This window comes from Chiloscyllium plagiosum, unplaced genomic scaffold (genome assembly GCF_037043375.1).
Source record: "Chiloscyllium plagiosum isolate Xiang-an unplaced genomic scaffold, Cpla_swu_hap1 HiC_scaffold_41, whole genome shotgun sequence".
NCBI lineage: Eukaryota > Metazoa > Chordata > Chondrichthyes > Orectolobiformes > Hemiscylliidae > Chiloscyllium > Chiloscyllium plagiosum.
Window position 1 is genome coordinate 40,989,960 of NW_028270179.1, and position 144,179 is coordinate 41,134,138.

General features: G+C 46.3%; 1 long non-coding RNA gene and 1 pseudogene across 1 annotated transcript; one reads left to right on the forward strand and one right to left on the reverse strand.

Moving 5' to 3' along the window:
- Window positions 1–11,679: 11,679 nt before the first annotated feature.
- LOC148138257 (uncharacterized) lies at window positions 11,680–72,481 on the reverse strand. The gene is made up of 3 exons (XR_015754060.1): window positions 72,329–72,481; window positions 17,121–17,221; window positions 11,680–11,862 (listed from the first exon to the last, which is right to left on the reverse strand). It is a non-coding gene; the product is annotated as an uncharacterized LOC148138257 (long non-coding RNA).
- LOC122544468 (perforin-1 pseudogene) lies at window positions 66,405–68,335 on the forward strand (annotated as a pseudogene).
- Window positions 72,482–144,179: the final 71,698 nt, after the last annotated feature.

The following is a 144,179-nucleotide window of genomic DNA, read 5'->3' on the forward strand; positions in this document are numbered from 1 at the left end:
TGACTGCCTGTGTGGAGTGTGCACATTGTCCCCGTGTCTGTGTCGGTTTCCTCCGGTTTCCTCCCACAGTACAAAGATGTGCAGTTCAGGTGAATTGGTTATGTTAAGTTGTCCATAGTGTTAGGTGCATTAGTCAGAGGGAAATGGGTTTGTGCAGATTAGTCTTCGAAGGGTCGGTGTGGACTTGTAGGGCCAATGGGCTGTTTCCACACTGTAGGGAATCTAATCGAAATCCACAAATAAGGAGCACCACTTAACTCAATTAAGAGAATGGCAGAATTAACTCAAAGTCAGGGTCACACTGAGATCAACATACAGAAAGTGAAAGTCAAGGCTGTGTACATTTTGGTACAGAGGTGTGCTTGCCTTGAGAAAGCTAAAGCAGTAAACAGAAGATACTTAATTTCATCATCATTCATACAATTCTGATTAATTTCCAGTGTTAATAGTGGAGGCAGATATACTCACCTGGAACTCCAATCACAGCCAGGACAGGATAGTAGCCAGCTTGAGCAATCTGCAGTATGTAATATATCCGATCGGATAAGGACAATGGGAGGAAGCCATTATAATGTTCAAGCATATAATATGCCCAGGATATATCCCGTCCTATTGCTGTGAGATTCCCATCTATTGATCTCAGGTTTGACTCCATTATGGGAACACTTCAGTCTGTTTTTCTCAGACCGCGCTCTTGCCTCTCCCTCTCTAAAAGATGATCCCTGGTAATGTCTGATGTGATCTTCCTGCTAGCGATATGTGCTCACACAATGAAAGATGTTGCAAATATAAACAGGGCGGTGAACTCTCCAAAGACACAGTTAGGATTCCTGGGGATTTGTATTAATTGCAGTCACTGAAACAAACATGTTTGGTTAACCCTGATTAATGCTGGGCTTTTAAAAAAAATTCTAACACACTTCAGATGAAAGTTAACTCTGTCGGGCAGGGTGGGTGGTAGTGTGAATGTCACTGAGGGAAGGGAATGTCGTGGATCTCTGAAGATCCCTGGTCAACCCTCTTCCGACCTGGCACAGAGGACACAAGAACATGCTCTGTGCACAGTCGATTCTCAGTTGCAGCAGTGCGTACTATCCACAGGATTCAACAAGGCCATAACAAACACAAGGCTACTTCAGTCGAGAAGGACAAGGGCAGCAAACACAAGGTAACACCAACTCCTGCAAGCTCCCCTGCGATCAACACCACTCCATCACACCTTGGCGCAATATCAGCTGTTCATTCAGTGTCACTGGAGTCAAACCCTTGGAGCTCCCTCCCTCACGGCACTTTGCTGGGTGTCCCTGTACCACACACGGGGACGGCAGCAGCTTAGGTATTGAACATAGACAAGTCAAGATAACGTAAGATAAAATAAGTTGAGGTGAGATAAGACAAGACAAGACAAAACATGAAAGCAGAAATTAGCCCATTCGGCTCATTAAATCTGCTCTGCCTTCAGTCATGACTCTTCAGTACTTTTGACATTCTTCCCTTTTTTTCCAATATCTTTGATGTTACCACCCTGGGAAAAAAACTGCGATTATCCATGCCTATAATCATTTTATGTGCACGATGTCATCGCCCCTCCGCCTCCAATGCTCTCCCACCAATAACACACGTCTGCCCAATCCTTCCTCCTAACTAATATACTTCAATACAGGCACCAGCCTGGTAAACTTGTTTTTGCACTCTCTCCACAGCCTCCCAATAGTTTGGCGACGTGAACTGCACATGGTATCTCAGAATCGTGTTGTGTGGATACAGGCCATTCTCGTGGCTAATCTTCTGAGGCAATACATCGCTGAACTCAATGGGACAATTTAGCGTGGCCAATCCATCCTAAACTGCACATTACTGGACTGCAGGGGCGATCTGGCATGGCCAAATCATACTAACTAACACATCCCTGGATATTCTGCAATAATTTAGCACAGCCAATGCCACCAATCCTGTGTATCGCTGAACACATCTGGAGAATATAGCGTAGCCAACCGAGCCTCACCTCCGCATCCCTGGACAGCTTGGGATAATTTAGTATGGCCAAGCCACCCCAAACTGCACATCCCTGGGCACTATGCATAATTCAGCCTGGCCAATCCATCCTATCCTGCACATCCATGGACATGTGGGACAATTTAGCACGGCCACTCCATCCTAACCTGCACATCTCTGGGCACTATCAGCAATTTAGCACAGCCAATCCACCCCAACCTACACATCTTTCGACTATGGAAGGAAACAAGAGCATCTGGAGGAATCCCACGCAGACACAGGGATGATGTGCAAACTCCACACAGACAGGCGCCCGAGGCTGGAATCGAACCCGGGTCCCTGGCACCGGGAGGCAGTAGTGCTAACCAAGTATTCACTGCAATCATTGGACGTAAGAATAATAATTTGGGTTGGGAGGCTCCCATTGCGTATTTTTTTCTCAAATCCAAGGCTTTTTCGGTCATGTGTTTACCCATTTGTCCCCCATGCCAATGGGATGAGAGTTCCTGTCCATTAACTACAGCCCTTTGTTTTAAGCACTTGGAGCAAATCTCTCACCTTGGGCAGAGTTTGCATTTCTTAATTTCTTTACACTCAATTCCCCAAAGCGTGTGTGACATTGTAAGATCATACTTTCCTTTTAATTATTGATAAACTACAAACTTTGGAATGTCTGTTCCCAAACATCTTTTGTGGTGGGCAGCACGGTGGCACAGTGGTTAGCACTGCTGCCTCACAGTGCCGGAGATCCGGGTTCAATTCCCGCCACAGGCGACTGACTGTGTGGAGTTTGCACGTTCTCCCTGTGTCTGCGTGGGTTTCCTCCAGGTGCTCCGGTTTCCTCCCACAGTCCAAAGATTTGCAGGTAAGGTGAATTGGCCATTTTAAACTGCCCATAGGGTTAGGTGCATTAATCAGAGAGAAATGGGTCATAATGGCTCTTCGGAGGGTCTATGTGGACTTGTTGGGCCGAAGGGCCTGTTTCCACGCTGTAGGGAATCTAATCTAGTAAGGAAAATTAGAGTGGCTCTTTTTATCTTCAGATTAATTCTCAGCAGCTGCCTCGGTCAAATGTGAACCCATTTCCTCAGTCTGGAATCTTTGTATTTCGAGTCCAGCAACATTACCTCTTTGTGATATCCTTCCCACATCACGTGTCCCCTTTCAAAAATCTACAGGCAAAATCCATAATCAAAATCCAGTCGATACCTCCCCTGAGTGCAATCTGGCAGTGGAGCTGTTCATGTGTACTATCCAGGGATAGAGCAGTGGTCAGCTCAACATGTGCTAGTCACCCCTGCATTTCAGGTGAAGTTGTCTCTTGCTCAGAATGCTGGAAGCCAGCAAGTCAGTGAAAAGGGAAAAGGGCAGAAGGAATTCATTCAGGAATCGACAGTTCAACTATTAATGTTCTGCTAGTCAATCTTACTGAATAAAGAACACTCCATCGATCTTTGATTCAGTTTTAACTGTTTTTACACTCACATCGACGGGTTGTTCAAAAAAGCATAACAACGTCCTTACTTCCTCAGGAGATTTAGGAAATTTGGCACGTCCACAAAGACTCTTAATAATTTTTATATGAATAGCGAAATGTGGAACTTGTAGCTTTGATGTTTATTTCTCTATTTTTGTACTTAATCTATTTTAGCATCTAATTTTTATGTATGTACTTTGCACCAAAGACAGCACCATGTGCCGTGACATGCTACTCCTTTCACTGTCCTCCTGTCCGTTCTACCTGGGGACACGTGACAATATAACAAATTCTAATTCAAATGCGAGAAAGCATCCTATCTGGATGCATCACACCGCGGCATAGCAACTGCGCTTTCCAAGGTTGTATGAACGTGCGGAGAGTTGTGAGCGCATCTAGTCCATCACGCAAACAAACCTTCCATCCGTTGATTCCAACGAGATTTTCCGCTGCCTCGGGAAACCAACAACAGGAGCACAGACCCCCTCAATCATTGGGTTACTGTTTTACATCCTCTGCGGTGGGGCAGAAGATTCCAAAGGTTAAATAAATGGATGAACGGCTTCAAGGACAGTTCCTTCCTCGCTGTCAGAGACTTTTGACCTGATCTGTCAAATGCTCATTCCAATCTCTCTCCCTCTGCACCTTCCCCGCGTCTGTGACACTGTACTCTGCACTCTGGTCTGTTAGTCTCAAGCACTTTGTAAGGTACGATCAGCTGTATAGCATGCAAACAACACTTTTCACTGTATCTTGGCACGTGGAAACAACAATAAATCGATCTCAAACTCACTTCTTATTCTTCATGATTTTGCATTGTCATCGTTCTTTTCCCATTTAAGTGATGGACCGAGATACAGTGAAAAGTGTTGGTTTGCGTGCTGTGCAGTTAGATCAGTCTCAACTCTCCTGCCTTTCTTCTGTAGTCCATTATTCCCTCTCCGGTAGAAACATCTCTTTCTTTCTCAACCTCGCATCGACCGAATGACCCAGCATCGATACACCTCTGGGGTAAAGAATTCACTCGCCTCTGAGAGAAGATGTTCCTCCTCATCTCCGACTAAAACGTCCAACCCCTTATTCTGAGTTGATACCTTCAGTTGATCAAGTCTCTGATCTGTTGGTTCAAGCTGCACATTATAGTAATGGGTGTGTGTCTATAGTGAGGTATGGAGGGGGGGCGGGTGTGGTGGGGAATGGAGAAAATGACCTGCCATTACTCAGGTTTTCGTTATTTAATTACTGCAGAGAAGAAATACAGTCTCTCCCCTTTCAGAAGCCCAAACGATTCCGGCTACATTGTGCACAATCACATGCTGTCTCAGAGTCAATCATAGTGGGAAGTCAGAACCTTTGTGAATCGACACTTGGCCATCAGATTGCTCACTTGGCCAAACAACAAGGGATGCCGGGTACATTGGCCAAGTTAAAACCTGTTGCCGCAAAATGCACCCATGTGCGAAACAGTGCAAACGCGGCATTCCGGTGCTAATGACATGAGCATCATGTAAAATGCAGCAGTTATCCTGGATAGCCAGCCCTCCAACAACTTACCCACGAAATCCGGAAAGACATGAGGCCCTGTTACGCGTAGAAATTGACAGTAACATTTCTATCTGAATGAGTAACTCTTTTTTCCAATTATGAAGTTTATGCCCTCGATTGGTTCTAAAAGCATGGTTAACTTGCAGAAAATCTGAGCAGGACTTACACACTTAATGGCGAGAACATTGCTGAACAAAAAGTCTTTCGGGCACTTGTTTATAGTTTCTTAAAAGTGGAGTCGCAGGGGGTAGACAGGATAGTGAAGAAGGTGTTAGGTACACTTTCCCATAACACATGCCCCCTTTCAAAAATCTGCAGTCAAAATCCACGATCAAATTTGTCTTTAATTAATTCCAAAGTACCTTTTACTTTATGTCCGAATATTAACTCAAAGGGAGTAAACTGAGTAGATTCATTTGGGGCATCGCTAATGGCAAACAATACGAATGGGATACCTTTATCCCAATCATTTGGGTAATCCTGACAGTCTGCTCTAACATGGTCTGCAGGGTCTGTGCCACCATTCCAGAGGTCCCTGGGATTCCGGATTATACGCACTTTATTTAAAGTGTTACATTTCAAAGCTATCCAAGACTTCCTGAAAGAGCATAGCAGTAGAATTCGGCCCTTAATCTGACTGAATCCTCTCTGCATAGCCCATACCGCATGAAGAAAGGGAATAACTGCTCTACCTGATACTCCACAATGGAATTGCTTTCGGAAATCTGGGTAAACACATTCATTATGGTTAGCAAGTACTGGTTGCTTCTTTTAGTTCTCGGGAGGGGGCCGACACGGTCAATCATAACCCGCGTGAAAGCTTCTTAGAATGTGGAAATTGACAACAAAGGTGCTGGTTTTATGACTGCATGTGGCTTACCTACTATTTAGCATGTCTGACAGGTTAACCACATCCCTGTGCTTTCCAGGCTAATGAAAATGCTTTTGTACCTCAGCCTGAGTCTTTCGTCCCCCGCAGTGACCTCTCACAGGCAGTCCATGTGCTACCTGTAACACTTCCTGTCTGTATGCTACCAGGAACACCATCTGGTGTACTTCGGCCCATTTCTCCTCCTCACTGACCTGCCGTGGTCTCCATTTTCATTGTAGGATTTATCTTTGAGATCATACCCCTGAGGAATACATTCTGATTAGAAAGAGTGCAAATACTGTCATCTCTTACTATTCGAGACTGATTACACCCCGTATCTCTCAAACATAACTTCTTTCCCTTCTCCATCTTCTTTCTGAATAAACGTTACTCACAGAGGCAAAGTCTTTATGGAGCTCAGGCACTGACTCCATACTCAGCCCCTGCCGAGGCTGTGCGCTCTCCTGCAGCTCCTCGCCTGTTCTTGGCTTTCCTCTACTACCTTCACTAATGCAATTGGCTTAGCTTCTTTTACCACATCTTTACCCACAGTGCCTTTCCTGAACGACCAGCACTTTGACTTTACGTGTCCCACTTCCTCGCACTGAAATTACCTTTTCCATCGGCACTGTAATTTTCTGTGTCCCACTCCATTACAGAGGAAACAGCCGAGGCCTTTCACCTCTTTTCCACCCTCTTGGGCTTCTTCTTTAACCTGTTGAAAACAATTACAAGCGTGCTCTAATCCTTGCTTTGCAGTGGAGGAACTCCCCTTCTCCCAATTTCTGTCCCTCACAGGATGAAATTCTTGCCGGAAGCTAAGCTTTGCCCTATGCACCAATGCATCTGCCATATCTGCTGTCCATCTCACTTTCTGAACTTTCTGTTTGTCCACATGAATTTTATCATCTCGAGAAGTGAGGTTTTAAACTGCTCCAGCAGATAAAATCTCTCTTAGAGCCTCATGGGTCTGATCTATTTTTACGGCCCACACCAATCTATCAAAATTACTATCTTTCATTCTTTTTAGATTAGATTACTTACAGTGTGGAAACAGGCCCTTCAGCCCAACAAGTCCACACCGCCCCGCCGAAGCGCAACCCACCCATACCCCTACATCTACCCCTTACCTAACACTACAGGCAATTTAGTATGGCCAATTCACCTGACCTGCACATCTTTGGACTGTGGGAGGAAACCGGAGCACCCGGAGGAAACCCACGCAGACACGGGGAGAATGTGCAAACTCCACACAGTCAGTCGCCTGAGGTGGGAATTGAACCCGGGTCTCTGGCGCTGTGAAGCAGCAGTGCTAACCACTGTGCCACCATGCCGCCCTAACTCAACATTATGTTGAGTTTTGAACTCAACATAAGTCTGACCTTGTTCCTTCTTTATGTTTCTGAAATGCTGTCTAAATGCTTCTGGTACCAATTCCTAAGCACTCAAAATCGTCTGTTTGACCTCTTCATAATCTCTTGACCCCTCATCTGACAGTGGTCACTTCTTCCGAATACTTTATAAAGAATGACCCACGGACCTTTAATTCAGTTAAACTGTTATTACGCTCATTTCATCCATCTGACCTGATTTGCGATCTCTCTCATTTCCATTTCATACCTAATAATAGCGCATTTTTGTCAACTCTAATCATTTATGAGCCAACATTTCCATTTCCATTTCAAAAGGAGCAGAAGGTTACCCTCGAGCCCATCGAGTCTGCTTCGCCATCCAGTCAGAACATGACTGACCTGATTATCCACAATACCGTTCTCCTGCCTTTATTTCCCATGCCCTCTTTCTCTCTCTCTCTCTCTCTCTCTTTCATCTCTCATTCTCTTTCTCTCTCTGTCTCTCTAACCCTGCTCTCTCAGACCTCTGCGGGAAAGAATTCCAGAGATTGGTTTCTATAGAGATAAGAAATCTCTCCTCGTCTCTTTATCAAATTTCCTTATTCTGAGGTGACACCCTCAATTTATCGAGTCTCCTCCCTGTTAATTAAACGCCGCAGCTTACAACAACTCCAAGGAGAAATAAATAAGGCTTTCATTCTATTTCCTGCAGAGTAGTAAGATGGGGCCTCTTGTTGTGAAACTGGATCGAGTAAACGTCGATTTGGAGGCAGGAAGTTAGAATTTGGAGCCGTAATACTGTAAAATGCTCAGGAGGAAAGCATTTTAAAAGATGGTGTTTTCCCATGCTCAGAAATTAAAATGCATCAACAGAAAAACACCAAACTGAAACATTTTATCCAAAGGCCTTACAGTTTTTCCATGCCGAGAACTTAAATGCAACGACATACAAACGCTGAACTGGACCAATTCCTCCAAAGGCCGGACAGTTAGCACTCCAAGGAGCAGTTTTAACTAAGACAACAGACGTTTGAATTCAACCAAACAGTTTGAACCAATAACCGAGTAAATTTTAATCTGACGTTTTTGAGAACTTAGGACAAATCTCATTGGAGGAAATATTAGAAATGTCATCATGTGTATAAAAGAAGTGGACAGTTGAAGAAAGATTTCAGAGCTACCTGCCATTTGCCTGAGCTAAGAAACCTGAGCTCTCAGGAGTGAGTCGTTGGCTCTGACAGCTTCCTCTATGTCTTGGAGAAAGCACCATTAAAAAAACACAACGGGACCAGTGATGGAGAAGGGACAGAACATTCTGGAAGACACTTAACGTACATAGAACATTGAACATGACAGCGCAGTACAGGCCCTTCGGCCCTCGATGTTGCGCCGCCCTGTCATACTAACCTGAAGCTCATCCCACCTGCACTATTCCATGTACGTCCATATGCCTGTCCAATGACGACTTAAATGCACTTGAACTTGGCGAATCTACTACCGTTGCAGGCAAAGCATTCCATACCCTTACTACTCTCTGAGTAAAGAAACTACCTATCTCCCCTTACTTTAAAGTTGTGTCCCCTCGTTCCTGCCTTCACCATACTTGAAAAAGGCTCTCGCTCTCCACCCTATCTCACCCTCTGATTATCTTGGATGTCTCTATTAAGTCACCTCTCAACCTTCTTCTCTCTAACGAGAACAGCCTCAAGGCCCTCAGCCTTTCCTCGTAAGACATTCCTTCCATACCAGGCAACATCCTAGTAAATCTCCTCTGCACCCTTTCCTAAGATTCCACATCCTTCTTATAATGCGGTGTCCAGAACTGTACACAATACTCCAAGTGTGGCCGTACCAGAGCTTTGTACAGCCGCAGCATTACCTCCTGGTTCCGGAACTCAGTCCCTCTATTAATAAAGGCCAAAACACTGTATGCCTTCTTAACAACCCTGTCAACCTGGGTGGCAACTTTCAGGGATCTGTGTACATGGACACCAAGATCTCTCTGCTCATCTGCACTCCCAAGAATCTTACCATTAGCCCAGAGCTTTGCATTCCAATTACTCCGGCCAAAGCATATCACCTCACACTTGTCCACATTAAACTCCATTTGCCACCTCTCAGCCCAGCCCTGCATCCTATCTATGTCTCTCTGCAGCCAACCACATCCTTCGTCACTATCCACAACTCCACCAACCTCAGTGTCGACTGCAAATTTACTAACCCACCCTTCTAAGCCCTCATCCAGGTCATTTACGAAAATGACGAACAGCAGTGGACCCAACACCGACCCTTACGGTACGCCGCTAGTAACTGGACACCAAGATGGACATGTTCCATCAACTTTAACCCTCTGTTTTCTTTCAGCGAGCCAATTACTGACCCAAACTGCTACGTCTCCCACAATCCCATTCCTCCGCATTTAGAGCGAGTCAAAGCACTGTTAGTTACCTAAAATCCTCTGGGGAGATGCACGGTCACCTGAAGAGTTGTATTCCAAATACAACAGTCTCCCCAAATACAACAATCATCATTCTTTTATACCTTTGACCAGAAAAAGCATGAAGGTTCGATTCCTCTTGATGATTCTCAGGCTGTTCCAGTCCTTGGTCAGTCGTAAAATATTCCCATTGGCAACAAGCTGAAGTGTGATGTTTCACTGTTATCATACTACTATTCTCAATAACAGGGACAGTATCTTACCATTATAGGTACAGTTGCTGCAGCTACCTGCGGAATCTTGATTCTCTTTCCTCTTAGCACACCACTTATCAGCAAGCAGGTTTTGGCCGAGTATCCCAATATACACTCGCAGTATTAACATTGTTCCCATGTTCAGTAACTAATGTCATCACTGAAAAAGTTGTACCTTGGTACTTTTGTAACTATAGTGGTGCTGCATGTGATGACTCATAAACTTCTCACCAGGACTCATTTGAGTACATGTGACAACAAAGCTAATTCATTAATTCATGGCCATCTCCTGGGGAGTTGATGTTTCTCATTGATAGAAGTATTGGCATAAAACCCTGAACAGATCCACATAGAACTGAATATATTTACGTTCATGTGTACAATACGTAGAAAGAAGCTGTCTACATTGGTAGTCTAAAGTTGAAAACACAAATGAGTTAAACCTACTGAGGTCATGGTACACAGATTCTACGACAAGTGTTGTTTGATAGTTGTTTTGGGTATAGTCCTGGTGGTTGTTTTGTGTCCTGTGCTAAAGTTACAACGCGATTTTATCCAAATCTGTGCCTAAATATCTTCAAACTCATATCTTAACAGGATGGATTTGTTTCAACTCTTTAACTTCATTTAATTTGACCATAAACTTTGCTAATTTTTCTAAAAAGTCTGCATTTTTCTGGCTGTTTCATTCAGAGTCGTCTCATTGAAAACCAAAGCAATTCACAACGTGCCCCATCAGGCCAGGTGTCAGTCTGGGTGCTCAGTGGCTCCCCTGGTTACGGTCATCACAAACAAATATAGAATTGGCGTTTCTCTGGAATCAGAGTAACATTAAGTTAAAAATCACACAAAACCAGGTTATAGTCCAACAGGTTTAATTGAAAGCCCCTGTTGGACTATAACCTGGTGTTGTGTGATTTTTAACTTTGTTCACCACAGTCCAACACCAGCATCTCCAAATCAGAGTAATATTGGGGGTCTTCTCCAACCAGGAAAATTGTTCCGCTGATGCAAATGTAGTTGTCCTCCTCACCGTTTCTTGACATTCACAAGCAGGGTGAAGGGATATTTCACCACATTCTTCAACTCCATTCTGAACATAGTTTGGGTCACTGCATAAATTACCGTGTTGGTGCAACAGCTCAGCAACTGCAACATGAATCCCAATTCTTGCACAAAGTCAGGTACATATATAGCCACCTGTGCCACAAATGTCATGCGGGTATATATAGAAATCAGCATTAACATTGACCATAACAGGATGAAGTTAGCAGAGATAACAAACAGTAAAATGATGGATTTCTTTCGATTCTCCATCTCTTGGTCTCTGGGACCCTCCCCATTGCTGTGATTCCGGAGTCGCTTACGGGCTCTGCTACTCACTAAAATGTATCTGACAGTGAAAATGTTGAGGGTCACAATGAGGACAAATGGGACACATGGCGTTAGAATGTGATGGAGAAATTCAATTGCAACCCAAACAATTGAATACCTGACCTCAGCCTCAACATGGCAGAACCAAGGCATGTTCTGAAGTTGATACCGTTCTGTTAACATGAAATACCAGAAAATGTTCTTCAAACAGCTCAGCAAAGTCACTATTGCCAGAACAACAGTGGCTGTTTTCTCAGTGCAACATCTAGTTTTCAGCTTCTGGCAGCAAATAGCCACAAATCTGTCAAAGGTGAAAGTGACAGTGAACCAGACAGAACAGTCAGTTATTGCATAAAGCAGGACAGCGTGCATATTACAAACAGGGATGTGAAACAGGAAGGAAAAGCCCTCCCAAAATACAACAGGGATATGTCTCAATATCAGATCCAGTATGATGACCAGAAGATCCGCCACTGCCATGGCCACCAGATAGCGAGTGATACACGTGGAGAGACCACACTTGCCCCTTAGCATGATGACAATCGTCAGTAGGTTCACTGTGAGGAACGAAAAAAAACAGTGTTGATATACATTCAGACTTAGTGCAAGCTTACCAGTTTGATGGAGCAACACTTGGCATTTTGAAGCACATTACTCCATCCAGCCCTGACGTGATTGTGTCTGTCCTTTGGCTGCAGATGACAGTCAATGCATTGGCATGAAATTAACTATAGATCAAAATTGATATTTTTGGAAACTGGGTTCGCTTCCAGCCTCGGGTGACTGCCTGTGTGGAGTGTGCACATTGTCCCCGTGTCTGTGTCGGTTTCCTCCGGTTTCCTCCCACAGTACAAAGATGTGCAGTTCAGGTGAATTGGTTATGTTAAGTTGTCCATAGTGTTAGGTGCATTAGTCAGAGGGAAATGGGTTTGGGCGGATTAGTCTTCGAAGGGTCGGTGTGGACTTGTAGGGCCAATGGGCTGTTTCCACACTGTAGGGAATCTAATCGAAATCCACAAATAAGGAGCACCACTTAACTCAATTAAGAGAATGGCAGAATTAACTCAAAGTCAGGGTCACACTGAGATCAACATACAGAAAGTGAAAGTCAAGGCTGTGTACATTTTGGTACAGAGGTGTGCTTGCCTTGAGAAAGCTAAAGCAGTAAACAGAAGATACTTAATTTCAGCATCATTCATACAATTCTGATTAATTTCCAGTGTTAATAGTGGAGGCAGATATACTCACCTGGAACTCCAATCACAGCCAGGACAGGATAGTAGCCAGCTTGAGCAATCTGCAGTATGTAATATATCCGATCGGATAAGGACAATGGGAGGAAGCCATTATAATGTTCAAGCATATAATATGCCCAGGATATATCCCGTCCTATTGCTGTGAGATTCCCATCTATTGATCTCAGGTTTGACTCCATTATGGGAACACTTCAGTCTGTTTTTCTCAGACCGCGCTCTTGCCTCTCCCTCTCTAAAAGATGATCCCTGGTAATGTCTGACGTGATCTTCCTGCTAGCGGTATGTGCTCACACAATGAAAGGTGTTGCAAATATAAACAGGGCGGTGAACTCTCCAAAGGTACAGTTAGGATTCCTGGGGATTCGTATTACTTGCAGTCACTGAAACAAACATGTTTGGTTAACCCTGATTAATGCTGCGCTTTTTAAAAATTTCTAACACACTTGAGATGAAAGTTAACTCTGTCGGGCAGGGTGGGTGGTGGTGTGAAGGTCACTGAGGGAAGGGAATGTCGTGGATCTCTGAAGATCCCTGGTCAACCCTCTTCCGACCTGGCACAGAGGACACAAGAACATGCTCTGTGCACAGTCGATTCTCAGTTGCAGCAGTGCATACTATCCACAGGATTCAACAAGGCCATAACAAACACAAGGCTACTTCAGTCGAGAAGGACAAGGGCAGCAAACACAAGGTAACACCAACTCCTGCAAGCTCCCCTGCGATCAACACCAGACATCACACCTTGGCGCAATATCAGCTGTTCATTCAGTGTCACTGGAGTCAAACCCTTGGAGCTCCCTCCCTCACGGCACTTTGCTGGGTGTCCCTGTACCACACACGGGGACTGCAGCAGCTTAATATTGAAGATAGATAAGTCAAGATAACGTAAGATAAAATAAGTTGAGGTGAGATAAGACAAGACAAGACAAAACATGAAAGCAGAAATTAGCCCATTCGGCTCATTAAATCTGCTCTGCCTTCAGTCATGGCTCTCCAGTACTTTTGACATTCTTCCCTTTTTTTCCAATATCTTTGATGTTACCACCCTGGGGAAAAAAACTGCGATTATCCATGCCTATAATCATTTGATGTGCACGATGTCATCGCCCCTCCGCCTCCAATGCTCTCCCACAAATAACACACGTCTGCCCAATCCTTCCTCCTAACTAATATACTTCAATACAGGCACCAGCCTGGCAAACTTGTTTTTGCACTCTCTCCACAGCCTCCCAATAGTTTGGCGACGTGAACTGCACATGGTATCTCAGAATCGTGTTGTGTGGATACAGGCCATTCAAACAACTGAGTCCATGGAAGCGCTCTGAAGAACATTCCAGCCAAACCCTGCATTTCTCGTGGCTAATCTTCTGAGGCTATCCATCGCTGAACTCAATGGGACAATTTAGCGTGGCCAATCCATCCTAAACTGCACATTACTGGACTGCAGGGGCGATCTGGCATGGCCAAATCATACTAACTAACACATCCCTGGATATTCTGCAATAATTTAGTACAGCCAATGCCACCAATCCTGTGTATCGCTGAACACATCTGGAGAATATAGCGTAGCCAACCGAGCCCCACCCCCGCATCCCTGGACAGCTTGGGATAATTTAGTATGGCCAAGCCACCCCAAACTGCACATCCCTGGGCACTATGCATAATTCAGCCTGGCCAATCCATCCTATCCTGCACATCCATGGACATGTGGGACAATTTAGCACGGCCACTCCATCCTAACCTGCACATCTCTGGGCACTATCAGCAATTTAGCACAGCCAATCCACCCCAACCTACACATCTTTCGACTATGGAAGGAAACAAGAACATCTGGAGGAATCCCACGCAGACACAGGGATGATGTGCAAACTCCACACAGACAGGCGCCCGAGGCTGGAATCGAACCCGGGTCCCTGGCACCGTGAGTCAGTCGTGCTAACCAAGTATTCACTGCAATCATTGGACGTAAGAATAATAATTTGGGTTGGGAGGCTCCCATTGTTTATTTTTTTCTCAAATCCAAGGCTTTTTAGGTCATGTGTTTACCCATTTGTCCCCCATGCCAATGGGATGAGTGTTCCTGTCCATTAACTACAGCTCTTTGTTTTAAAGCACTTGGAGCAAATCTCTCACCTTGGGCAGAGTTTGCATTTCTTAATTTCTTAACACTCAATTCCCCAAAGCGTGTGTGCCATTGTAAGATCATACTTTCCTTTTAATTATTGATAAACTACAAACTTTAGAATGTCTGTTCCCAAACATCTTTTGTGGTGGGCAGCACGGTGGCACAGTGGTTAGCACTGCTGCCTCACAGTGCCGGAGACCCGGATTCAATTCCCGCCTCAGGCGACTGACTGTGTGGAGTTTGCACGTTCTCCCCGTGTCTGCGTGGGTTTCCTCCAGGTGCTCCGGTTTCCTCCCACAGTCCAAAGATTTGCAGGTAAGGTGAAATGGCCATTTTAAACTGCCCATAGGGTTAGGTGCATTAATCAGAGAGAAATGGGTCATAATGGCTCTTCGGAGGGTCTATGTGGACTTGTTGGGCTGAAGGGCCTGTTTCCACGCTGTAGGGAATCTAATCTAGTAAGGAAAATTAGAGTGGCTCTTTCTATCTTCAGATTAATTCTCAGCAGCTGCCTCGGTCGAATGTGAACCCATTTCCTCAATCTGGAATGTTTGTATTCGAGTCCAGCAACATCACCTCTTTGTGATATCCTTCCCACATCACGTGTCCCCTTTCAACAATCTACAGGCAAAATCCATAATCAAAATCCAGTCGATACCTCCCCTGAGTGCACTGTGGCAGTGGAGCTGTTCATGTGTACTATCCAGGGATAGAGCAGTGGTCAACTCAACATGTGCTAGTCACCCCTGCATTTCAGGTGAAGTTTTCTCTTGCTCGGAATGCTGGAAGCCAGCAAGTCAGTGAAAAGGGAAAAGGGCAGAAGGAAGTCATTCAGGAATCGACAGTTCAACTGTTAATGTTCTGCTAGTCAATCTTACTGAATAAAGAACACTCCATCGATCTTTAATTCAGTTTTAACTGTTTTTACACTCACATCGACGTGTTGTTCAAAAAAGCATAACAACGTCCTTACTTCCTCAGGAGATTTAGGAAATTTGGCACGTCCACAAAGACTCTTAATAATTTTTATATGAATAGCGAAATGTGGAACTTGTAGCTTTGCTGTTTATTTCTCTATTTTTGTACTTAATCTATTTTAGCATCTAATTTTTATGTATGTACTTTGCACCAAAGACAGCACCATGTGTCGTGACATGCGACTTGTTTACAGTTTCTTTAAAGTGGAGTTGCAGGGGGTAGACAGGATAGTGAAGAAGGTGTTAGGTACACTTTCCCATTACACATGCCCCCTTTCAAAAATCTGCAGTCAAAATCCACGATCAAATTTGTCTTTAATTAATTCCAAAGTACCTTTTACTTCATGTCCGAATATTAACTCAAAGGGAGTAAACTGAGTAGATTCATTTGGGGCATCGCTAATGGCAAACAATACGAATGGGATACCTTTATCCCAATCATTTGGGTAATCCTGACAGTCTGCTCTAACATGGTCTGCAGGGTCTGTGCCACCATTCCAGAGGTCCCTGGGATTCCGGATTATACGCACTTTATTTAAAGTGTTACATTTCAAAGCTATCCAAGACTTCCTGAAAGAGCCTAGCAGTAGAATTCGGCCCTTCATCTGACTGAATCCTCTCTGCATAGCCCATACCGCATGAAGAAAGGGAATAACTGCTCTACCTGATACTCCACAATGGAATTGCTTTCGGAAATCTGGGTAAACACATTCATTATGGTTAGCAAGTACTGGTTGCTTCTTTTAGTTCTCGGGAGGGGGCCGACACGGTCAATCATAACCCATGTGAAAGCTTCTTAGAATGTGGACATTGACAACAAAGGTGCTGGTTTTATGACTGCCTGTGGCTTACCTACTATTTAGCATTTCTGACAAGTTAACCACATCCCTGTGCTTTCCCGGCTAATGAAAATGCTTTTGTACCTCAGCCTGAGTCTTTCGTCCCCCTCAGTGACCTCTCACAGGCAGTCCATGTGCTACCTGTAACACTTCCTGTCTGTATGCTACCAGGAACACCATCTGGTGTACTTCGGCCCATTTCTCCTCCTCACTGACCTGCCGTGGTCTCCATTTTCATTGTAGGATTTATCTTTGAGATCATACCCCTGAGGAATACATTCTGATTAGAAAGAGTGCAAATACTGTCATCTCTTACTATTCGAGACTGATTACACCCCGTATCTCTCAAACATAACTTCTTTCCCTTCTCCATCTTCTTTCTGAATAAACGTTACTCACAGAGGCAAAGTCTTTATGGAGCTCAGGCACTGACTCCATACTCAGCCCCTGCCGAGGCTGTGCGCTCTCCTGCAGCTCCTCGCCTGTTCTTGGCTTTCCTCTACTACCTTCACTAATGCAATTGGCTTAGCTTCTTTTACCACATCTTTACCCACAGTGCCTTTCCTGAACGACCAGCACTGTGACTTTACGTGTCCCACTTCCTCGCACTGAAATTACCTTTTCCATCGGCACTGTAATTTTCTGTGTCCCACTCCATTACAGAGGAAACAGCCGAGGCCTTTCACCTCTTTTCCACCCTCTTGGGCTTCTTCTTTAACCTGTTGAAAACAATTACAAGCGTGCTCTAATCCTTGCTTTGCAGTGGAGGATCTCCCCTTCTCCCAATTTCTGTCCCTCACAGGATGAAATTCTTGCCGGAAGCTAAGCTTTGCCCTATGCACCAATGCATCTGCTATATCTACTGTCCATCTCATTTTCTGAACTTTCTGTTTATCCACATAAATTTTATCATCTCGAGAAGTGAGGTTTTAAACTGCTCCAGCAGAAAAAATCTCTCTTAGAGCCTCATGGGTCTGATCTATTTTTACGGCCCACACCAATCTATCAAAATTACTATCTTTCATTCTTTTGAACTCAACATAAGTCTGACCTTGTTCCTTCTGTATGTTTCTGAAATGCTGTCTAAATGCTTCTGGTACCAATTCCTAAGCACTCAAAATCGTCTGTTTGACCTCTTCATAATCTCTTGACCCCTCTTCTGACACTGCAGTAAATACCTGACGAGATTTGCCTCCCAGGTCAGTCTAAACTAGCATTACCCATAAGCTATCTGACCATTCCATCTGCCTAAGCAATTTTTCAAATGACGTATAGAAGTCTTCAACATCTTTCACATCAAAATGTGGCAGTGTTTTAACATTTTTGTGTACATCCCTATCTCTCCATTTTTATCCAGTGAACACGACTTTCCTGAGTAATTCGCAACTTCAGAAGTTCAAATTCTCTCCCCCTTTCTCTTTCCTCTCTCTCTAACTTTTTTCTCTCTCCTTCTCTCCCTTTTCACTCAACAAAGAACTTTTCTACTTTTCTTTTTTCTCTCTATCTTTCTCTTTCTCTCACCTTTCCTTCTCTCTCTCTCTTCTCTCTCTTTCTCTCTCTCTCTCGCTATCATTCTCTCTATCACTATCATTCTCTCTCTCTTCTCTCATGGCTATTCTTTCCCTTTCTTTATCTCCATTTTCCTCATGTGTACTTTAAGTTTTTTTTTCTCTCACTCGACTGCACTTGTCTGTTACTTTAGCACACCTAAGTACTTTTCTAACTTTTCAGCTTTACTATTGTCCCTGGTTAAATCCAATTCAAACCTATTTGCTCATTCTGAAAGTATGGCCTTTCTCTATCTTTCGAAACTTACTTGACAAATTTGGGAATGTGGGAATCATCTTCAAACCCCACAACCTCTTTCACAATTTTAAGAGCCATCTCTTTCACTTTTAAGTTAACTAACGACGAATAACCAAAATTAATCAAATGACGTTTTATTTGAAGATCTAGGACACGAATCAGCAAATGTTTAAATCTGCTGAGATCTTTCGTACCCCAAATCGATTCAAATCTGTCCAAATCTCAGATTGAATCTGTCTAACCGTGTCCAAATCACGGACGTGAGCTCTGAAACTGTTCCAAAGCAGTGTGAACTCTCTGTTAATTAAGCCAAGCAGCAGAAAAAGCTCACCTCACCTCGTAATCTGTATAATACGAGTGACAGAGAACTCCCAAATCCCACTCTTGAAAGAAAATGTCATCAATCTATTTTTAACTCTCAAAGTGAACATTAAATAAGAACTATTCACAACTCTAAGACCCCTTTCGCTTATCAGCTTATTATCTGCTGACAACTCTGCAAACATATACTCTTCCAATAACAAAAACAATTATTTAAATCACATCAACTTAATTTCAAAATCAGACAGCAGCTGTCGTCTCTGGCGTCATTCTGGGAAGGGTTGCAGGGCTGGCAGGGGCTACAGTGAATCGGAGCGGATGTAGCGGCCAGAGGACATTAGAGAGATAGAGAAGGCTGGAGGGATCAGACGAGGGTACACAGATCAGGAGGGGTGTGGGTGCTGGAGGAAGTGCCAGAGTTAGGCAAGGGGTGTTTGAGCTGGCGGGGGATACAGAGATACGGAGGGGTCGTAGGAGCTGCTGGGCGTTATGGGATACGGAATGTATGTAGCGTCTGGCAGAGTTGACAGAGATAGGATGGGCTGGAGGAGGCTGCAGACTCAGGGAGGATGTGTAGGGCTGGAGGAATCTACAGAGGTTGGAAGGGGGCGTTGTGTCTGGACGGGGTTAAAGTGACAGGGAGAGGATCTGGATGTGGAAGAGGTTACAGAAATAGGGAGTGATAGTAGGGTCCAGGCGGTTTTAAAGAGTTAGGGATGGGGTGTAAGGGCTGGAAGAGGCGTCAAGGATGGGGAGGAAATGTCTGGGCTGGAGAGGATTATGAGATCGGGAGGGGGTGTAATGGAGGGGGTGTAAGGGGCTGGATGGAATAACAGAGATAGGGAGGGGGCGTAGCGGCTGGAAGAGGTGTCAAAGATAGGGCAGGAGTGTAGGGTCTGGATAGGGTTTACGGAGATAGGGAGGGCGTGTTGGTGCTGGAGGCGTTTATGAGAAGGCAGAGGGAACAGGGGCTGCAGTGAGTTATGAGATAGGGAATGTATGTAGCTTCTGGCGGAGTTGATAGTGATAGGGTGGGACTTTTGGGGCTGGAGGAGGCTGCAGAGTTAGGGAGGATGTGTAGGGCTGAAGGAATCTACAGAGATGGGGAGGGTGTGTGGGGTCTAGACGGGGTTACCGTGACAGGGAAAGGCCATAGGTGTGGAGGAGGTTACAGTGATAGGGAGAGGGGGTAAGGCTGGAGGAGGTTACAGAGATGGGTAGGGGGCGTGGGGGGCTGGAGGAGGTTACAGAGATAGGGAGGGAGTGTAGGAGCTGGTGGAGGTTATAGATGTAAGGAGGGGATATTGGGGCTGGAGGGAGTTGCAGAGATACGGAGGGTTTGCAGTGGCTGTTGGATGGCACAGATAGGGAGAGAATGTAGTTGCTGGAGGACGTTACAGAGATAGAGAACGGTTATTGCATCTGATGGAAGTGACAGTGATAGGGAGGGACTGTCGGGGCTGGTGGAGGTTGCTTTTGCACAGGAGGTAAGGCCTTTAGGAGTGTAGTGGAGCCGAGGGATCTTGGAGTTTAAGTTCACAACCCTGAGAACGTGGAGTCAGAGGTAGACAGGGCAGTGAAGACGTCTTTTAGCACACTGGCCTTCATCAGTCAAGGCACTGAGTACAGAAGCTGGGAAGCAGGGTTACAGTTATACAGACATTGATGAAGCCACACTTGGAGTAATGTGTTCAGTATTGGTCACCTTGCTCGAAGAAAGATGTTATTAAACTGGAAAGAGTGCAAAGTAAATGTACAAGTATGTTACCAGTACTCAGCGGTCTGAGTTATAGGGAGAGACATTTCTTTTCGGAGCATACAAGCTAAGACATTTCTTTTCGGAGCATAGAAGACATTATAGAACTGTATAAGATAATGAGAGGCATGAACAGGGTGAATCCACTCAGTCTTTTTCCAAGGATTGACGAATCGAGGAGTAGAGGGCCTCAGTTTAAGATTAGAAAAGAAACAATAAAAGGGAATCTGTGGGGCAACTTTTATACACAGAGGGTGGTAGACGTGTGAAATGAGCTACAGGCAGAAGTGGTTGAGGCGGGCACATTAACAACATTTAAAGGGTATGTGGACAAAGAAAACATGGATAGGAAATGATTAGCTGTGTATGGGCCAAGTGCAAGGCAATGGAATTAGCGTAGATGGATAATTTTGGTCAGCATAGAGCAGATTGTGCCAAAGCATCTGCCTCCGTGCTGTAGGACTCTATGAGTTTCTGACTGGAAAAGCTGAAGCCTCCTTTGCTCTCTGAAACAAAGGTACTTGCCAGTAACTTCAAAGTATCTCCAACTTTGTGATGCACGTGGCCTGCCCCATTTTATCCTCACAATCCTCCAGTCTTGGAATTGGGAACGAATTAGATTGAGTCACAGCATTGAAATTCCGATAATCTGTACAGAATCGTTGAGTAACATCAGGTTTAGAAACCAATACAATCGGTGCACTCCATTTGCTTTGACCACACTTGGAATATTGAATTCATTTCTGGTCGCCTCGTTATTGTGACGATGGGGAAGCTTCAGAGAGGGTGCAGATGAGATTTACCAGGATGCAGCCGGGATTGGACGGCATGCCCAATGAAGAAACGTTGAGGGAGCAAGGACTTTTCTTATTGTAGTGAAGGATGAGAGGTGACTTGATAGAAGTATACAAGATGTTGAGAGGAATAGCTAGAGTGGGCCGCCAGAGATGTTTCCCAATGGTGGAAATGTATATCACAAGTGAGAAAAATTGGAGGAAGTTTTAGAGGAGACGTCAGAGGTAGGTTCTTTACTCAGAGAGTGGTGGGTGTGTGGAATTTACTGCTAGCAGTGGTAGTAGAGTCAAATACAATAGGGACATTTAACCGACTCTGAGATAGGCACATGAAAGACAGTACAGTGAAGGTTATATAAGTTACTTTGATGTGAGAGGAGGATAAAATGCTGGCACAACGTCAAGGGCTGAAGGGCCTGAATGTTGCTGAATTGCTCAATGTTCCACTTCTCGCTTTAGTTTTACTTAAAGGCCTAAGACATTAGACCTGAAAATGTATTGCTGGAAAAGCGCAGCAGGTCAGGCAGCATCCAGGGAACAGGAGAATCGACATTTTGGGCATAAGCCCTTCTTCAGGCCTTATGCCTGAAGAAGGCCTTATGCCCAAAACGTCGATTCTCCTGTTCCCTGGATGCTGCCTGACCTGCTGCGCTTTTCCAGCAACACATTTTCAGCTCTGATCTCCAGCATCTGCAGACCTCACTTTCTCCTCTAAGACATTAGACACCAAGTCTGTTTTCATCTGCTGGGACATTTTGTGCCCTACATTTTTTTCAAATCCGTCCGAACCCCAGTCCAAAATCCTGAACCCGATCCCCGATCTGCTATAAAGTGGTGATTGACTCCCCTCCCCCACTACTTCTGAGAATGAATGCTGAAACACCCAAGGAGGAACACCACGCACTATAATCTGTAAAAGTAGTGCATGGAGTCACGTAACCTACTTTCAGTGACATCTGGTGGTCAAATAAAATAAACCATTGACACTATTTTATGATCAACAAGTACCAATTTATTAATCTCACTTAACTATTACCAAACCAAATAAATCCCTTCTAATTATTAACATATTCACAAATAAAACAAGATTCGCATGTTACGATGTTGCAATAAATGCAAGTCCTACTCAGATAAAACAATGTATTCATTCTCTCGAAATAACAGTCAGGTTGCGCGTCTTCTGCAATATTCTGCGCTTTCTCCATCGATTTGCCTGTCAGGAGTCTTCACCAGATATGCCATTGGTACCAATGTTATTGAAACGGTGCTTTCTCTTCAACAGAGAGGAGGCTGTGAAAGCCAGCGATTCTCTCTGCAGAGCTGAGGGCCGTTATCCTGAGTGGACAGCAACTAGCTCTTAAGTCTTTGCCCAACTGACACCTTCCATTTACATTCTTGATGATATATCCATATTTCTGACAATATGATTGGTTCTATGTTGTCAAAAAGCATCAGATTTTTAATTTGGCAGGTCTTTGATATCTACGGACCTGTTTCAAACTGATTGGCTCAATCCAAAAGCCTGTTGTCTTGGTAGAAACGGCTGCTTGTAACTGCTCGGCCTTTTGATGCAAGCATTTCAATTTGGGTGGTTTCTGTTTCCTTGCAAACTTTCAAGCTGCAGCTTGCAGAAGTCCATTATAAATTTCTAATCACAGAAAAAATCATTATCTTTTCAAAGGACCATGCACAACTTTCCCAATTTTATGAAAACAAAATTCGGACTTCTTGCCTACCAATCGAGCCAGCTCCGCAACATTATCCCAAAGGTAACATTATCCCAAATGTTAGCGTAGAACTCTTATAGACTGGATGCAAACCCATTCAGCCCATTGTTTCCACACCGTTCCTCCCAGACACACGCTACATTTACCATGGCTAATCCATCGACCCTGCCTCTGGACACGATGGGACAAATTAGCATGGCCAATACACTCAAACCTGCACACCCTTGGAAACTGTGGGACAATTTCCCATGGCCAATCCACCTTAACCTTCACACCCCTGGACACCATGGGGCAATTTACCAAAGCCAACACACCTTAACCTGCACATCGCTGGACACCATGGGACAATTTAGCATGGCTAATCCACCCTGACGCTAATCCACCCTGGACAGTTCAGGACAAATTAGCATAGCCAATCCACCCTAATTTGTATATCCCTGGACACTGTGGGAGAATGTAGCATGGTCAATATACCCTAACCTGCACATCACTGGACACTATGGAACAATTTAGTATGTCGAATCCACTCTGACCTGCACATCCCTGGACAGTACAGGACAATTTAGCATGGCCAATCCATCCTAACCTGTACATCTCTGTACGCTACGTGACAATTTAACACGGCCAATCCACCCTAACCTGCAAATCATTCGACATTACAGGATTAGTTTAGCACGTCCAATCCATCCTAACCTGCACATCCCTGTACACTACAGGTCAAATTAACAAGGCCAATCCACCCTAATCTGCTCATCCCTGAACACAACAGGGCAACTAATCATGGCCAATCCACCATAACCTCCTCATCCCTGGACAATACAGGACGATTGATCATGGCTAATCCATGGGAGTCAGCCAGAGCACCTGAAGGAAACCAATGCAGACATGAGGGTGGGTCAGTGGTTAGCACTACTGCCTCACAACGCCATTACAGGCTCGGTGCCACAATCTGTGGAAGTCTGCACATCCTCCCCGCATCTGTGTGAGTTTCCTCCAGGTACTCTGGTTTCCTCCCACGGTCCACAGATTTACATACTCTGCGAATTGGCCATGCTAAATTGTCCATAATGTTCAGGGATGTCTGGGTTAGGTGCATTAGTCAGGGGAAATATAGGGTAATAGGGATTGAGCCGAAGCAGGATACGCTTCGGAGGGTCAGTGTAGATGTTTTGGCCAAATGGCCTGTCTCCACACTGTGGGGATTCTATAATGAATGTGCAAAATCCAAACAGCCAGTCGGCCAAGGGTCAAATCGAATCCGGTCCCTGGTGCTTTGAGGCAGCAATGTTGAGCACGGTGCCGCCCACTGGACCCAATCCACTTCTCATTAATTCCCACCGTACACAGTCCCAGTGGAAACGTAGCCACCACCCCATTCACTCCAACATTGTCCAATCCTAACAGACCCAATCCACATCCAGTTTACTCCTGTTGTACCCGATCCAAATTGACTCAAACCACTTCCTGTTCACTCCCACGCTCCAATATTGCCATGGACACAAAAGCATTCACGTTCAATCTCATTGGACCCAGGCCCTTTGCCACTCGCTCGTTCTGTGCAAAAGTCCAATGGATACAAAGCCTCCGTATTCACTCCTGCTCTATATAATCTGAATGCAACCAAAGTCCTTCCAATTCACTTGCTCTCCGTACAAACTCAATGTTCTCAAACTGCTTTCTATTCCAACCAACTCTACATCTTCTCAGAAGTGCTTTTTGCCTGAAACATTGATTCTCCTGATTCTCGGATCCTCCCTGAACTGTTGTGGATTCCCAGCACCACCCTGTCGACTCTAATCTCCAGCATCTGCAGTCCTCACTCTTGTCAAAAATGTTCCCGTACAATTCACACTTGACACTGTTGCAATGGACTCAAACACCTTCCCGTTCACTCCTACTCTATACAACTCAATGGACATAGACTCCTTCCCATTCACTCCCACCCTCCACAATCCCAACGGACCCAAACTCCATTACATTTACTCTCACTCTACACAATTCCAATGAACTCAACCTCAATCCCATTTACTCCCACTCCATGCAATCCAAATAGACCCAAGCCCTTTGCCTTTCAACCCCACACCACACAATCCAAATGGACTCAACTGCTTCCCATTAACTCCCACTCTACATTGTCCAAATGGATCCAATCCCCTTGTGATTCCCTTTGGGTCTCAACAATCCCAGTGGACCCAAACCTCTTCCTGCTCATTCTCATCCACACAATCCCAATGGATTTATCTGCTTTCCATTCATCCCTACTGTACAAAATCCTAATCGGCCCAAACCCCTTCCCATTCTCTCCCACACCACACAATTGCAATGGACTCAAACCCCTTCCTATTTGTTGCCACACCACACAATCACAATGGATCCAACCCCCTTCCCAATCAATCTCACAACACACAATTCCAATGGTTTCAAACCCCTTCCCATTCACTACCACTCTACACAGTCCCAATGGGCCCAAAATCCCATGCTCTTCATTTCCACTCGTTACAATCACATTGTACCTAAACCCCTCCCCATCCAAATCCACTCTACAGAATCCTCATGAATGCAAAGACCTTCCTGATCAATCCCACTCCACACAATCCTAATGGACCCAAACCCCTACACAGTCACTCCTACTCTACCAATTCCCAATGGCTCCAATCCGCATCATGTTCATTCCCACTTTGCAGGATCCCACTGGGCACCAAATCCCCTCCTGTTCTCTGTCATTCTCAAGATTTAAAACGATCCCAAACTCCTTCCCGTTAACTTTCACTTGGCAGCACCCCAATCCACACCAAACCCCATTCACTCCCACTCTACACAATCCCAATGGTCCCAATCCTCTTCCCATTCGCTCCAACGCTACACAGTCCCAAGGGACACAAACCCCTTCCTAATCACTCGCATTCTACAGAATGCCAATGGACACCAATGCTTTCCCGTTCACTCCCAAACTGCACTATCTCAAAGGACACAAAACCCTTTCCCATTCACTCCCACTCTATATAATTCGAATGGAACCAAATCTCTTCCAGTTCACTCCCACTCTATATAATCCAAATGGATTAAATTACCGCTCCATTCACACCCATTCTGCACAATCCGAATGAACCGAAACCCCTTCCTGTTAGCTCCCACTCTGCACAAACGGATCCCACCAGACATTTATTTCCCTCCCTGCCCCTATCTGCATTCGGTAAAAAAATTCCCTCTGCGACTCTCTTGTCAGGTCCACGGGCCTCACCAACCCACCCTCCCCTCCTGGCAACTTTCCCTGCCACTGCAAGAATTGCAAAACCTGCACGCACACCTCCCACCCCTCCCCTCCATCCAAGGCACCAAAGAAGCCTTGCACATCCATGAATGATTTACCTGCACTTCCACACACGTCATCTACTGTATCCGTCGCTCCTGATGAGGTCTCCACTACACTGGGGAGACAGGTGCCTATTTGCAGAACGCTTCAAAAAGCATCTCTGGGACATGCGCTTCCACCAACCCCACCACCCCGAGGCCGAACACTTTAACTCCCCCTCCCACTCCACTAAGGACATGCAAGTTCTGAGCCTCATCCATCGCCAAACACTAACCACCCAATACCTGGAGGAAGAAAGCCTCATCTTCCGCCTTGGGACCCTCCAACCACACGATTAATGTGGATTTCAACAGTTTCCTCTTTTCGCCTCCACACAATTTATCCCAGATCCAATCTTCCTACGTGTCACCGCCCTCGTATTCTGTCCTACCTGTCCATCTTCCTTCCCACCTATCCACCCCCAATCCTCTCCGACCTATCATCATCATTTTCCCCCACCTTCATCTACCTATCACATTGTCAGCTGCATTCAACACAGCCTCGCCCCCCCTCCCATTTTTCTCCCAGCCCCTGGGCAACCAGCCTCATTCCTGATGAAGGGCTTTTGCCTGAAACGTCAAATTTTCAGCTCCTCGGATGCTGCCTGACCAGCTGTTCTTTTCCGGCAATGCACTCTCGACACAAACCCAATGGACCCGAACCCCCTTTATTTCGAAGGGGAAAAGGTCTTGTACCTCTTATAATTCAACTGACACACCAGCCCCAAACCGTTAAGATGCAGGTAAAGGTAGTTAAACCGGAAACGCACAGAAAAGCTCACCTGACATCTTGTAATCTGTTAAAGGTGTGGTTATATGGAAGGCATCTCTGATTTGTAACAGGTAAAAATGTATTTATTCAACTCCAACAAGGAACAAATTAACAGAACCAGTAATAACCGAGTAATATCTCTCTAACTGCCCATTCCCGAATAAAACAAGATTCCATTCGAAAAAATAAAACTCCCACTTATTAACCAACACGATATTTCAAAACTTAATCTCTCAGTGGTGACATTGGATGTGTCTTCTGAAATATTATTCTGACTTCTCCAGCCTTTTCCCTCTGTCTCTCTTGTGGTCAGGGATGTTTCTCTGGAATTTCTCCTGTTCTGAACGCCTCTCTCTGCCAAATTCTAATACAGAAATGTTAGCTGAACGTGCTGTGGATGGGTGGGTGGATGGTGCTTTCATCTCAGAGATCGCAGAAAATTCTTGTGAGAGCAAGGTGATTATTTCCTCTTCAGATGGCAATTGGCTCTTTCCTGATTTGGTTTTTCTCCCCTGTCAAACATCAATGTTTTCACAATCCAGATGGGTCTGAGTTGTCAAAACAGCCAAACTTAAATGTATTTGTTTTTTAGTCTCCAAGTGCCGTTTTAAACTAACTAACTGAATTTAAACTGTCAGAGAATCTTTAATTGGAATTTGGCCCAGCAAGTCCACTCCAACCCACCAAAAAGTAACCCACCCAGACCCATTCCCACACCATTTTAAGCTACATTTACCCCTGACAAATGCACCTAACCTGCACATTCCTGGGTGCGATGGGACAATTTCCCACGGCCAATCTACCCTAACCTGCACATTCCTGGACATTACTGGACAATTTCCCCTGACCAATCTACCTTAACCTGCACACCCCTGGACACGACAGGACAATTTCCTGTGGCCAACCCTCAACAACCTGTACATCCCTGAACACTACGGGACAATTTTGCATGGCCAATCCATCCTAATCTGCACATCCCTGGACACTATGGGACAATTTTGCACAATCCACCCGATCCTGGACATCCCTGGACACAACGGGGCAATTTATAATGGCCAATCCACCCTCGCCTGCACATCCCAGAACACTACGGGCAATTTAGCACGACCAGTTCCCCTATCTTGCATGATTTTGGATTGTGAGAGGAAACCGGAGTACTCAGAGGAAACGCATTCAGACACGGGGATAATGTGCAAACTCCACCCAGACAATCGTCCTGAGACTGGAATCGAACCTGGGTCCCTGGCACCGTGTGTTGCCAGGCTGCCTTGTGAACTTGGTAAAATTGCTGCTTGGCTGTTTGATGCAAAATGTTTTAAATTGGGCAACTGAAACCTGCCGCCCACACAGCTTTTTTTTAAACAAAAATCTCTCATATTAGAAAAGCACTTTAATTCTTAAAGTGGGCACGCATTGCTTTTCAATTCATAAGGATCGTACACAACTTCACAACACCTTCACATTCTCTCCCATCTACGCCATCCCAATGGACCGAAACCCCCCTTTCCAATATACTCTTACTCTGCACAACCGCAATGGCTAAATGCCCTGACCATTCCTTGTAAGTCAGCTAAATACCAGACCAGCTATGCTTTTCCAGCGCCACACTCTTCGACTCTGAGCTCCAGCAGACCTCACCCTGTCCCAGAATTCTGAGGGGCTCACTGGGATGCTGCTTGCTGTTAGCACTCAGAAGGTCGTTGGGTCAAGCCACCATTGCAGAAGGTTTTGGAAAGTGCTGACGTTTGTGTCTTTCTCAAAGTTCTGATGTGGATCAGATTTGAATGGCTGGAGGGGCTGAGCGGCCTCTTTCTCTCTCTCTGTGTGGTCTGAGGGTATTCGGATCTTGTTGGCGGGTGATGCTGGCAGGAACCAGCAGCCATGACCTCTTTACCCAGCATCCTCCACTCCTTCAGAAGTACAAGGGAGGGACATCAGCTCCGAACCGGGGATTGTGGGATCGATGTCAGGATGCAGAACCCCACCCCCCCCACCCAATCTCGTAGAGAGACCTTCAGTGACAATGACATTAAACCTGTCCACACCTCTGACTCTTTGATGGCGGGACAGTGTAGAGGGGATAGACTCTGTAACTAACCCTATGCTGTTCCTGTCCCAGGAGTGTTTGATTGGGGTGGCAGTGTAGAGAGAAATTTACTCTGTATTTATCTCCGTGCTGTCCCTGTTCTGGGAGTGTTTGATGGGGGGAGAGTTTAGAGGCACCTAGATTCTGTACTTAACTCCATGCTCTCCCTGTCTTCGGATGGGGACAGTGTAGAGTGAGCTAGATACTGCATCTAACCATATGCTGTCCCTGTCCTGGAAGTGTTTGATGGGGTACAGTGATGTCTCTGTCATGGAATGGGAGCACAGTGCAGAGTGAGATTTATTCTGTATTTAACCCCGTGTGCTTCCTCTCCTGAAAGTGGCTGATGGAGGGGACAGTGTAGAGGGAGGTTGATTCCCACGTTCAAAGCCTCTCAACCCCACCCCTATCACTATTCCTCCTCCAGACCCTACACTCCTTCCCTATCTCTGTAATCACCTCCAGGCCCAACAAACCCTCTATCTCTGTAACCGCCTCCAGCTCCTGCAAACCCTCCATACCTCTGTAACCTCATTCAGCACCTACACCCCCTTCTTGTCTCGGTAACCCACTACACCCCGATATCCCTCACTACCATTGTAACCCCCTTCAGCAGCTACACCCAGTTCCTATCCCACTCAGCCCATCCAGTCCCTACACCCCCTCCGTATCTTTATAACACACTCCACCACTACAAACCCTCCCTAACTCGGTAAGCCCCTCCAGCACGTACACCCAGTTCCTATCCCTCTAACACCATCCAGCCCCTATAATGCCCATCTTTATAACCCTCTCCAGCTCCTACACCGCCTCACTATCTCTGTAACCACCACCAGCCCCGACATCCTTCCATATCTCTGCAACCCCCTCTGTCCCCAAAACCCCCTCCCTATCTCTGTAAACCCTTCCATCCCCATAACCACCTCCATATCTCTGTGACCCCCTTCAGCCCCTACACCCCCTCCCTATCTCTGTAAGCCCTTCGGCCCCTGCACCCCTCTCTATCTCTGTAACACACTCCGGCCCCTACACCCCCTATCTATTTCTGTAAGCTCCATGGTGAGGGGGTGAGGGAATGAGGTTTCTCACTGTGACCGAGACAGCAGCCAGAATAGAAACAAGCCAGTGACAGCTCTGAGTGTGTGTGTGAGAGAGATGTGAACTGACAGTTGAAACTGACACCTCTCGTTGGAAACTTTTCAACGCAATGCTAACAGCAACAGCATCAACTGGAGTGTGAAAGAGCATTTCAGAGAAAGAAACAGGGTCTCAGTCCCCTCTCTCTCTCAGGGAGATATCTGTACACTGACTGGTGTCTCTCAGTCCCCACTCTATCTCTCTATCAGGGAGACATTTGAGCACTGGCTGGTGTCAGTCAGTCAGTCAGTCAGTCAGTCAGTCTCTCTCTCTCTCTCTCTCTCTCTCGGTGAGATCTATACACTGACTGGTGTCTCTCAGTCTCCTCTCTCTCTCTCTCTCTCTCTCTCTCTCAAGGAGAGATCTATACACTGACTGGTGTCTCTCAGTCTCCTCTCTCTATCTCTCTCTCTCAGGGAGATATCTGTGCACTGACTTGTGTCTCTCATTCCCCACTTTCCCTCCCTCAGGGAGATATCTGTACACTGACTGGTGTCTCTCAGTCTACTCTCTCTATCTCTCTCTCAGGGAGATATCTGTGCACTGACTTGTGTCTCTCATTCCCCACTTTCCCTCCCTCAGGGAGATATCTGTACACTGACAGATCGCTCTCTGCCCCCTTCCTCTCTCTGTCCGTGATACAGATATCTGTAAAGTGGCTGCTGTCTCTCAGTCCTCCATCTCTCAAAGAGTAATCTGAACACTAATTAGTGTCTGTCTGTCCCCTCTCTGTCTGTCTAGGGAGATATCTAACATATCTATACACTGATGGGTGTTTCCCATTGCCTTCTTTCTCCCTAAGTGAGATAACTGAAGACTGAGTGGTGTCTCTCAGTGCCCTCTCTCTCACAGGGAGACATTGCTACACTGACTAGTGTGACTGAGTCGCTCCTCTATATCTCAGGAATATATCTTATACTGACTGCTGACTCTCATTCCCTCTCTCGCTGTCAGGGGAAAGACCTGAACACTGACTGGTGTCTCTAAGTCCCCTCGGTCTCTTCGAGAGATTTCTGTGCACTTGCTGGTGCCTATCAGACACCTCCACTTCTTCCGCACCACCACCCCCCCCCCCGCTCTCTCTCTGGGAGATATCTGCATATTGAGTGGTGTCTCTCAGACCCATTCGCTCTCTCTCTATCTGTCTCTGAGGCAGATATCTGTACACTAACTGTTTTCTCTCAGACCTCTCTCTCTCTCTCTGTCTCTCTCTCTGGGAGGTATCTCAGCCCTGACTTGCGTCTCTCAGTTCCCTCGATCACAGTCAGTTAGATATATGCACACGTACTGGTATCTATCAGTCGTCTCTGTACCTCTCAGCGAGATATTTGCACTTGGATCTTTCATTCCACTCTCTCCATCTCAGCGAGATCTGTACACTGACTGATGACTCTCAGTCCCTTCTCTTACACTTTACCAGGGAGATATCTGCACACTTACTATTGTCTCTTAGTCCACCCTCTCTCATACACTCACTGTGAAATATCTGGACAGTGACTGGTGTCACTATTCCCCTCTTTGTCGGGGAGATATCTGTTCACTGACTGCTGCCGCTCAGTCCGCTGTCTCTCTCTCTCTCTCTCTCTCATTGAGATATATGTACACTGACTGGTGTCACTCAGTCCTCTCTCACTCTCTCAAGAAGATGTCTGGAGACCGACTCGTATCACTCAGTCCACTCTCTCTCTATCTCAGGGAGATATCTGCACACTGACTGGTGTCTGTCATTCCCCATTCTCTCTCTCTCTCTCTTTCTCTCTCTCTATCTCTCTCTTTAGTCGATATCTGTCCACTGACTGGTATCTTTCAGTCCGCTCTCTCACTGTCTCACGGACATATCGGGACACTGACTGGTGTCTCTGAGTCCTATCTCTCTCTCTCTCTCTGTCAGGCAGACATCTGTACAATGACTGATGTCACTCAGTCTCCTTTCTCTCTTTCTCAGTCAGGTAACACTGACTGGTGTCTCTCAGTGCCCCCTCTCCCTCTCTCAGGGAATAAGCAGAACACTGACAGATGTCTCTCATACACTGCAAACAGCCCCCCCCCCCCCCCCACCCGCTCCCCCATCAGGCTGATGTCTCTCAGTCCCCTCTCTTTGTCTCTCACAAGAAGATTCCTGTGCACTGACTGGTATTTCTCTGTTCGTTTCGCTCTCTCTCTCTCTCTCTCCCTCTTTCTCTCTCTCTTTCAATCTAATTTATCTATCTATCTTTCTCTCTCCCTCTCTCTCAGGGAGATAACTGAACCCTGAATAGTGTCTCTCAATTCTCTCTCTCTCAGGGATACATCTCTACACTGAATGGTGTGACGCAGACCCTCCTCTCTCTCTCTCTCAGTGATATATCTGTACAACGCCTGCTGTCTCTGACAGGGAGATATCAGAGCACTTGACTGGTGGCTCACAGTCAGTTAGGTATATGTGCACTGACCGGTGTCTCTGCATCTCAGACGAAGATATTTGCACACTCTTGCTCTATCAGTGAGATGTCTACACACTGACTGATGTCTCTCAGCCAACACCCCTTCCTCACACACATACACACTTACATATCTGGACAGTGACTGGTGTCACTCAGTCCCCGATCTCTCTCTCAGGGAGAAATCTGATCACTGACTAGTGTCTCTCTCTCTTTCTCTCTCTCACTCAGATATATGTGCAGTGACTAGTGTTTCTCAGTCCCTCTCCCTCTCTCTCTCTCTCAATGAGATATATGGAGACTGACTGGTGTCGCTCAGTCCTCTCTCACTTTCTCAGGAAGATATCTGGACACTGCCTGGTGCCTTTCAGTCCCGTCTCTCTATCCCTCTGGGAAATATTTGTGCGCAGATTGGTGTCTCTCATTCCCCTTTATCGCTATCTCTCAAACAGAGGTCTGTGCATTGACTGGTGTCACTCAGTCACCTCTGTCTCGATCTCGGGGAGATACCTGTACACGGACTGGTGTCTCTCAGTCCCCTCTCTCTCAGGGAGATATCTGTACACTGACTGGTGTCTCTCAGTCCCCCCTCTCTCTCAGGGAGATATCTGTACACTGACTGGTGTCTCTCAGTCCCCTCTCTCTCAGGGAGATATCTGCACGCTGACTGGTGTCTGTCATTCCCCATTCTCTCTCTCTCTTTCTCTCTCTCTCTCTCTCTCTCTCTCTCTCTCTCTCTCTCTCTCTCTCTCTCTCTCTCTCTCTCTCTTTCTCTCTCTCTCTCAGGGAGATATCTGTACACTGACTGGTTTCTCTCAGTCCCCTCTCTCTCAGGGAGATATCTGTACACTGACTGGTGTCTCTCAGTCCCCTCTCTCTCTCAGGGAGATATCTGTACACTGACTGGTGTCTCTCAGTCCCCTCTCTCTCTCAGGGAGATATCTGTACACTGACTGGTGTCTCTCAGTCCCCTCTCTCTCTCAGGGAGATATCTGTACACTTACTGGTGTCTCTCAGTCCCCTCTCTCTCTCAGGGAGATATCTGTACACTGACTGGTGTCTCTCAGTCCCCTCTCTCTCTCAGGGAGATATCTGTACACTGACTGGTGTCTCTCAGTCTCCTCTCTCTCAGGGAGATATCTGTACACTGACTGGTGTCTCTCAGTCCCCTCTCTCTCTCATGGAGATATCTGTACACTGACTGGTGTCTCTCAGTCCCCTCTCTCTCTCAGGGAGATATCTGTACACTGACTGGTGTCTCTCAGTCCCCTCTCTCTCTCAGGGAGATATCTGTACACTTACTGGTGTCTCTCAGTCCCCTCTCTCTCTCAGGGAGATATCTGTACACTGACTGGTGTCTCTCAGTCCCCTCTCTCTCTCAGGGAGATATCTGTACACTGACTGGTGTCTCTCAGTCCACTCTCTCTCAGGGAGATATCTGTACACTGACTGGTGTCTCTCAGTCCCCTCTCTCTCTCATGGAGATATCTGTACACTGACTGGTGTCTCTCAGTCCCCTCTCTCTCTCTCAGGGTGATATCTGTATACTGACTGGTGTCTCTCAGTCCCCTCTCTCTCTCTCAGGGAGATATCTGTACACTGACTGGTGTCTCTCAGTCCCCTCTCTCTCAGGGAGATATCTGTACACTGACTGGTGTCTCTCATTCCCCCCTCTCTCTCTCTCAGGAGATAGCTGTACCCTGACTAGTGTCACTCAGGCCATCTCTCTCTCTCGCTTTCTCTCTCTCTCTCTCAATGAGATATATGGAGACGGACTGGTGTCGCTCAGTCCTCTCTCACTCTCTCAGGAAGATATCTGGACACTGTCTGGTGCCTTTCAGTCCCGTCTCTCTACCCCTCAGGGAAATATTTGTGCGCAGATTGGTGTCTCTCATTCCCCTTTATCGCTATCTCTCAAACAGAGGTCTGTGCATTGACTGGTGTCACTCAGTCACCTCTGTCTCGATCTCGGGGAGATACCTGTACACGGACTGGTGTCTCTCAGTCCCCCCTCTCTCTCAGGGAGATATCTGTACACTGACTGGTGTCTCTCAGTCCCCTCTCTCTCTCTCAAGGAGATATCTGCACACTGACTGGTGTCTGTCATTCCCCATTCTCTCTCTCTTTCTCTCTCTCTCTCTCTCAGGGAGATATCTGTCCACTGACTGGTATCTTTCAGTCCGCTCTCTCACTGTCTCAGGGACATATCTGGACACTGACTGGTGTCTCTGAGTCCTCTCTCTCTCTCGGTCTCTCTGTCATAGAAGGCAGACATCTGTACAATGAATGATGTCACTCAGTCGCCTTTCTCTCTTTCTCAGTCAGGTAACACTGACTGGTGTCTCTCAGTCCCCTCTCTCTCTCAGGGAGATATCTGTACACTGAATGGTGTCTCTCAGTCCCCACTCTCTCTCTCAGGGAGATATCTCTGCACTGACTGGTGTCTCTCAGTCCCCCCTCTCTCTCAGGAAGATATCTGTACACTGACTGGTGTCTCTCAGTCCCCCCTCTCTCTCGGGGAGATATCTGTACACTGACTGGTGTCTCTCAGTCCCCTCTCTCTCTCAGGGAGCTATCTGTACACTGACTGGTGTCTCTCAGTCCCCTCACTCTCTCTCAGGGAGATATCTGTACACTGACTGGTGTCACTCAGTCTCCTCTGTCTCTGTGTTCAGGGAGATTTCTGCACTCTGACTGTGTCTCTCAGTCCCCTCCCTCTCTCTCAGGGAGATATCTGTACACTGACTGGTGTCTCTCAGTTAACTTTCACTCCCTCTCTGGGAGATATCTGTACACTGACTTGTGTTTCTCAGTACCCACCTCTCTCTCAGGCACATATCTGTACACTAACTGGTGTCTCTCAGTTCGCTCAATCACTCACTCAGGAAGAATGGTTACACTGCCTGGTGTTTTTCAGTCCTCTTTCCCTCTCTCAGGGAGTACTTTTCTGCACTGACTGGTGTAAACCATTCCCCCACCCTCTCTCTCCCTCTCTCTCTCAGGAAGATATGTGTAATCTGATTGGTATCTCTCAGATCCCCTCTCTCTCTTTCAGGGAAATATGTGTACGTTGACTGGTGTCTCTGAGTTTCCTGTCTCTCTCGCAGGGAAATATCTGTACAATGACTGGTGTCTCTCAGTTCCCCTCCTCCCACACCCGCTCTCTCTGGGAGGTATTTCAGCCCTGACTTGTGTCTCTCAGTCCCCTCAATCACAGTGAGTTAGATATATGTCCACTGACTGGTGTCACTCAGTCCTCTCTCACTCTCTCAAGAATATATCTGGTCGCTGACTGGTAACATTTAGTCCACTCTCTCTATCTCAGGGAGATACCTGTACACTGACTGGTGTCTCTCAGTCACCTCTCTCTCTCTCAGGGAGATATGTGTACACTGACTGGTGTCTCTCAGTCCCCTCTCTCTCTCTGGGAGATATCTGTACACTGACTGGTGTCTCTCAGGGAGATATCTGTACACTGACTGGTGTCTCTCAGTCCCCTCACTCTCTCTCAGGGAGATATCTGTACACTGACTGGTGTCTCTCAGTCCCCCCTCTCTCACTCAGGGAGATATCTGTACACTGACTGGTGTCTCTCAGTCCCCTCACTCTCTCTCAGGGAGATATCTGTACACTGACTGGTGTATCTCAGTCCCCTCTCTCTCTCACTCAGGGAGATATCTGTACACTGACTGGTGTCTCTCTGTCCCCTCACTCTCTCTCAGGGAGATATCTGTACACTGACTGGTGTCTCTCAGTCCCCTCACTCTCTCTCAGGGAGATATCTGTACACTGACTGGTGTCTCTCAGTCCCCCCTCTCTCACTCAGGGAGTTATCTGTACACTGACTGGTGTCTCTCAGTCCTCTCTCTCTCTCTCAGGGAGATATCTGTACACTGACTGGTGTCTCTCAGTCCCCTCTCTCTCTCAGGGAAATATCTGTACACTGACTGGTGTCTCTCAGTCCCCTCCCTCTCTCTCTCAGGGAGATATCTGTACACTGACTGGTGTCTCTCAGTCCCCTCACTCTCTGGGAGATATCTGTATACTGACTGGTGTCTCTCAGTCCCCTCTCTCTCTCAGGGAGATATCTGTACACTGACTGGTGTCTCTCAGTCCCCTCTCTCACTCTCATGGAGATATCGTACACTGACTGGTGTCTCTCTGTCCCCTCTCTCACTCTCATGGAGATAACTGTACACTGACTGGTGTTTCTCAGTCCCCTCCCTCTCTCTCAGGGAGATATCTGTACACTGACTGGTGTCTCTCAGTTAACTTTCACTCCCTCTCTGGGAGATATCTGTACACTGACTTGTGTTTCTCAGTACCCACCTCTCTCTCAGGCACATATCTGGACACTAACTGGTGTCTCTCAGTTCGCTCAATCACTCACTCAGGAAGAATGGTTACACTGCCTGGTGTTTTTCAGTCCTCTTTCCCTCTCTCAGGGAGTACTTTTCTGCACTGACTGGTGTCGCCCATTCCCCCACCCTCTCTCTCCCTCTCTCTCTCAGGAAGATATGTGTAATCTGATTGGTATCTCTCAGATCCCCTCTCTCTCCTTCAGGGAAATATGTGTACGTTGACTGGTGTCTCTGAGTTTCCTGTCTCTCTCGCAGGGAAATATCTGTACAATGACTGCTGTCACTCAGTCTCCTCTCTCTCTTTCTCAGTCAGATTACTCGACACTGATTGCTGTCTGTCATTCACCTCTCTCTGGGAGATATTTTAAACTGACTGGTGTCTGTCAGTTCCCTCTCTCTGTCTCTCAGGGAGATATCTGTACACTGACTGTTTTCTCTCAGTTCCCCCCCCCCACCCTCTCTCTCTGGGAGGTATTTCAGCCCTGACTTTGTCTCTCATTCACTCGATCACAGTCAGTTAGATATATGTACACTGACTGGTGTCACTCAGTCCTCTCTCACTCTCTCAAGAATATATCTGGTCGCTGACTGGTATCATTTAGTCCACTCTCTCTCCATCTCAGGGAAATATCTGTACACTGACTGGTGTCTCTCAGTCACCTCTCTCTCAGGGAGATATCTGTGCACTGACTGGTGTCTCTCAGTCACCTCTCTCTCTCTCAGAGAGATAGCTGGACAGTGACTGGTGTCACTCAGTTCACCATATCCCTCTGGCAGGGATGTACCTGTTCACTGACTGGCGTCTCTCAGTGCCCTCTCTCTCAGGTAGATATCTGAACATTGGTAGGTATCTCTCTGTCCCCTCTCTCTCTCTGTCAGAGAAATACCTCTGCACTGACTTGTCTCTCAATCCCCTCGATCACTGTCAGGGAGATATCTGTACATTGCCTGGTGTCTATCAGTCCTGTCTCCATCTCTCAGGGAGATATCTTCACACTGACTGGCATCTGTCAGTCCATTCTCTCTCTCAGAGAGTTATCTGTACACTGACGTTTGTCTGTCAGTCCCCTCTCTCTCCCTCAGAGAGTTATCTGTACACTGACTTGTGTCTTTCAGTTCCCTCGATCACTGTCAGGGAGATATTTGTACACTGACTGGTGTATATCAGTTCTGACTCCATCTCTCAGGAAGATACCTGCTTACTGACTGGTGTCTCTCAGTTCCCCCTCTCTCTCTCAGAGAGTTATCTGTACACTGACTGGTGACTCTCAGTCCCTTCTCTCTCTCTATCAGGGAGACATCTGCATAGTGACTGGTGTCTATCAGTTCCCCCCTTCTCTCTCAGGAAGTTACCTGAGCGCTGACTGATGTCTCTCTGTTCTCTCTCTCAGGAAGATACCAGTACACGTATTGATGTCTATCAGAACCATCTCTCTCTCTCTTTCTCAGGATGATATATTTGCACAGACCTTTGTCTCCCAGTCACCTACTCTCTCTCTCTCTCTCTCTCTTTCTCTCTGTGTATCAGCGAGGTATCTATACACTGACTGGGGCCTCTCAGTACCCCCCTCTCCTCTCTCTGGGAGAGTTAACAGCAAAATTAAAAGCCACACAACACTGGGTTGTAATCCAATAGATTCATTTGAGTAGGTCACCACAGAGGGACAGAACCTGGACGGGAACTGCTCATTCTGTTCGTCAAACCTACTGCCCCATTCAAGATAGTCAGGACTTTAAACTTCGTCTCTGTTCCCACTTCCCTTGTACATGGAGTTCAATGTAGCTAAGTGTGAGGTTAAGTGTGAGGTGATTCACTTTGGTAAGAGTAATAAAAAGATGGGGTACTGGGCCAATGGTCGGATACTTGGTAGTGTGGATGAGCAGAGGGATCTTGATGTCCATGTACACAGATATCTGAAAGTTGCCACCCAGGTAAATAGTGCGGTGAAGAAGGCATATGGTATACTGGCTTTTATTGGTAGATGAATTGAGTTCCGGAGCCCTGAGGTCATGTTGCAGTTGTATAAGACTCTGGTGCGGCCACATCTGGAGTATTGTGTGCAGTTTTGGTCGCCATACTATAGGAAGGATGTGGAGGCACTGGAACGGGTGCAGAGCAGGTTTACCAGGATGTTGCCTGGTATGGTAGAAAGATCATATGAGGAAAGGCTGAGGCACTTGGGCTTGTTTTCATTGGAGAAAAGAAGGTTTAGGGGTGACTTGATAGAGGTGTACAAGATGATTAGGGGTTTAGATAGGGTCGACAGTGAGAATCTTTTTCCACGTATGTAGTCAGCTATTACAAGGGGGCATAGCTTTAAATTAAGGGGGGGTAGGTATAGGACAGATGTTAGGGGTAGGTTCTTTACTCAGCGAGTCGTGAGTTCATGGAATGCCCTGCCAGTAGCAGTGGTGGACTCTCCCTCATTATGGGCATTTAAGCGGGCATTGGATAGGCATATGGAGGATAGTGGGCTAGTGTAGGTGAGGTGGGCTTGGATCGGCGCAACATCGAGGGCCGAAGGGCCTGTACTGCGCTGTATTCTTCTATGTTCTATGTTCTATGTTCTATCCCTTGATCCCTGTTCAATCGATCGATCTGTATGGAATATTCCCAGCGTCCATCTTGCCCCAACCATCTGTGGGAGTGAATTCTCAGAGTGACCACCCTCTGAATGAAGAAATGTCTCCTTATTTCAGTCCAACCTCATGTCCGGAGAGTACGTCCACCCCAGGGTCATGCGTCGCCCTATAACAGGGAAAACTAGCCCATCTGTTACAATCATGTCCATTTGAATCAGGATCCCCTGTCACCCTGCTGAACTGCAGTGAACACAGCCCCAGGTGAACCCAACCCCTCCCCATGGGACCAACGTGTCCTGGTACCAGCCTGGTGAATCCCCGCTGGACGCTGTCTGTGGGAATGCAATCCTGTCTCAGGTAGGGATATCAAAACCTCACACACGACTCCAGGAATAGTCTCACCAAGGCCCTGTGTTGCGACAATTAGATATCCCTGCTTCGGAACTCCAGTTCACTTCCGATGAGGAAACACCAGTCACGGTATTGATATTTCCCAGAGAGAGAGAGAGACAGAGACAGAGAGAGAGAGAGAGAGAGAGAGAGAGGGGATTGAGACACATCAGTCACTGTACAAATATCTCCTCGAGAGAGAGAGAGGGTCGAGGGGAATCTGCCTGAGAGCACTCAAGATTCTTAGAGTGTGGGAACAGAACATTTGACACAAGCAATCCATGCTGACACCAGATTCCCGACGTAACCCTGTCCCACCAGCCCCTACTTGGCACATATCTCCCCAACCTTGCATATTCAAGCACTTTTATTCAAGCACATTTACTCGCTCTAAATATAACCACATCAGCCATTTCCTCTAGACGTTGAGCTCACACACGAACCTACCGCTGTACAAACAAAACTCCTGAACTTATTTTTAAATCTTTATCCTCTCAATTCTAAACTATACCCCAAAGGGCTAATCTCCCCCACGCAGGGGGAAAGAAACAAGTCAATGTATAGGTATCTCCCTGACAAAGGGGGGTGGGGTGTTGGATTGCGAGACACCAGTCAGTGCACAGATATCTGTCTGAGAGAGAGGGTTGACAGGAAAGTGCCCCAAAGCAGACAGGTTTCATAGTGTCTGGGAACAGAATATTTGGCCGAAACAATCCGTGATGACGCCAGATTCCAAACTTAAACCAGTCCCATCAGTTCCTGCTTAGCACATATCCCTCCGACCATGTGTATTGATGCACTTTTATTCAAACACATTTACTCGCTGTAACAGTAACCACATCCACCACTTCCTCTGGACGTTGAACTCACACACGAACCAACCACTGTGTAAGCAACAATGCTGAAGTTATTTTTAAATCCTTCACCTCTCAACTCCAAATTATACCCCAAAGTACGAAAATCTCCACCCAAGGAAAAAGAAACAAGTCAGTCTAAAGACATATGACCCTGAGAGAGTGGGGGGGGGGGAACTGACAGACACCAGTCAGTGTCCAGATATCTCCCTTAGAGTGAGCTTACTGCGAGACAGCAGTACGTGTACAGATATCTCCCTCAGATACAGAGAGGGGGGCACTTAGAGATAATGGAGAGAGGGGGGCACTTAGAGACAATGGTCAGTATATAGATATCCCCCTGAGAGAGAAAGACAGACACAGAGAGGGAGAGAGTGGAGTGGGACATCTCTCTGATTGAGCTGGTAGACTGAGAGACACCAGTCATTGTACAGAAATCTCCCTGAGAGGGAGGATGGTGCCTGAGAGACGCCAGTCAGTATACAAATGTCCCCCTGACAGAGACAGGGGGATTGAGAGATTAGAGTGTGTTCACAGATATCTCACTGAGAGAGAGAGATGACAGACAGACACGAGTCAGTGTACAGATATCTGCCTTAAGGAGACAGGGGGTCTGAGAGACACGAGTCAGTGTACAGATATCACCCTGAGAGAGAGGACTGAAAGACACCAGTCAGTGTACGGATATCTCCCTGGGAGTGAGAGAAGGGGGACTGAGAGACACCAGTCAGTGTACAGATATCTCCCTGAGAGAGAGAGAGAGGGGACTGAGAGACACCAGTCAGTGTACAGATATCTCCCTGAGAGAGAAGGGACTGAGAGACACTAGTCAGTGTACAGATATCTCCCTGAGAGAGAGAGGGGACTGAGAGACACCAGTCAGTGTACAGATATCTCCTTGAGAGAGAGAGAGAGGGGACTGAGAGACACCAGTCAGTGTACAGATAACTCCCTGAGAGAGGGGGGACTGAGAGACACTAGTCAGTGTACAGATATCTCCCTGAGAGAGAGGGGACTGTGAGACACCATTTAGTGCAAAGATATCACCTAGAGAGAGGGCCCAGACGGAGAGGCACCAGTATGTGTTCCGAAATCTCCCTGAGAGAGAGTGGGGTTGTCTGAGAGACGCTAGTCAGTGTACAAATGTCCCCCTGACAGAGACAGGGGGGATGAGAGATTAGAGTGTGTTCACAGATATCTCACTGAGAGAGAGAGAGATGACTGACAGACACCAGTCAGTGGACAGATATCTCCCTGAGACCGATGGGACTGAGAGACACCAGTCAGTGTACAGATATCTCCCTGAGAAAGAGAGGGAATTGAAAGGCACCAGTCAGTGTACAGATATCTCCCTGAGTGAGAGGGAGGGGGGACTGTGAGACACCAGTCAGTGTACAGATATCTCCCTGAAAGAGAGAGAAAGGGGACTGAGAGACACCAGTCAGTGTACAGATATGTCCCTGTGAGAGGCAGAGACATGGGGGACTGAGAGACACCAGTCAGTGCAAAGATATCTCCCTGAGAGGGCGATGGGGGACTGAGAGACACCAGTCAGTGTACAGATATCTCCCTGAGAGAGCGAGGGGACTGAGAGACACCAGTCAGTGTACAGATATCTCCCTGAGAGAGAGAGAGGGGACTGAGAGACACCAGTCAGTGTACAGATATCTCCCTGAGAGAGCGAGGGGACTGAGGGACAGCAGTCAGTGTACAGATATCTCCCTGAGAGAGAGAGAGGGGACTGAGAGACACCAGTCAGTGTACTGATATCTCCCTGAGAGGGAGACAGGGGACTGAGAGACACCAGTCAGTGTACAGATATCTGCCTGAGAGAGAGAGCCCGGACTGAGAGACACCAGTCAGTGTACAGATATCTCCCGGAGAGAGAGAGAGAGGGGACTGAGAGACACCAGTCAGTGTACAGATATAACCCTGAGAGAGAGAGGGGACTGAGAGACACCAGTCAGTGTACAGACATCTCCCTGAGAGAGAGAGGGGACTGAGAGACACCAGTCAGTGTACAGATATCTCCCCCAGAGAGAGGTGGGGGGGACTGAGAGACACCAGTCAGTGTTCAGATATTTCCCTGAGAGGGAGTGGAAACTGAAGGACATTTGTCAGTGTACAGATATCCCAATGAGAGAAAGCGGTGAGTGTGGATACACCGCCCAGTGTACAGATATCTGCCTCAGACAGAGAAGAGACAGAGACACCAGTCAGTGTACAGATGCCTCCCTGAGAGAGGGGGTACTGAGTGACAGTAGTCAGTGTACAAATCTCTCCCTGAGAGCGAGCGAGTGTGGAGACTGAGAGACACTAGTCATTGTATAAATATCTCCCTAAGACAGAAAAAAAGAATGACCGAGAGAGAGAGAGACAGAGAGTATGGGGTGGACTGTGGAGACCTCTGTCAGTGTACAGCTATCTCCATGAGATCGAGAGGCAACGGAAGGGCATTAGTCAATTTGCAGGAATCTTTCTGAGAGAGAGATTGAGGGAACTGAGGGACATGGTTCAATGTGCAGATATCTTCCTGAGAGAAAGACAGAGAGGCGACTGAGAGATTCACATCTGTGTATATATATGTCCCTGTGTGAGAGAGAGAGAGAGGAATGAGAGACACCAGCCAGTGTACAGGTATGTCCCTGAGAGAGAGCGCGGAGGGAGGGGTCTGAGAGACACCAGTCAGTGTACAGATATCTCCCTGAGAGAGAGTAAGGGCTCAAAGAAACACCAGGCAGTGTACAGTTATCTACCTGAGAGAGAGTGAGGGAACTGGGAGACACGGGTCAGTTTGCAGATATCTCCCTGAAAGAGAGAAGTGACTGAGAGACACAAGTCAGTGTATATATATCTTCCTGAGAGAGAGAGACAGAGAGAGAGACAGAGGGAATGAGAGACACTGGTCTGAGTATAGATATCTCCCTGAGAGTGAGAGAGTGAGACAGAGAGACAGAGAGAGAGATCGAGAGGGAAGGTACTGACAGACACGAGTCAGTGTGCAAATATCTCCCTGAGAGAGAGAAAGAGTGAGAGACAGACAGACAGAGAGAGATAGACAGAGAGACAGAGAGAGATTAGGAATGAATGCGACCAGTCAATGCACAGATATCTACCTAAGAGAGGGGGAGCGTCTGAAACACACCTGTCTATGCACAGATAGCTCTCTGAGTGAGATGGAGTGAGCGGACTGAGATACATCAGTCAGTCTGGAGATATCTCCCAGAGAGAGGCAGGGGCCTCAGAGACGCTAGTGAGTGTACAGATAGCTATCTGATAGAGAGAGGTGGAAGCAACTGAGAGATAGCGGTCAGTGCGCAGATATCTCCTTGAGAGAGAGAGGTGACTGAGAGACACTAGTCCCTGGCAGAGAGAACAGGTGTACTGGGAGTCACCAGTCAGTGTATAGATAACTCTCACCTGAGGGGGAGAGAGAGGGGGGGAGAGAGAGAGAGGGAGAGAGAGAAATAAAGGCCCAGAGAGAGAGAGAGAGGACTGAGAGAGAGAGAGAGAGAGAGAGAGAGAGAGAAATAAAGACACAGAGAGAGAGTGTGCGCCAGTCATTGTACAGATATCTCCATGAGAGATAGAGTGTGGGGACTGTGTGACACCAGTCAGTGTACACTAGCTCCCTTAGAGAGAGAGAGAGGGGACTGAGAGACACCAGTCAGTGTACACTAGCTCCCTGAGAGACTGAGGGGACTGAGAGACACCAGTCAGTGTACACTAGCTCCCTGAGAGACTGAGAGAGGATACTGACAGACAGCAGCCAGTGTACAGATATCTCCCTGAGAGAGAGTGGCAACTGAAGAACATTTGTCAGATATCCCAATGAGAGAGAGCAGTGAGTGTGCAAATATCTCCCTCAGACAGAGAAGAGGCTGAGAGTCACCAGTAAGTGTACAAATAACTCACTGAGAGACAACAAGTCAGGAGACTGAGAGACACTCGTCAGTGTACAAATGTCTCCCTGAGAGAGAAAAATAGAAAGACTGAGAGAGAGAGAGAGAGAGAGAGAGAGAGAGAAGGAGAGTATGGCGTGGCCTGTGGAGACAGTGGACAAGTATCTCCCTGACAGCGAGAGGCAACTGAAGGGCATTAGTGAGTTCACAGGAGTCTCTCCGAGTGAGAGATGAAGTAAACTGAGGAACATGGTCCGTTTACAGTTATCTCCCTGAAAGAAGGAACTGCCTGTGTGCACGAGTCAGTGCTCAGATATCTCCCGGAAAAAAGAGAGAGAGAGAGAGATGGGATTGAGTGACACGCATCTGTGTAGAGATATCTCCCTGACTGAAAGTGATGGGACTGACAGACACTAGCCAGTGCACAGAGATCTCCCTGAGCGAGAGACAGTGGACTGAGAGTCACCAGTGTACAGATAACACCCAGAGAACGAGAGAGACGGTGGGGTGGGTGGGAGGGATGGACTGTGGAGACACCAGTCAGTGTAGAGATATCTACCTGAGCGAGAGAGAGGAGACTGACAGATACCAGTCTGTTTCTGGATCAGTGGTGCTGGAAGAGCACAGCAATTCAGGCAGCATTCGAGGACAGGCAAAATCGACGTTTCGGGCAAAAGCCCTTCATCAGGAATAAAGGAGTCTGTGTCCAGATAATTCTTTGAAAGGGAGAGGCAACTGATGGAAATTAGTCAGTGTGCAGATATCCCAATAAGAGACGGGTGACCTAGATATACCAGTCATTGTACAGATATCTCCCTGAGAGAGATAGAGGGGACTGAGAGACACCAGTCAGTGTACAGATATCTCCCTGAGAGAGGGGACTGAGAGACACCAGTCAGTGTACAGATATCTCCCTGAGAGGGGGGACTGAGAGACACCAGTCAGTGTACAGATATCTCCCTGAGAAAGAGAGAGGGGGCTGAGAGACACCAGTCAGTGTACAGATATCTCCCTGAGAGAGAGAGGGGACTGAGAGACACCAGTCAGTGTACAGATATCTCCCTGAGAGAGAGAGAGGGGGGGGGGGGGGGGGGGACTGAGAGACACAAGTCAGTGTACAGATATCTCCCTGAGAGAGAGGGGGGACTGAGAGACACCAGTCAGTGTACAGATATCACCCTGAGAGAGAGAGGGGTCTGAGAGACACCAGTCAGTGTTCAGATATCTCCCTGAGAGAGAGAGAGGGGACTGAGAGACACCAGTCAGTGTACAGATATCTCCCTGAGAGAGAGAGGGGACTGAGAGACACCAGCCAGTGTACAGATATCTTCCTGAGAGAGAGAGAGAGGGGACTGAGAAACACCAGTCAGTGTACAGATATCTCCCTGAGGGAGAGAGAGGGGACTGAGAGACACCAGTCAGTGTACAGATATCTTCCTGAGAGAGAGAGAGAGGGGACTGAGAAACACCAGTCAGTGTACAGATATCTCCCTGAGGGAGAGAGAGGGGACTGAGAGACACCAGTCAGTGTACAGATATCACCCTGAGAGAGAGAGGGGACTGAGAGACACCAGTCAGTGTAAAGGCATCTCCCTGAGAGAGAGAGAGAGGACTGAGAGTCACCAGTCAGTGGTCAGATGTCTCCCTGAAGGAGAGAGAGGGGACTGAGAGACACCAGTCAGTGTACAGATATAACCTTGAGAGAGAGAGAGATATCTTCCTGAGAGAGAGAGAGAGGGGACTGAGAAACACCAGTCAGTGTACAGATATCTCCCTGAGGGAGAGAGAGGGGACTGAGAGACACCAGTCTTTGTACATATATCTCCCAGAGAGCGAGAGGGGACTGAGAGACACCAGTCAGTGTACAGATATCTCCCTGAGAGAGAGAGGACTGAGAGTCACCAGTCAGTGGTCAGATGTCTCCCTGAAGGAGAGAGAGGGGACTGAGAGACACCAGTCAGTGTACAGATATAACCCTGAGAGAGAGAGAGAGGGGACTGAGAGACACCAGTCAGTGTACAGATATCTCCCTGAGAGAGGGGGGGGGGTGGGTACTGAGAGACACGAGTCAGTGTACAGATATCAACCTGAGAGAGACAGGGGACCGAGAGACACCAGTCAGTGTACAGATATCTCCCTGAGGGAGAGAGAGGGAACTGAGAGACATCAGCCAGTTTACACACATCTCTCAGAGAGAGGGGGTATTTTAAGAATCCACTTCAGTGTTCCGTGGGCATTTTTATTTTTAATTTGTGATGTGCAACAGCTTCTCTTGTGGTTGGTGTTTTGTTTCAGTAAATTCGACACCTCTGAGCCATGCTTCGGTGCAGCTCGGATGTTTCTTTGTATTTCAGATTATCACTCCTTTATGAATTGGAAGTGCAACGCTCCCACAGTCAGAGCCTGTGGTGTATACCTTCCCACTGTCGAGAGCTAATGGCAATTTTCAAATTGTGTGGCATCACATCCCATTCCTACCCACCACACCGATGCTCAGCAGCAGCAGTGTGTCCCATCTACAAGACCCACTGCTAAAACTCAATAGAGATCCATAGACAGCACCTTCCAAACCTCACGGCTACTTCCATCTGGAAGGACAAGGGACAGCAGATACAGGGGAACACCAGCTCCCCTGCAAGTTCCACCTCCCAGCCCCTCAGCGTCCCCCACTCAGAAATATATCGGCCCTTCCCTCAGTATTGCTGGGTCAGAATCCTGGGATTCCGCTCCCTCAGGGGCATTACGGGTCTACCCCACAACACGAAGACTGTAGCGGTTCAAGATGGTGGCTCACCCCCACCTTCTCAAGTGGGGCAACTAGGGATGGCGAAATAAATGTTGGGCCCAGACAGCGACGCCCACACATAACCACAATCAAACTCCACTTGTATATCTTGATTGGTAGTGGGGGTTTGAGTCCATTGGGTCAGTATGGAGTCGGAGTGATTGGGAAGGAATTTGAATCCATTGGTATGGTGCAGAGTGGGAGTGAATGGGAGGGGGCTGGGGTCCATGAGGATGGTATAGAGTGGAGGTGAATCGGATGGTGTTTGGCGTCCATTGGGATAGAGTAGAGCAGGAGTGAATGGACAGGAGTTTCGATCTATTGGGATATGTAAAACGGGAGTTAATGGGAAGGGGCTCGGGTCCATTGGGATGGTGTAGTGCGCGCGTGAATGGGAAGGGGTTTGGTGACAACTGGGACAGTGTAGAACGGGAAACAACGGGAAGGAGTTTTGGTCCGTTGCAATCGCACAGAGTGGGAGTGGGAAAGGAGGGGTTTGGGTGCATTAGGATGGTGTAAAGTGGGAGTGATTGGGAGCTGGTCCATTTTGGAATCTGTCATGTGGTAGTGAATGGGAAGGAGTTTGGATTCATTCGGACAGTGTAGGGCGGAAGTAAATGAGAAGGCGTTTGGGAAACATTGGGATGACGTAGAGTGGGAGTGAACTGAAAGGGTTTTGTATCCATTGGAATGGTGTAGAGTGGGAATGAACGGGAAGGAGGTGGAGTCCATTGGGACAGTGTCGAGCGTGAGTCAACGGGAAGGAGTTTGGGTCCATTGCAATTGCAGAGAGTGGGAGTGGGAAAGGAGGGGTTTGGGTGTATTGGGATGGTGTAAAGTGGGAGTGAATGGGAAGGCTTTTTGGATCCATTGGGACTGTGGCGAGTGGGAGTGAATGGGAAGTGTTTTGGATCCATTGGGATATATGTTTTCCAACTAAGACAACAATCCTTCCCATCCTCACAGTTCCAGTGAGCTCTTCCTTGTCTCCCCACACACCTCTGCCCCCTATTGTTAGCGGACAGCAGTACAATCCAATGGGCACAGTTTGGGAGATGAAAGGCACCAGGCAGCAAGATTAAATATCGCAGGAGGGTTGCACAAGCTTTGTGCTGGACAGTGTGCTGAGAGTCAGTGACACTCTGTCATCTGGCAGAACTCATTTCTGTTGAGAAATGACACTTACTGTCACACCAGACCAAAGTGAAAGCACTCAGGCATGTGGTTTAGGCTGGGGCCCAGTGAGCTGAGTCAGACAACATAAAACACAGGCCTCCCTGTCCTTTGCACTCTCTCAGACACGGCTGGTGTGAGGTCGGAGGGGATCAGCTGTTAACACTGCACTGAGGTACGTGCAAACAGAGCACTGAACAAAGGGATACAAAACTGAGGGCAAAGTTATCAGCAGCTCAGGACAGGTTTCACATTACAGAGAGAGAAAGCTGAGTATTTGGGATGGTGCTAAACAAGATAACAGATACCCAGGACTGAGTTACAGACTGGAATCAATTCTAGGAGTTCGCAATAGTTTATGCATATAAAACAACAAAAACCTAGGAGTGGGTTACAGATTGGTATCTAATCAAAACGTTCAGGATGATTTATATGCAAAATAACAGAAACCTGGGAGCGATGTACAGACTGGACTCTAATTGAGGGGTTTGGGGTGGTTTGTGTAGAGAATAACAGATTCCTGGGAGTGAGTTAAAGAGTGGAATCTAATCGAGGGGTTTATTTAAAGAATATGAGATACCTGGGAGTGAGGTGCACACCCAGAATATAATCAAGGGTTTTGTGGTGGTTTATGAGTATAATAGGTTAGATACAGAATATCCAGGTGCAACTTACAGACTGGAATCCATTTGATGTGTTCAGGGTCGTTTATGTGCAAATGAACAGGTAGGTAAGAGTGAGTTACAGATTGGAATCTAATCAAGGGGTTCAGGGTGGGTTATAAAGAAAATAACAGATACCTGAAAGTGAGTTACAGATGGAATTTGGTTGAGGCGTTCAGAGTAGTTTAAACATGGAATAATAGATACCCAGGAATGATGTACAGATTCGAATCTAATCCAATGATTTGTGATGTTATATGTATATAGAATAACAGACACCCAGGAGTGAGTTAAAGACAGAAATCTAATCGAGGAGTTCAGGGTAGATGATATGCAGAAAATGAGATTGGCAGGAGTGAGTTATGGACCGGAATATAGTCGAGGAGCTAGGGGTGGTTTATCTATAGAATAACAGATACCCGGGAGTGAGTTAAGGACTGGAATATAATCGAGCAGTTTGGTATGGTTTCGATACAGAATAACAGATATACAGGGGTTAATTACAGACTTGACTTCAATCGATGTGTTCAGTGAGGTTTAATAATAGAGTAAGAGATATCCAGGAGTAGGTTACATCCTGCAATCGACTTGAATTGCTCAGGGTGGTTTTTATATGGAACAACAGATACAAAGGAATGCGTTGCAGACTTCAATTCAATTCAAGTTTTCAGGATAGTTTTTGGATGGAAGAACAGGTATTCAGGAGTGAGTTCGAGACTGGGATTTAATTGAGGGATTCAGGGGGGTTTCTGTACAGAATAACATACCCGGGAGGGAGTTACAGACTGGAATCTAATCCAGGAATTTATGGTGTTTTATATATGGAATAACATATGCTCGACAGTGAGTTACAGATTGGAATCTGATTGAGGAGTTTGGTTTGGTTTGCATACAGGAAAACATAACCAGTAGTGATATAGAATCTGGAAACTAATCGTGGGTTCCAGGGTAGTTTTAACATGGAATAACAGGTATCTGGGAATGCTCCACAGACTGCAAATCAAACCTGAGATTTGTGCTCTATGATATCTGGTATAACAGATACCCGGGAGTGAGTGACAGATTGGAATCTAAATGAAGGGTTCAGGGTGGCTTATATATACAGTAACAGTTACCCAGGAGTAAGGTGCAGACTTTAATCCATTTCAAGTTTTAAGGATGGTGTTTGAATGGAAGGAGAGTGATCCAGGAGCGAGTTACAGACTGGAATTCAATCGAGGTGTTCAGAGTAGATGATAGATAGAAAAACAGATTGGTGGGAGTGATTTATGGACTGGAATGCAATGAGAGGTTTGGGGTGGTTTAAATATAATATAACAGACACCCGGGAATGAGTTAAGGACTGGAATCTAATCGAGCGGTTCGGTGCGGTTTTGATATGGAATAATACATATACTGGGGTTAGTTACAGCCATGACTTCAATCGAGTGAGGTTTAATAATGGAATAAGAGATATCCAGGAGTGGGTTACAGCTTGCAATTGATTTAAATTGCTCAGGGTGATATTTATACAGAACAGCAGATACAAAGGAATGAGTTACAGACTTCAATTCAATTCAAGTTTTCAGGACGTTTTTTGGATGGAAGAACAGGTATCCAGGAGGGGCTTACAGACTGGAATCGAATCGAGGGGTTCGGGTGGGGGGGGGGGGGGTTATATACAGAATAACAGATACCCGGGAGTGAGTTACAGACTGGAATCTAATCGAGGGGTTCAGGGTGGTTTATATACAGAATAACAGATACCCGGGAGGGAGTTACAGACTGGAATCTAATCGAGGGGTTCAGGGTGGTTTATATACAGAATAACAGATACCCGGGAGGGAGTTACAGACTGGAATCTAATCGAGGGGTTCAGGGTGGTTTATAAACACAATAACAGATATCCAGGAGGAAATTACAGACTGGAATCTAATCTCGGGGTTCGGGGGGTTTCTGTACAGAATAATGTACCCGGGAGTGAGTTACAGACTGGAATCTAATCGAGGGGTTCAGGGTGGTTTATATATAGAATAACAGATACCCGGGAGTGAGTTACAGACAGGAATCTAATCGAGGGGTTCAGGGTGGTTTATATACAGAATAACAGATACCCAGGAGTGAGTTACAGACTGGAATCTAATCGAGGGGTTCAGGGTAGTTTATATACAGAATAACAGATACCCCAGGAGGGAATTACAGACTGGAATCTAATCTCGGGGTTCGGGGGGGTTTCTGTACAGAATAATGTACCCGGGAGTGAGTAACAGACAGGAATCTAATCGAGGGGTTCAGGGTGGTTTATATACAGAATAACAGATACCCAGGAGTGAGTCACAGACTGGAATCTAATCGAGGGGTTCAGGGTGGTTTATATACAGAATAACAGATACCCCGGGAAGGAGTTACAGACTGGAATCTAATCGAGGGGTTCAGGATGGTTTATATACAGAATAACAGATACCCGGGAGTGAGTTACAGACTGGAATCTAATCGAGGGGTTCAGGGTGGTTTATATACAGAATAACAGATACCCGGGAGGGAGTTACAGACTGGAATCTAATCGAGGGGTTCAGGGTGGTTTATATACACAATAACAGATATCCAGGAGGGAATTACAGACTGGAATCTAATCTCGGGGTTCGGGGGGGTTTCTGTACAGAATAATGTACCCGGGAGTGAGTTACAGACTGGAATCTAATCGAGGGGTTCAGGGTGGTTTATATACAGAATAACAGATACCCGGGAGTGAGTTACAGACAGGAATCTAATCGAGGGGTTCAGGGTGGTTTATATACAGAATAACAGATACCCCAGGAGGGAGTTACAGATTGGAATCTAACCGAGGGGTTCAGGATGGTTTATATACAGAATAACAGATACCCGGGAGGGAGTTACAGACTGGAATCTAATCGAGGGGTTCAGGGTGGTTTATATACACAATAACAGATATCCAGGAGGGAGTTACAGACTGGAATCTAATCTCGGGGTTCGGGGGGGTTTCTGTACAGAATAATGTACCCGGGAGTGAGTTACAGACTGGAATCTAATCGAGGGGTTCAGGGTGGTTTATATACAGAATAACAGATACCCGGGAGTGAGTTACAGACTGGAATCTAATCGAGGGGTTCAGGGTGGTTTATATACAGAATAACAGATACCCAGGAGTGAGTTACAGACTGGAATCTAATCGAGTGGTTCAGGGTGGTTTATATACAGAATAACAGATATCCAGGAGGGAGTTACAGACTGGAATCTAATCTCGGGGTTCGGGGGGGTTTCTGTACAGAATAATGTACCCGGGAGTGAGTTACAGACTGGAATCTAATCGAGGGGTTCAGGGTAGTTTATATACAGAATAACAGATACCCAGGAGGGAGTTACAGACTGGAATCTAATGGAGGGATTTGGTGTGGCTTATATATGGAATAACAGGAACCCAGGAGGGAGTTACAGACTGGAATCTAATCGAGAGGTTCAGGATGGTTTATGTTTAGAACAACAGCTCCCCGGGAGGCGGTTACAGACTGGAATCTAATCGACGGCTGCAAGGGTTTTGTTTTAAATGCAGATTAACACATACGAAGGTTGGGTTACAGACTATAATTTAATCGAAGTGTTTAGTGCGGTTCATGGAAAGAATAACAGACAGCTGGGAATTAGTTACAGCCTGGAATCGAATCGAAGGATTCAGGGTGGTTTTTCTGTAGAACAAGATATCCCCGGGTGTGAGTTGCAAACTGGAATGTAATTGAGCGGTCCAAGATTCGGGATAGAATAAGGGATACCCAGTAGTGACTTACAGACTGAAATCCATTCGAGATGTTCAGGGTGGATTACGTACAGAATAACACATATCTGGGAATGAATTACTGACTGGAATCAAGTCCCGGGTTTCCAGGGGGATTTATAGAATAATACAGAACCGGTACTGAGCTACAGACCAGAACATAATTGAAGTTTTGGGGTTGTAGATTCCTGGGAGTGAGGTACAGACTGGAAGCTAATAGAGGGTATAATATGGTTTGTATAAAGTATATGAGATACCTGGGAGTGAGGTACAGACCCAGAATATAATCGAAGGTTTTGTGGTGGTTTCTATGTATAATAAGAGATACCCAGGAGTGAGTTACAGATGGAATTTAATTGAGGCTTTCAGGGTAGATTAAACGTGGAATAACAGATACCCAGAAGTGATTTACAGACTGGAATCTAATCCAGGGATTTGTGGTGTTTTATATATGGAATAACAGATACCCGAGTATGAGTTACAGACTGGAATCTAATCGAGGAGTTTGGTTTGGTATATATACAGAAAAATAGATAACCAGTAGTAATTCAGAAACTGCAATCTAATCGAGGATTCCAGGGTCGTTTTAACATGGAATAACGGGCATATGTGAATACTCTACAGACTGCAAATCAAACAAAGGATTTGTGGTCTGTTATATCTTGAATAACAGATACCCTGGAGTGAGTGGCAGATTGGAATCTAGATGAAGGGTTCATGGTGGCTTATATGCAAAAAAGTAGATACCCAGGAGGGAGTAACAGACTGGAATCTAATCGAGGGCTTCAGAGTGGTTTATATATACAATAACAGTTGCCCAGGAGTGAGTTACAGACTTCAATCCGTTTCAAGTTTTCAGGATGGTTTTTGGAAAGAAGGAGAGGGATCCAGGAGTGAGTTACAGACTGGAATTTAATCGAGGGGCTCAGGTTAGTTTATGTACAGAATAACACATATATGGGAGTGAGTTAACCACTGGAATCGAGCCAAGAGTTTCTGGGCGCTTAAAATATCGTAATAATAGGGGTCTGTGAGTGAGTTACAGACTTGAAACCAGTCGAGGGATTCAGGGTGGTTTATATGGAGAATTACAGGTACCCGGGAGTGAGTTACAGACTGGAATCTAATCGAAGGGCTTAATGTGGTTTATAGAATGAATAGCAGACAGCCAGGATTTAGCTACAGTCTGGAATCGAATCGAAGGACGCAGAGTGTTTTATGTATAGGACAACATATTCCCGGGCGTGAGTTACAGACTGAAATATAATCGAGGGATCCAAGGTCGTTCCGAAATCGCATAAGAGATATCCAAAACTGAGGTACAGGCTGAAATCCTTTCGAGGTGTTCATGGCGGTTTATGTGCAGAATAACACATATCTGGGAATGAATTACTGACTAGAATCAAGTCACAGGCTGCCGGGGGCTTTATACATAAAAATTAAGAGAGTAACGGGAGCGAACTGCTGACCAAAATCTAATTAAGGGTTCGGGGTGGTAGGTTTCTGGAATCGAATCGAAGGATTCAGGGTGATTTATCTATTGAATAATGTATACCCAGATGTGAGTTTCAGACTGAAATGTAATCGCGGGGTCAAAGGTAGCTTTGATATCGAATAAGATATGTCCAGAATTGAGTTACAGACTGAAATCCATTCGAGGTTTTCAGGGTATGTTAGGTAAAGAATAACACATATCTGGGTACGACTGTACTGAATGGAATCGAGTTCGGTGCTTCCGGGGCAGTTTATATATAGAGAATAATAGGGAACTGGGAGTGAGCTACAGACCGGAATGTAATTGAGGGGTCGAGGTGGTATTTTCTGAGTGCGTGGTACAGGCTGGAGTCTAATCGAGAGTTTCAGATGATTTATCTAAAGAATATGACATACCTGGGAGTGATGTGCAGACCCGGAATACAATCGATGGTGTTATGGTGGTTTATATGCAGAATGAGAGATACCCATGAGTGATTTACAGACTGGAATCGAGCCGAGGTGTTCAGGGTCGTTTCCTCACAGAATAACACGTAGCTGAGAGTTAGTTACAGCCTGGATTCTAATTAAGGGGTTCAGGGTGGTTGAGAGAGAAAATAACAGATACCCAGTATTGATTTGCAGAGTGGCATTTAATCCAGGCATTTGAGGTGTTTTGTTTATAAAATTACAGCTACCGGGGAGTGAGTTATAGACTAGTACCGAATTGAGGGGTTTGGGTTGGTTCATCTACAGAATAACTGATAACCAGTAGTGATTTACAAACTGCAATCTAATCGAGGGGTTCAAGGTATATATACATAGATATAAAATTACACACAACCAGGAATGCCTTTTATACTGGAATCTAATAGAGGGGTTCAGGGCAGTTTTGACATGAAATAACAGACATCAAGGAATGCTTCACAGACTGGAAATCAGCCCAGGAATTTGTGCTGTATTATACCTCGAAAAACAGACACCTAGGATTGAGTTACAGACTGGAATCTAATCGAGGGACTTGGGATTGTTTGTATATAGAATAACAGTTACCCAGGAGTGAGTTACAGACGTCAATCCAATTCAAGTTTTCAGGATTTTGTTTTTGGATGGAAGAACAAGTATCGAGGAATGAGATACAGACTGGAATTTAATCGAGGGGTTCAGGTTGGTGTTTGTACAGAATAACATAAATGTGGGAGTGTGTTACCCAGTGGAATCGATCAAGAGTTTCAGGGTGGTTTATGTGTCGAATAATAGGGTCCTGGGAGTGGGTTACAGACTGGAATCAAATCGAGGGTTTCAGTGTGGTTGGAACATAAAATCACACGTATCTGGGAGTGATTTACAGACTAATCTAATCGAGGAATTCATGGCAGTTAAAAAAAATTAATAACAGATATCTGGGAATGATTTACAGAACAGAATCTAATCCAGGGGTTTGTGGTGTTAATATACAGAATAACAGACACCTTGGAGTGAGTTACAGACTGAAATCTAATTGAAGGTATTAGTGTGATTTATGTACAGAATAGCAGATAGCCAGGATTTAGTTCCAGCCTGGAATTGAATCGAGGGGTTCGGGGGGTTTATGTATAGAATGACAGGTACCCGGGACTGAGTTTACAATTGGAATTTAATCGAAGGGTTCAGTTGTATTTATGTATCGGATAACAGATACCCGGGAGTGAGTTACAGACTGGAATCTAATCGAGGGGTTCGGGGTGGTTCATGTCCAGAATAACAGATACCCAGGGAGTGAGTTACAGACTGGAATCTAATCGAGGGGTTCTGGGTGGTTCATGTCCAGAATAGCAGATACCTGGGAGTGAGTTACAACCTGGAATCGAACCGAAGAATTCAGGGTGTTTTATGTATGGAATAAAAGATGCCTGGGAGATAGTTGCAGAGTTAACGCTAATCGAGGTGTACAGCCTAGTTTATATGTAGAACAACAATTGAAAGGCCGTGCGTTAAAGACGGGAATTTAATCTAGACTTTCATGGTAGTTTAAAAATAAAGAAAACACATACCTGGGAGTAAATTACAGACTGGAATCTAATTCAGGGATTCAAAATGATTTATACGAAGAATAACAGGTACCCAGTAATGAGTTACAGAATGGAATTTAATTGAAACATTCAGGATGGTATAAAAATGGAATAACAGATACCTCGGAGTGAGTTACAGACTGGAATACAATGAAGGTTATGGGGTAAATTATATTTCGGATAAAAGAGAAATGCTATTGAGTTACAGTTTGGAATCTAATGGAGGATTTCAGGGTAATTTTATACAGACAGTAATGGATATCCAGGAGTAAATTACAGACTGGAATTTAATTTAGCGTTTCAGGATGGTTTGTATATAGAATAACAGATACCCAGGAGTGATGTAGAGACTGCATTTCAGTCAAGTGGTTCAGGGTGGTTTATATACAGAATAACAGATACCCGGGAGGGAGTTACAGACTGGAATCTAATCAAGGAGAATGCGATGGTTTCCATCCAGAAGAACAGATTCCCGGAAGAGAGTTACAGACTGGAAATTTGATTGAGACATTTGTTGTAGTTTAGACATAGAATAACAGACACCTAGAAATAAGTTACAGACTGGAATCTAATCCAGCCGTTTGGGGTGCTTTTTGTGTGGAATAAAAGATACCCAGGAACGAGGTACAGACAGTAATCAAATCGAGGCGTTTGGGGCGGTTAAGACATTAAATAACACATACGTGGGAGTGAGTTACTGACTGGAATCTATTGTAGGTGTTTATGGTGCTTTATGCTTTATGAATATCAGATATCCAGGAGTGAGTTACAGACACAAATCAAACGGGGTTCGGGGTGGTTTATATACAGAATAACAGATACCCGGGAGGGAGTTACAGACTGGAATATAATCGAGGGGTTCAGGGTGGTTTATATACAGAATAACAGACACCCGGGAGGGACTTACAGACTAGAATCTAATCAAGGGGTTCAGGGTGGTTTATATACAGAATAACAGATACCCGGGAGGGAGTTACAGACTGGAATCTAATCGAGGGGCTCGGGGTGGTTTATATACAGAATAACAGATACCCGGGAGGGAGTTACAGACTGGAATCTAATCGAGGGGTTCGGGGTGGTTTATATACAGAATAACAGATACCCGGGAGGGAGTTACAGACTGGAATCTAATCGAGGGGTTCGGGGTGGTTTATATACAGAATAACAGATACCCGGGAGGGAGTTACAGACTGGAATCTAATCGAGGGGTTCGGGGTGGTTTATATACAGAATAACAGATACCCGGGAGGGAGTTACAGGCTGGAATCTAATCGAGAGGTTAGGAGTGGTTAACATAGAGAACAACAGATACCCGGGAGGGAGTTACAGACTGGAGTATAATTGAGGGTTTTGGGGTGGTTTATATACAGAACAATAAGTATCTGGGAGTGAGGTATTGACTGGAATTGAATTGAGGTTTTACGTTCGTTTTTGTGTAGAATAACACGTATCTGTGTGTGAGTTCCAGACTGGAATCTACTCAACGGGATCAGGGTGGTTTAAATATAAAATCTCACATACCTGGGAGTGAGTTTCTGCCTGGAATATAATTGAAGGGTTCAGGGTAGTTTAACATGGAATAATAGTTACCTGGGAATGAGTTACAGATCGACTCTAATCCAGGAGATTGTGGTATTTTATGTATGCAATAACAGATACCTGGGAGTGAGGTAGAGATTGGAATCTAATCGAGGGGTTCGGGGTGCTTTATGTATAGAATAACATACAGGCAGGAGTGAGTTCCAGTCTGGAATCTGTCCGAGGCGTTCAGGATGGTTTATAGACAGAATAGCACATACCTGAGACTGAGAATAGACTGGAATCTAATCTGCTTTAAAAATACAATAATAATTACCTGAGAGCCAGTGACAAACTTGAATCTAATCGAGGGGTGCAAGGTGATTTATATACAAAATAACATATACCCGGGAGCGAGTTACAAACTGGAAACAAATCGACGGGTTTGGGGTGGTTTATATAAAGAATAACAGATGCTCGGAGTGCATTAAGGACTGGAATCTAATCAAGGGGTTCCAGGTGATTTATATACAGAATAACAGATACCCAGGAGGGAGATATAAACTGGAATTTAATCGAAGGATTTTTATCCAGGCAAACAGATATCCAGGAGTGAGGTATAGAATGGAATTTAATCGAGGGGATTGGGGTGGTTTACATACAGAATAACAGACACCCGGGAATAAATTATAGATTGGAATCTCATCGAAGGTTTTATATGCAGACTGACAGATTCCTGGGAAGGAGTTGCAGACTGGAATGCAATCGAGGTGCTCAAGATGGTTTGTATTTAGAATAACAGGTACCTTGAGTGTGTTACAGACTGGAATCTAATCGAGGGGTTCAGGGTCGTGTCTATACTGAATAACAGATACCCGGGTGTGAGTTACAGATGGGGTCGAATTGAGGGGTTCGGGATGGTCCATTTACAGAATAACAGACACCTGGATGTGAGACTGGAATGTAATCGAGTGGTTCAGGGTGGTTTATATACAACATCGCACATAACCGGCAGTGAGATACAGAGTGGAATCTAATCGAGAGGTTCAGGGTGGTTCAGATACTGAATAACAGATACCCGGGAGTGCCTTACAGACTGGAATATAAAGGAGTGTAACGGGTTGGTTTATATATAGAATAACAGATACCTAGATGTGCGTTATAGACTGGAATCTAATCGAGGGGTTCAGGTGGTTTACATACAAAATCACATTTCCTTGGGATGGAGTCACAGACGGGAATCGATTTGAGCAGGTCAAGATCCTTTATACATAGAATATCAACTACGCAGGATTAACTTTCAGACTGGAATTTAATTGAGGTCCTCCAGATGATTTAAAAATTGACTAACACATGCCTGGGAGATTGTTTTCAGAATGAAATCTAATGATGGGATTTATGTTGACTTCTATATCGAATAACAGATACTCGGGATCGTCTAGGCGTTGGGTGTGTTGAATAACAGTTACCCAGGAGTGAGTTAAAGGTGGTTATCTCATTGAGCGGTTGAGGATGATATTTACATTGAATAACAGATGCGCGGGAGTGAGTTACAGCCTAGAATCTAATCGAGGGGCTCAGGGTTTTTTATAATGGAGAATAACAGATACCCGCGAATGGTAACATATTGTGCCTCCAATTGAATGGTTAGATTAGATTAGATTACTTACAGTGCGGAAACAGGCCCTTCGGCCCAACAAGTCCACACCGCCCCGCCGAAGCGCAACCCACCCATAACCCGACATTTACCCCTCACCTAACACTACGGGCAATTTAGCATGGCCAATTCACCTGACCTGCACATCTTTGTGACTGTGGGAGGAAACCGGAGCACCCGCAGGAAACCCATGCAGAAACGGGGAGAATGTGCAAACTCCACACAGTCAGTCGCCTGAGGCGGGAATTGAACCCGGGGCTCTGGCGCTGTGAAGCAACAGTTCTAACCACTGTGCCACCGTGCCACCCACATATTCTATCATATATAGAATAACTGATACCTGGGTGGGAGTTAAAGACTGAAGTCCAATCGAGGGGTTCGGAGTATTTCATATATAAAATAACACATACCTGGGAGTGAGTTACGAACTGGAATCTAACTGAGGCTTTCAAGATGATTTCTTACAGAATAACAGATACCCAGGAATGTGTTACAGACTGGATACTAATTGATGCATTCACAATGGTTTAAAATGGGATAAGAGATACCTGGGAGATTTTATTTTAATGATTGGAATCTAATGCTGGGATTTATGATGATTTAATTATCGAATAATAGATACCTGGGAGTGAGCTACAGACTGGAATTTCATTTGGGGATTTGGTATGGTTTATATCTAGAGTAACAGGTGCCAAGGAATGAGTTACAGACTGGAATCTGACCCAGGGGGTTGTGGTATTTTAGCTATAGAATGACAGATGTCCGGGACTAAGTCACAGATTGAAAGCTAATCGAGGGTTTCAGTGTGGTTTATGTACTGAATAGCAGATACCTAGTTTTTAGTTATCGCTTGGAATCTTATCGAGTGAGTCAGGGTGGTTTCCACATGGAATAACAGTTAGGCGGGACTGAGTTAAATAACTGGAATATGTTCGTGTTGTTCAGGGTGGTTTATATACAGAATAACAGATGTCTGAGAGAGAGAGTCGGAGACTGGAATCTAATCGAGGGATACACGATGTTTGATATATAAAATAACAGACTGATTTACAGACTGGAATCTAATTTTGAGGGGTTTGGAGCAGTCTGTAAACACAATAGCTGAAACCCGGCTTGGGTGGGGTGGGGGTGGGGTGGGGTGAGTTACAGACTGTTATCTACTCAAGGTGTTCAAGGTGGTTTATGTACAGAAAAACAGATTCTTGGGAATGAGGTACAGACTGGAACCTAATTGAGGTGATCTGGGTAGGTTACATGTGGAATAACAGATAACCCAGGAGTGAGTTACTGGCTTGGATCTCATCGAGGGGCTTAGGGTGTTATATCTTCGAGGAGAAAGTGAGGACTGCAGATGCTGGAGATCAGAGCTGAAAATGTGTTGCTGGAAAAGCGCAGCAGGTCAGGCAGCATCCCTGAAGAAGGGCTTATGCCCGAAACGTCGATTCTCCTGTTCCTTGGATGCTGCCTGACCTGCTGCGCTTTTCCAGCAACACATTTTCAGCTTAGGGTGTTATATGTACAGAATAACAGATACCGAGATCGATCTACAGATTGGAATCTAGTCGAGGATTTCAGGGTGCTTTATGTACAGAATAACACATATCTGGGAGTGAGGCACCCACTGGAATCAAGTCAAGGGGTTCAGGATGGTTTATACACAGAATAACACGGATGGGGGAGTGAAGTACAGTCTAGAATCTACTCGAAGGCTCTGACAGTTTTTAGACAGAATAACAGAAACGTGGCAGTGAGTAACAGACTGGAAGTTCAGCGTTGTTTATATGTAGAATAACACATAATCAGATGTGAGTTACAGACTGGAATCCAGTCGAGATGTACAGGATGGCATACATAGAGAATAATAGGTATTAGTTACTGACTGGAATCTAATCGAGGGGTGTAGGATGGTTTATACACAGAATAACAGACTGGAATAGACTGGAATTAATGAAGGGTTTCAGGATCATTTATAAACAGAAGACCAGACACAGGGAAATGAGTTACAAAACGTAATCTAATTGAGGGATATGGGGTGGTTTATATGTAGAATAACAGTTACCCTGGAGTAAGTTGCAGACCGGAATCTAACCGAGGTGTTCCGGGTGGTTTATATATAGAATAATAAATACCTGGGAGTAAACTACAGACTGGATTGTAATCTAGGTGTTCCAGGTAATTTACACACAGACTAACAGATAGCTGGGATTGCGTTGCAGGCTGGACTCTATTCAAATAACAGATGCGTAGGAGGGTGTTATAGACTGGCATCTAATTGATGCGTTCAGGACGGTTCACGTGCAGATATTTGAGAGTGAGCTGCCAACTGGAATCCAGTGGCGTGGTTCAGGTTTGTTTCTGTATAGAATAACAGATACCCAGGAGTGAGGTACAGGCTAGAATTTACATTTGCAGAGTGAAATGTAATCAAGAGTATCAGCATTGTTTCGAGAGAGAATTACAGATGGCTGGGAATTAAGTTACAGACTGGAATCCAATCGAGGGGTTTAAGGTGGTTAGGAGAGAGAATAACGGATAGTTGGGAGTGAATTACAAACTGAAATCAGATTGAGGTGTTCAGGGTGGTCGACATAAGGAATAACAGATCCCCAGGACTGAGGTACAGACTGGAATCAAATGAAGGGTTGCAGGATCGTTTATAAAGAGAATACCAGATACCTTGAAGTGAGTTACATAACAGAGTTATTGGAGGTGTTCAGGGTGTTTTCTATGCAGAGTAAGTTACAGACTCGAATCCAATTGAGGTGTTTAAGATGGTTTGTATGTCGAATAACAGATACTCAGGAGTAAGTTACTTTCTTGAAACTATTCGAGGTGTTCAGCGTGGTTTATATGTAAAATACCAGGTACACAGGAGTGAGTTACAAATTGGAAATTCATCCTGTGAAGTGTGATAATTTAGATATCTAACAACAGATACTTGGGACTGAGTTACAGACTGGAATATAAATAATAGGTTTGTAGTGGTTTATATAGAGAATACTAGATATCTGGGAGTGGGTTGCAGAATCAAATCAAATCGAGGTGTTCGAGGTGGTTTACACATAGAATAACAAGGACCTGGGAGTGAGTTAGGGACTGGAATCCCGACGAGGGGCTCAATTTGTTTTTATGAATAGAATAATAGATACCTGGAATGAGTTACAAAGTGGAATTTAATTTACGCTGTCAGGGTAGATTAAACTTGGAATAACAAATTCATGGGAATACGCTACAGGTTGGAATCTAATCCAGGAGTCTGTAATGTTCTATATATGGGTACCCAGGAGTGAGTTACAGACCGGAATCGAATCGAGGGACTCTGTGTGCCTTATACTGAGGAGAACAGATACCGGGGAGTGAGTTACAGCCTGGAATGAATTGCAGGCTGTCGTGTTTTTTTATGTACATAACAACAGATGACCAGCAGTGAGTTCCAGGCTAGAGATGTACAGGCTGGTGTTGAAATCGAGAATAACAGGTATACAGAACTGAATTACAGACTGGAATCTGATTTGTGGTTTATGTACAGAATAACAGATGTCTGGGAGTGAGTTTCCCAATGGAATTTTGTCAAGAGGTTCTGGGTGGTTTGTACACAGAATAACAGGTACCCAGGACTGTGTTGCAGACTCGAAACTAATCAAGTGGTTTGCGATGGTTTGTGTATGGAATAACAGATACCTCGAATTGGTTTACAGGCTGGAATTTAATTAACGCTCAGGCGTTTTTAAACATGGAATAACAGATACCTGGGAATGATGTACAGATTAGAAACTGGTCCAAGGGTTTGTGGTGTTTTATATGTACAGAATAACAGATATCTCCCAATTTGTTATAGACTAGAATCTAATCGAAGAGATCAGGGTGGTTTATATATAACATATAAGGATACCTTTTAGTGAGTTACAGACTGTAATTATTTCGGCAGTTCAGTGTGGTTTACAAACAGAATAACATATTCTAAGGATTTAGTTATGGCCCTGAATCTGATTGAGAGGGGCAAGGTTGCTTGTATATCGAAAAACAGGTGAGTGAGTTGCAGACTGGAATCTAATCGAGGGCTTTCGGATGGTTTAAAATTTTTAACAACAAATTCCTGAGATTTACTTACAGACTGGAAACTAATCATGGGATTTATGATGATTCCAAGATAGAATAACAGGTGGCTGGGAGTGAGTTACAGATGGGAATGTAATTGAGCGGTTCAACGTGGTGTCAGAGCAACAGATAGTCCTGAAAGAGTTATAGACTGGAACCCATTTGAGGTGTTGAGGGTGATTAATATATCGAATAAGAGATACACAACAGTGAGTTACGGAGACGAACGTAATCGAGGGATTCAAATCAAATTAAATGAATTGTCCATCAACACTAAATTAAAGTTAACATTCTGCCCATAGTAGTCTGTAAACCTATGAGATTTAGCAAACAGGTCTTCAAGTGACACTTAAAATTTCAGAAAGCTTTGAACAGCTCATAAATCTGTCAAATTAAACAATCTGGCTTTCAACACCCAGTGTGGCTCATGGAGCCATAGACATCCACAGCGCAGAAACACACCCTTCAGTCCAACTTTCCCGCGCTGACCAGATATCCTAAATTAATCTAGCCTGCATTCCCAATGTCCTTCCAAACTCTTGCTATTCGAATAGCCATCCAGATGCATTTTACATGTTGTAATTATACCAGCCCCCACCACTTCCTCATTCCAGGCAGGCAGGCATCCACTGCGTGAAAAAGTTATGCCTCAGGTACCTTTTAAGTCTCCCTTTCTCACCTTAAACATATGCTCCTCCAGTTCTGGACTCCCACACCTCAGGGAAAAGAACTTGTCTACTTGTCCTATTCATGCCCCTCATGACTTTATCAACCTTTCAGGTCACCTCTCAGCCATCTGATGCCCCAGGAGAAGCAACGCCGGCCTATTCAGCCTCTCCCTCTCGTTTAAGGACTGCACTCCCCATCAAAGCTCATAAATCTGTTATGGTTCACACAAGCATCATTAACACTCACTCAGGTTCGGACAATGCTCTTTACAGATTCGGATGAATCATTCCTGAGGAAGGCCTTATGCCGGGAAGGTCGATTCACCTACTCCTCAGATGCTGCCTGACCTGCTGTGTTTTTCCAGCACACACACCCTCGGCTCCGATCTCCAGCATCTGCAGTCCTCACTTTCTCCTAATGCTCTTAACAGCCGATTAATTGGTCATATTAAGCAAACGTATCTGCTCCGCCCATTTAAAATGCCACACTGACATTGAACGTCCACTCTCGAGATGGTCAATAATCTCTGGCCAGCCAGTGCTGCTGACATCCCATGAGTGAATTGAATAATTTTAGATGGCACTTTCTGGTGACCCCTCAGAAAACTTTCAGATCTAGTGCGCAGGTCTTCACCAACAATTTAACAGAAAATTCTGCTGTGAAGTCTTACAAATCCGTCAAATTAAGCAAATTAAAAACCCATTTAGGAAGCTCACTATCATTCGTCATGGCTAGCATTTCGGGTTGGAGAATGCACTTTTACAGCTCATACAATGTCACAATAAGCAATAATAATAAGCAAATGTCATAATTACTAGTTACCTAAAATAGCAAAGAAGTCTTTCACGAACACAGAACTTGGCATAATACCTCTCTTGGCTCATAAATATGTGAAATTAAGTGAACAAATGGTGAATCTATCAAATTAAGAAGACAGATGCCCATCACCCACTTACGAGAGCAAACCTCTTGAACAGTTCATAAACCTGTCAAGTTGAGCAAACGGAAAGTCAAAACTCACTTGAGATTGGAGACTGATTTCAACATCTTGTAAATCTGTTGAATTTCACAAGCAGAAATTTACTGCCCACTAAAAGTAGCACGCAGATCTTGAAATCTCAACATTTGCCAAATTAAGCAACCAGAATTTCAACACCCCCCTCCCCCCCTCCCTTTTAACAGCTCTGGCATATGTGAAATGAAGTGGCCAGTCTATCAATACGCTTATAAGATGGCATTCCCGTCGTATCAATTTACCCACGTTTCAGATTTAGCAAAAAAAAAATGACTGACACACTTAAAATGCTATATTTTTTGACAGCTCATACGTCTGTCACATTAAGTAAATATGAACATCAAATTCCATTTAAGAAGCATAGAATTACTCACAGCTCACACGTCCATCATGTTTAGCGCGCATCTATGCTCAAACTCCATTGAAGACAGGATAATGCACTTAACAGGTCATCAATCTGGTAGATATATCATTCAGGAGTTCATCACACGCTTAATAAAATAAAAATATCTTAACAGCTCATAAATATGCCAAATTAAGCAAGCAGAACTTCGACACCTATACAAAATATCACACCTGTCTCAATAGCCTCTTAAATATGTCAAATAAAGAAAACAGATTTTCAAAATGTACATACTACAGCATATGACAACACTTAATTTTGGCTCACAAATGTGTCACGTTAAGAAACAGGTCTTCACCAACCACTGAAGGAATGATGCTGCTCATAAATCTGTCAAATTAAAATGTTCACTGTTACTCTTGCAGATTCGCTGTTGGACTCACCAGCGGAGCAAAATGCCAGAATGGAATTCACAACTGGGCACTCTTCTCTTTCTCTGCCTGCTCCTCCGGGGTGCCCTGAGTGCCTGCACCATGAGCATCACCGAGGAGTGCCGCAATGCCGGTTTTGTGCCGGGGGCGCGGCTGGCAGGGCAGGGCTATGACGTGGTGACCCTGCAGCCCAAGGGAGCCTTCGTCATTGACGTGAACACCTGGCACACGGCCAACGGGAGCTGCACTCTCTGCGATAATGAGCTGCTCAATGACGTGCGCCAACGGCTGCCCATCTCGCTGGTGGACTGGCGCACCCTGAGCTCCTGCCGGCGCTCAGTCTCCAGCCGGCTTTACCGATCGGCCGCAAAGTTGGCAGAGTCCACCAGCTCCTCCATCACCAACAACTGGCATGCGGACCTCTCTGTGCAAACGCCCGAAGTCGGTGTCAATGTGGTGCTGGCTGGATCCCATTCCAAGATGGTGGAGTTTGGCACCAGCCGCTCCCAAAGTGATCACTACAGTTTCGCCAGTCACCAGTTCCAATGCCGATACTACCAGTATCGGGTGAAGGAAAAGCCCCTTCTGTCTCCCGATTTCCAATACTCTCTCTCCAAACTCCCAGCCAGCTCTGTTGGTCATGACAAGTACCCTTATCAGAAGCTGGTGGCTACCTACGGTACCCACTACCTCAAGTCAGTGGAGCTGGGCGGGCGCTACAAGGACGTGACGGCTATTCGGACATGCGAGGCAGCATCCGAGGGCTATACCACCGAGGAGGTGAAGGACTGCCTGTCGGTTGAGGCCAGTGTCACGGTGGGCCTGACCACCACAATTTCACCGGGCTACAAGCGATGCCAGGAGAAGGCGCGCTCCATGAAGCACCATGACAACTTCCACCAGGCCTTCAGCGACCGGGAGACGGAGGTGATGGGAGGCCGGGCCCGGCAAGGGGCCGACCTCTTGTTCTCCGGGGATGGCATGGCCTTCGCCCGCTGGATGGACAGCTTGCTCGCCTCCCCGGGCCTTGTGCGCTATGCCCTGGCACCGCTGCACCACCTGCTGCCCGCTGGCGACCTCAGGCAGAAGAACCTGCGGCGCTACATCAGTGAGTACATCATGGATAATGCCCTCTCCCAGAAATGTGGAGCGGGTTCTCGGTGCCCTCACGGGTCCTACCGTGATCCGCGCCAACCCTGCTCCTGCCTGTGTCGCGAGGACAGCCGTGTGGACCGCAACTGCTGCTCCAAGATGAAGGGACTGGGCCACCTAGTGGTCACTGTCCAGGAGGGCCGGGACCTCTGGGGGGACGTCTTCTCGGGCACCGACGGCTACGTGGTGGTCAGGTACGGCCAGGCGCAGGCCAGGACCTCGGTGATCTCAGGCAACAACAACCCCAGGTGGAACGCCAAGCTGGACCTTGGCCAGGTCAAGGCAGAGAGCGGGCACAAGCTGACTATCGAAGTCTGGGACCAGGACGACATCAGCAACAATGACCTCCTGGGCAAGTGCCAGGTCAGACTGACTTCCGGCAACCACTGTGAGGTCTGCTACCTCAAGTACGGCAAGGTGACCTATGCCTACACCTTCACCTGCGGCCTGCACCTGGGTGGTGCCACCTGCCAGGATTACACGCCTGGTCCTGGCAGTGTGCCCTTCACCACTGCCCTGGGTGGAACCAACCGCACCCTCCTTCTTAACACACACTTCCCTAACACCCGCTCCAAATCGCCAATCCCGATTATCTAATTCCCCTTACCTTTACCTCCGACAGTGTCTTTCCCGGACACCATTGCAGCATTGTAAGCGCCGTCTATGCCATTACATTGAAACGCTTTGAAGGCTTTTTCCAACCGTGCAAGCAGCTCAGTTCACAAGCAGGTGCATCTTTATAATCTTACACTTTCTCAATAAATCTAACTCTGTGCATTTAGCCTGTTCCATGTGATCTGTCTGCACGGGCACACTCGTTCAGCGAGCTTGTGGAGTGCTGTGGGGCTGTACATAACGGGCATGGGGGGTAGGGGTAAAAAGAAAAAGCGTCCTGGCACAATTACACTTAAAAGAAAAGGCAACTGTTAAGACATTGGTTGCAACAGATGAATTTGAACCCAGGACAAATTTAGCTGTGATACATTGGTGCAATAGCTGGTCAAGGATCAGCTTAACTTCCTCACGAACATAGTAATACCTAGGAAAAAGGTACATTGGGGAAAATGGGCGGATGCTTGCGTGCATAGTGATTGCAGAGAGCGGGAGTGAAATGGAAGGTTTTTCAGTGCATTTCATGAGCATAGAGCAGGAGCGAGCTGGGAGGGGTTTTGCTTTGTGTGGGATGGGGGTGAACGTGAAGGGAGATGGGTCCATTTGGAATTGGTGGACTGGGGTTGGAAGCGAAGTGGCTTCAGACCATGGGGTTTGAGAAATGTGGGAGTGAACTGGAATGGGTTGGAATCCGTTGGGATCAGAGTTGTGTAGGCGTGAATGGGAAGGGGTTTGAATTCATTGGGATTGCGTAGAACAACAGCAAAGAGGAAGGGCGTTGGGTCTATTGGGATCGTGTAGAATAAGAATGCACAGGAAGGAGTTTGGGTTAATTGGGATGATGTTGAATTGGAGTGAGCAGGAAGTGGTTTGGGTCCATTGGGATTACGTAGAATTGGAATGATCAGGAATGGGTTTGGGTCCATTGGGATTGTGCAGAGCCAATGAGAACGGGAACGGAACAAAAGCCAAAGTTGCTGGAATAGCTCAGCAGGTCTGGCAGCATCTGTAAGAAGACATCAGAGTTAACATTTTGGGTCTCGCTATCCTTCCTCAGAACTGGAAGTCGTTTGTGTCCATTGGGTAGGAGTGAACGGGAAGGGGTTTTGGTCAGATGGGATTGTATAAAGTGGGTGTGAGATTTAAGTGCTTTGGGTCCTTGGTGATTGTGTCGCCTGGGAGTGAATTGAAAGGGGATTGGGTGCATTGGGGTTGTGCAGGATGGGAGAGAATTTGACCCTAACCTGCACAACTTTGGCTTGTGGGACAAAACTGGAGCACCCAGAGGAAACCCACACAGACACGGGGAGAATGTGCAAACTCCATACGGACAGTCGCCCAAGGCTAGAATCGAACATGGGTTCCTGGTGCTGTGAGGCAGCAGTGTTAACCACTGAGTCTACATCATGTAGAAAGGCCCCATTTCGCTGTACTTGGCCCATATCCTTCTCAACCTTTCCTGGCCTTTTATTTGTCCAAATGCCATTTAAGTAGTATTAATGAAAACACCTCAACCACTTGTGTTGGCAGCACCTGTGTAAACCAAAAATTTCCCTCGGGCTCCCTTTTACTCCTACCTCTCTGACGTTAAACTGATGCCCGCTCATCCTCAATTCACCAACCCTGGGGAAAAAGACTGAGTACATTCACCCTATCCATACCTCTCATGATACTATATACTTCTATAAGATTCCCGCTTCGTGTCTTGTGCTCTAAAGAAAAAAGAAAACCCTAGCTGGTCCACCTTCTCCATAAAAGTCCTGGCAACATTCTTGTAAATTTCTTCGGCACTCGTTCCAGTTTGATAAGACCCCTCCTATAGCAAGGTGAACAAACGTGAACACAATATTCCAAGAGCGGCCTCACGAACCTCCTATTCATTTGCAAAATAACTTCCCAACTGAGCACTGAATGTCCTAACTGAAAACTGCCAATATACCAAAAGTCAATATGCCAATATGTCAAATTCTTATGCGTAAAGTCAGGAGGCATGGGATAGAGGGAAATTTGGCCAGTTGGATAGAAAACTGCTAACCGGTCGAAGTCAGAGAGTGGTGGTAGACGGTAAATATTCAGCCTGGAGCCCAGTTATAAGTGGAGTTCCGCAGGGATCAGTTCTGGGTCCTCTGCTGTTTGTAATTTTTATTAATGACTTGGAAGAGGGAGTCGAAGGGTGGGTCAGTAAATTTGCAGATGATACGAAGATTGGTGGAGTTGTGGATAGTGAGGAGGGCTGTTGTCGGCTGCAAAGGGACTTAGATATGATGTAGAGCTGGGCTGAGGAGTGGCAGATGGAGTTCAACCCTGTCAAGTGTGAGGTTGTCCATTTTGGAAGGACAAATAAGAATACGGAATACAGGATTAACGGTAGGGTTCTTAGTGAGGTGGAGGAACAGAGGGATCTTGGGGTCTATGTTCATAGATCTTTGAAAGTTACCACTCAGGTGGATAGAGCTTGTAAGAAGGCCTATGGTGTATTAGCGTTCATTAGCAGAGGGATTGAATTCAAGAGTCATGAAGTGATGTTGCAGCTGTACAGGACCTTGGTTAGGCCACATTTGGAGTACTGTGTGCAGTTCTGGTCGCCTCACTTTAGGAAAGATGTGGAAGCTTTGGAGAGGGTGCAGAGAAGATTTACCAGGATGTTGCCTCGAATGGAGAACAGGTCGTTCGAGGATAGGTTGAGAGTGCTAGGCCTTTTCTCGTTGGAACGGAGAAGGATGAGGGGTGACTTGATAGAGGTTTATAAGATGATCAGAGGAATAGATAGAGTAGACAGTCAGAAACTTTTTCCCCGGGTCCAACAGAGTGTGACAAGGGGACATAAATTTAAGGTGAAGGGTGGAAGGTATGGGGGGATGTCAGGGGTGGGTTCTTTACCCAGAGAGTGGTGGGGGCATGGAATGCGCTGCCTGTGGGAGTGGCAGAGTCAGAATCATTGGCGACCTTTAAGCGGCAATTGGATAGGTACATGGATGGGTGCTTAAGCTAGGACAAATGTTCGGCACAACATTATGGGCCGAAGGGCCTGTTCTGTGCTGTATTGTTCTGTATTCTATGTTCTATCTATATTCTAAGCCTTCTTCACTGCTCTGTTTACCCATTGGTAAACCACCTTCATAAAACCGTGCACCTGAACTCCAACGTCCCTCTGTTCCACTACACTATTTAAGGCCCTGCCATGCACCATGAAACTCCGACCTTGATTTGACTTTCCAAAATGCAAGACCTCACACCCATCGAAATTAAATTACATTTGCCATTTCTCGGCCCACTTTCCAAGCTGATCGGGATCCTGATGGAATTTTGAGAACATTCCTCACTGCCCATGTTATCGCCTATTTTCATGTCGTCTGCAAAGTTACTAATCATGGCTTGTACATTCTCCTGCCAATAATTGACAGCGATGACAAAACGACAATGGGCCCAGCACTGACCCCTGAGGCAATCCACTGGTCACAGGGCTCCAATGTGACAAGCATCCACCCACCATTGCCATCTGCTTCCCATGTCCTGTCGACCCGTGAAACCAGTCTGAAACCCATCTGACTTACACTATTCCATTTTCATCCGAATGTCGATCTAATCACCATTTAAATGCTGTTAAAGTTGGCGAGTTTACTTTGGCCATTCCAGACCACTACTATCTCCGAGTAAATAAAATACCTTTGACATCTGTCCTATTTCTATCATCCCTCAATTTAAAGCTACGTCCCCTCGTACGAGCCGTCACCATCTGAGGAAAAAGGCTCGCACTGTACACGCTATCTAATCCTCTGATTATCTCATATGTCTCAATTGTCACCTCTCACCTCCTTCTCTCGAATGAAAGCAGCCTCAACTCCATCAGCCTTTGCTCTTAAGACCTTCACTCCATACCAGACAACACCCCAATAAATCTCCTCTGAACCCTTTCCAAAACTTCCACATATTTCCTATAATGCAGTGACCAGAAGTGTATGCAATACTCCAAGTGTGGCAGCACCAATGTTTCGTACAGCTGCAGCATAACATAATGGCTCTGAAACATAATCCTTCTATTAATAAAAACTAACTCACTCGTTTTCACAACTCTATCAACCTGGGTGGCAAATTGCAGGGATCCATGCAGACGGACACCGAGATGTCTCTGCTCATCCAAACCACCAAGGGACTTACCATGAGCCCAGTCCTCTGCATTCCTGTTACTCCCTCCTGTTTGTAATTGAAACTTCTGGTTTGAGAAGCAAGTTTGCTCTCTGAGTGGAAAGTTTCATTTTCAGACTGTTCATCACCATGCTAGGTAACATCATCAAGTGAGCCTCCGGTGAATTATCACGCGTAGAAAGTGAGGTCTGCAGATGCTGGAGATCAGAGCTGAAAATGTGTTGCTGGAAAAGCGCAGCAGGTCAGGCAGCATCCAGAGAACAGGAGAATCGACGTTTCGGGCATAAGCCCTTCTTCAGGATTCCTGAAGAAGGGCTTATGCCCGAAACGTCGATTCTCCTGTTCTCTGGCTGCTGCCTGACCTGCTGCGCTTTTCCAGCAACACATTTTCAGCAAGTATCACAAGTATCCTTACATACAGATGAGTAAGGACACCACGTCGATTGGGGCAACACACCCATCCTCGGGCAAGCCAAACAGAGACAAGTATGAGAATTCCTAGAAGCATGGGCATTCAAACCGGAAGTCTATCAGCAAACGCATCGACTCGGACCCTGTTTACCACACACTGAGAAAAAGAGCAGGAAATGACTTCGTCGCAGGAACCGTGATCACCACAGGAAATGACATCACCAACCGAAGGATCTCTAAACACATAAATAGGAATTGGATCATAAAACCAGTGCTTCATCTGATGAAAGTTACCTAGTATGGTGACAGAACGTCGGAAAATGAACCTTCCAGCTCAACGAGCAAACGTGCATCCAGATCTTCAGACCTTTCAGCTTCCCCAGCACCTCCTCCTCAGTGAACACTACGACATTCACCTCAGCCCCCGTTTCTCTGGAAATTCTGGTGTGCTGCTACCGCTCTGAAGATTGGTGCAAAGTACCTATGCACTTCCTCTGCTATTTCTTTGTTCCCTATTGCTACTTCTCCAGCCTAATTTTTCAGAGGTCCAATTTTGACCTTTCAGTGTCGAGCTAAAAACCCTTGCATTCTTCTGAAATCTTCTGAGCTAGCTTACCCGCTTAGTTCATCTGCTCTCCCCTTATTTCCTTCTTCAGTTATCCTCTGCGGATTTTTGAAGTCTCCCCAACCTCCGGCCTCCTCCTAATCTCTATCGCAGTGTATGATTTTCCCTTTTGTTTTTGATGATGTCCCTGACTTCCCGTGCCAGCGATGGTTGCCTCATCCTTCCCTTTGTATGCTTCTCCTTCATCGGGATGAATTTTTCTTGTGCCGCCTGACTATTGGGTGGCACGGTGGCACAGTGGTTAGCACTGCTGCCTCACAGCGCCAGAGACCCGGGTTCAATCCGGCGACTGACTGTGTGGAGTTTGCACTTTCTCCCCGTGTCTGCGTGGGTTTCCTCCGGGTGCACCGCTTTCCTCCCACAGTCCGAAGATGTGCAGGGTCAGGTGAATTGGCCATGCTAACTTGCCCATAGCGTTATGTGAAGGGGTAAATGTAGGGGTATGGGTGGGTTGCACTTCGGCGGGTTGGTGGGGACTTGTTGGGCCGAAGAGCCTCTTTCCACACTGTAAGTAATCTAATCTAATCTCATACCCCCAGGATTTCCTACCATTTCAACTCCACCATCTTCCAGTCCATTTTGGCCAGAACCTCTCTCATGTTTTCGTAGTTACCTTTACTCAATTGCCGTGCCATTACACTTGGTTCCCGCCTCTTCCTCTCAACCGTCCAGGTGAATTTTATTATCTTATGGGCATTGCTTCCTAAAGTTGGAAAAATCCAGGACCGTAACACCATAAGGCAGCGGCCCTGCTCCTCCCTGCAACAGTGGTTGTGTTGCCAACTTAATGGGCATTTGATGGTCATTGGAGAGTCATATGGTCGAAAATGAAAGTGCGTGGATTTGATGGGCTTCCATCGGTCCGTGCAACAACGAGGGCCAAAGGACCTGTGTTGCACTGCAATGTTCTATGTTCTTTGTTCTAACCCCGTGCAGTGCCGTTCGGGAGAGAGTTCCAGGATGTTGACCCCAGAAAGCCTGTAGGAATGTATGATGTTGTACCAAATCAGAATGGTCTTGTTGAGGAATGGGGTGGGGCACGGTACTCGGAGGAGGAATCGCAGGGAGTGGTGCTCCCTCTCCTGTGTCTGCTTTCCCTCGTCCTCCTAGGGTGTAAGAAGACTCGCGTTACGAAGGTGTTGACATTTCAAGGAGCCATGGCGTGTTGTATAGATGGTACGCACTGCAGCCACTGTACATTTGGTGGTGGACAGAGCGAGTGTTGAAAGTGGGGCCCAACGTGTCAATCGAGTGGAGGGCATGGTGCCTGCTTTGTTCTGGTGACACAAGTGTGTAGGAGCTGACTGAAGAGGTGATATAAATATTGCTCCTTCGCATTCAGCAGTGACGCATTCCATTGTTTACCCAATGAGAAACATTCCGGGGGTTCCATTGAGAGAGAATCTCGCCATCGCCCACTTGACGGTCATTGGTGTTCCCAACACCGAATCTGCTCACTATCAACATTCAGGGGGTTATCATTGGGAGAGAATCCAAACATCTGTGGGCGGCACGGTGGCACAGTGGTTAGCACTGCTGCGTCACAGCGCCAGAGACCCGAGTTCAATTCCCGCCTCAGGCGACTGACTGTGTGGAGTTTGCACATTCTCCCCGTGTCTGCGTGGGTTTCCTCCGGGTGCTCCGGTTTCCTCCCACAGTCCAAAAATGTGCAGATTAGGTGAATTGGCCATGATAAATTGCCTGTAGTGTTAGATAAGGGGTAAATGTAGGGGCATGGGTGGGTTGCGCTTCAGCGGGGCGGTGTCGACTTGTTGGGCCGAAGGGCCTGTTTCCACACTGTAAGTAATCTAAGTAATCTAATCTAATCACCACTTAATGTTGAATGGTATCACCATCTCTGAATCACATCACTATCAGAAACCTGAACGTGACCATTCATCATTGCATGGGTACTGTTACAGTAGGCATGCAAATGCAGCTGGACCTTGACACGATATACATGCTTTGGCTCACAATTGACAAATGTTCTGAGGAGTGTTGCCACACAAGGAGACCTGGAGTGTGCTTCATCATTCCTTGACAGTGGCATCGCAAGGAGAGGATCGTGAAGAAGGGTTTGCCATCATTTCCTTTATTGATCATAAGAGTTGGGAGGTCATGCTGCAGCTGTACAGAACACCGGTTAGCCCACTTTTAGAATATTGAATGCAGTTCTGATTTCCCTCCTATAGGAAGGATGTTGTGTAAGTTGAAATGGTCGGAAAAGTTTTCGATGGATGTCGCCAGGATTGGAAGGGTCACGCTACATGGGGAGGATGAATATGCTGGAGTTGTTTTCCCTGGTGTGCCGTTGGCTGAGGGATGACCTTAGAAAGGTTTAGAACATAGAACAATACAGCACAGAACAGGCCCTTCGGCCCACGATGTTGTGCCGAACATTTGTCCTAGCTTAAGCACCCATCTATGTACCTATCCACCTGCCGCTTAAAGGTCACCAAAGATTCTGACTCTACCACTCCCACAGGCAGCGCATTCCATGCCCCCACCACTCTCTGGGTAAAGAACCCACCCCTGACATCTCCCCTTCCACCCTTTACGTTGAAAAGTAATGAGGGGAATCAGTAAGTTAAGTAGACAAGCTCTGTTCACTGGGGTGGGGGAGTTCAGTACAAGAGGGCGAAGATTTCGGTTGAAAAGGGAAAGACTTAAATGGGATAAAAGGGATAACATTTTGATTGAAGTATGGTGCGTGTATGGAATGATCTGCCAGAGGAAGTGGTGGAGGCTGGTACAGGGCATCTCTTTGAGCATATGAAGAGGAGGGTTGAGAGGGATATGGGCCAAGTGCTGGCAAGTGAGTTCCATTCACACAAAAGAAAAACAAATAAACAAATACGTTTGTTGAAGGTGAATTTTGTTGAAATCTCACCATTTGTAAAGTATTCTTGTCGCGAAATTATTGAGTGTGTGGAAGAGCAGAACGTTTGGAGCTGATAAATTATTCAATGAGGCGAAGAAGAGGTTACACCTGGTCGTTACGAATTCTCTACCAAGTCTGGAATCGTTCTGTAGAATGGAGAGAGAAAGGAGGTTGGATCACTGTCAGAGACCTCTGTCTCAGTGTCTGTGCCTCACTCTATCTCGACCTGTCTCCATCCATCTCTGATTTTCTCTTTCCTTTCTCGATCTCCCCATCTCTACTTCTTTCTCCCTGGGTCTCTCTGACTTAATGACACAGTCTCGCATCTCTCTGTCTCTCTGTCTCTCTCTCTCTCACACACACATTCACTCTCTCTCTGTCTTTGTCTCTCTCTTTCTCTCCCTCTCTATTTCACCTCCCACCTCACTCTTCATTCTTCCACTGTCATTCTCCTTCTCTATCTCTGTCTCTCTACATGTCTCTTGTCTGTCTCTGCCCCATCTGCCAGGATCTCTCACACTCTTTCTTCCTGCTTCTGTCTTCCTCTGAATCCTTTTCTCTCTCTTCCACATTTCTGTATGTCTCTCCCCATTTCACCTTCTGTCTGTCTTTCTCTGCCTGCCTCTCTGTGACTCTCTTTGCCTCTGTCGCTCTCTCCCTGTCACAATCCCAGGGCCCCATCATGCCTCTTCCTTTTGCTAAATCTCGCTCTCTGACGATCTGTCTTCCTTCTTCACTCTACCGGTCATTCTGTGTCCTTCTCGTTCTCTGCAGGCCCACGCACTTTTACCAGGGAACAGGCTGTAATGAGTGTCGATCATTAATCTGGGGATTTACTGAGAAAGATTGACTTCTGTTTCGTTCCTAATCTTTGGTTGTATTAATCGATGAATTATTTCACGGAGCATACCTATGGGATATCTCAAGGCAATTAGAAATCTCTTTCACAATCTTAAGAGCCATTTTCCTCACTTTTGATCTCACCAATCGCGAGTAACCAAAATTAATCAAACTACGATTCATTTAAAGATCTAGGACACTAATCGGCAAATGCTTAAATCTGTTAGCACCCCAAATCTATTCAAATCTTTCCAAATCTCAGATTGAATCTGTCTAAACGTGCCCAAATCACGGACCCGAGACTCCAGAGTATTACAACACGGGGTGAACTCCCTGTTAATTCTACCAAACAACCCAAAAAAATCTCACCTCACCTCTGTAATCTGTTAAAATATGAGTGACAGAGAATTCCCAAATTCCACTGTTTAAAGTAAATTCCATCAATTTATTCTTTAACTCTCAGCATGAACATTAAACAACTTTTCAGAATTCTAAGCCCCCCTTTCTCTGAATAGCTTATTATCTGCCTGACAACTCTACAACAATATACTGTTTCAATAAAAAAAAAATATTTAAATTGCAAAAACTTAATTTCAAATCCATCCAGCAGCTGTTGTCTCTGGTGTCTTTCTGGGGAGGACCTATAACGGTTGGAAGAGATTACAGGGGGGTTGTAGGGGTTGGAGGGGGTTACAGAGATAGGGAGATATGTAGGGGGTTGGAGGGGGTTATGCAGAAAGGGAGGGGTGCAGGGGCCAGAGGAGTTTATGGAGACAGGGAGGGAATGTAGGGGCTGGAGGGGGTTACAGAGATAGGGAGAGGATGTAGGGGCTGGAGAAGGTTACAGAGATAGGGAGGGTGTGTAGGGGTTGTAGGGGATTACAGAGATAGAGAAGGGGTGTAGGGGCTAGAGGGGATTACAGAGATAGGGAGGGTGTGTAGGGGTTGTAGGGGATTACAGAGATAGAGAAGGGGTGTAGGGGCTAGAGGGGATTACAGAGATAGGGAGGGGGTGTCGGGGGATACAACGATAGGGATGGTGTGTAGGGGCCGGAGGGGGATACAGAGATAGGGAGGGGGTGTAGGGACTGGAGAAGGTTACAGATATAGGGAGGGTGTTTAGGGGCTGTAGTGGATTACAGAGTCATGGAGGGGGTGGAGTCTGGAGGAGTTTATCGGGACAGGTAGGGGCTGTAGTGACTGGAGGACATTACAGAGATAGAGAAGGGTGGGGGTATTGGAGAAGGTTACTTAGATCAGGAGGGGTGTGGGTACTGGAGGAGGCAACAGAAATAGGGAGGGATTGTAGGAGCTGGAGGGGATAGAGTGATAGGGAAAGTGTAGGGAGTACAGGGAGTTACAGAGTTAGGGAGGGTTTCGGCGCTGGAGGGGTAACAATGATAGGGAGCGGGTGTAGGGGCTTGAGAACGTCTCAGATTTGGGGGAAGGTGCTGTTGGGGGTTACAAAGATAGGGAGGGGGAGTAGGGGCTTGAGGGGGTTATGAGATAGGGAGTGTATGTAACATCAGGTGGAGGTGACAGTGACAGGGTGGGACTGTAGGGGCTGGAGGAGGCTGCCGAGTTAGGCAGGATGTGTGGGCTGGTGGAGGCTACAGAGATAAGGAGGGGTTGTCGTCTGGACGGGGTTACTAGGTTAGGGAGAGGGTATAGGCGTGGAGGAAGTTACAGAGATAGGGAGGGAGATGTAGGGGCTGGAGGAGGTAATAGGGACAAGGAGGGGGTGTTGAAGCTGGAGGGCATCACAGAGATAAGGAGGAGTTGTAGTGGCTGATGGATGACAGAGATAGGGAGGGAGTGTCAGTGGCAGAGGATGTTTCCGGGATAGGGGTTGGATGTAGCATCTGGCAGAGGTGACAGTGATCGGGAGGGACTATAGGGGCTGGAGGAGGTTACTTTTCTCCTGGAGGTAGGGGCGTTAGGAGTGTGGTGGAACGGAGGGACCTTGGAGTTCACGTTCACAATTTTCTGAAAGTGGAGTCACAGGTAGACAGGGCAGTGAAGGAGGCCTTTGGCATATTGGCCTTCATCAGTCATTGAGTATAGAAGTTGGGAAGCAGTGTTGCAGTTATAAAGTCATCGATGAGGCCGCACTTGGGAGTATTGTGCTCAGTGTTGGTCACCTTGCTGTAAGAATGATATTACTAAACCTTTTATATCTTACTATTCAAGACAGACCATCTCCCGCATCTCTCAATATTTTACCTTTGCTTCCTACTCCCTCTATTCTACCTGAGTAAATCGGACCCGCACAGGTGAGGTGTTTGGAAAGATCAGACGCTATCTCACTCTCCTGCCCCTGAAGAGGCAGTGCACTCTCCTGTAGCCCTTCCACTTACCCTGAGATTTATTTCACTACCTTAACTAATCCCCATGGTTTAGGATCTTTTCCCACATCCTCTTTCCCAGTGTCTTTCCATAGCCAGCAGCACTGTGACTTTGTGTGTCCCACCTTACTGCAGTGAAAACCCCCTGAGGTCTTACCCGTCTTTTCCACCCTCTTGTGTTTTTTTTTTCCACCTCTGCTGAACTCTTCCAAGTGTGTGATATACTTATTTTTTTTAGATTAGATTACTTACAGTGTGGAAACAGGCCTTTCGGCCCAACAAGTCCACACCGACCCGCCGAAGCGCAACCCACCCATACATTTACCCCTTTAACCTAACACTACGGGCAATTTAGCATGGCCAATTCACCTGACCCGCACATCTTTGTGACTGTGGGAGGAAACCGGAGCACCCGGAGGAAACCCACGCAGACACGGGGAGAATGTGCAAACTCCACACAGTCAGTCGCCTGAGGCGGGAATTGAACCCGGGTCTCTGGTGCTGTGAGGCAGCAGTGCTAACCACTGTGCCACCGTGCCGCCCACCGTGCCGCCCAAAACAATTTTGTTGTTTGTAATTGAATGATCCCACTCTTTCTTCATGCAGGTTCGATTCCTACCTCGGGCGACTGTCTGTGTGGAGTTTGCACATTTCTCCCTGTGGGTTTCCTCCGGGTGCTCTGGTTTCCTCCCACAGTCCAAAGATGTGCAGGTTGGTTACATTGGCCATGCTGAATCGCTGGTAGTGTTCAGGGATGTGTAGGTTAGGTGCATTGTACAAGGGTAAATGGAGAATGGGAGGGAATGGGTCTGGCTGGGTTACTCTTCGAAAGGTCGGAGTGAACCAAAGGGCCTGTATCCCTACTGGAGAGTATCTAATTTAATCTGTCCCTTACGAAATGGTTTTGCTGTCGGGTGCTTGATTTTGATTCATGCACTATTGCGTATTCATCCGCCATCTCTGCAGCTTTTCTCTGTGTTTCATCTTTCTGTTCCTCACCATGAGTTCCTATCTCTTCCGCAACTGGGGTTTTTAAACATGATGACATCTCTAAGATGTTCGTACGTCTTGTCTATCTTTCATTCTCTCATCCATCTGTGGGAGTTGCTCTGTTTAATTCTTTCAAGCTTGGCATACGTGTGACCTGGTTTCTTCCTTACATTTCTGAACTGTTGCCTATATGTTTCCGATACCAAACCATAGGCAATGAAACTCGCATTTAATACTTCTTCATATTCTCCTAATACCTCCTCTGACAGATTGCGAATACCTCACTAGCCCTGCCAACAGCTAGGTCTGAATTAACATGACCTACATGGTCTCCGGCCAATTCGTCTGGTTAGCCAATTTCTCGAAGGAAATGAAAAATGCTTCCACATCTTTTTCATTGAATTCTGGTAATGTTTGGACATATTTGCAAATATCCCTACCAGGCCTTTGGCTATGATGGGTTGGAGAAAGTGAGGACTGCAGACACTGGAGATCAGAGCTTAAAAATGTGTTGCTGGAAAAGCGCAGCAGGTCAGGCAGCATCAAAGGAGCAGGAGAATCGACGCTTCGGGCATAAGCCCTTCTTCAGGAATGAGGAGGGTGTGCCAAGCGGGCTAAGATAAAAGGTAGGGAGGAGGGACTTGGGGGAGGGGCGTTGGGGATACGATAGGTGGAAGGAGGTTAAGGTGAGGGTGTTAGGCCGGAGAGGGGTTGGGGGCAGAGAGGTCGGGAAGAAGATTGCAGGTCAAGAAGGCAGTGCTGAGTCTGAGGGTTGGGACTGATAAAAGATAGGGGGAGGGGAAATGAGAAAGCTGGAGAAATCTGCATTAGCTTCAGGTCAGAGGAGATGACCTGGGGGAGGGGGGGGTGGTTCAGTGAGAGAGGGACTCACTGAGATCCTTGTAGAGGGAGGAGGAGAGCGTCTTCAAGGAAGACATCCTTGCAAGAGAATTCGCAGTAGGTTAAAATCAACAGCCTACTGCAGTCTCGTTTGTTCTCTCTTCCTTTCCCTTTCAGGTTCACTTTCTAACTCGAAATGTCTTATTCAGAATGTAATTTATTTTCTAACTCCACCACACTTTACTGTTTTTCTAGTATATTTAATTGCTTGGTTAACTCCGTTACAATTTCAAATTTCTTGTCATCATTGGTCAAACCCAACTTTAACCTGTGTGCCAATTCGACCACTGTCACCTTTTTCTGCCTTTCTAAACCTTTTTTTGGCAAATTTGGGAAGCAACTTCATGCCCAGAACCTCTTCAGCAATGGAAAGAAACATTTCCAAACTGTTGATTTATCCAGCAATGCCCAACCAAATTGAACAGATTTCCTGTGCGATTTTTATTAATGACTTAAACGAGGAGGTGAAAGAGTGAGTTGGTAAGTTTGTCAATGACGCAAAGGTTGGTGGAGTTGTGGAATAGTGTGGAGGGCGGTTGCAGATTGCAGCTGGATAAGTGGCACATGGTGTTTAACCTGGAAAAGTGTGGATAGTCAAATTTGACGACAGATGTATGGGTTAAAGTCAGGATTCTTGGTCGTGTAGAGGAATAGAAGGATCTTGGGGTCTATGTCCATAGATCTCTCCCAAACTGATCGGGTTGTTCAGAAGGTGTATGGTGCGTTGGCTTTCATTAGCAGGAAGATTGAGTTTATGCTGCAGCTCGATAAACCCTAGTTGGAGCACATTTGGAATATTGTGTTCGGTTCTGGTTGCCTCACGATAGCAAGGATGCAGAAGCTTTAGAGAGGATGCAGAGGAGATTTGTCAGGATGCTGCCTCGACTGGAGGGAGTGTCTAATGAAGAAACGTTGAGGGAGCTCGGACCTTTCTCATTGGAACGAAGGATGAGAGGTGACTTGATAGAAGTATACAAGATTTCGAGAGGCATAGGTAGAGTGGATAGCCAGAGACGTTTTCCAATGGTGGGAATGTCTATCACAAGGGGGCAAAGTGAAAGGAAGTTTTAGAGTAGATGTCAGAGGTAGACTCTTTACTCAGAGCGAGGTGAGTGTGTGGAATTTGCCGCTAGTAGTGGTAGTAGAGTCAGATACAATAGGGACATTTAAAGGACTCTGAGTTAGGCACATGAAAGACAGTATAGTGAAGGTTATGTAGGTTACTCTGATCTTAGAGTAGGATAAACGTCTGGCACAAGTCAGGGGCCGAAGAGCCTGTGTGTTGTTGTATTGCTCAATGTTGCACTTCTCACTTCAGTTTCATTTAATGGTCTAGGACATTAGTCCTTTCGTACCCTTGATTTCTTAAAATTTGTCCAAACCCCAGTCCAAAATCCTGGACCGCAATCCCTGATCTGTTATAAAGTGGAGGTTGACTCCCCACCCCCTCTCCCTCTGAGAATTAAAACCGAGACACTCAAGGAGGAACACCACGTACTTTCCTCTGTAAAAAAAGAGTGCATGAAGTCACATAACCTGCTTTCAGTGACACATAGTGGTCAAATACATTAAATCCCTTACACGACTTTATCATCAACAAATAACCAATGTATTACTCTAACTTAGCTCAACTATTAACAAACCAAATCAATCCTTCCTAACTACTAACACAATCACGTCAAAAACAAGGTTCGCATGTTATGTTGTTCCCATACATACAAGTCCCACTATGATAAAACAATGTATTTATTCTCTTGAAATAAGTCAGGTTACGCGTCTTCTGGAATGTTCTGTGCTTTCTCCGTCGATTTTTTTGTTGTTGTTTTGGTCAGGAATCTTCACCAACTGTGTCATGGGTGCCACTGTTATTGAAACCGTGTTTTCTCTTCGACAGAGAGGAGTCTGTGCAAGCCAGGGATTCTCTCTGGAGAGCTCAGGGCCGTTATCTCCAGTTGACAGCAACTAGTTTTTTGGCCTTTGCCAACTGACCCCTTATTTTTTACATTTTTGACGATATATCAACATTTCTTACAACATGATTGGTCCCATGATGGAAAAAAAAAATCAGATTTAAATTTGGTAGGTTTTTGGAATCGAAGGGCCTGTTTCAAACTGATTGGCTAGATCCCAAAGCCTATTTTCTTCGTTAAAATGGCTGCTTGGAACTGCTCGACCTTTTGATGCTGTTTTCTGTTTCTTTGTAAACCTTCAAGCTGCAGCTTGCAGATTTCAATTTAAATTTCAAAGCACAGAAAACGCACCATCTTTTAAAATGACCAGGCAGTGCTTTCCCCATTTTATGAACATGAAATTCTAACTTCCTGGCTCCCCATCTAGCCAGCTCGGCAACGTTATCCCAAAGGGCAAGAGGCCCTTCCTATTCATTGCAACGTTATCATAGCATCCTTACCGTGGTGATGCAGGTCATTCAGCCCATTGTTTCCATACTGATTCTCCTAGATGCACCCCATCCCTGTCACGGTGCATTTACCATGGCTAATCCGTCTAGCCTGCTCCTGGACACGATGGAAAATTTAGCATAGCCAATCCACCCTAACCTGCACATTTATGGACATTACGGGACAATTTAGCACGGCCAATCCGCCCTATCCTGCAAATCCCTCGGCACTATGGGACAAACTAGCATGGCCAATCCACCCTAACCTGCACATTTATGGACATTACGGGACAATTTAGCACGGCCAATTCGCCCTATCCTGCAAATCCCTCGGCACGATGGGACAAACTAGCATGGCCAATCCACCCTAACCTGCATATCCCTGGGCACTGCGGGACAAACTAGCATGGCGAATAAATCCTAACCTGCACATCACTGGGCACTTTCGGAAAATTTCTCATGGCCAATCCACCCTAACCTGCACATCACTGGGCACTATGGGACAGTTTAGCACGGCCAATCCACCCTAACCTGCACATCTTTGGACTGTGGGGGTTAGCCAGAACACCCGGAGGAAACCCATGCAGACACGAGTGTAGTACGGTGGCTCAGTGGTTAGCACTGCTGCCTCCTGGTGCCAGGGATCCAGTTTCCATTCCAGCCTTGAGGCAACTGTCTGTGCAGCATTTGCATTCTCCCAATGTCTATGCGGGTTTCCCCCGGTTACTCTGATTTCCTCTCACAGTCCAAAGATGTACATGCTAGGTGAGTTGCCCATGGTATTCAGGGGTGCCTGGCTTCAGTGCATAAGTCAGGAGGAGTATAGAGCATACACTAATAGGATAAGGGGTGGGCCTGTGTAGGATACTTTTCGGAGGGTCAGTGTGGAGTTTGGGCCAAAATGTCTTTTTCCACTCTGAAGAGATTCTATGGTGAATGTGCAAATTCCACACAGTCAGTCAGCCAAAGATGAAATCGAACCCTGGTCCCTGATGCTTTGAGGCAGCAGTGTTAACCATTGTGGTGCCAAATGGGTCCAATCCATTTCTCCATTACTTCCACGTAGCCACTCCCGTTCACTCCAACATGATCCGATCCTAATAGATCCAATCCACACCCAGTTCACTCCTGTTGTACATGATCCGAATGAACTCAAACCACTTCCTGTTCACCCACACAGTACAGTAGTGCAATCGACGCAAAAGTCTTTGTGTTCAATCTCATTGACCCCAGACCCTTTCCCGTTCACTCCTTCTGTCCACAAGTCCAATGGACACAAGCCACTTGTGTTCACTTCCGCTGTATACGCCCAAATGCCTGCCCATTCACACTCTATAAACCAATATGAATTAATACACGTCCCTTTCAAATCCACTTTACACATTTCCAGTCCAAGCACCTTCCCCTTCATTGCTAATGACCTCAGCTGCAATGGACACAGAGTTCCTCCAGTGTACCCTCAGTCTGCACAACCGCAAAAGATCCAAAATTCTTCCAGTTCAGTCCAACTCTACACAATCTCAATGTACCCAAATCACTTTCCATTCACTCCCATAATTTCAATGCACCAAAATCCCGAGCCATTTGCTCCAACTCTATATGATCCCATTGAACCCCAAACAATTACCCGTTCGCTCCCACTTGACTCACTCCCAGTGGACACAAACCCTTTCCCGTTCACTCAAATTCTACATAATGCTAATGGTTCCAAACCCTTTCCTGTTCACTCCCACTCTTCACAAACGCTATGGATCCATACCCCCATCATGTTCACTTCCACTCTACACGATCCTAATGGACCTAAACCCCTTCCTGTTCACTGGCACTCTCCAGGATGCCTATGGACCCAAACCCCTTCCCGTTCACTCCCACTCTAAACATTCCTAATGGACACCAAAGTGTTTCCAATTTATGCAACCCACTTGCCACAGTCTCTGACTCACTCAATCCGATAGACGAAGACCATTTCCAATTCATTCCCACACTACATATTCTGAATGGACACAAAGCACTTCCCTTCAACTCTACACAATCCCTCTGCACTGCATCCTGGTCCCGTACACTCCCACTCTACCTATACCAATTGACCCAAACCACTTTCTCCACATTCCGACTCTGCAAAATTGCAACAGAACTAGGTTTCTTCCTGTTCACTCCAACTCTACACAATCCCAATTGAGTCAAACCCCTTCCCATTCTCCTCCAATTTGCACAATACCAACAAACACAAACTCTTTCTCTTTCACAATCCTCGATGGACTTAAATTACGACCCGTCTATTCTTAATCTGCACCATCTGAATTGTCCCTTGCCTCTCCCTATTCACATCCAGTCAACACAATCCCAAATGGTTCAAACCTTTCCTGCTCACCCCCACTCCATACTGCGTCAATCATTCCAAACCCCTTCTCGTTCTTTCCCACTAAACACAATCCCAATTGGAAATAAAACCCTGTGCATTCACTATAATTCTATTCAGTTCCATTGGACCCAATCCCCTCTCTATGCATCCCACTCGACAATGTCCTAAAGGATCTAAACCTCTCCCCATTCTCTAAATCTAAATCTAAACCATCCAACTCTACATAGTCCCAATGAACTCCAGTGACTTCCCATTCACTCCCATTCACTTCCCATTCACTCCTCCTGTAGACTATCCAAATTATGACAAGTTCTATGCTCATTCAATCCCACAGTGCACAAATCCAAAGGACCTATACTCCTTTGTATTCACTCCCAACCTACACTATTCCAACGATCCCAAATCCCATCCCATTCATTTCCACTCTCTACAAACGCAATGGACCTATTTGCCTTCATACTCAATCCAATTCCATGCAGCCTCAAAGGATCCAATCCCCTTTCCGTTCATTCCTACCCCACACGATCGCAAATAGACCCAAGCTACTCTCCATTCAAGCCACTTCTGCGCTGAGCAATCCCAATCGACCCAATCCCCTTCCCATTCACATCAGCTCGACACAATCCCCGTAGGACCCAGGTCCCTTTCATTCATCCTCACACTACACAATCACAATGGACTCCAACCCTTTCCAGTTCACTGCTGCTCTTCTTAATCTAATTGGACCCATATCGACTCCCTTCATTCTAACTCTACATAACCCCAATTGATTGAACTCGGTTGCTTTTCACTTTGACGCCGCACATTCCCATAGACCACACGTCCCTTTCCATTCACTCCAACTCAACATAATCCCAATGGTTCCAAACCCCTTCCCTTTCCTTTCGAGTCCAGACAATCCCAATGGACCGAGTTCGCATTGAATCAATTAACCAAATAATCAATTATCCAGAGGAGATAATGCCCGCCCATCTTGTTTAGATAATGTAGGTTCCTTTGCTTTAGACAATTTTGCTTCATGATCTAATAGTAAGTATTTTGATTTTTTCTGCTGCAAGCTGACGGTTTCAATTCTTGGCACTCGGTCAGCATTTTGTTGTTATAGTTTCGTATAATTGGTGCTAACTAATTAAGTACCTTCCAATGTTGAGGGGGAGTTAAGCTCTTTGTTTCTCTAGTTGGTTTCCAAAGACTTGGTGATATTTAGGATTAATTGAAATAAATTAAACCGTTCCATAAAGAATCAATGGAAACCCTTAATCAGGACAAAGGGCTAAAATTAGGAATAACTAATACCTTAATTTTTTTTTTGAAAAATTCTCCTTGTTGTCCCTTCCAAAAAACGTTTTTGTAATGACTTTTCTTATTTTTTGCTCTGCAAAAGATTTTAAGTTTTTTTTTTGCTTTCTTACCTTCTGCTCTCCGTGAAGAGGAAGCTACAGAACTCTCTTTTCCATCTAGACCATAGCATTAATAGAGTAGATGTGTTTTACTTGAGTTGTACAAACCACTTAAAATCTCATAGTTCGATACCTTTGAAAGCATCAAATATTTCTGACTTTTTTTGGAGTCATGTTGATGCTTACAGTGGTCGTTGGTACTACATGTTTCAATAGAACATAGAAGAATACAGCGCAGTACAGGCCCTTCGGCCCTCGATGTTGCGCCGATCCAAGCCCACCTAACCTACACTAGCCCACTATCCTCCATATGCCTATCCAATGCCCGCTTAAATGCCCATAATGAGGGAGAGTCCACCACTGCTACTGGCAGGGCATTCAATGAACTCACGACTCGCTGAGTAAAGAACCTACCCCTAACATCTGTCCTATACCTACCCCCCTTAATTTAAAGCTATGCCCCCTTGTAATAGCTGACTCCATACGAGGAAAAAGATTCTCACTGTCGACCCTATCTAAACCCCTATTCATCTTATACACCTCTATCAAGTCACCCCTAAACCTTCTTTTCACCAATGAAAACAACCCCAAGTGCCTCAGCCTTTCCTCATACGATCTTTCTACCATACCAGGCAACATCCTGGTAAACCTCTTCTGCACCCGTTGCAATAATTTCGTTGGAAGGTAAAATAAGTATTTGGATTGGGGTTGAAGGGGACAATTAACTCGACTTTAGGAAGTTATGGTGATCTTTTGCAGAGCTACAATTTTGAATATCTTATTTCAGTGAATGTAGTTTTGTGTATGTTTTGTTTAAAGCTCAAATGCAGGATTATGTCTTCGTTATAGGTGTAAAATTATTGGATGTCGTTCATTCTGTTTGTTAATTATGGAAATATTTTCAGTTTTTCAAAAATAATCCAAATGAAAATGATGTCGGTATATCTTTCCAATATAAATCCCAAATTTGGAGGTGAACTAAGTTGAGGCTTTATGCAAAGTCTTGCAGTTTTTATTTTTGGTTCCTAAAGGTGATATCTTGGGAGCACTTCCTTAATTTTTTTTTAAAATTGTACACTGGTTAAGAGAGGACTTTTTTGTGTTTCCAGTGTAAGTACCAAGTGCTACCAGCTCAGATCAAAGTGTGGTTTGCCTCAATAATGTGCATGCAAAGAGCAAACAGCTGCAATATGCCAGTGGTCCATCTTTATTCAATACATGGTTTTCCTATTTCAGGGATAAATTTTTCTAATGTAATTTCAATAAAGTCCAGTTACAAAATATTAACATTATCATGTTTCATCTAATCAATAAACAGCAAAATAGCCAGTCAAAGGTGAGCATTTCTGTGAACTGAAAGAAAAATGTTTTCAAGAAAACGCTTTTACTCTTCCCTTATTCCAAGCAAGAAATGCCATATATAAAGTAAATTATGTTTACATATACTATCTGAGAGTGAAGAAGGCGTTTGGTATGCTTTCCTTTATTGGTCAGAGTATTGGGTACAGGAGTTGGGAGGTCCTGTGGCTGTACAGGATGTTGGTTAGGCCACTGTTGGAATACTGCGTGCAATTCTGGTCTCCTCCCTATCGGAAAGATGTTGTGAAATTTTAAGAGGTTCAGAAAAGATTTACAAGGATGTTGCCAGGGTTGGAGGATCTGAGCTTTAGGGAGAGGCTGAACAGGCTTGGGCTGTTTTACCTGGAGTGTTGGAGGCTGAGGGGTGACCTTATAGAGGTTTACAAAATTATGAGGGGCAGGAATAGGGTAAATAGACAAAGTTTTTTTTCTTGGGATCAGGGACTCCAGAACTAGAGGGGCATAAGTTTAGGGTGAGAGGGGAAAGATGTAAAAGAGACCTAAAGGGCAACTTTGTCACGCAGAGGGTGGTACGTGTATGCAATGAGCTGCCAGAGGAAGTGGTGGAGGCTGGTACAATTGCAACATTTAAGAGGCATCTGGATGGGTATATAAATAGGAAGGGTTTGGAGGGATATGGTCCGGGTACTTACAGGTGGGACTAGATTGGGTTGGGATATCTGGTCGGATTGGACTGAAGGGTCAGTATCCATGCTGTACATCTCGATGACTCTCTGACTCTAAGTGTCTTTCCACTCATGTCCACTCTACTCATTCCCAATGGATCCAAACACCTTCCTGTTCACTCCTATTCTCCACAATCCTAACAGACTCAAACTCATACTCATGCACTCCAACTCTAGGCAAACTCAATGGACACCATCCTCTTGTCGTTCACGCCCAGTCTAAATATCCCAACGGACTTTAATCCCTTCCCGTCCACTCCCACTTTATGCAGACCTAATGTACCCAAGACCTTTCCCATTCAATCCACTCTACAGAGTCCAAATGGACTCAAACATCTTCATGTTCACTGCTTCACTACATAATCTTAATGTACCCAAAACTTTTCTCATACTCTGCAACTCTCCACAATCTCAGTTGAGCTGGACCCCTTCTCCTTCATTCCTATTCCTGGCAACCCCAATGGGCCACCGCCCCTTTCCATTTTCTACTAATGCATCATTTTCGTGGATACTATTATTCTGTTCCTGGGGAAGCTCAGCTGAGCCCTGGGTACCCGGGATTCAGGAGCATTTTCTGGTGCACCATTGTAACACTGCTGAATCTTTTCCGGGCTCAATTGCTCCCGTTATAAGCACTTTCTGACATTTGCCTCCGGTTTCAATCGTTATGGAATGATGATACTTTCTTTAAAACACCACAAGTGCTCCTCACGTACTGCTACTTAGTATTCCACAAGCTCACTCACCAAGTGCGTCCATGTAGACTGATCACATGAAACAGGCTAAAAATCATTGAGTTGGATTTATTACTAAAGTAATAGATTATACAAAGGTGCATAAAAATCAGCACAGTTGAACTTCCTGATGCACTGCACTGCTTGCTTTTCAGAAAAAAAGCTTTAAAAGCATTTTGATTTAACGGTACACCCACGTAGAAATGACAGCTACAATACTGCTGCAATGCAGTCTTGATGGAGTCCCAGATATGAGCTACCAGGGAAAGGGTCAAGAGCAGTAGACCCCTGGTGGTTTGGAGAGGGTGGGCCAAGAGCACGGAAATGGGGTGGGCTTGGTTGGACATTTTTGTTGGCATTGACCAGTTTGTGCCAAAGGACTTGTCTCCGTGCTGTAGGACCCTATAACTCTTAGACTCTACGACATGGTCTGAGCAAGATGCTTCCAGGGACAGGGTCATGGAAAGTAGATCACGGGGAATGGTCGTTCAGAGAGGGTGGGAGGGAGAGTGTTGAGAAGGAGGGTGTGTTTGGCAAGATCCAGTTAAGGTGAAGGGTCACTCGGTAGGGCGTGGTATGGAATTGTGGGAGAAAATAAAATAAACCAGCCCGCCCTGCCCACTACTTGTTCACAGGAACCAGGGCTGTTCGGAGTGAAACAGTTCATACCTCTACTTGACCACAATCAGCTCGAGAACTAAACTGCAAAACAAGACATCACCCAAACAGCTTCCTAAGCTGAATGAATACACTGCTTTGATGATCTGCTAACAGGCTCTCTACCTCACAGCAGCATCACAGCTCCTGCAGCCCCCAGAGCATCCCCACTCTCCTCCTCAGGTACTGCAGCCCCACAAAAAACTACCTAGACTGAGTGGCAGCCAGATACCGGGCAAGACTGCACACCACTCTGCAGACCCATTGGGACCAGGATACTGGGCATTCGCACGAGCTGGAGCAGAGGAACAGGACCTCCTGCTACAATATTGCTACCACCGGACAGCCGATTGTTTTTCCATTGAATATAGTTTAATTCATATTAACCTGGAATTAAAACGACACCACTGTAACATGACAAAAACAAAAATCCAGCTACATCTGCATTTCAGGGAAGAGAACTCTTGGCTTCACTGTGCAGAGTGCAGTCTGTACCAATACTGTCAATTTCTCTTCCCCACCATACCGTGAGAAATGAACCAATTGACTTGCGTCGAATTCGCAAGGTCTGGGTGAGGCCTTCGTTTGTAGTTGGACAATCCTCCGGCACTCATCCTGGCATGTGGTACCACCCAGGTGAGAGGACCACAGGTGAAGGTGCAGCCATAGGGTCACTGCCGGAGAAATTAGCCCAATAAATTAGAGACTGCAAAACACAGATCGAAGTGAAATTAGCAAAGAGTCTATTCGTACGGCGATATCGCAGAAGAGAAATTGACTACGCTGAAACAGGAGGAAGTGAGGACTGCAGATGCTGGAGATCAGAGCTGAAAATGTGTTGCTGGAAAAGCGCAGCAGGTCAGGCAGTATCAAAGGAGCAGGAGTATCGACGTTTCGGGCGTGAGCCCCTTCTTCAGGAATGAGGAAGGGCTCAAGCCCGAAACGTCGATTCTCCTGCTCCTTGGATGCTGCCTGACCTGCTGCGCTTTTCCAGCAACACATTCTACGCTGGAACAGCACAGACAGTCTGTCCAGGTAGTCGAGCATTCTCTTCCCCGAGCTGAGAATCAAACCTTGTTTTATAGGGATCTTGTACAATGAGGTTAATTCAAATGGGGAAAGTTACAATGTATTTGGAAATGAAATAATACAGTTGCAATGATGATAATTGAAAAACAGTTATCAGAACTAAGTACTAATTGTCGGTACAAAGTAACATCCTGACATTATCTGGGCTGACACCAATTATTAAAGTTAACCTGAGAATGTAACTTGGAACAACAGTTTGTGATTTACCTGTGAAAGAAGTGAAACTAACATGGTCATTCTAACAGAATTTGCACTTAACAAACAAACAAGGTATTTTTCATTGTATAATTTCAGTTACATCACACTGCAAACTTCAGCTATAAATTCCATTCACTCCTACGCTACACGTTCCCAATGGACCCAAATCCCTCCCACTCTGTACAATCCCAATGGAATCAAGCCCCTTCCAGTTCACTCCCACTCTGCACAATCCCAATGATCAAAATATCCTTACTTTTCACTCCCACTCTTCACAAATGGAACCCACCAGGGATATATTTCTCTCCCCACCACTATCTCCATTCTGTAAAGACCATTCCCTCTGCGACTTTCTTGTCAGGTCTACACCCCTCCCACCCCCCCACCCCCCCCCCCCCCCCCCCCCCACAGCAACCCACCCTCCCCTCCTGGCACCTTCCCCTGCCACTGCAGGAATTGCAAATCCTGCGCCCACTCCTCCCCCCCCCCCCCCCAATCTCTGTCCTAAAGAGCCTTCCACATCCATCAGAGATTTACCTGCACTTCCACACATGACATATGCTCTACCCGTTGTTCCTGATGTCGTCTCCTCTACATTGGGGAGACAGGATGCCTACTTGCAGAACACTTCAGAAAACATCTCTGGGACATGCACTCCCAACAACCTCACCACCCCGTGGCCGAACACTTTAACATGCTGTCCCACTCTACCAAGGACATGCGAGTCCTTGGCCACCTCCATCGCTAAACAATAACCAGCTGGAGGAAGAATGCTTCATCTTCCACCTTGGGACCCTCCAAGCACACGGAATTGACGTGGATTTCAGCACTTCCCTCTTATCGCCTCCACACACTTTATCCTAGATCCAATCTTCCTACGTGTCACCGCCCTCATGTTCTGTCCAAACCTGTCCATCTTCCGTCCCACCTATCCGCCCCCCCATCCTCTCCGACCTATCATCATTCCCCACCCCACCTTCATCTACCTGTCGCATTGTCAGCTACCTTCAGCACAACCCCACCCACCTCCCATTTATCTCTCAGCCCCCTGGGGCTGCCGACCTCATTCCTGATGATGGGCTTTTGCCCGGAACGTCGATTCTCCTGCTCCTCAGATTTTGCCTGAGCAGCTGTTCTCTTCCATGATATCTCGGCACAAACCCAATGGACCCGAACCCCTTTGTTACAAAGGGACAAAGGTCATGCAACTCTGATAATGCAACTGAATCACCAGCCTCAATCTGTTAAGATGCAGGTAAAGGATATCTTCTAATAATTAAACCAGAAACACACAGAAAAGTTCACCTTCCAATCTGGTAAAGGCTTTTTTTTAAGATTACTTACAGTGTGGAAACAGGCCCTTCAGCCCAACAAGTCCACACTGACCTGCCGAAGCGCAACCCACCCATATCCATTCCCCTACATTTACCCCTGCATCTAACACTACGGGCAATTTAGCATGGCCAATTCGCCTAACCTGCACATCTTTGGACTGTGGGAGGAAACCGGAGCACCCGGAGGAAACCCACGCAGACACGGGGAGAACGTGCAAACTCCACACAGTCAGTCGCCTGAGGCGGGAATTGAACCCGGGTCTCTGGCGCTGTGAGGCAGCAGTGCTAACCACTGTGCTACCGTGCCGCCCAAAAGGTGTGGTTATATGAAAGGAATCTGTCATTTGAAGCAAGTAAGAATGTGTTTATCTAACTCCAACAGGGTACAAATTAACAGAACCAGTAATAACCGCGCAATGTCTCTCTCACTGCCCATTCCTGAATAAAACAAGATTCCAATAGGATGTTGTTCGAATAAATCCAACTCCAACTTATAAAACAACACAGTATATCAAAACATAATCTCTCAGTGTTGACACTGGCTATGTCTTGCGAAATGTTCTTCTGACCTCTCCAGACTTTCCCCTCTGTCTCTCCTGCTGTCAAGGATTTTCCCCGGAAATTCTCCTGTTGTGAACGCCTCTCTCTGCCGAATGCTGATATCTGGAATGTCAGCTGAATGTGCTGTGGTCATGCTTATGGATGCGTGGGTGGATGGTGCTTTCATCTCAGAGATCGCAGAGATTTGTTGAGAGAGCAGGGCGATTATCTCTCTTCAGATGGCAATTGGTGCTTCCCTGATTTTCAAAAAAAAACCCTTGGTTATATAACCCCTGTGACACATTAGTGTCTTCACAATCCGATTGGGTCTGAGTTGTCAGTATAGACAAATTTAGAAGTGTTTGGCTCTTAGTCTCCAAGTGCCGTTGCAAACTAACTGAATTTTAAGTGTCCCAGAATCTCCATTTGGGATTTGGCCAAACAAGTCTATTCCAACCTGCCCAAAAGTATCCCACTCAGACCCATTCCCTGACCCCTTTAAGCTACATTTACCCCGGACTAATGCAACTAACGGGTATATCCCTGAACACTATGGGACAATTTAGCAAGGCCAATCCACCCTAACCTGCATATCCCTGGACATTCCGGGACAATTTCTCATGGCCATCCTACCCTAACCTGCACATTCTTGGATGCTACGGGACAATTTTCCATGGCCAATCCACCCTAACTTGCACTTCCCTGGACACCATGGGACAATTTTCCATGTCCAATCCACCATAACCTACATATCTCTGGACACGGCGGGACAATTTAGCAGGGCCAATCCACCCTAACTTACACATCCCTGGACACTCCGGGACAATTTCCCACGGCCATTGTACCCTAACCGTAAAATCTTTTGACACTATGCTACAATTTCCCATGGTCATCCTACCCTAACCTGCACATTCTTGGATGCTGCGGGACAATTTCCCATGCCAATCCACCCTAACTTGCACATCCTTGGACACTATGGGACAATTTCCCATGTCCAATCCACAATAACCTACACATCTCTGGACACGATGGGACAATTTAGCACAGCCAATTCACCCTAACCTGCACATCCTTGGACACTATGGGACAATTTCCCCTGTCCAATCCACCCTAACCTGCACATCCCAGGCCACGATTGGACGATTTCCCATGGACAATCCACCAGAACCTGACCATCTCTGAACACTGTGGGGCAATTTAACCTTGTGAACGTGCACCCTAAACTTCACATTTCAGAACACTACAGTCAATTTATCACGAGCAGTTCCCTTATCCTTCATGTCTTTAGACTGTGGGAGGAAACCAGAGCACCTGGAGGAAACCTATTCAGACATGGGGAGAATGTGCAAACTCCACACAGACAGTCACCCCGAGGATGGAATCGATCCCTGTGTGCCGCTGGGTCACTTCGTGAACTTGGTAAAAATGCTGCTTGGCTGTTTCATGCAAAACATTTCACACCGGGCAACTGAAAACCGTTGCTCACACATCCTTTTTCCTAAATCTCTCAGCATAGAAAAGCACTTCACCTCTTAAAGGGACCATGCATTGCTTTTCAGTTCATAAGTGTTCTGCACAACTTTGCAACACCTCCCTGTTGACTCCCACTCTACACGATCCCAATGGACCGAAACCTCTTCCAATACATTCTTACTCTGGACAACCGCAATGGCTAAATGCTCTGACCAATCATTGTAAGTCAGCTAAACCCCAAAGGAGCCAACGCAGACCCGCTGTGCTTTTCCAGCACCACACACTTCTACTCTGATCTCCAACGTCTGCAGGCCTCACTGTCTCTCTCAGAATGACGAGGGGTTCACTACGATGCTGTTTGCCGTTAGCACTGAGACAGTCGTGAGGTCAAACCCCCACTGCAGAGCGTTTTGGAAAGTGCTGATATTTGAGTCTTCCTCACAGTTCTGTGGGGATCAGACATGATGGGAGCGAATGGCTGGAGGGGTTGAGTGGCCTCCTTCTCTCCTGTGTTCTTATGGTATTCTGCTCTTGTTTGCGAATGATGCCACTGGGAACTTTTTAACTCCCTTCGGCCCCTACACCCCCTCCCCATCTCTGTAAACCCCCTACACCCCCTCCCTATCTCTGTAAACCCCCTACACCCCCTCCCTATCTCTGTAACCCCCTACACCCCCTCCCTATCTCTGTAACCCCCTACACCTCCTCCCTATCTCTGTAACCCCCTACACCACCTCCCTATCTATGTAACCCCCTACACCCCCTCCCTATCTGTGTAACCCCTACACCCCCTCCCTACCTCTGTAACCCCCTACACTCTCTCCCTATCTCTGTAAACCCCCTACACCCCCTCCCTATCTCTGTAACCCCCTACACACCCTCCCTATCCCTGTCACCCCCTACCCCCCTCCCTATCTCTGTAAACCCCCTACACCCCCTCCCTATCTCTGTAAACCCCTACACCCCCTCCCTATCTCTGTAACCCCGTACACCCCCTCCCTATCTCTGTGACCCCATCTGGCCCCTACACCCCCTCCCTATTTCTGCAACACCCTCCAGCCCCTACACCCCCTCTCTATCTCTGTAACACCTTCCATCCCTGCATCCCTCCCTATCTCTGTAACCCACTCCGGCCCCTACAACCCCTCCCTGTCTCTGTAAACCCCTCCATAACCCCAATACTCCTCCCTATCTCTGTAAACCCCTCCATAACTCGCTACACCCCTCCCTATCTCTGAACCCCCTACACCCCCTCCCTATCTCTGTAACCCCCACACCCCCTCCCTATTTCTGTAACCCCCTACACTCCCTCCCTCTCTTTGTAACCCACTGCATAACCCCCTACTCCTTCTCTCTGTGATCCCTGAGGTGAAGGGGTGAGGGGATGAGGTTTCTCACTGTGACTGAGACTGCAGCCAGACCAAGAACAAGCCAGTGACAGCTCTGAGGGTGTGAGAGAGAGGGAGATGTGATATAGCAGCTAAACCTGACAGCTGTCATTCGCAAATTTTCAACGCAATGCTACCAGCAAAATCATCAACTGGGCATTACAGAGAAAGAAGCACGCTCTCAGTCCTCTTTTTCCCAGGGAGATATCTGTACACTGACTGGTGTCTCACAGTCCCCTCTCCCAGGGAGATATCTGTACACTGACTGGTGTCTCTCAGTCCCCTCTCCCAGGGAGATATCTGTACACTGACAGGTGTCTCACAGTCCCCTCTCTCAGGGAGATATCTGTACACTGACTGGTGTCTCTCAGTCCCCTCTCTCTCATGGAGATATCTGTACACTGACTGGTGTCTCTCAGTCCCCCCTCTCTCTCAGGGAGATATCTGTACACTGACTGGTGTCTCTCAGTCCCCTCTCTCTCTCAGGGAGATATCTTTATACTGACTGGTGCCTCTCAGTCCGGCTCCTCTCTCTCTCAGGGAGATATCTGTACACTGACTGGTGTCTCTCAGTCCCCCCTCTCTCTCTCAGGGAGATATCTGTACACTGACTGGTGTCTCTCAGTCCCCCCTCTCTCTCGGGGAGATATCTGTACACTGACTAGTGTCCTGTCCCCCTCTCTCTCAGGGAGATATCTGTACAATGACTAGTGTATTGTCCCCCTCTCTCTCTCAGGGAGATATCTTTATACTGACTGGTGCCTCTCAGTCCTGCCCCTCTCTCTCTCTCTCAGGGAGATATCTGTACACTGATTGGTGTCTCTCAGTCCCCTCTGTCTCTCTCAGGTAGATATCGGTACACTGACTGGTTTCTCTCAGTCCCCTCTGTCTCTCTCAGGGAGATATCTGTACACTGACAGGTGTCTCACAGTCCCCTCTCTCAGGGAGATATCTCTACACTGACTGGTGTCTCTCAGTCCCCCCTCTCTATCAGGGAGATATCTGTACACTGACTGGTGTCTCACAGTCCCCTCTCTCAGGGAGATATCTGTACACTGAATGGTGTCTCTCCGTCCCCTCTCTCTCAGGGAGATATCTTTATACTGACTGGTGCCTCTCAGTCCTGCTCCTCTCTCTCTCAGGGAGATATCTGTACACTGACTGGTGTCTCTCAGTCCCCCCTCTCTCTCTCAGGGAGATATCTGTACACTGACTGGTGTCTCTCAGTCCCCTCTCTCTCTCAGGGAGACATCTGTACACTGACTAGTGTCCTGTCCCCCTCTCTCTCAGGGAGATATCTGTACACTGACTAGTGTACTGTCCCCCTCTCTCTCAGGGAGATATCTTTATACTGACTGGTGCCTCTCTGTCCTGCCCCTCTCTCTCTCTCTCAGGGAGATATCTGTACACTGACTGGTGTCTCTCAGTCTCCTCTCTCTCTCTCTCTCTCTCAGGGAGATATCTGTACACTGACTGGTGCCTCTCAGTCCCCCCTCTCTCTCTCTCAGGGAGATATCTGTACACTGACTGCTGTCTCTCAGTCCCCTCTCTCTCTCTCAGGGAGATATCTGTACACTGACTGGTGTCTCTCAGTCCCCTCTCTCTCAGGGAGATATCTGTACACTGACTGGTGTCTCTCAGTCCCCTCAGTCTCTCAGAGAGATATCTGTCCACTGACAGGAGCCTAACAGACAGCTCTCCTTCTCTGTCTCTCTCTCTCTCCCTGGAGATACCTGTACACTGACTATTTTCTCTCTGTCCCCTCTCTCTCATTACAGGGAGGTAGCTAAGGGCTAGCTTGTGTCTCTCATACCCCTCGATCACCATTACAGAGATGTATGTACACTGACTGGTGTCTGTCAGTCCTCTCTGCATCTCTCTCAGGGAGATATCTGTACACTGACTGGTATCTGTCAGTTCTCTCCCTCTCTCTCTCTCTCTCTCTCTCTCTCTCTCCCTCTCTCTCTCAGGGAGACATCTGTACACTGACTTGTGTCTCGCAGCCCCCTCGGTCAACTTCGGGGACATGTATGTGCACTGACTGGCGTATATCAGTCCTCGCTGCATCTCCTAGACAGATGTTTGCAAACTGACTTGAAATTTTCAGTCCATTCTCTCTCTCTCAGGAAGATCTGCACACCAACTGATGGTTCTCAGTCTCTTCTCTGTCTCTCACACACAGTTAGATATTTGGACACTGACTGGCATCTCTCGGAAGGAGACAGACAGAGACAGAGAGCGAGAGAGACAGAGAGACAGATAGACAGAGAGAGAAAGAAAGTGGACAGAGAGACACTAGTCGGTCGACAGTTATATCACTGAGAGAGTGAGTGAGAGAGAGAGAGAGAGGACTGAGCGACACCAGTCAGTGTACAGATATCTCCCTGATAGAGAGGGGACTGAGAGACACCAGTCAGTGTACAGATATCTCCCTGAGAGAGAGGGGGGACTGAAAGACACCAGTCAGTGTACAGATATAACCCTGAGAGAGAGAGGGGACTGAGAGACACAAGTCAGTGCACAGATATATCACGGAGAGAGAGAGAGGGGGGGGGTTGAGAGACACCAGTCAGACTCCACAGATATCTCTCTCCTAGCGAAAGAGAGTGAGGCAACTGTGAGACGCCACTCAGTGTATAGGTGTTTCCCTGAAAGAGAGAGAGAGAGAGACAGAGACGGGGGTGGGGGGTGGAGGGTGTGAGGGTGGAGGGGGAGAGAGAGACAAAGGGGGAGAGAGACAGTTGAGGGGAGGGGGAGAGAGACAGAGACAGAGAGACCGAGAGAGAGAGGAAAGCAGGGTAAGAAAATGGACAGAGAAACAGCAGTCAATGGACATCTATATCCCTGTGTGAGAGAGAGGAGTCGAAGAGTCACCAGTCAGTGTACAGATATCTCACTGAGAGAGAGAGGGGACTGAGAGACACCAGTCAGTGTACAGATATCTCCCTGAGAGAGAGGGGGTACTGAGAGACACCAGTCAGTGTGCAGATATCTCCCTGAGAGAGAGAGGGGACTGAGAGACACTAGTCAGTGTACAGATATCTCCCTGAGAGAGAGAGGGGACTGAGAGACACTAGTCAGTGTACAGATATCTCCCTGAGAGAGAGAGGGGACTGAGAGACACCAGTCAGTGTACAGATATCTCCCTGAGGGAGCGAGAGGGGTCTGAGAGACACCGGTCAGTGTACAGATATCTCCCTGAGAGAGAGAGGGGACTGAGAGACACCAGTCAGTGTACAGATACCTTCCTGAGAGAGAGAGGGGACTGAGAGACACCAGTCAGCCTACAGATATCTCCGGAAGAGGGAGGGGACTGAGAGACACAAGTCAATGTACAGATATCTCCATGACATAGAGAGGGGGAGTGAAATTCAACAGTTCATTGATGGACATCTCCCTGATAAAGGGCGAGAAGGAAATGCGAGACACCAGTCAGTGAACAGATATCTCCCTGAGAGAAAGTGAGAGGGGACTGTTTTACACCGGTATGTTCACAGGTGTTGTTCTGATAGATAGGGAGAGGAGACTGAGATACAGCGATCACCTCGACAGATATCACCTTGAGAGAGAGAGGGGGATACTGAGAGACACCAGTCAGTGTACAGGCACCTCCCTGAGAGAGAGGGTGGTGCAGTCAGGCACACCAGTCAGTGTACAGGTATCCCCCTCAGAGAGCAAGAGAGAAAGAAAGAGAGAGAAACGGAGAGAGGAGTGAGCGAGAGAGAATGCGAGAGAGAGAGAACTGAGAACACCAGTCACTGCACAGACATCTCCCTGAGAGAGAAGGTGAGAGACAGCGGGTGCAGTGAGAGATACCACTCAGTGCACAGATATCTCCCTGAATAAGAGAGAGGGGAAACTGACACACAGCAGTCAGTGATCTGATATCTCACTGAGAGAGGGGGGGGGGCGGGGTGACTAAGAGACAATACAAAGTGTACAGATATATCCGAAACAGAGAAAAAGAGAGAGAGAAAGAGAGAGAGGAATTTTAGACAACAGTCCACGTACAGGCATCTCCCTGAGAGAGATACAGGGGACTGAGCTTCACCAGTCAGTCTACAGATATCTTATGGCGGGAGTGCGGGGGGGGGGGGGGGGGGGGGGAGGGGAGAGAGCGAGAGAGAGAGACAGACAGGGCTGAGATACGTAAGTCAGTGTACAGGTATCTCCCTGAGAGAGCGTGAGGGGACTGAGAGACAAGAGTCAGTGAACCAATATATCCCTAAGAGAGAAAGAGAGTGACAGAGACTCACCAGTAAGTGCACGCATTTCTCTATGAGATTGAGAGGGGAATGTGAGAGTCAGCAGTCAGTCTGAAAACATCTCACTGTTAATGGGAGAGAGGGGACTGAGAGACACCAGTCAGTGTACAGATATCTCACTGAGAGAGAGGGGACTGAGAGACACCAGTCTGTGTACAGATATCACCCTGAGAGAGAGGGAGGGGACTGAGAGACACCGGTCAGTGTACAGATATCTCCCTGAGAGAGAGAGGAGACTGAGAGACACCAATCAGTGTACAGATATCTCCCTGAGAGAGAGAGAGAGAGAGAGAGAGAGAGAGAGAGAGAGAGAGAGAGTGGGGACAGAGAGATACTAGTGAGTTTAGATAAATCTCCCAGAGAGCGATCGAGGGGGAGTTTGAGAGACACCACTCAGTGTACAGATATCACTCTGAGAGAGAGGGGGGACTGAGAGACACCAGTCAGTGTACAGATATCTCCCTGAGGGAGCGAGAGGGGTCTGAGAGACACCGGTCAGTGTACAGATATCTCCCTGAGAGAGAGAGGGGACTGAGAGACACCAGTCAGTGTACAGATACCTTCCTGAGAGAGAGAGGGGACTGAGAGACACCAGTCAGCCTACAGATATCTCCGGAAGAGGGAGGGGACTGAGAGACACAAGTCAATGTACAGATATCTCCATGACATAGAGAGGGGGAGTGAAATTCAACAGTTCATTGATGGACATCTCCCTGATAAAGGGCGAGAAGGAAATGCGAGACACCAGTCAGTGAACAGATATCTCCCTGAGAGAAAGTGAGAGGGGACTGTTTTACACCGGTATGTTCACAGGTGTTGTTCTGATAGATAGGGAGAGGAGACTGAGATACAGCGATCACCTCGACAGATATCACCTTGAGAGAGAGAGGGGGATACTGAGAGACACCAGTCAGTGTACAGGCACCTCCCTGAGAGAGAGGGTGGTGCAGTCAGGCACACCAGTCAGTGTACAGGTATCCCCCTCAGAGAGCAAGAGAGAAAGAAAGAGAGAGAAACGGAGAGAGGAGTGAGCGAGAGAGAATGCGAGAGAGAGAGAACTGAGAACACCAGTCACTGCACAGACATCTCCCTGAGAGAGAAGGTGAGAGACAGCGGGTGCAGTGAGAGATACCACTCAGTGCACAGATATCTCCCTGAATAAGAGAGAGGGGAAACTGACACACAGCAGTCAGTGATCTGATATCTCACTGAGAGAGGGGGGGGGGCGGGGTGACTAAGAGACAATACAAAGTGTACAGATATATCCGAAACAGAGAAAAAGAGAGAGAGAAAGAGAGAGAGGAATTTTAGACAACAGTCCACGTACAGGCATCTCCCTGAGAGAGATACAGGGGACTGAGCTTCACCAGTCAGTCTACAGATATCTTATGGCGGGAGTGCGGGGGGGGGGGGGGGGGGGGAGGGGAGAGAGCGAGAGAGAGAGACAGACAGGGCTGAGATACGTAAGTCAGTGTACAGGTATCTCCCTGAGAGAGCGTGAGGGGACTGAGAGACAAGAGTCAGTGAACCAATATATCCCTAAGAGAGAAAGAGAGTGACAGAGACTCACCAGTAAGTGCACGCATTTCTCTATGAGATTGAGAGGGGAATGTGAGAGTCAGCAGTCAGTCTGAAAACATCTCACTGTTAATGGGAGAGAGGGGACTGAGAGACACCAGTCAGTGTACAGATATCTCACTGAGAGAGAGGGGACTGAGAGACACCAGTCTGTGTACAGATATCACCCTGAGAGAGAGGGAGGGGACTGAGAGACACCGGTCAGTGTACAGATATCTCCCTGAGAGAGAGAGGAGACTGAGAGACACCAATCAGTGTACAGATATCTCCCTGAGAGAGAGAGAGAGAGAGAGAGAGAGAGAGAGAGAGAGAGAGAGAGTGGGGACAGAGAGATACTAGTGAGTTTAGATAAATCTCCCAGAGAGCGATCGAGGGGGAGTTTGAGAGACACCACTCAGTGTACAGATATCACTCTGAGAGAGAGGGGGGACTGAGAGACACCAGTCTGTGTACAGATATCACCCTGAGAGAGAGAGAGGGGGGACTGAGAGACACCAGTCAGTGTACAGATATCTCCCTGAGAGAGAGAGGGGGAGGAGGGGGGGGATTGAGAGACACCAGTCAGTGTACAGATATCTCCCTGAGAGAGAGAGAGGGGGGAGTGAGAGACACCAGTCAGTGTACAGATATCTCCCTGAGAGAGAGGGGGAACTGAGAGACCCCAGTCAGTGTACAGATATCTCCCTGAGAGAGAGAGGGGACTGAGAGACACCAGTCAGTGTACAGATATCTCCCTGAGAGAGAGAGGGGACTGAGAGACACCAGTCAGTGTACAGATATCTCCCTGAGAGAGAGAGGGGACTGAGAGACCCCAGTCAGTGTACAGATATCTCCCTGAGAGAGAGAGGGGACTGAGTGACACCAGTCAGTGTACAGATATCTCCCTGAGAGAGAGAGGGGGGAGTGAGAGACGCCAGTCAGTGTACAGATATCTCCCTGAGAGAGAGGGGGAACTGAGAGACCCCAGTCAGTGTACAGATATCTCCCTGAGAGAGAGAGAGGGGACTGAGAGACACCAGTCAGTGTACAGATATCTCCCTGAGAGAAAGAGGGGACTGAGAGACACCAGTCAGTGTACAGATATCTCCCTGAGAGAGAGAGGGGACTGAGAGACCCCAGTCAGTGTACAGATATCTCCCTGAGAGAGAGGGGGGACTGAGAGACACCAGTCAGTGTACAGATATCTCCCTGAGAGAGAGGACTGAGAGACACCAGTCAGTGTACAGATATCTCCCTGAGAGAGAGGGGACTGAGAGACACCAGTCAGTGTACAGATATCTCCCTGAGAGAGAGAGAGGGGGGAGTGAGACACCAGTCAGTGTACAGATATCTCCCTGAGAGAAAGAGGGGACTGAGAGACACCAGTCAGTGTACAGATATCTCCCTGAGAGAAAGAGGGGACTGAGAGACACCAGTCAGTGTACAGATATCTCCCTGAGAGAGAGAGGGGACTGAGAGACCCCAGTCAGTGTACAGATATCTCCCTGAGAGAGAGAGGGGACTGAGAGACACCAGTCAGTGTACAGATATCTCCCTGAGAGAGAGAGGGGACTGAGAGACACCAGTCAGTGTACAGATATCTCCCTGAGAGAGAGAGGGGACTGAGAGACCCCAGTCAGTGTACAGATATCTCCCTGAGAGAGAGGGGGGACTGAGAGACACCAGTCAGTGTACAGATATCTCCCTGAGAGAGAGAGGGGACTGAGAGACACCAGTCAGTGTACAGATATCTCCCTGAGAGAGAGAGAGGACTGAGAGACACCAGTCAGTGTACAGATATCTCCCTGAGAGAGGCGACTGAGAGACACGAGTCAGTGTACAGATATCTCCCTGAGAGAGGGGACTGAGAGACACGAGTCAGTGCACAGATATCTCCCTGAGAGAGAACGAGGGGGAAATGAGAGACACCAGTCACTGTACAGATATCTCCCTGAGAGAGAGAGGGGACTGAGAGACCCCAGTCAGTGTACAGATATCTCCCTGAGAGAGAGAGGGGACTGAGTGACACCAGTCAGTGTACAGATATCTCCCTGAGAGAGAGAGAGGGGGGAGTGAGAGACGCCAGTCAGTGTACAGATATCTCCCTGAGAGAGAGGGGGAACTGAGAGACCCCAGTCAGTGTACAGATATCTCCCTGAGAGAGAGAGAGGGGACTGAGAGACACCAGTCAGTGTACAGATATCTCCCTGAGAGAAAGAGGGGACTGAGAGACACCAGTCAGTGTACAGATATCTCCCTGAGAGAGAGAGGGGACTGAGAGACCCCAGTCAGTGTACAGATATCTCCCTGAGAGAGAGGGGGGACTGAGAGACACCAGTCAGTGTACAGATATCTCCCTGAGAGAGAGGACTGAGAGACACCAGTCAGTGTACAGATATCTCCCTGAGAGAGAGGGGACTGAGAGACACCAGTCAGTGTACAGATATCTCCCTGAGAGAGAGAGAGGGGGGAGTGAGACACCAGTCAGTGTACAGATATCTCCCTGAGAGAAAGAGGGGACTGAGAGACACCAGTCAGTGTACAGATATCTCCCTGAGAGAAAGAGGGGACTGAGAGACACCAGTCAGTGTACAGATATCTCCCTGAGAGAGAGAGGGGACTGAGAGACCCCAGTCAGTGTACAGATATCTCCCTGAGAGAGAGAGGGGACTGAGAGACACCAGTCAGTGTACAGATATCTCCCTGAGAGAGAGAGGGGACTGAGAGACCCCAGTCAGTGTACAGATATCTCCCTGAGAGAGAGGGGGGACTGAGAGACACCAGTCAGTGTACAGATATCTCCCTGAGAGAGAGAGGGGACTGAGAGACACCAGTCAGTGTACAGATATCTCCCTGAGAGAGAGAGAGGACTGAGAGACACCAGTCAGTGTACAGATATCTCCCTGAGAGAGGCGACTGAGAGACACGAGTCAGTGTACAGATATCTCCCTGAGAGAGGGGACTGAGAGACACGAGTCAGTGCACAGATATCTCCCTGAGAGAGAACGAGGGGGAAATGAGAGACACCAGTCACTGTACAGGTATCTCCCTGAAAGAGAGAGGGGGAGGCAGGGACTGAGAGGGTTTGGGAGGAAGTGGGGGGAGGAGTTTGAAACACCAGTCAGTGTTCAGATATCTCCCTGAGTCAGAGAGAGAGAGATAGAGAGAGACAGAGAGAGAGAGTGGTACTGAGAGACACCAGTGTACAGATGTCTCGCTGAGAGTGAGAGAAGGGATTGAGAGACACCAGTCAGTGTACAGATATCTCCCTGAGAGAGAGAAAGAGATAGAGAGAGACAGACAGAGTGGTACTGAGAGACACCAGTCAGTGTACAGATGTCTCGCTGAGAATGAGAGAAGGGACTGAGAGATAGCAGTCAGTATACAAATATCTCCCTGAGAGAGGGGACTGAGAGACACGAGTCAATGTACAGATTTCTGAATGAAAGAGAGAGAGAGAGAGAGAGGGATGGGGACTGAGAGGGTTTGGGGGGAAGTGGTGGGGGGGAGTGAGTCACCAGTCAGTGCACAGATATCTCCCTGAGAGAGAGGGAGTGAGAGAGAGACAGACAGACAGACAAAGAGAGGTGAGCTGAGCGACACCAGTTAGTGTACAGACATCTTCCTGATAGATCGGCTGAGAGTGAGAGACCGAGTGAGAGAGAAAGCGAGGGAATGGGGGAGAGAGAGAGAGAGTGAGAGAGACAGCGAGAGAGAGAGAGATCGAGAGAGAGAGAAAGTGGACAGAGAGACACCAGTCAGAGGACAGTTATATCCATGTGTGTGTGTGACCAGAATTGCACGCAATATTCCAAAAGTGGCCTCATTAACGTCTTGTATAGCCGCAACATCACCTCCTAACTCTGACACTCAATACTCCGACCGATAAAGAAAAACAGACCGAAAGTATTTTTTCATTACTCTATCTACCTGCAACCTTACTTTCAAGGAACTATGAACCCGCACTCCGAGGTCAGTTTGTTTGCCACCCCCCCACCCCCCCCACCCCCCCCTCCCCCCACGACCTGGCCAGGAAGTGCATAAGTTCTGCAAAGATTTGCTTTCCCAAGTTCCAGCACCACTGTAACTCCAACTCCAACTGCCACTCCTCAGCCCATTGGCCCATCTGATCACGATCCCGTTGGGTCAGTTTTGAGGATTATTCTCGGTTTTAATTTCAGTCCATTGTAAACGTAAAGGTAGAAAGTCTGATTCAGTTCGTCTGCCTGCTCCGCTAGCTAAAAATGTGATGCTATCCAATAACAAAACAGCCGGCCAAATTGGCATTACACCCACAAATATCCACCATCCACCACGTATGTTCAGTACCACTTATGTGCACCATGTTTAACACACACTGTGTAGCCACTGACTGTTCTGTCTGGTTCACTGTCACTTTCACCTTTGACTGATTTGTGGCTGTTTCTTGCCAGAAGCTGAAAAGTAAATACTGCACTGAGAGAAGGGTGGCTGTCATTCCGCAGACAAGTGACTGTGCTGAGCTGATGAAAGAACATTTTCTGGTATTTCATGTGCTCTCGAGCCACCCCTGGCTTTGTCTGAAATAGACGTTTCCTCTATCCACTCACCATTCTGGGTAGCAATGGAGTTAGCCTCCAGCATTCTCGGGCCCAGGCGACCCGTTTGTCCTGATCCTGCTGTTGAATACTTTCACCGTCGGGCACATTTTCGTGACCCAGCAAGAGACTTGGGGATCCCAGCAACGGGGAGAGTCCCAGAGAAGGAGAGCTGAAGAAAGGCAATCATTTTACTGCTGGTTATCTCGGCCAATTTCATACTGTTGTAGTCATTATTCAATCTGTATCCACATGTTCTGGTTGAGTTGTCAGACGATAGTCCCTGGCAGTTTCATGATGGAATTGAGCTTCATCCTGCTGTTGCTGAGTTGCTGCACTAACACTGGTATTTAGGCTGGACACAGACTAGGCTTAGAGAGCAATTCATGATTGCGCTGAGACCTCCAATGGGTGTCATTTGTGATATCATGAATAGATTAATAAAATGGAAGGATAAATCACATCAGAAGTCAATGTTTTCTCATAATTCTGAACAATTAATTGATTTCCATTAGATCAGCGATAGAGATTCACTACAGACAGAGTTAGAGTGTATGCATTCGGCGACAGAGAGGTAGAGAGTGAGAGGCAGATATAGAGAGTGATTGGGGCGGCAATACAGAGAGAGAAAATAGAAAATGGGAGAAGGGGAGAGATCAAGGCCAAGATGGAGAGATAGACAGGGAAAGAGAATGATAAGAGAAAGATAGAGCTTGAATTAAGGGGACAGTTCCAGACAAATCGAGACAGGAAGATGGAGAAAAACGGGAAGAAAGAGCGACGGAAACAGGAAGAGACATGAGGAGAGGCAAAGTGAAAGAAACACACAGAGAGAGAGAGAGGACTCAGGTACAGAGAGATAGAGGAGTGATAAGCAGGGCGATGGAAATGGAGAGAGAGTGAGAGAAACAAAGAAGGAGTTGGAGAGAGAGAGAGAGAGAGAGAGATGGAGACATCAATAGAGACAGAGACTCTGACAGTACTTTCCCTCTACATCCGACAGAACGGGCTTGGGAGAGGATTCGCCTCAGTGATGTGTATCCGATCCTGTGCTGCATTGAATAACGGGACATCCCCCAAAAATCTGCTTTCTGACAGTCTCAATAAATTCTCATCAAATGTGTACAGGTCCTGAATGGCCTCGCCCTGGGCATGATTCAGCTCAATAAAATCAAGCAAGTATGTTTCAGTAGGAAGTGCAGATCCTTCTTTTCCTGTGAAAACGTAATAGTCCACAATGCAAGCCAATCTCCCAACCATTGACCGCGTTTATACTTCCGGCTGCCTCAGAAGGGTGGACAACATCATCATAGACACCTCCCTGCCTGATTATGATCTCTTTCAACCACTTCTGACGGTCAGGAGAGAGAAAACCTTGAGCACATGTAACAACAAGTTCAAGAGCACCTTCTTTCCCGCTGTCATTCGACTTCTGAATCAACCTCTCAAATTGCACATTTGCTGTTGACCTCGTTGTTTGTGCACCTGCTAGGACATAGAACATAGAACATAGAAGAATGCAGCGCAGTACAGGCCCTTCGGCCCTCGATGTTGCGCCGATCCAAGCCCACCTAACCTACACTAGCCCACTATCCTCCATATGCCTATCCAATGCACGTTTAAATGCCCATAATGAAGGAGAGTCCACCACTGCTACTGGCAGGGCATTCCATGAACTCACGACTCGCTGAGTAAAGAACCTACCCCTAACATCTGTCCTATACCTACCCCCCCCCCCCTTAATTTAAAGCTATGCCCCCTTGTAATAGTTTGTACATCCTCTGTGGTTGTAACGTTGTATGCCTCTCTCTCTCTCTGTTATATTACCCGATTGCAGTTTGTGTGGCCACGATCTGCCTTCGTGTTGTTTGCAAAACAAGAATTTTCGCTGTGGGCGAAAGTGAGAACGGCAGGTGCTGGTGCTCAGGGTCCAGTGCGTGGTGCTGAAAAAAAAAACACAAGGGACCGTCTGGCGAGCAGGTGAATTGGTGTTCCTGGCATAAGCCCTTCATCGGAAATGAGGCTTGTGGATTGGGGTGAAGGGGGAGGGCTAAGAGGTAAATGGAAGAGGAGGTGGGGCTGGGGCCAAGTTAGCAGAAAATGCAATGGGTAGATGAAGGTGGGGGACACGGCAATAGGTCGGAGAGGAGGGTGGAGCGGATAGAGGGGAAAGGACGTGGGTCAGATCAAGAGGGCGCTGCCGAGTTGGAGGCTTCGGACTGGGAAAAGGTGGGGGGGGGGAGAGGAATGAGGAAAATGGTGCAATCCACGTTATTCCCATGTGGTTTCAGCGTACCAAGGCGGAAGAGGAGGTGTTCTTTCTCCAGGTGTTGGGTGTTTAGTATGTGGCGATAGGGGAGGCGCAGGACCTGCATGTCCTTGGTGGCTGGGGGGGGGGGGGGGTAAAGTGTTTGGCCACAGCATGGTGACATTTGTTGGTGCGGGTGTCCCAATGACTTTCTCTGAAATGTTCCACAAGTTGGCATCCTCTCTGCCCAATGTCGAGGACCCCGCATCTGCTCCAAAAATACAGTAGATGACATTTGTAGAGGGACACGTACATTTTTGTCGGATGTGGATATGACCGGTTTCCTCATTTCCCCTCCCACGCCCATCCAAGTCCCAAACTTCCAAACTGCTGTCTTGATCTAGCATTCATCTTTCAGATATATTCCACTCGGCACCCGCGTCTCTGACCGATCGCTTTCACCCCCACCTTCATCTACCTATTGCATTCTCAGCGACTACGCCCCCAGTCCCAACCCCCTTCCATTTATCTCTCAGAATCCAGCACAAAAGCTTCAATCTTGATGAAGCGCTTCTGCCAGAAATGTCAATTCTCCTGCCCCTCGGATGCTGCCTGATCTGTTGTGTGTTTCCAGCACCACACTCAACCTTTTTCCACTGCACCTAGGTACATGTGACAATAATAAAACAGAACCACATGGAATGCATTTGCTTTTTCCGTCTGTATTTTTGTGTGAAAGGGGCTGAAAAGCAAAGGATATTCGGTTTAAGGGATAGACACAAATTACCTTCCTTTGTTGCGCACTCTGCGCGACTAATGTCATTGTGTTGCCAATAAATTGCTACGTCTCTTGTCAAACCTACAAACCAATGTTGAGATTTGAGTAAAGTTCTGGAATTTATGGTTCAACAGTGGGATCAGAAATCATCACGGCCATCGTTTTTACTCACATCATCCCTGGCATGAAATTGCAGGTATTTCCCACTCACTGCTTAAACAAAAATAACTTGTCTCCTATATCTCCTTTTAAAATTCCACCTCCCGACTTCAAGCTGTATTTGATGTTTCAAGCTTGGGGGAAAAGACTCGAACTGTCCACTTTCTGGTTCTCACAGTGCGGTACATTTCTACAAAGGATGCCCCTCAGCCTCCGACGCTCCAGTGAAAGCGACCCCAGTATTTCCAAACGCTGTTCATGGATCGTAACGCACTCTTAGCCACCCAAACTACACCTGACGCTTCACACCATCGTGAGTACACAATCACTTATCAGACAAGGTGAGCTATTGACACTTCTAGACCCTCGTCTGCCCCCTGAATAACATTGTTCATCCCATTCTGCAGTCGGGATGAAGGACATCTTAACTCCTCCACACTGGAGGCATCACTTGGTCATCACCTGGCACTTGTGTGGCTCAAGCGTCACTTGCGTCTTGTCAGCCGAAGCACAGATTTCATCCATGCCATGCCGCATTTGGATGAAAACTGAGACCATCCCTGAGGAGGGCTTCCTGAAGAAGGGCTTATGCCCGAAACGTCGATTCTCCTGTTCCTTGGATGCTGCCTGACCTGCTGCGCTTTTCCAGCAACACATTTTCAGCCACAATCCCTGAGGAGTCGTCTATGGTAACCTCTAGGATTTGCCTGTTTGGGGCATTCAGTAATGGTAATACTATTAACCGTCAAGGAGCTGATGGTTAGATTCTCTCTCAATAATTATCACCAGGAGTTCTACAGTGAGGTGTTTCAGTGATGGTAAAAACATTGAACGTCGGGAATGATGTTTAGATTCTCCCTTAGTGGTATCCTCCAAGATGTTGATCATGAGGGTATTCAGTGGTGGTAAAAGCCGTGAATGTCAAGATGGTGCTGGTTAGATTCTCTCTCTCTCAAGATGATGAAAGTTTGAGGGGCTGCGGAACTCAGTTGTGGTGACACCATTGAGCATCGAGATGGTGTTGGATCGATTCTCACTTACTGGTAACCCCCCCCCCCAGGATGTTGATCATGTGGACGGGGCAATTCAGTGAGGGTAACACCATTGAGCTTCATTGGGCAATGGTTAAATTCTCTCTCAACGCTAACCCCCAGGTTTTTGATTGAGGGAAGGGTATTGGGTGGGATTCAGTGATGGTGAGCCCATTAATCGTCAAGGGAACGATGTTTAATACTCTCTCTCAATGGTAACCCCCAAAGTTTTGAAAATTAGCAACTTAGTGATGTAGAAACGATTGAAACTCATTGAATGATGGTAGCATTCTATTTCTGGAGGAGCCCCAGGATGTTGATAGTGGAGTCAGTGATGGTAGCATCATTAAAATTCAAGGGGGCGATTGTTAAATTCTCTTTCAAGGGTAAACACCAGGATAGTGATCGTGAAGGGTTAAGTGTTGGTAACACGATTGATTGTCATGGATGAAGGAGCAAATGGATTTAAAAGTCTTGTTGCACACTCGCTAGAGTATAGTTCCAATCACAATTCTACTGGAAGGATTTGAACAGAGTGGAACGATTGCAGGTGGGGTTAGGCGCAGAGATCTGCAGGAAGCGAAATGCACTCCAGGCCATGGTGAGAGTTCCTGTTAGGAAACAACAACAACTGCAATCCCATTTTCCAATAACTTGACCTGTAGCCTTGTCTGCCTTTGTATCGCAAGTTTATAGCTACTCCTTCAGTATGAGGAGCATTTCTGCATTTATGCCAACCTTACAGGCAACGAGTTCCAGATTCCCATCACTGTCTGGGTGAAAAAGCTTTTCCTCACACCCTCCCCAACCTCCTGCGCATTACCTCATATCATAGAGGAGGTAGTCCTGGATGTCTTGTGACACATCAAAGTGAATAAATGCCCAGGACCTGATCAGGTGTACCCTAGAACTCTGCGGGAAGCTAGGGAAGTGATTGCCGTGCCTCTTGCTGAGATATTTGTATTATCAATGGTCACAGGTGAGATGCCAGAAGACTGGAGGTTGGCTAACGTGGTGCCACTGTTTAAGAAAGGTGGTAATGTCAAGCCAGGGAACTATAGGCCAGTGAGCCCGACGTCGGTGGTGGGCATGTTGTTGGAGGGAATCCTGAGGGACAGGATGTGCATGTACTTGGAAAGGCAGGGACTGATTAGGGATAGTCAACATGGCTTTGTGCGTGGGAAATCATGTCTCACAAACTTGATTGAGTTTTTTGATGAGGTAACAAAGAGGACTAAAAAGGCAGAGCGGTATATGTGATCTATTAGGACTTCAGTAAGGCGTTCGACGAGGTTCCTCATGGGAGACTGGTGAGCAAGGTTAGATCTCACGGAATACAGGGAAGATTCGCCATTTGGATATAGAACTGGTTCAAAGGTAGAAGACAGAGGGTGGTGGTGGAGGGTTGTTTTTCAGACTGGAGGCCTGTGACCAGTGGATTGCCACAAGGATCGGTGCTGGGTCCATTACATTGCATTATTTATATAAATTATTTGGATGTGAGCATAAGACATATAGTTAGTAATTTTGCTGATGACACTAAAATTGGATGTGCAGTAGACAGCGAAGAAGGTTACCTCAGATTACAATGGCATCTTGATCAGATGGGCCGGTGGGCTGCAAAGTGGCAGATAGAGTTTAATTCAGATAAATGCGAGGTGCTGCATTTTGGGAAAGCAAATCTTAGCAGGACTTATACTCTTAATGGTAAGGTCCTAGGGAGTGTTGCTGAACAAAGAGACCTTGGAGTGCAGGTTCATAACTCCTTGAAAGTGGAGTCACAGGTGGATAGAATAGTGAAGAAGGCGTTTGGTATGCTTTCCTTTATTGGTCAAAGTATTGAGTACAGGAGTGTTGCGGCTGTACAGGACATTGGTTAAGCCAGCATTAGAATGTTGTGTTCAATTCTGATCTCCTTCCTATCGGAAAAATGTTGTAAAACTTGAAACGCTACAGAAAAGATTTACAAGGAGGTTGCCAGGGTTGGAGGATTTGAGGGATAGAGAGAGGCTGAACAGGCTGGGGCTGTTTTCCCTGGAGCGGCGGAGGCTGAAGGGTGACCTTAAAGAGGTTTATGAAATCACGAGCGGTCATGGATAGGATAAATAGACAAAGTCTTTTCCCTGGGGTGGGGGAGTCCAGAACTAGAGGGGCATAGGTTTAAGGTGAGAGGGGAAAGATAATAAAAGAGACCCAAGGGGCAACGTTTCCACTCAGAGGGTGGTACGTGTATCGAATGAGCTGCCAGAGGATGTGGTAGAGGCTGGTACAGTTGCAACATTTAAAAGACATCTGGAAGGGTATACGAATAGAAAAAGTTTGGAGGGATATGTGTCAGGTGCTAGCAGCTGGGACTAGATTGTTTTGGGATATCTGGTCGGCCTGGACGAGTTGGACTGAAGGGTTTGTTTTCGTGCTGCACACCTCTATTCCTCAATAACTGTATAATTCCCCAGCCCCTGAGTCATTGACCCCCTTCATCGAGGATAGAAAGTCCTTCCTGTGTCCCCCACCGATGCCCATTACCTTTCCATCTCTTGTAAATTTTGCCTGTCAGAAAACCGACTAGCTGTGCGGAGGAGCAGCGCAAGGGAAGCAAATGAGAGGCGGGGAAAGATGAATCCTTCATCATGCAACGTGTTGGTAGGAACAGCTGATTGGGGAAGGCATTCAGGATGAGTAAGAGGTCGATCGTTCATATAGGAATGCATTTTGCCTTGCAGTAGAATTGAATGCACCAACGCTAGAATTCATGTTGTGGCTTGGATGTACGAATCTAGTGATCCGGATTGGATTGCTAAATACCATTTGGAATGGCTGGCGAAGGGGTGAGCATCTTGAAGCCATATTTCAGGACGATGACACCAAAGAAAGTGAGGAGAGAGGACAGCCAAAAAGCGCTGTTACAGATAACACTCTATTCAGAGTAGGGTGAGAATGCAGGGTTCACAAGCCTCTCCATATCAGTGTTTTGCAGTTCCCTGCACCTGGAAAGATGTTAGAGTCTGCAATTGAGTTAAATGAGCAAAAAGGCAGAAAGGGGAACATGAAGTTGGATAAATAAGGAGAGAAAGATTGACATGTTAAAAGGGAAAATACAGAGGGGGGGGGGAAGGGGGAGGACAGAGATTGAGAGACTGAGAACAGAGAGGAAGACAGGGAGAGAGACGAGAGAAAGGAAGAAACAGAGAGAGATAAAGACACACAGAGAGGTAGAAACCACAGGAGACAAAAATAGAATTGGGACCATTTGGCCCATCAATTCTGCTCCTTCCTTACTTTATAAAAATGGCTACTCTGGAAAGCGGGCCCTGAGAGTATCTGGACTCGTACTGCAACAAATGGGCTGTAGCGATACAGGATGTCAGCTCACCACCACCTTCTCGAGGGCTCGTGGCAATGGTCTGACTAGCAACAGTGACAATCTGTAAACATTTTTTTTTTCTGGAGAATCGCGGGACTCCAGTTCATTCCTTTAAAGTTGCAGAAAAGAAAATATAGTTTACCAGAAAGTTTCAGACTGATGGTTTGGAAGATTCCATATTTTGTGATAATCTGCAGTTAGCGATGTGGCACCATCTCCCTGAAGAATTGGTGAGTTCTCACCTTTTGAATCTGGAGAAAGTCAACATCACCAAGGCGTTTCTCCAGTGTCAATGTTTCCCTCTGTGTTTGTCCAAATGTATCCCCCCCCCCCCCCCTCCACTTTCTGCCTTTTCACTCACTTCTCCACTTGCAGCCTCCAATGTCTTGTCCAGTGCAGGGAACTTGAAAGCACTTTTTAAAAATCAGTCCTGGGATGAGCGTGTCTCTGTTTCGGTAAGCATTCATTCCCCGTCCTTGATTGCCCAGAGAGAAACTGGGAGTGAGCCTCATTGCTGTGGGTTTGGTGTTGCTCTTAGTCCAGACTAAGTTAGGGGACAGTTTCCTTCCCAAAGAGGACATTCATGAATCAAATGGATTTACCAAACAACCATCAATGGACTCAGGATCATCATTAGTCTCTTAATTCTCAAATATATCATCCAGATGTTGATAGTGAGGAATTCAGTGATGGTAATACCATTGAACGTCAACATGGTGTTGATTACATTCTCTCTCAATGGTAGTCCCAAAGGATGTTCATAAGCGTGGGTGGACTTTAGATGTTTATTGATTTGGAATTCTACCACTTGGCATGTTAGGATTCAAATCCGTTTCGCCGCAGCATTTCCTGGGTCCATGGATTTACAGTGAGGAGGGAATACCACTGGGAGATCACGTCCTCAATGCTTTGGAGTGGCCTGATGAAGGTAATGGGATACAATTACTAATAACACTTTTATGTCGTCTCTCTCATCACTATCCCTGGTGTCATCACTCTTTAAAAGGGGGTTTCAAGGTTTTCGTCTTGCTATGTTCCTTTCACGCTGCATTTAGCTGCCCAGTCTTCATACACACAGGTCGAGACACGAATGCTGACTTTGGAACATCCAATCGTAGGCCCAATCACATTCGCATAAGAACGTCCCCTACCCTCCAGAATGCCTTATTGAAGTTGCCCCTCCCCCATATACAAGGTCAGATCATTCCAGCTCTTTAGGTGACTCAGGGTTCTCTCGACACCCGTTTGGTTCCGTGTATTACTCCTCTTCCCCATTAAGTGAGTTTCCTTGCACACAACCTTCGCAACGATAATTTGGAGGAGGCGGTGTTGGGCTGGGGTGGACAAAGGCAAAACTCACACAACGTCAGGTTGTGGTCCAACAGGTTGACTTGGAAGCACTGGCTTTCTAAGCGCTGCTTCTTCATCAGGTGGTTGCGAAGCAGGACCAGAAGACCCAGAACTTAGAGCAAAGGGTCACAGGGACGCAATGATACATTGAACAAACTCACACCCACGTTACCAAGCTCGCACACACGCAAGTACACGCAACCTCCTGTGCACTCACTCATTTTGTCTCTCTCTCTCTCTCTCTGGTACACCCTCTGTTTTAAAAAGTTCTCAAGGTCAAGGACCAGGCTCGCAGGAAAGTAGTCTGACACAGAACAAACGACCAAGAGGCGAGTCTGCTAGAATATAAGTGTTTTATTCCCCGCAGCGTCGCCACAACCAGGTCTCGTACTTACAACGGGTCTGGTTTATACTCACTCTACGTGTTACCGGAACTGGGAGCCGTCAGTCCTCGTAGAGCGGTTGCCAACAACCCACGCTCGGCGGTTAAACGCAACCCCGGAGCAGACTCTACCGAACTGGAGACTTTTCCAGCTGATATACTCTTTTCGAGATCTAAACATTCATGTGAACAGCAGAGCAAGGCTGAAAAACACATTCCATTCTGGTCACATACAGATAAGAAGATTCACACGGGAAGGTGTGTAATAAGATTCACACGGGACTAAGCGACACCTTCCATTTTCGGTTAGATTCACACATGTATTGGGACATAATTTTAACCCTTTCACCACATTCCACTGCTTGGCCCAATACATGTGTTACATTATGATTCACAAATGTATTGGGACATAATTTTACACCACATTCCACTGCTTGGCCCAATACATGTGTTACATTATGAGCACACATGTATTGGGACACACCACACCCTCACACACACATATAAGTTGATGGGGTGAATTTGCATTTGCAGAAATATGTTTGCATCTCTTATTTGGCTCTATTTTGCTCAAAAATGCAGAACCTGGAGGCGGTCAATGCAGCCAGTGGGTCCATGCAAAATGTGTTCAAGTTCCTATTTTGGAAATAGGACACGTCCGACTCAAGATTGGGACACAGACAGACTCTGACCTCACACATTTAATGCCTTGTCCGAGCTGAGGTGTCCCCTTATCTTACAAAACCTGAAACTAACCTGAGAATGTGACTTCAAAATAAGTTCTGGGAGGAACGTGTTAAAGAAGCGAATTCATTCAGTTCCGGGGGAAAATGGGATTGCAGTTGTTTTTGATGAAGGCACGCTCCATGGCCTTTCGCTTTGACCAATCCTGCGCTCTGTCCACTATGTTCAAATTCTTCCAGTAGTGTGGTCATTGGCGTGTACTCCAGCAGGGGTGCAGCCAATTTGGTTTTAAGTTCCTAATCCGCTCTAATAGTTAAAATGTTGAACAATGTAGGTTTGTTCAATGAATGCTTGCATCAATGTTACCTTTTGCCATGAATTCTGGGTCTTCCGGTCCTGCTCCACAACCACCTGAAGAAGCAGCGGTTCGAAGCCTCGTCCTTCCGGTAAAAAGCAGTTGGGGCTACAACCTGGTGTTGTGTGATTTTTATTTATTCCGGCCTTTGACCGCCGATGACATAATGGAGGCACAGACGAGCCAGGGAGGAAGGGGGAGGGATGAATGTCACCGGTTTGGGGTCAATCGATCGAAGGTAAGCTGCAGTAAACTTAGAGGGGAGTGGGAGGACAAAGGTTTTTTTCACCCAAACGGTGGAATCCATTTCCTGTAAGGTTGGGACAGGGCAGAAACGCTCATCACACTGAAATAGTCGCTTTAAGCCTTGTGATAGAACATAGAGCTAAGCACGTAGAAAGTTACAGAGCAGAACAGCGCAGTGGTTAGCACTGCTGCCTCACAGCGCCAGAGACCCGGGTTCAATTCCCGCCTCAGGCGACTGACTGTGTGGAGTTTGCACGTTCTCCCCGTGTCTGCGTGGGTTTCCTCCGGGTGCTCCGGTTTCCTCCCACAGTCCAAAGATGTGCAGGTTAGGTGAATTGGCCATGCTAAATTGCCCCTAGTGTTAGGTAAGGAGTAAATGTAGGGGTATGGGTGGGTTTCGCTTCGGCGGGACGGTGTGGACTTGTTGGGCCGAAGGGCCTGTTTCCACACTGTAATGTAATCTAACCTAAACAGGTCCTTCCTGTTAGAGCCGACCTGTTAAACCAATCTGAAGCCCATCTATCCAATACGATGCTATGTGCATCCATATGGCTATCCAATGACCACTTAACTACATTTAAGTTTGGCGTTCTGCAGGCACTATTGTCCACACCCCTCCCACTCTCTGAGTACAGAGATTAGCTCTGACATCTGTCCTACGTCAATCACGCCTCAATAAAAATCCATGTCCTCGCGTGCTAGCCATCTGAGGAAAAAGGATCTCGCTGTCCACCTTCCCCTGATTTTCTGGTGCGTCTCAGTTGCGTTGCCTCTCGAACTCTTCCTCTCTAACGAAAATGGCCTCAAGTCGCTCAGCCCTTTCCTCATAAGACCTTCCCTCCACACGAGGCAACGTCCTCATCTGAACCCTATCCAAAGCTTCCACCTCCTTCCCACCACGTGGTGACCAGAACTGCACGCAATGCTCCACGTCCGGCCGCACCAGCGTTTTCTCCAGGCCCCGGAGCCAAGGGATGAGGGAAACAGGATTGCAGCTGTTTTCGACGGATGTGCTGTCCATGGCCTGCATGGCGGTTTGTAGAACATAGAACACAGAAAAATACAGCCCTTTGGCCCTCGATGTTGCGCCGATCCAAGCCCACCTAACCTACACGAGCCCACTATCCTCCATATGCCTATCCAATGCCCATCCATAATGAGGGAGAGTCCACCACTGCTACTGGCAGGGCATTCCATGAACTCACGACTCGCTGAGTAAAGAATCTATCCCTAACATCTGTCCTATACCTACCACCCCTTAATTTATAGCTATGCCCCCTTGTAATAGCTGACTCCATACGTGGAAAAAGATTCTCACTGTCGACCCTATCTAAACCCCTAATCATCTTGTACACTTCGATCAAGTCACCCCTAAACCTTCTTTTCTCCAATGAAAACAGCCCCAAGTGCCTCAGCCTTTCCTCATACGATCTTCCTACCATACCAAGCAACATCCTGGTAAACCTCCTCTGCACCCGTTCCAGTGCCTCCACATCCTTCCTATAGTATGGCGACCAAAACTGCACACAATACTCCAGATGCGGCCGCACCAGAGTCTTATACAGCTGCAACATGACCTCAGGACTCCGGAACTCAATTCCTCTACCAATAAAAGCCAGTACGCCATATGCCTTCTTCACCACATTATTTACCTGGGTGGTTCACTTTGACCATTCTTGCGTTTCCTCCAGTATGGTCAAATTCTTCCAATAGTGTGGTGATTGGCATATACTCTAGCAGGGGTGCAGTCAGTATTTGAGGTACATTTACTCCTCACACACACATGACATTCAATGGTGTCACCTTCCCTTCATCTCTCGCGATTGTGGCGCTGCTGATGTTTCAACAAGGTGATGTTGTCCTATTGTTTTTTTTATAAAGGGGAGATAAAACATACGTCTGGTTTAATCTTTTGAAGAAACTTTTAAGTTTATATTGAAAAAAGATCCTTGTGCAATGAAAGGGAAGTGGCCAGTTCTCCCAGCTCGGTTTCCTTCTGCATTGTTTCGGTTTTAGAAAGCCTTTTTATTCACAGCTGCTCGTCAGTTTCGCAGACTCCTGGTCAATGAAACAACTCCACCTCATAAGACCTTCCCTCCATACAAGGCAACGTCCTCGTAAGTCTTATCTGAACCCTATCCAAAGCTCTCTGCAGCCTCTCTGACATCTCTCTTGTAGGAACCTGTCTTTGACTTTGCATTTATTTTGCCAAGGGGGTGTTTATGGGCTGTTGCAAGTACTTGGGAAAGCATCATCATTTTGTGACAGGGTCGATTGGCTTTTCAAATATTGATGTCATTTCAATTCGGCTTTCAGAATTGAGTGGCTGCTTCACTCCTGGAATTTCCCGCTTCACACCTGCTTAAAACAAGTTACGGTCTGGGCTACAGTTTCGAAATGTTGTGAGGGCGTCTGGCCTGGTCCAGAACAGATTGGCGGCTCCTTGTGGGATTTGTTCTCTGGCACCAAATTGAGATTAAGGTTGCTGGACTCACAGTGGTAGGTGTTAGTGTCTTTTGTTCCGAGCAGTCGATTTAACTGGTTTGAACAGTGTTTGGTGCGTTAATGGTCTGTTCAGACATGAATTAGTTTTCTTGGGCGGAGTAGGTGACATACAGGGGTACAATAAAGACGAAGAAGGAACAGCTGATGACAAATGTTCTGGCTGGTGTGGGAGCTGCCTCCGACCGTGAGGAAAGGAGAGATGATTACAGCAATAGCTGATTGTTTAAATTTGCTGGATAGACCATCAGATTATTTGGAGGCGGCAACTGAAGATGAAGAAGCCTGGGTTCGAGGCAAAAGAAATCCAACTGTTTTAATGACGATTAAAAGCAGTGGGAAGAGAAAGGGAGGGTGGTACAACCCCGTCAGTGGTTGGTTAATGAGAAAATGCCAGAACTTCTTAAACTATTTGCCTGTGAAGCGAGACTATGCTGACATGGTCCGAGAGCAGCAGGGAAAGAGGTCACAAGATGAAGAGATACAGGATACTCTCAATCTTTGATCATGGAAGAGGACGAGGCGTGTGCCTCTGAAGGACGATTGCCAGATGGAGTGTAAGTAGCGGGAATTCATGGTAAGACACTCAATGAGGTAAAGTGCAGTTAGCGTGTCCAGAGAAGAGCGGAAAACTCGTAGGGGAACTACTGGACGAATTCGTAACTCCAGGAATACAGTTTGTACTTGCTAATCATACAGTCGCTTCACACGTCGCAATTCTTCCGACTGTGTTTGAAAAGCCAGTGGAAACTCAGACAACCCAACTATTAGAATGATTCGGAGGTGCCGGTGTTGGACTGGGGTGTACAACGTTCAAAATCACACATCACCAGGTTATAGTCCAACAGGTTTAACTGGAAGCACGCTAGCTTTCGGAGCGACACTATCACCTGATGAAGGAGCGTCGCTCCGAAAGCGAGTGTGCTTCCAATTCAACCTGTTGGACCATAACCTGGTGTTGTGTGATTTTGAACTATTAGAATATGGATATCCTCTGATTTTTCCTGTCTCTGTGGAAATGAGGTCACAGTCTCAGTTAAAACAACAGATCAAAGATTACAGATAAGAAAGATGAAGTAGAATTATCTGAGAACGCTTTGACACAAGCCAAGAGCCGGGAGATGAGAAAGCAAAATGTCTTAAGTTCAGATAAATTAACGCAGTTAGAGTTGAAATATGAGAAACCAGAAAAACTCGACCTGAAGGCATGCACAGTAAAAGGACGCAGATGTATCCCTGAATTCTAGGATCTTGAAAATGATGTCTCAATGAGGAAAATGAGACATTCACATATTCAGGCAGAGGAGAAGTGGGCAGTTTACAGTCAAGCCATTTGGTGTGGAAAATGCCAGGCCATCGTCTACACAGTGATTCCCATACGGTCAAAAGAAAATGCAGTACTGCGATTCATTTAATTGAATGGGTTTTATTGGAAATTCATATCAAATTTGAGCAGCGTTGCAGCTCCACTCACTGAATTGATAAAGAAAGGCAAGACGTTTCGGTGGACAGTGGACTGTGAGGAGGCACTTCGCAGTCCGAAAGCTGTGTTAAACATTGTCCCTTGCTCACCTAATTACACAAAGCCATTCAAAATGCCCATGATGCAAGTGGTGTGCTCTTACAGGAAGTGACAAGAGGATAGAAGGACCTAACGTGTATTTCTCCAGGGACTTGAACATGCCTGAGCAAAAAATATTCGACAGCTGAGAAGGAGTCTTTGAGCTTGGTGTTAGTGTTGCAACGTTTCAAAGATTATTTCACCAGTAATGTGTCTGATGCAATCACGTACATTGATCATGACCGGATGATGTTCTTGGAGAAACTTAAAGACAAAAGTTACAGACTGTTTCTGTGGAGATGTTTTGTGACAGACATTCAATTTGCAAATGGTGCACGCAGCAAGACGTGAAAACATCACTGCTGATGTAAAGCTGAGATGTGGATGAGAAATGTAGGATTTCGGTGTGGCAGAAGTAAACGGATTGTGACAGAATGTAGTAGTGCATGGTTGCATGCTTAGAGTTGTTTACTGTATGTGTTGTATGTGCACTAACAGTATAAGATTAAGGGGTTTTAAAATAAAGCCATTTTGGATATTGCTGGTTCGTCTTTTTAAGAGGGGAGGTGTGACGGTGCTGCTCTTTTAACAAGGTTATGTTGTTGTTTCTTCATTTTTCAGAGGGGTCGTAAAGGCATGGGATCCGATATGTTTAGGGTTATCGATTTGAAGGAACTGTGAAACACCTATCCAATGAATGGGGACTGATCAGTGCTCCCAGCTCAGCTTTTCACTGATTTCTTCAGGGTTTAGCGAGCTGTTTTGGCTTCCGCTGGTCTTTGAGCCAGATCCATGCTGATCTTCTCTCCCTCTGACACCTCTCATTTACGAACCTGAGTTTGTGTTTGTTTGTTTTTTTGCCAGTGGGGTGTTTAATGGGGATGTTGCAATTATTTGGAATAGCGTCTTTAAGGTGCAATAGAGTCGATTAGGTTTTAAAAGGTTATGTTTTTTTTTTCTAAATTCGGTTTTCATTCGTTCATGTGCAAAGGAATTCTGCTCTGTTTAAAACAGCGGTTAGCCTGGCTGCACCACTCCTGAAAAATCCCACTGTACACTCTACCCTACTTAGAATAACGAAAAAACTGATGGTTTGTATTAACTTCCTGAAATGTTTTGATGAGTTTGGCCTTTTCCATAACAGTGTCAACATCTTCAGGGTTCACCACCGAAAGAGAATCTAGCCATCGCCCCTCCGTGATGTTCAATGCCACTACCATCACTGAATCCCTCCCCTGTCAAAATCCCAATCATTGCCCATCGACGTTCCATGGTGTTCCCATCACTAATTCCTCAACTATTAGCGTCGGAACACCCACCACGAACGACTTCTCAGGTGATGTTGCAGTCTGCGTCCAAATTCAGTCTGACCTGGGCATGATTCCATTCATGATAAGTGCCATTTGGAGTGCACAAATTCCAGGCGGCCCACGATTTGGTGACCCTTGGTAGGATGCGTGAAGATTGTATAGAGCTCCGCTTCGTGGCAGAATAAATAACGAGTATCAGGCGTACGGGAGAGTAGAGAAGGGTTAATAGGGGAGAGTGAGGACTGCAGGTGCTGGACAGTCACAGAGTGTGGCAATGTGCAAAGCACAGCAGATCAGCCAGCATCCGAGCAGCAGGAGAGTCAACGTTTCGGGGAGGGCCTTTCATCACCACTGCAGAAGGGGAAGGAGGCTGAGAAGTAAACAGGGGGAGGAGCGTGGGACTGAGGTAAGGTACTTAGAATGGGGAGAGGTTGATGCAGATGATAAGTGATTGTGATACATCAGTCAGAAAGGTGGTGGGCATCGGTGGGAAGGAAGATGGACAGGTAGGTCAAGTCAAGAGGGTGGTTCCGAGTTGGAGGATTAGATCTGGGATGGGGTGGATATTGGGGAGATTTGGAAACTGATGAATTCCAACGTTGAGGCCATGTGTTTGTACGCTCCCAACTTCCTCCAGTTTGCAGTGGCTTTGTTGAGGTAATGGAGGACGTCTAGAATTCAAATGACATCGGGGGATTTGGATAGGGAGTTATAATGGTTGGCCAGAGCCAGGGATGCTCCCTGAACAGTCATGTGCTTTTTGGAGAGAAGGGTTAATACTTCGCCATGCCTAGTAAATGCTATCAGCACTGACAGTGATGTGTGACCTCAGGATTGGGGGGGGGGGGGGGGGGGTGGGGGGACATCAGAGGATGTGATGAGGCGTGTAAAGACAGGTTGGACAAACCTGAATTATTTACATCATAGTGTCGGAGGCTGACTGGGGGCCTCATAGAAGTATACAGTCATAGAGACGTACAGCACAGAAACAGACCCTTCAGTCCAACTCGTTCATGATGACCAGATGTCCCAAACGATCTCAACACTCTTGCCAGCACCCGGTCCATATCCCTTCAAACCGTTCCTATTTCTCTGACTGTGCACGTGTGTGTGTATGTGTGTGTGCTCCTCTGTCTCTGGATCTCCGTCTCCATCTCTCCCTCCCCCATTTCTCTCTCTGCGTATTTTCTCTTTCTGCAGTCTCAACCTGTCTCTCTTTGTTTGTCCAACGACATGTTCCCTTTTCTGCTTTTTGATTCATTTCCCCACTTGGGAACTCCAATGTCTTTCCAGTGCGGTGAACTGCAAAGCCTTGGTGTGCAGGGGCTTGCGGCACCCACACTCTTGCCCTCCTCTGAACGGGATGTGATTGGGAATCGTGCGTGTTTGGTTGGTTTGGCCTCTCCCTTCGCCTTCCCTCTCACCTTCAAGCTTCTCAATGTTCACACCCTTTGCTGGTCATTCCAAATGACGCTTAGCTTTCCAATCTTTATCTGGAATGTTAGATTCGTCTACACAGGGCGAGACATGGATGCTGGCTTTGATGCATTCAATCCTATGGCAAGCGTAGAACACATTTGTATCTGAACGATTGACCCCTACCCATTGCAGACACCGGGCTGGAAATAGCTCCTCCACGATCAGCTCATTCCCTGCTCTTACTGACGCATTGTGCGATGAAGGATTCTCTCTTTCCCCTGCCTCTCGTTTGTTTCCATTGCACAGTTCCGCCTCACACACAACTTTGGCTGACACACACAACTGTAGACCTGAAACGGAAATATAAGAGGCATAGGTGGGTTGGACAGAAAAGCCTCTTTTCTTTTGACGGAGGGATCAATGAATCAGTTGGAGGGGAATCAATTTAAGGCAAGTGGCAGAAAGTTAGGGGGGTGGGGGGGTGGGGGTGGGGGGGGTATGAGGAAATGATTCCTCACCCAGACAGTGAAAAATCTGGAGTCCGTTGCCTGTAGGATTGAAATCGTGCAAAGATGCGCATCACTCTGAAAGAGTGGTTCTCAAAATTATGATGTAAAGGCTGACAATATTATAGGTCAAGTTCTTGAAAAATGGGATTGATGTTAATTGCAATAGAACATCAATTATGGTCTCTATGGTCTGAGCGGCGTTTCGTTTTGTGTACAGCTGCGTCCCCAACTACTCCTGCACTCTCAACACTATGTTCAAACTCTTCCAATCATGTGGTGATTGGAACTGTGCTCTAACAGGGCCGCAAACAATTTTTGATACATTTTTTTTCCTTTGTCCATTGCATTTAATCCTATTACCACGAGGTAATCCCTCACTCTCAATGCCCCTGGGGTTCCGTTGAAAGAGAATCTAACCAACACCCCCGTGACGTTACCACCACTGACACCCATCCACGATCAATATTCTGGGGTTTCCCACTGAGAGAGAATCCCACCTTGAAGTTACCATCACTAAATGCCCATTTTCAACAACATAGGGGTTACCATTTGGAGAGAATTTAACCATCGCCCCCTTGATGTTCAATGGTTTCGCCATCACTGAATCCCCCTCACAACAGTCTGGATTTTAATATTGAGAGAGAATGTTACCCTTGACTTTCAATTGTAATTTAACTGCACCTTGTCTGATAAGTGATTCATGCCACTGCTATGAAACGAATAACCTTTGTTGTAAGCCCCATTCACACAAAAGGAAGACAAGCAAATGCTATGAAGGTGTGGGTGAACGGTGGGTGGCACGGTGGCTCAGTGGTTAGCACGGCTGTCTCGCAGTGCCAGGGACCCGTGTTCGCCTCTAGCCTCGGGTGACTGTCTGTGTGGAGCTTGCTCATTCTCCCGGTGTCTGCGTAGGTTTCCTGCAGCTGCTCTGGTTTCCTCCCACAGTTCAAAGATGTGTAGATCGGGTGAATTGGCCAGGTACGGTGGGGGAATGGGTCGGGGTGAGTTGCTATTCTGAGGGTTGGTGTGTGGACGTTTTGGGCCAGAGGGCCAGTTTCCATACTATAGGGAATCTAATCTGTACCTTGTAAGCCAGCAGTGAAAGCCCAAGTGTTCGTAATCAGATACAATATGACGCTGCAGCTACTGGAGTATCTGGTTGCATGGAAACAACAACAACAACAAAATTGAAATTAGGACAATCAGTTTAAATTATACCCCCAAAATACCAAATTCCAACCAAGTGTGAAATAAGTATACGGATATTCGTAAAAGCCAATGACACAATCCGATGTTCTGGGGCATAAGACTGGGGAAAAATGAACAGTTGGGACGCGAACTGCCAATCTACCAGGATGTAAACAGCTGACCTAAAAAATAGCTCCCTTAAAAGTACCTTTACGATCAATAACCTGTGAAGCAAAAATCACTCCGAAGAAGAAAAAAAGACACAGGAAGATCCAAAAAGAAGACCTGAAAGCGGCCGGGTTTTGAGACAAGAAGTATTGTTTTGTAAATCTTAATTGGGGGTATTATCAGACTAGCATTATAGAGGGGAAAGGAAAAGATAGTTTCAAATAAGGGCTTGTACATAATTGTGAGTTAAGTATTCTCTGTTATACTTTAAGAAATATAGTTGTTAATTTTTACTTTAAATAGTTTACGAGCCACTCGAATATTTACAGATTGCCGCACAGGATAAATATTTTCTGTGTTGCTGGTTTTAAATTAAGCAGGAGGGTTTAGCTCATGTTGTAATCGGTTTCTGAGCTCGGACCCGTGATCTGAACTGGTTTAGACAGGTATGAATAGATTTGGGGGTACAGAAAATCCTAGCAGATGTAACAGCTTGCAGGTTAGTGTCCTAGAACTTTTAATAAAATGTAGGTGATGCAACTTGTTTAATTTCGGCTCTTAAAATTGCTAAAAGAGGTTCTGAGATTTGAAGATGATTCTCAAATTTGCCAAGAAAGTTTAGAAGGAAAGAAAAAAATGCTGTACTTTAGAATTAGCAAATAAGTTAGATTTGGGTTTAACCAAGGACTAAAGTGAAACTGAAATTGTAAAGGCTTTACTCAAACACTTTGGTGTGAGCAAACAAGTGCAGGAAGGGAGAAAATCTTAAATTACAACTGAGGCAAATGGAGTTAGAAAAAAAAATGAAGGGAGTCAAAGGAAAGAGAGGGAGATGAAAGAAAGAAAGAGAGAGGTAAGAGGGACAGCGAGAGGAAAGAGAGAGAGAGAGAAGGTTCTTAGCTGAGCAAAGAGAGAGATAGAGAAGAAAGGGAGAGAGAAAGAAAGAGACAAGAGAGGCAAAAAGAGAGAATTTGAGCTTGAAAAGTTGCAACTTAGTCAGCAAAGTCAAGTTAACAGAATGGAGATTAAAAGAGAAGGTGGTGATACATCTATAGATGTCAAAACCCTGTCACAGTTAAATGAGAAAGTTGTTGAAAAATTGGATGGGCAAATGGATTGGTCTGAGGATTTACGGGTAATGCTAGTTTAGACTAAACTGGTAGGCAGAACTAGTGAGGTATTTGTCACACTGTCAGATGAGGGGATCAAGAGGTTAAACAGGCTATTTTTAGTACTTATAAATTGGTACCAGAAGCACAAAGGCAGCGGTTCAGAAACACAAAGAAGGTCAGACCTATGTTGAGGGCGAAAGAATCAAACATAGTCATTTTATCGATGGGCGCGTGCTTTGAAAATCGAGAGGACCTTTGAGGATCTAGAGAGATTACTCCACTGGAGGAGTTTAAACACTCGCTTCCAGAGATGGTAAGAATTCAAGTGGCGGAACAGAAAGTTCAGGAAGTGAGAGGACAGCAGAGTTAGCAGATTAATGCATGTTGGTGCATGACAAGCTTCTCTCGCCCTGTGAGAGAAGGAAGTAGGGAGAATGGGGAGATCCTACACTAACTAAACCAAGTGTAGGAAGCACTGGAAAGTGTTTACCATAGGTTAAAAAAATAAGCCCAAGCGGTTGGAAACGAGGTGAAAGGCCTCAGGTGTTTCCACGGCGGTAAAGAGGGACACAGTGCTGGTCGTTAAAGAAAGGCGCTATGGGAAAAGATGTGGCAAAAGAGGCTAAGCCAGTTGCATTCGTGAAGGAAGTGAAGGAGACCCCAGGAAGAGCTGAGGAGCTATAGGAGAGTGCACAGCCTAGGCAGGGGCTGGGTATGGAGTTAGTACCTGATCTTTGCAAGTAATTCGCCCCTGTGGGTAAAGTTTACTCAGAAAGAATAGGGGGAGAAGGACAAGAAGTTAAATTTTTGAGAGATACAAGATCTAACCAGACGCTGATAATAAGGAATGGCCGAATATGCCCTCTTTCTGGTCTGTTACCCGAAAGTGTGCTAATGTGTGGGATAGATGGACAGACATTTAGCGTTCCCTTATGTAAGTTTCAGGTTGGATTGCTAACTTAAATCTGGGGAAGTTACAGTGGGAGTGATTGGCAGAGTGTCAATTCCAGGAATTCAGTTTGTTCTTGGGAGTGATTTGGCAGGATCCAAGGTGGGAATGACACCCTTTGCTATGGAGAAGCCCAAGGAAGACACTGAGGTGTCAAAACAGATATATCCCGGTATTTTCCCAGATCCCACCATCATAAACAAAAGAGAAAATGCTGGAAAATCTCAGCAGGTCTGGCAGCATCTGTGAGGAGAGAAAAGAGCTGACGTCTCGAGTCTAACTGACCCTTTGTCAAAGCTTTTAGACTCGAATCGTCAGCTCTGTTCTCTCCTTACAGGTACTGTCGGACCTGCTGAGATTTTCCAGCATTTTCTCTTTTGGTTTCAGATTCCAGCATTTGTAATAATTTGCTTTTATCCCACCATCATAGGTCGCAGCACAAAGTGAAAAGTAAAGGGGAACCTGAAGGAGTGGAGGTTCAGTTAGCGGACACGCTGTTTGATGTAATGTTGCAGGAAAGACATGAACAGGCAGTGGGTCAGACAGACGGATTTAGTTCAGAAAGGCTCAGGGACTTGCAACAACAAGACAAGCCAATAAAAGATATATATGTCGGTGCGTACTCTGAAAAGGAGTCAGAGAATATTCCGGAGGGTTATTAGTGGAAAGAAAGAATCCTGAGGCAGAAATGGAGACCACGGCAGGGGAGAAATGGGCCAAAGTGCACCAGATTGGTTTGCCAGCAGCATACAGAGAGGAAGTGTCACGGGTATCACGTGAACTACCTGCAGGAGGTCACCTAATGGTACGAAAGACTCAGGCTAAAGTACAAGAACATTTTTATTGGCCTGGACTGCACAAGGATGTGAAAAACCTTTTGCCATCTGTGGCATACATGCCAAATGGTTGGTAAGCCACTGGTGGTAATAAAACCAGCCCCTCTGTTGACAATTCCTGCATTTCGCACGGGTTATAATTGATTCTGTAGGTCCCCGCCCGAGGACTAAAAGTGGGAACCAGTGCACGTTAACCATAATGGATGTGTCTACCAGATTTCCAGGGGCAAATCCATTACAGAGTATCAAGGCAAAAAAAGGGTAGTAGAGGAATTAGTAGATTTCTTCACATGGTATGGGCTACTCAGAGAGATTCAGTTGGACCAAGGGTCAGATTTCGCTGCGAGGCTCTCTAAGGAGATTATGGATAGCTTAGGGATACAGCACTTTCAATCCTGTGCTTATAATCCTGAATTCCAGGGAGCTTTGAAAGGTAGCATCATACCTTGACCACCATGTAGAGAGCGTATTGTCATGATTGCCCGAATTATTGGGATGAAGGTATCCCATTCCGTTTTGTTTGCTATGAGAGATGCCACAAATGAATCTACTCAGTCCATTCCCTTTGGGTGAACATTCGGTCATGAAGTGAGGGGCCCTTTACATTTAATTTAATAAAAATGGACAGGACCAATGTCGAAGATCTTACACGTCGATTATGCATTGGAAGTGATGACGATATTATACCGAGTAGGTGAGTTAGCACATCAGAACCGAAAGAGGGCACAGTATAGAATGAAGTAGGTGGCAGTTAAAAAAAAAGCTCTGAGACTCAGAAGTCTTCCTGAGAGGAGAACGTATTCATACTGTTACCAGTGAAAGGAGATTTCTTCAAAGTCAGGTTTAGTGGTCCCCATCAAATTGAGAATAAAGTTGTGTTACATAAACTATCTAGTAAAGATGCCAGATAGAAAAAAAAAGGTATCGAGTGCGTCGTGTCAACAGGTTGAAACCGTACTCTCCTTGAGAGAAAGAATTGTAGAAGCAGGCGTTAGTTAGCAGGTGTTAGTGGGCGGCACGGTGGCACAGTGGTTAGCACTGCTGCCTCACAGCGCCAGAGACCCGGGTTCAATTCCCGCCTCAGGCGACTGACTGTGTGGAGTTTGCATGTTCTCCCCGTGTCTGCGTGGGTTTCCTCCGGGTGCTCCGGTTTCCTCCCACAGTCCAAAGATGTGCAGGTCAGGTGAATCGGCCATACTAAATTGCCCGTAGTGTTAGGTAAGGGGTAAATGTAGGGGTATGGGTGGGTTGCGCTTCGGCGAGGCGGTGTGGACTTGTTGGGCCGAAGGGCCTGTTTCCACACTGTAATGTAATCTTTAATGCCCCACAGTGTGAGCAATCAAATCCAGATGATGTGGATTTTGAGGTGACTCAAAATAGATTTTAAAATGAAGAAGATCTTCAGGAGTGGGAGAGGTTAGTAAGCCATCTGTCTCAGGACCATATCACACAGCTGAAAGATTTGTTATTGCAGTACAAGTACATAAAAAAGAATCAGATGAGAAATACTAATGCTATTGTACATGAAGTAGATGTAGGAAATAATGCTCCGATAAAACAACACCCACATCAGCTTATTCCTTTCAAAGCCAGAAGGAAGTGGAGGCCATGTTCGATGAGGACATCATTGAACCAAGCCAGAGCAAATTGGGTTCGCTGATTGTCTTAGTTCCCAAACTGGATGGGACTCAATGATTCTGCGTGGATTATCGGAAGGTGAATGCTTTTACAAAATCGGACTGATATCCAGTTCCTAGATTGGAGGACTGCATCGAGGAAGTTGGACAATCCAAATACGTCACCAAGTTGGACTTAATGCATGGTTCCTGGCAGGTGCCTTTTTCCCCCGTGTCTGCTTGGGTTTCCTCCGGGTGCTCCGGTTTCCTCCCACAGTCCAAAGATGTGCAGGTAAGGTGAATTGGCCATACTAAATTGCCTTTATCAGAGACGACAAAACACATTTCTGTGTTTGTAACCCCAAATGGGCTACATCAGTTCAAAGTGATGCCCTTTGGAATGTAGGGCGCGCCCGCCACATTCCAAAGACTCATGAACAGAGTTGAGGTGGGGGTTAAAAAAAAACTGTGCAGTCTATTTGGACTCTGTAGTGATCTTTAGAAAGTCCTGGAAGGATCACACGGTAAAGTTGGCCGAGCTCTTTGGACAACGACGTAAAGCAGAACTGGTTGTAAACTTAAATAAATTGAATTTTGTGAAAGCCGAGTGGTGTTCTTGGGGCACAGCATCGGTCATGGAAGGTTGAGTCCACGGAACCCAAAGATGAAAGCTATTGAGGAATTTCCAGGACCAACCTCAAAGAAAGAGGTGCTCCGTTTCTTAGGACTCAATTAATTCGAAAGGAAATTTGTTCCAAACTTCGGCGGCGTAGTGGCACTGTTAACCGATCTTCTGAAGAAGAGCGCCGAATTTCCGTGGACAGTACCATGCCAGGAAGCATTCGACCATTTGAAATTAATATTAGCCACCAAACCAGTTTTAGCTACACCAAACGTTTCAAACCTGTTTAAAGTCGCCATCAATGCTCGTACCATTGGAGTTGGAGCTGTACTCCGACAGGAGGGTGAGGGTGGGATGGAACTGCCAGTTGGTTACTTTTCCAAGAACAATAGGTCGGAGACAGGTGTGTACAATGAACGAAATCCGCTTACATTCTTAGAAAGTTTTCAAGATAAGGTCATGAGACTATTTCATTCGAGTCTTATGTTACAGACATTTAATTTTAAAATTGTGCATGCTGCGGGTCAGATGAATGTAATCACAGATGCGTTATTAAGATTTAAATGATAGAGTTGAGATGAGATTTATCTTTATTCCATGATATATATACAGGTACATGGGAAGATGTTAAGGTGAACACATATTAAGGTTATCTATGTCATCGTAATGTGCTTAAAATGTAGAGAAAAAAAATGAAGCCATCTTTTCATTCTGATGGTCCACTTTTTTCTTTAGTAGGGGGAAGGATTGTTCTGAAGATGTGGGTGAACTATAGTTTTGAAGAGAGTTTAAAGCGAGCAGTCACAGCACCAAGTGTTCTCAATAAGACACGATGTAACATGTGCTTCAGCTGCTGGAGTAGCTGGTTGCCTGGAAATGTCAAAAAAACAGTATCAAATTAGGCCAGTCGGTTTAAATTATATCCCAGAAACACCAAATTCCAATCAAGTTTGAATTGAGTATATTGATAATCTCAAACCTCGCTCCAATCTCAACAACCAATGACATAATCTGATGCTTTGGGATTATAAGACCAGGGAGAAATTGAACAGTTGGGAGGAGAACTTCCAAACCCCAGCGGGTAAACAGACTGCCTGAAAAAAGCTCTTGATAACGCACCTTTTTGATCAGTAACCTGTGATGTAGAAATCCCCAAGAAAAAAGACATAGGAATATCCAAATTAAAAAAATCTGCCAGGTTTCGAGATGGGAAGTGCTGTTTTGTAAATCTGAGTTGGGAGTTTCATCAGACTAGTATTATAGAAGGTAAGGTAAAAGATATGTTAGTCAGGACTTGTATTTAGTTGTGAGAAAATTATTCTCAGTTTTACTATAAGAAATAAAGTTGTTGATTTTTACTTTAAATAGTTCTTGGCCACTCGAAGTTTTGCAGATTACTGTAAGGGATAAATCCACCCTGTGTTGCTGGCTTTAAATTAAACAGTAGGATTTCCCCGTGTCGTCACACAAACCAACATGCATTTGATTTTGATTTAGAGTCATCGAGATGTACAGCATGGAAACGGACCATTCTGTCCAATCCATCCATGCAGACCACATATCACAACCTATTCTAGTCCCACCTGCCAGAAACCAGCCCATATCCCTCCAAACCCTTCCTATTCATATACCCATCCAGATGCCTCTTAAATGTTGTAATTGTACCAGACTGCACCACTTCCTCTGGCAGCCTATTCCACATACGCACCACCCTCTGTGTGATAAAGTTGTGCCATAGGTCTCTTTTATACCTTTACCATCTCACCATAAACCTATGCCCTCCAGTTCTGGACTCCCCCACCCTAATGAAGATACTTTGTCTATTTTTCCCGTCCATGCCCCTCATAATTTTGTAAACCTCTATAAGGTCATCCCTCAGCCTCTGACGCACCAGGGAAAAAGGCCCCATCCTGTTAAGCCTCTCCCTATCGCTCAAATCCTCCAACCCTGGCAACATCCTTGTAAATCTTTTCTGAACCGTTTCAAGTTTCACAACATCTTTCCGATAGGGAGGAGACCAGAATTGCACACAAAATTCCAACAGTGGTCTAACCAATGTCCTGTATAGCCGCAACATGACCTCCCAACTGCTGTACTCAATACTCTGACCGATAAAGGAAAGCATACCAAACACCTTCTTCACTGTCCTATCTATCTACGACTTCACTTTCAAGGAGCTATGAACCTGCACCTCAAGGTGTCTTTGTTCAGCAACACTCCCTCGGACCTTCCCATTAAGTGTATAAGTCCTGCTAAGATTTGCTTTCTCAATATGTAGCACCTCACATTTATCAGAATTAAACTCCATCTACCACCTCTTAGCCCATTGGCCCATCTGATCAAGATCCTCTTTTAATCTGAGATAACCATCTGTGCTGTCCACTACATCTCCAATTTTGGTGTCGTCTGCAAACTTATTAACTATACCACTTATGCTCACATCCAAATTATTTACATAAATGACAAAAGGTAGTGGACCCCAGCACTGATCCTTGTGGCACTCCACTGATAACTGGACTCCAGTCAGAACAAACAACCCTTCATCACCACCCTCTGTCTTCTACCTTTGAGCCAGTTCTGTATCTAAATGGCCAGTTCTCCCTGTATTCTGTGAGATCTTACCTTGCTCACCGGTCTCCCTTACTGAAGTCCATATAGATCACAGCTACAGCTCTGACCTCATCAATCCTCTTTGCTACTTCTTCAAAAAATTCAATCAAGTTTGTGAATTACGATTTCCCACGCACAAAGACATGTTGACTATCCCTAATCAGTCTCTGCCTTTCCAAATACATGTACATCCTGTCCCTCTGGATTCCCTCCAACAACTTTCCCACCACCGACGTCAATTTCACTCGTCTACAGTTTCCGGGCTTGCCCTTATCACCCTTCTTAAACAGAGGCACCGCGTTAGCCAACCTCAAGTCATCCGGCACCTTACCTGTGACTAGCGATGATACAAGCATCTCAGCAAGAAGCCCAGCAATCACTTCCCCAGCTTCCCACAGAGTTATAGGTCCTGGGGGGTTTTCCACCTTCATGCATTCCAAGACATCCAACACTTCCTCCTCTGTAATATGGACATTTTTCAAGATGTCGCCATCTATTTCCCTACATTCTATATCTTTCGTGTCCTTTTCCACAGTACATACAGAAGCAGAGTACTCGTTTAATATCTCCCTCATTTTCTGCGGCTCCACACAAAGGTCGCCATGCTGATATTCCACAGGGCCTATTGTCTCCCTAGATATCCATTTGTCCTTAATGCATTTGTAAAAACCATTTGGATTGTCCTTAATTGTATTTGCCAAAGCTACCTCATGTCCCCTTTTTGCCCTCGCGATTTCCCTCTTAAGTATATTCCGACTGCCTTTATCCTCATCCAAGGATTAACTCGATCTATCCTGTCTATACCTGACATATGCTTCCTTCTTTTTCTTCAACAAAGCCTCAATTTCTTTAGTCATCCATCATTCCCTTTCCCTACCAGCCTTTCCTTTCACACTAACAGGAATACACTTTCTCTGGGTTCTCGTTATCTCGTTTCTGAAGGCTTCCCATTTCCCAGTCATCCCTTTACCTGCGACCATTTGCCCCCAATCAACTTTTGAAAGTTCTTGCCTAATACCGTCGAAATTGTCCTTTCTCCAATTTAGAACTTCAACTTTTAGATCTAGTCTATCCTTTTCCAACACTATTTTAAAACTAATAGAATTATGGTCACTGGCCCCCAAGGTGCTCCCCCACTGACACTTCAGTCACTGCCCTGCCTTATTCCTCAATAGTAGGTCCCGTTTTGCACCTTCTCTAGTAGGTACATCCACATCCAGAATCAGAAATGTTTCTTGCACGCACTTAACAAATTCCTCTCCATCTAAACACTTAACACTATGGCAGTCCCAGTCTTTGTTTGAAAAGTTAAAATCCCCGACCATAACCACCATATTATTCTTACAGAATGCTGACATCTCCTTACAAATTTGTTTCTAAATTTCCCTCTGACTCTTAGGGGGTCTATAATACAATCCTAATAAGGTGATCATCTCTTTCTTATTTTTCAGTTCCACCCACATAACTTCCCTGGATGTATTTCCGGGAATATCCTCCCACATTAAAGCTGTAATGCTATCCCTTGTCAAAAAGGCCACTCCCCCTCCTCTCCTGCCTCCCTTCCTATCCTTCCTGTAGCATTTGTATCCTGGAGCATTGAACTGCCAGTCCTGTCCATCTCTGATCCTTGTTTCTGTAAGTGCTATGATATCCCAGTGCCATGTTCCAAACCATGCCCTGAGTTCATCTGCCTTCCCTGTTAAGCCCCGTCCCACCCCCCCCCCACCCCCCACCCCACATTGAAATAAACGCAGTTTAATTTATTAGTCCTACCTTGGCCCTGACTGTTTGACTCGATTTTGTTCTCAACTCTCCCAGTCTCAGATTGATCTCTTTCCTTTCGATTTATTACTATAGCCACATGTATCTAGGTAAAGTGAAAATACTTATTTCGATTGCAGCACAAGTCGATTCCACCTCAAACATTGCATGAGGGCAGCAGCACAGAGTGTGGAATACAGCCGCAGAGACAGTGCACAAAGAGCGAGGCCGATATTAAATTTGAGATTTCAGAGGTCTATTCAGAAGTCTAGGGCCAGCGGGGTAAGAAGCTGTTGTTGAATTTGCTGGAACGTATGTTTAAACATTTGTATCTTCTGCTGTGGTAAGAAGTTGGAAGATATCATCATCAGGATGGGCCGGGGTCTTTGATGATGTTGACTGCCTTTCTGTGTCAGCGGGAGGTACAAATTTTGTCGGAGGAATAAAGTTGGGTTTACATTATGGACTGGTCTGTATTTACAAATAAAAGACAGATCAACGCTCACTCGTCTCCCAACATGCGCGAAACGTGGCTGCGTTGATTTTATTGAGTTCATTCATACCCAATTGATAATATTGAGAAACCGAGCCCATTTTGAGGGAATTTATTGAGATTGCCAGAAAGCAACCGGTTTGGGGATGATTCATCAATCAAAGCGGAAACAGAAACATGACACATCACTGACCTGAGTCCTCTACCAAGCCCACAAACATTCTGTGGAATGGAGAGAGCAAGAATGTCCGTGTCTATCTCTATGTCTGACTGACTGTCTCTCTCCCTCCCTCTGTGTGTGCCTGCTTATTCTCTCTTTCTCTCAACATTTCCATCTGCCTGTATCTCGCTCACAGTCACCATTTCTCTCTCTCTCTCTCTGTCGCTTTAAGTGCCTTACTGTCGCTCTTTGTCTCCTTCACTCTGCCTCTATCCATCTCCCTTGTAGCCTCCACTGCTATTTCTCCCCATTTTCACTCCTCTCAATCGCCGGTCACGACATCTCCTTTAACAAACCCCTTCCTCTCTCTCTCTGTCCCTCTCTCTCTCTCTGTTTCTCTTTCTCTGTGACTCTAACTCGCAACTTTGCCTCGTTCTCTCCCCCTCTCAATCTGTCTCAACACTCCCATTATCTTTGTTTCTGCCTCTGACTTTCTGTCTCGATCTCTCTATCTGCCTGTCTCTCACTCTCTGCCTCACTGTCTCTGAATGCGTCCACTCCACCCAGCAACTGTCTGTAGTGAGTCAACATCATTGACTCGAGGGAAATCAGTTCATTGTTCAGAAATATGAGAACAGTTGACGTCTGCTAATATTTAGCCTTCCATTTTATTAACCTATTCATGATGTTACCGGCGATCTCCATGGGACCATCTCAGTGAGATCATGAGCTGCTCTCTGAACCTGGGCTGAATCACAGCATAAATCCCAGTGTCAGTGCAGCAACTCAGCAGCTGTAGTATGAAGCTCAATTCCATCATAAAATGGTGAGGGACACAGTCCGATAACCCAACCAGAACACGTGGATGCATATTGAATAGAATATTAATAATGACGACAACAGGATGAAATTTGCCAAGATAATCAGCAGAAATACAATAGAGTTTCTTCGACTCACCATCTCTGGGTCTCTGTGACTCTCCCCGCTGCTGGGATCCTGGAGTCTCCTGCGGGCTCTGCTGGTCGCGATAATGTGCCTAAACGTGAACGTATTGAGCAAAAGGATGAGGAGCAATGGGATGCCTGGTGTGACAATACTGTACACGAACTCGATTGCTACCCAGGACAGTCAGTTGTCAGCATACAGTCTAATCAGACAAAACCAGGGTTGGTTCACCAGATCATACTGCTCTGTCAGCACGAAATAGCAGAAAATGTTCTTTAAACGGCTCAGCAAATTCATTGGTTCCCAGAACCACAGCTGATGTTCTCTCTGTACAACACTTACTTTTCAGATTGTGGAAAGAAATGGCCTCAACTCAGTCAAAGGTGAAAGTCACGGTGAACCAGACAGAATGGTCAGTGGCTGCATAGAGCAGAACAGCATGGATATTACACCAGGGGATGGACTCCAAGAAACGAAATTATTCTTTAAAAGTATTTGGAATGTGCCTCAATATTGGATCAAGAAGAGTTACCAATGGGTCAGTTACTGCCATGGCCACCAGGTAGCGGGTGATGCATTTAGAAAGACCGCAATTTCCCTTCTCGAGAATCACTATTGTCACAAGATTAACTGCGTGGAAATGAAACAGTTCGAATCAATAGAGATCAGGCTGGACACAAGATGATATTTTTAACTCGTTAGCAACTGGTACTTTTGAATGTGACTTTGTATATTTATTGCGACATGAGAACGATCACTCCCATGCCTGATCACACACTGGAAGCAGGAGTGGCCCTAGCAAATATCAATAGAAGACCAAAAGAGGAAGAAATGCTCGGAGTGATAATGAGCACAGATTTCCAATAAGCCAGCAACATCGACAACTGAATACAAAGTGTAGAAGTTCATGAAGAAATCGAATTTTCGTATTAGCTGGCAACAATGAAGAGAAATGTATTGAAGAAATGTATTTTAAAAAGCATGTGATATTCCGATAAATTGTTTTCATATTCCATTACTCCTCTGACTCTGCGTTCATAACGCAAATTCCTACTAATGGCAGAGATGGCGTTCTGGTCACCAAATTACAGGAAGGATGTGGACGCTTTGGAAAGGATTCAGAGATTTGCTAGGATTTTTTCCTGGTATGGAGGGAAGCTCTTATGACGAAAGGCCGAGGGGCTTGAGCCTGTTTTCGCCAGAGAGAGGAAGGTTGAAAGGTAACAAAATTGAGACATATAAGACAATCCGAGAGTTAGAGAGTGTGGACAGTGAAAATATTTCTCCTCAGATGGTGATGGCAAACCCGAGGGGACGTCTCCTAAAAATTGAGGGGTCGTGGATATAGGACAGATTGCAGAGGTAGTTTCTCTACTCAGAGAGTATTTGGGGCGTGGAACACACACTGCCTGCCACAGTACAGACTCACCAACTTTAAGGGCATTTAAGTGGTCATTGAAAATGGAATATTGTAGGACAGATGTACTTCAGATTTGTTCCATGGGTCGGCGCCGAATGGTCTGTACTGCGATGTAATGCTCTATGTTCTGCGTTCTATGTTCACTGACAGGGAAGCTCCACATAAAGGGGAAAGCAGACCCCCTTTGGTTACACAACCAGGGTCTTTTGAGATATGAAGGTTGGAACTTTATTGCTGGAACAGCACAGCAGGTCAGGCAGCATCCAGGGAACAGGAGATTCGACGTTTCGGGCACAGGCCCTTCTTCAGGAATCCTGAAGAAGGGCCTGTGCCCGAAACGTCGAATCTCCTGTTCCCTGGATGCTGCCTGACCTGCTGTGCTGTTCCAGCAATAAAGTTTCAACTTTGATCTCCAGCATCTGCAGACCTCATTTTCTCCTTTTGAGATATGAAGTCAATCAAAACTGTGTGACGATAACAGCCCCAGTTCACTCCTCTCTCTCTCTCTCTCTCTCTCTTACATTATCCACCACAAAATAGTTCAAAACTGACCAATCTTGCTAGGAATGGGAGGGTCCCTGAGCGAAGTGACAGTGTGGATTGCCTCCAGGCAACTGTCTCACTCTGCTCTCCGAGTGAGGTCAAGGAGTGGGAAACAATGTTTCATAGATGAGGGAGGGCACGTTTTGTCGATATCATCATCACATTGCTCACCCAGAAACACAGGCAATGTTCGGGAACCAGGGGGGGGGGCATCAAGAAACATCTCGGAAAAACGGGTCGCCCTTTGAAGACAGAGATGAGGAGGAATTCCTTCTGTTAGAGGGTATTGAATCTGTGCAATTCTTTACCAGCGAGGGGTGTTGCGACTGGGCCCTTTTAGTGTTGGCAAAGTTGAGAAAGAGAAAGAGATCTTTAATCAGGAAGAGAAATCAGGGACAATGAAGGAAGGTGGGGTTGAGAACGACAGGAACCAACCGCGGTCTCATGAAAAGGGAGAGGGGTTTCAATGAATTGGCTGCCTCCTGCTCCTCCATCTAACTGCTTCATAACTGAACACACTCGCCTGGCCATTTGCACTTAGAGGTGAGATTGTCTGCATCCTGCTGAGTCATGAGAAAGGCAGGGGTGCTGGGCTGCCTCAAATTCGGGTTACACAGCAGGCCCCTCCACAGAGCAGAGTTCGGCAGAGTCAGGAACGGGCACAGGTCTGTAACACACCAGCGAAGTTACTTACCAGCCACAGCAGCGAGGAGCACGTTGTACATCCATTGGAGGACATGGCACAATTGATTTTGGTGTTTCAACGCTTATTTCCTCTGTTTTCTCTCTGCAGCAGAAGAGTCGCTGTTCTCAAATTCCAAACCTCTTTCTCTGTTCCCTCTCCGGAGCCTGAGCGTGGTATTTCCCCTCACAGTGTGGGGTCACATGCCGAAATGTGCCTTTATCTGTTGACTGATGCTGAAAAGTAAATATTGCACTGAGACACTGACGGCTGTGTTTCTGAGGACAGAGGCTGTACTGGGCTGTTTAAAGTCAGAAGTCACATGACACCAGTTTATAATCTGAAAGGTTTTCATAGAAGAATACAGCCCAGTACAGGCCCTTCGGCCCTCGATGTTGCGCCGATCCAAGCCCACCTAACCTACACTAGCCCACTATCCTCCATATGCCTATCCAATGCCCGCTTAAATGCCCATAAAGAGGGAGAGTCCACCACTGCTACTGGCAGGGCATTCCATGAACTCACGACTCGCTGAATAAAGAACCTACCCCTAACATCTGTCCTATACCTACCCCCCCCCCCCCCTTAATTTAAAGCTATGCCCTCTCGTAATAGCTGACTCCATACGTGGAAAAAGGTTCTCATGGTCAACCCTATCTAAACCCCTAATCATCTTGTACACCTCTATCAAGTCACCCCTAAACCTTCTTTTCTCCAATGAAAACAGCCCCAAGTGCCTCAGCCTTTCCTCATACGATCTTCCTCCCATACCAGGAAACATCCTGATAAACCTGCTCTGCACCCGTTCCAGTGCCTCCACATCCTTCCTATAGTGTGGCGACCAAAACTGCACTGAACTCACGAACTTTCGGAGCCCTGCTCCATCATGAGGTGAAGTGGAGGGAAGCGCACAGGCATCGATTTAAGGTGGAGAGGTAATGGCAAGATAGTTTCAGTATATTAATAGTGTCAAAAGTTAATTCGGACAGTACGATCTATGAAACTAGGAATCGATTTATTAAGGCAGAAAGATAATTATATTTTAAAAATTAACAATAAGATGCTGCTGGGGAAAAAAAACAAATGGCTGCAATAAGAAATAGGTATCAGAGTCGCATGCCGGGGGTCTAGCCAAAGTAACAAGCAATCCAAAACTGTGCACATTGGTCAAGGCAGAGAGATAATAACAAGTTATCGAGATGATGGTGTCAAACCAGGGCAGTGAGGAAGATTTTAACAACACAGAGCAGTGTGGTGGGTTTACACGGAGCGCGACGCAAACCCCAGATCACGGTTGATGCCATCCTCAGGGGGAAGGAGACTGGCGATCAGTTTCTGCTCGGCGAGTATGCATTGTCGTGTATCTCGAAGGCCGACCCGAAGATTGCAGGTCGTCCTTCCACTTGCTGTTCAGCTGTTCACCCTTTACTCACACCTCCTAACTGTTTTGATCACCTACAAAGGCTTGTTATTCAGCCTGTCAATACCCCACTCACACCAGCTGGAATTATCTCACCCATTGTCTGTCTCTCCGCATTTCACTCCACTTCACTTGTGGGCGGCACAGTGGCACAGTGGTTAGCACTGCTGCCTCACAGGGCCAGAAACCCGGGTTCAATCCAGTGACTGACTGTGTGGAGTTTGCACGTTCTCCCCGTGTCTGCGTGGGTTTGCTCCGGTTTCCTCCCACAGTCCAAAGATGTGCAGGGTCAGGTGAATTGGCCATGCTAAGTTGCCCGTAGTGTTAGGTAAGGGGTAAATGTAGGGGTATGGGTGGGTTGCGCTTCGGCGGGTCGGTGTGGACTTGTTGGGCCAAAGGGCCTGTTTCCACACTGTAAGTAATCTAATCTAATTTTTAAAAAATCACGTGACAAAGGGAAAGCCCTCAGAAAGCTTGTGATTTCAAATAAACCTGTTGGGCTGTCAACCTGGTGTTTTGTGACTTCTTACCTTGTCGACTCTCGTCCAACACCGGCACCTCCACATCAGAGCGGCTTCAATTTTCTGGAATTGCATACTGATGGAGCGGTATGTGTTGGTTAACCAACCCGGGATTCATCTGTTTAGATTGTATGCTGCCCGATCATCTTCCTCGGGTAACAATGTAGTTTGTCTGCAACATTTTGACTCCAGGCGTCCTATTTCTCCTGATTCTGTTGTTCAATGTTTTCATAGTCAGATGCAGACTCTGAAACCCGAGGAACATGGAGATTCCCAGAAACCGTGAGATAGGGAGTCAAAGAACTCCGTTCTGTTGTGATCCTTAGAAATGTTCTACCCCATCTCGATCCACGTATTCTGATTGGGAGGGTGGGGTAGGGGAGGGTGGGGTGGTCAGACGATAGTCCTAGACAGTTTTGTGATGGATATCTTGCTTCATCCTCAAGCTACTGAGTTGAGATTATATTACATTACAGTGTGGAAACAGGCCCTTTGGCCCAACAAGTCCACACCGACCCGCCGAAGCGCAACCCACCCATACCCCCCTATATTTACCCCTTACCTAACACTACGGGCAATTTAGCATGGCCAATTCACCTGACCTGCACATCTTTGGACTGTGGGAGGAAACCGGAGCACCTGGAGGAAACCCACGCAGACACGGGGAGAACGTGCAAACTCCACACAGTCAGTCGCCTGAGGCGGGAATTGAACCCAAGTCTCTGGCGCTGTGAGGCAGCAGTGCTAACCACTGTGCCACCGTGCCACCCAGAGTTGCTACTGGGATTTATGTTTGTGAATCAAACTAGGTTCAGAAGAGCAGCTGTTGACTGTGCTGCAACACATCCTGGATACCATCATTAAAATTACGAATAGACCTGCATGACTCAAGGTCAAATATCAGCCGAAATCAATCTTTCTCATAATTCTGAATGATTAACTAAACTCCCGAGTGGAGCGCCTTTGTCTCTCTCAGTGTGGAGTCCCCTGATGCCCAATACATAATGGTCGCCACTTCCCGATGAAGCCAAGCACATCGCTACATTGAGGTAGACTCATAGTATCTGTCAGAAACAAAGCTCACACACTTCAATAATTTCTGTCCGAGACAAAATCTGAATCAGTGGTGCCCTTTATCTTACTCTTGCGAGAGGGTGTGATGTCCACTGTCTACAATGCAAGGGACGCACACACTGAATTCATCCAATACACGATATTTATATAATTTGGTTTTTATTTTTTTATTTCATTGCTCCTCCCCGTTTACATCTTCCACTTCTCTAAGACCGGCACCCATTACTCCTGTTTATCTCTTGCCTTATCCGGCCTTGTCTGTGACAAAATGCTTATATCTGGCCTCACAAGGCCGTTTGACCACATCCCACTGTGGGTCATTGTTAGGCATATCCTTTCTTCACCATTATCTACTCCCTTCATCTGTACCTTCCCAAGATCCTTATGACCCTTTTAATCGGGGTTTGTTCCTGTGTTTCTGTAAAAGTGGAAAACAGATGTTTATACCTGCTGTTTGTGCAGGCGTATCTGGCTTAACCTACATCCTCACAGCACCTTATCTATTTGTCTGTAACATCTACCACGGTTTTGCAGTCACGTTTCATTCTTGCATACAATTTTAGCGAATACAAAAACAATTATGTATTTCCTCCACATAGTTTGCATTCTAGTTGACTCAGCTCTTGGCTGAAACAATTACATACTGGTGTGAGTTCATTTACTTGGTATTAGTTATTATAATTGCAGAAGTAACTCTACTTTACCTACATCCCACAGTACCCTACAGTGTGGAAACGGGCCCTTCATCAATTTGCGGTGAATTTTATTCTGTTGTGGTCTTTATCAATGTTCTACTCTACTGGGATGCACATGTTCTGGTTGGACTTTCAGACTGT